The sequence below is a fragment of the Athene noctua genome, chromosome 14, assembly GCF_965140245.1.
Source record: "Athene noctua chromosome 14, bAthNoc1.hap1.1, whole genome shotgun sequence".
Lineage (NCBI taxonomy): Eukaryota > Metazoa > Chordata > Aves > Strigiformes > Strigidae > Athene > Athene noctua.
The window spans coordinates 5,827,223-5,971,401 of NC_134050.1; the positions used below are offsets into that span (position 1 = coordinate 5,827,223).

At 42.8% G+C, this 144,179-nt stretch overlaps 2 protein-coding genes and 1 long non-coding RNA gene across 3 annotated transcripts; 1 reads left to right on the forward strand and 2 right to left on the reverse strand.

Moving 5' to 3' along the window:
* Positions 1 to 25,569: 25,569 nt before the first annotated feature.
* LOC141966001 (uncharacterized) lies at positions 25,570 to 84,771 on the forward strand. The gene is made up of 4 exons (XR_012634532.1): positions 25,570 to 25,785; positions 25,905 to 26,837; positions 42,449 to 42,580; positions 83,555 to 84,771. It is a non-coding gene; the product is annotated as an uncharacterized LOC141966001 (long non-coding RNA).
* BBOX1 (gamma-butyrobetaine hydroxylase 1) lies at positions 65,635 to 121,018 on the reverse strand. The gene is made up of 8 exons (XM_074918261.1): positions 120,916 to 121,018; positions 114,380 to 114,810; positions 112,617 to 112,731; positions 80,642 to 80,840; positions 72,566 to 72,671; positions 70,017 to 70,213; positions 69,201 to 69,367; positions 65,635 to 67,632 (listed from the first exon to the last, which is right to left on the reverse strand). The coding sequence occupies exons 2-8, from the start codon at positions 114,761 to 114,763 to the stop codon at positions 67,472 to 67,474; spliced, it is 1,329 nt and encodes a 442-aa protein (XP_074774362.1). The 5' UTR covers positions 114,764 to 114,810; positions 120,916 to 121,018; the 3' UTR covers positions 65,635 to 67,471.
* Positions 121,019 to 129,437: 8,419 nt separating this feature from the next.
* FIBIN (fin bud initiation factor homolog) lies at positions 129,438 to 131,248 on the reverse strand. The gene has a single exon (XM_074918179.1). The coding sequence runs from the start codon at positions 131,169 to 131,171 to the stop codon at positions 130,545 to 130,547; it is 627 nt and encodes a 208-aa protein (XP_074774280.1). The 5' UTR covers positions 131,172 to 131,248; the 3' UTR covers positions 129,438 to 130,544.
* Positions 131,249 to 144,179: the final 12,931 nt, after the last annotated feature.

Genomic DNA, 144,179 nt, shown 5'->3' on the forward strand with positions numbered 1-144,179 from the left:
TCTTTCTGTACATAAATTGCACCTCGCTATCACATTTAAGCTGTTACTGTGTCTCATAGCTAATTGAGACATTTGCTTTGAGATGGAGAAAACTGAGAAGCAAGTCTTGGAAGTATAAAGACAGAATTTGCCTGTATGCTTGTATAGGTTTCTGGTAGGACAGAAGAGTTACTAGTAGCCTGTATTATCCTCATTATGGAGTTTCCAGCATTGCTTTGAGCAGGACCCAAATGTATCACAAATAAAAGGGTTGTGCATCGGGTGCCCAGCAGCACTTTATGTCACAAGAAAAGCAACACAACAAAGAAAAGCAAAAAATAATGCTCCTATTTACCCCGTAAAATTGAACACCCTGCAAATTGTCTGTAAGATGAGTCTGGGAGATTGTTTTTGTGAAGAAACCTTTATGAGACTTCTGAAGATTGTGCCGTTGTGATGAGGTAGTTAGCTGATGATATGCATAAATTCCCAGCGTGCAGTTTAATAATGATATTGCAGTATTGAAAATTGTGATATGTGAAAAAATAGTTTTTTTATGAAACCTAATTAACCTACCTTCAAAAAAATTCTTTGAGAGCAGCAGTATATCACTAGGACTGTTACTCTCCAATCCTTCTAGATTCCCTAACTATCCATTTCCTAGTGCTTTCCAGCAGGTGTGTGAACACCTTTGAAAATCCAGACATGCAGCAACTACTGAAATAATTGGAAATTTCTGAGAAACCCTGGTTTAGGAGCCTCTGGCTGGATTCTGATACAAGGTATCTGTCAAAAGTAATTTGATATTTAACCATAGCTAATGATGGAGTCCTAATCAATGTGAAGAAGAAACTCTCATAGATAGCTGAAGCCAGTCTGAACTCAAGATTTATGGGATTCCCTTTTCTTCCAATCCAAAATTTTCTCACAATGTCACAAAAACCAAAGTTCGCATAGCAAAAAATCTGGAAATACTGGGTCAAATGTAAGCAATTAAAACCTAAGTAGTTTAGTAGGTCAAGGATGTCTGACCCAACAAGAAGGCCAGCCAATGGGTAATACGTCTGGCTCGTCTCAGCAGACCGCTGCATAAAATGTAGGAGCGAAGACTGAGGGTCTGTTTGCAAGGGGGTCTGACAAACAGAAATTCTCTCCAAGTTTTTCTTGCCCTACTAATATAGTCTCAAATAGAATGGAGATTGTAATAGTGTGATTGGAAAATACTTTTTTTTTTTCTTAAGTTGTTGAAGGGAAAAAGTAAAAAACCATCCTCTTACTGCTCCTTTTTTAAAGAATATTTTTTCTTAATGGAAGATACATGGGGAAACAAATATAGCTGCAGTGTATAGCCAATATATACTATTTATTATTTGTAAAGGTGAATAGGAATCTGTTTAGATTAAAAAAAAAATAAATAATTGGTAAAGACAATAATGTAAATAAGAGAATTTGAGCTAATTTTCATTTTCAAGGAATCTGAATGCTTCTCATCATTATCAACCCTTGCAATTATAGTAAACCTGTCAAAATACATAGATTTAAAAAAAATTTTAAACCCTCCATTTTTGGTTATGATTATTTGATAATTTGAACCGGTTTGAAAGAGTACATTTCTGTTTCTCAAATGTGATTCATGTGTTGGTGTTACATCTTTCCTACATATCCTTCCACGCATGTTTTCCTGGCAGAATGTCAGGGGTTCTGCTCTCTGAACTAATTTGCTTGCTCTTTATTTTATGAGCCCCAAGAAGCAGTTCTGATGTATTTGAAGCCAATGATGGTAGATTGCTTGAACTGTGTTTGCCAGGCCCACAGGGATAATAATTAGCTTGATCTTTTTTATTGATTCAGGAGTTAAGTCATTCCAGGTTTTTGTCATACTTCTTTATGTCAATACAGTTGTGGAAAACTTGTGTCCCCTTGAAACAGAAAGGAGGGGTCATAAATCCTGTGCCATGTGCTTCATCACAGTTTCTAAATTTTAATGTAAATAAATGTGGTAGACAGTGATGAATATGCCAGGTATCTGTTTAATGGGCAGGATTTAATGCCAGGCCTGCACTATTGGCAAAACCAGTAAACGTTATTTCTCTGAGTTCTTAAGTTCCAGGTCTTGAATAAAGCAAAAACCTGATAAAAGACCAGAGCATTGCAATACTGAAAGCCCCCAAGATAAGAAAAAATGCTGAATAAAACTTTAAACAACACCCAGAGACACAGATTTGCCTCAGCCATTTTAGGGGAAGGGCGAAATGGCAGTTGCAAAAGTACCAGCTGAGATATTCCTTTCCTAGTGGAACTTGGGTTTTTCTTTTCATTGCTGGGAGTGAAATGCAGTGTATGAATACAGTTGGGTATCAGAGATCCCACACAGGTAGGTTTTGATGGAACGTCTTTCTTTTTCTGGGAACTTTAAGAATCATAAATGTACAGTGAAAAAAATCGTATGGTAATGATACTCCTCTAGCAATGATCCCGTAGACTTCTTATCACTAAACCCAACACTTTAGCTTACATAATGTAACGTCATTTTACTTGCAGTATATTTTTCACTCACTAGATGTCTTGGTGCTCTGTAATATTCTGGACGTGGTATGATTCTTGGTAAACTGAGTCTTGAAAAAGTATCTGAGACGTAACTGGATTCTTGAATTTTTTGGAACCAAACTTGTTAGCCCAAGTCCCATCCGAGAACCTTTTCTGGATTTTAGTATCTAGAATGTATGTTCCTCATTGCCTGCTACATGATGAGGATATGATTACACAATTATAACATATAGCGCTAATTTTGCTTTTCGAGAAGGAATGGGTACTTTGGGAATCTGAAAACAATTCTGTCAAACCAAACAGTCCTAATATCAATGAAAGGTTTTCCAAGTTTGACCAGTTCTTAACCTGGTGGAAAATTAATATTACTGCTCCCATTAGCTTTAGTTTTTTTATAATATGTAATCGTTCAACTTGATTTAAATAATAAAAAGATTGCAAAGCAAATAATTTAAAATATCGGTTAATCAGTGCGTTAGGCAAATGGCGAGGAGTTTGACACCAAAGACACTTTCAATCTATTCTGTTTAGATGGAAATGCTGATAGAAATGAGTGGGATTTTTCTTTCATGCTCTACGTCCTAATGGATCTCTAGGTCCTCTTGTCCTTGTTGGAAGCTCATTCTCCTCAACTGCTTTGAAAAGCAAATGTTTCATCTGTAGGACGCAGCACATTGCATGCCTTCCAGGCCTTCTCTTGTGGAATTGACTTCTTAACCCCCTAATCATATTTTCTTTATCTCTTCTTTCTCCTCCTCCAAGTAAGTCTTGATAGCACAGGCAGGTTACAGGAAGGTAAGGGAATATGAGGACTTACCTTTTCTCCTTATACCAGTGTAAGGGAGGGGTGCAGCAATTAATGTACAGTCAATCACGAGATATGAACTAGTCCGGCATGTTCTTAACTACATATATAACTAATACAGTTATGGGTTTCCTTTTGATTTATTCAGTAAGGTAGCATGCTTCTTGGAGATATTACGTATAAAGTTTTGCGTTGGTATATGTGCTTTCAACAAAACTTTTCCAAACTTCTTCAGACTAAGGAGGCAACTCTTCCAACATTGCATGAAGTTCCTTCATCGCTTGCATAAACCTTAATCTGTGTGTTTTAATCTAACAAAAACAAATCGTTGATATTTAATTACATTGCCCGATGCTTGATTTTCACTAAATATTTCATAAAATCTTGTGGAAAGAGTAAACTGTTATGGAAAGCAAGAATTTGACCTCACTGTTCATTATAGTGCTGAATATTTATGACTGGCTAAAGTATTTACAGAAGAGCTAATCAGCACATTTTAAAGAGGTTCCCAAAATTAAAAACAACTGAGGAGAGCAGTTCAATATCTGGCAAAGGATCTGTCTGTATTTTCCCAAGTATATCTCACATATATCATATACATGTGAAAAACAGGAACTTCTATACAATAGATCTATGTGATGAATATAAAATGTCAAATTCCATGTCTAAATTTTTACATTTGTCATTAGATTACAAATATTCAGGGCCCATCTTGTAAAAACTTGAACATGTTGATATAAGCATTAATTGTTCGTCCTGTTCAAAAAATGTACATCGTCATCTTACGCTGGCATCACTTGGGAAGATGCTCGCTGTCTCTAAGAATGAAAACCGTGCTGTAGATTTAGGTATCTATCCTCTGGCACACACATTCAGGTAACAGAGGGCATGGGACTCTCATGCCTCTCATCATTTCAGGGTTAGCCGATGCCCTGTGGCATCCCCTGCTACTGTAGCTGTACGTCGTAGCTTCCTGGAAGAGCTCAATGGTTGCAAAACTCAGAAAACCCAGTTTAATGGAAACTTTAACAAATGTTCTTTGGGTGCTTGTTTACTTGACAGAACAAGCAAGAGGAAGCTATAAACATGCAACCCCTTATTCTGCTCCCCAAATTCTGGGGACACTGTTAGCCATCAGCATTTCTTGACGCTTGCTTTGTGCATTTCTCACTCTGTTTTCCAGCTGCTGCCATGAACTAGGCACAAAATCCCATAAAAGAACATGCTATTACTAAAAAGATTAAGTGTCTGAATGAATGAAAGGAAGGCTTTTCAACTTTGACATCCATATTGTCAGCACATCTTTCTACATCTTTGTAGGAAGAAGTAACATGCATGTTACTTCTGGATTTCTGAGATCCAAGTACCTCAGCAAAAGAGAAATTCATGTAAGAGACTGCAGGAGTCTGTTTTGACATTTTTACATCTTAAGGGCACCAGATGCTCTGCAACAGGCTCTTTCACTGCCGTTCTGCATTGCAGGTTCCCACTTGGGCCCTTTCTTGACAAACTAACTAAGAAGCTACAGGGAGAAAAAGCCTCCTTCCAGGTGATTTGGGCCTGAAAGTCAGACAATTCTACCAAGCCACATAAAAACAGGCACGCTAGTAGGGCAAGAGAAAGCCAGCTGTGGAAGGAGAGGACTGAGATAGTGTTGTACATATGAGAGAATATTATTCCAGGATAGTTTCTGTAATCACAAAGCTGTCTTCAAATGCGGTTAACAAAGCCAAATGTTGACACAGTATCCTGCATTTCTGCTCTGAGGAGGGCTGTATCTATCAGGAAAAAGCATAACTGTGCCAAATTTCAGTAAGAGTTTCTTGACCAGGCTCAATCTGAGTTGTTTTTCCTTCCCTGACCCATCTTGTTTAGCTATGTCCCCTCCTGGACATGTACAAATGTGCCATGTTTTGTTTGTTAATAGGGTACAGCTCTGATCTGCATTATTGGTAATTTTTAGTTCACAGGATACTGATAAAATCAAAATTATTATGAAGAATGGTATTATTATTTGTTGTCCTACTTATGAAGTATCAGATGGATAGAGCAAAATTTTTCCAAATCATTCTCTTTCTGTGACTGAAGACAGACAGATTTTTAAGAGAGGAAACTAAGATTATTTTTAGGAGGAGAGCACAGTATACAGAACAACTAAAATATTTTACTGAAATCAGCAATTACAGCTTTTAAAATCTTGTGTAGATAACAATTCAAAGTTCTTGAGTAAGACCCCTTTGCTCAAGCTGGGAATTAAACCTGTTAAGAATTAAGGTTAATCAGAGCTTTTGTGTGGTGTTTTGTACTTCATCAGGACTCAAAAGGGAGCAAATAATAGAGCACAAGGGAGCTACCTCATTTCTGAAGATGAGGATGTTAGTATCGGTTCAGTTTCCTCTTCCTGTTTGTACAAGTGTTTGAGAATAGCTCAGTGGTTTGATGGGATGGGAGAGGAGGCAGATGAAGAAATGTTTTTAGAAAGATCAGGATCATCCCTCATGTCATAGGATTGAGTAAATGTCAGAGCTGAGGGATTTCTGTCCTGATCATATTAAATAATTGGACTTGCCATTTTAATTACTGACTTTAGCAGCAAGACATTGCAACAACTGTTTGTTTTTGTTTGTTTTTTTTTTTTTCCCCTGCAGAGTCACATTTCTGCAAAATGACATTTTGCAGTGTTATACTGAAAGCATTATGAACTTTGCCAGCAGAAGATATAGTACAAGATGGTGGAACAGTAATTGGTACTAGCTGTCATCATCTAGAGTCAGCTGCTGTAAGTCCTGCGCCTTGTGTGAGCCACTGTTTGCTCTGTGCATTCACCTTCTTTCTGGAGACTGTAACCAACAGGGAAGAAAGGAATCAGTGTGCGGAGTGGATGATACTAAAACCCAAACCCAAAACACAGATGTATCCCTATTAAGTAAGAAGCATCCAGTTTACTAACTTTCATGGATTTTAAATAAGGTCTTAAAGGAAGGTATGTTTTTATGGTGATCCTGTTTTCTGTGACCTGTAGGAAGCGATGGTTTAACTTTTTAACCCCTTCTCTATGGTTCGGTTTGAATGGTCTCTGCTTTGTGCTCAGTGATTCTGGTCAGATGAAAGTTTGGATTCTGCCCAACAATATTTCTGGCAGGAGTTCACCTGGAGGAAGTTGTACAGTGAAGTATGCTTCTGTGCCAGAATCAACTGTTCTAACAGTTCATCCTCTGGCCACTCTACCCTATCTGTGTACAACAAGTGCTTCCATTTTTATGCTTGAATTCTTCATGCATTGAGACATTTTACTCCTCTTTCCTCTACCCCGTCTCACCTTTATCATCAAAACTATTTCAGATAACTACCTATCAAGCAGAGCATGGCAGATTGCACACAGTTTCAGTATCTTTTCCCTCTTGATTTGCCCACCTCTACCAGGATCTTTGGTAGCTTCTGCTGCAAGAGTCCTGCAAGCGTGGGTGTGCAGATATGTATATACCCAAGACCTAGAAGGAAGGAAAGACAAAACTGTGTTTCATAGTTCTTGTAATGCTTTTCATTCGTACATAACTTTTTTTACTTAATTAGTAAATGTATGCTTAAAAAGAAAAATCTTGTCTGTGTTGCTGCCAGTAGTAGAACTTTCAGCTAGGACAGGATCAGGATGTCACTGGATGGGTTTAGCATAAAGGCTGTAGGTAGCACGAGTGGTATTAGTATAGCAACAAAGTTTATTTTTCTGACTCTGTGCCTGTCTGGAAGGCCAAGGGCGTTGTAAGTTTTTTCTGCAGGGAAGAAAGCATGGCTGTGGATTGAGGAGTCTCTAAAAAGATCCTGTTCATTTACAAAGAAAGCAGGACAATCGGTTTCACTGAAAACAGGATAGGAATAATAACAAAAGGTTTCCCTGCTTTCAGCTAGCACCAGACCCAGCAACTTGTTCGTTTTTTCCCTTTTATTCACACCACTAAGACTTCAGCTACCGCCTAGATGTCATCTTCTTTAACACATCTTTCCTTTTCCCCCAATGCTTTGTCCTTTCCTGGTGTCACAGTTGCAAATCCTGTTAGAAATATTTCCCAGGAAACACCTCTATTAATTTGAGCCAACCAGAATAAGCTTGCTTTGGAGCGTAGGTGACATGTCTGCAGTTTGGTTTTGTGTCTGACCATCTCCAGCATTTGGGTTGGATAGAGGGTAGCCTTTACACTCACAGTTTGTACAGTTGTAGCTCAGTGCATAACAGTAACAGCTACTGAACATCCTGACCGACTGTATATACAATTTAGATAGCCGTGGCCGTTATTGCCACACTGCCATAGCTTTGTTGCCTGAAGTTACTGGGTTTTGATGTATCATGGCTTCTTTGTTTATCTTAGTTAGTCTTTCTTGTCAGTAAGTATCCTGGTGGCATTACGGTCTGCGTGTGGAATATACAAACAGTGCTGGGCATCTTTGTCAGCAGCAACATAATCTACATTTTAGGTTACTGGGATTACATGTGCTCAGTTTCTACAGGGATGATCTGAGTGTGATCGATAGACATTATCACCTGAATTAAGGGCTGGGTGCAGACTCAAATAACATCTCTATGAGACACTTCTTCTTGAAGTTGTGTTGCCTGTACACTTTAAATAATTTTGAACTGCTAGTTTTAGGCCAGACAGAATAACTCTGTATTTCAAAGATATTTAGAACAGAAAATCTGCTAGAGCACCTTCCTTTTTGAGGTGGTAACATGATAGGAGAAAGAAGGAATGTCTGCAGCCATTGAAACTGCCTGCTGAACTGATTTTGACCATATAAGCTAATAAAGTTCAACTGTGACCTTGTTTAAGCTTATTCCAAAAGTGAAGTCATTTCTGGCATCTAAAGCAAGCCCTTGAAGCTTTAAAATCATGGCTCTGTAAACTGGGTTCTTCTGCATTACAAATAAACTATTAGTATGCACCATTTAAGACGTGAATATGGGCTGTTTTGCTTCAACCCATATGCACAGTTCAGAAGGTCAGGCATTACCACAGTATCTCTCCTGTTATTTTAGGGCTCTTATGTGTTATGGTTGGCCCTAATCACATGGCATTTGGTTTCAGTTATTTTTCCATGGTTTTGGCTTTTAAGAATAGACACATTTCAAGAAAAATCCAACAAGTTGTAAAGTTCACGAAGGCTGAGGACTCTGATCACTTTTAGACTGAAGCAGTTGAAAAGAGATAAGCATCTTGTTCTAAGGACTGTGACTGTTTAACGAAAATATAGTGTATCTAAGTTACGGGAAATGGAGAGAGCAAAACCTTGTGTGGGTTATGGAGTAGGGAAGAGGCAAAAAGAAAATAGAGGCAGTTAGTGTTGTAGTAGCCCTTAGCAGCTTTCTTAGACCAACTGTTGCTAAATTACTCCACATTTAGAGGCAAACAGAGCCAAAAGTGGAGAAACAGTGCTCTTTGTTGAAGTAAGGTCCAGTAATTAGTTTGATAAATAATACAAGGACTGGAAGAGGGATTCCCTTCTGGTGAAAATGTTGACCCTTTGATCCCCAGCTGTGGCTCATCATTTGAACTGGTGTTTTTCTTGTTTCTGTGGTTTTTACTGTAAGAAGTTTTTCCTAACCTTGGTGTAAAGACCTGTACAGCAAATGTAGGCACCCTTTGTTTGAAGAGTGCCTGGGGAGTAGAGTAAAAGTTCCAAGGACCACATTTCAAAATGTATGTGGCTGTTTAAACGATCAAATACTAGTAGTATTAAAAGGAGTGTGTGTCTCCTCTGTTGTCTCAGTACTGAAAATTTGCCTTTGGGCTTATAGACTGGCCGTTTAAACTATGTGGTGAGATTTTCAAAACCAGGGACTGCTTAATACTTTAGACAAATTGTTTGCCTCAGACTCATTCCTAAAAACGCTTTTGAAAATAGAATGAAATGCCAGCATGAAAGAAGTTTGTGTTGCTGTGGATTGGTAGAGATTCTAGCTGCTGATGTAGAAATGCTAGAAGGCGAGGGAGACCTGGAGGAGTGTGTGCTTAGGTCTTTCAGTCATAAAGAACAGTGTTATATATACATAAATCCAGAGAACGCGCAATTGTATGAGGAGCTGTGGATGTGGAGTCCTGAAAAGACTGGTGGATGAGGCAGGGTTTATTTAAGCTTTTCAGACTCTGCAAAAAAAACCCACCCAACAGAAGTTTGTTGCTGCAGTCGTAACCCTAGTGGTTGGTTTGTATCTCACAGGAGTGCGCCCGAAGGTTGATGAAAGACTAAAACGCTTCATGAGAAGCTACAGAGTAAGACGATAGGAAGGATCTGTCTCTCCACTATCTCCTACACCTCCTAGCGTACTTGTTACTCATGCTACAGAAAAGGTGTGTTCTTAACTTACTTTGACTGTTTTGGCGTAATTAATTTTGCTTAAATACACGTGACAATGTCAAGAGCTGAGATTTGGGTTTGTTGCAAAGTTTGCCTCTTTTGTTACTGTTACTCTAATCCAAACTGAAACTTGATTCAAAGATTGAAACTTTATTCAAGAATGCACTATTTTGGTAACGTAGATTTCTCATACTTGCAGGAGTTTGGATGTGTGAAGATTGAGGTTTGCGGTACTAATAACATAGGTTTTTGAAGACATCTGATGCCTTTGGTATTTTTTTTTCTATGCACTTGTCTTAAAATTACTAGAGTAGCCATAATTAAACATAATATAACTCCCGAGCCAGAGAAGAGCACAGCAGACATAAAGTAATAGCGCTAGTGTAGTATCTCTGGCTTCTCTCATTGCAGCATCAGACTGAAATGAGAGATTAAAAAGTAGATGTTCTGGTGGAATACAAAGACATATCCTTACTTTCTTTTTCCATTGAAAACAACTTTGATGTTTTCCTTACCAATTCTCAGTTCTGACTGGTGCTCACTGGACTTGTGTCACCATCAGAGTGAATTATTGAGTGAAAATCAGAAACGTGTTGAATACTTTGGTGGAGTAACAGGACCTCATCTGCTTTGGCACTGGAGAAGTACTGCCAGAAAACCAAATGCTCCACTGTTTAATGAACAGCAGTGGCACTATTTGAATAATGCTGGTTAGCTCTACAGGGATGATTAAAACTGGGAACGTAACTATTTCCTTGCTGTCTAAGGAAAGGAAAGTAAGAACCAAGACTCCAAAAAGAAACAAGAACGCCTTTTTCCAATTATTTTTTTATTTCTGCATAGTGTTGCCTAGTTCAACAAGGACTCAGTTGACTGATTTAACCGAGGCCCCATTAAAATGGATTTTACTCTGGGTCACCTAGAGTTTAAGAAGTTCAGGAAGAGAGCAGAAGAAATATTTTTCTGTGTGCTTTCAGTATGCCTCTGCAGGGGCTCTGCAGCTAGTGAGCTATTGTGTGCGAAGGGCCAGATCTCTTGGACAGACCCAGTTAACCTGGGAGGGGAGAGGGGAATCTTGTCATTAGTGGCAGGAAGCCTATTATTTATTATCAGTCAAAACTAAAAAGTGCAAGTCTCCAGAGGGAACAGGGATGTAAAAGTAACATCATGTTCATTAAAAAGTATCTATCCTCTGCTTCTTTCCTGCTTAACAGTATGAAAGTATTAAGACCCTTTCTCTTGTTTTCTCAAGTGTATTTTCCTAACCTGCACATCTTCCAAACGGTTTTTATCCTCTCTCCTCATGATTCTTCTTCATCTTAAGAAAACTTCACCAAAAATTGAACATAGAAAGACAAAAGGAGAAAAACAATGCCATCCTATCTTCTCACAGCCTTCTTGAATTTCTGGAATAACACGTACCTGTGTAACTAGTTTCCCTAAGTTGAAGGGAACTTTTATTTGTTTAGTGTATATTTGCAGTGGATGAGTATTCTGTGCGTGCTGGTCTCCAGAATGAAATATAAGGAATAAAAGCAACTTGAATTCGTAGAAATCACTGAGTTTTGGACTTTGTTCTTAACTGGGAATCACTTAGAATTTGTCCCTTTTGTAATATGGTTGAGGCATGAGGGTTTTTTGCTGGAGGTTTTATTTAATCCTCAGTAAGGTAGTGAGTTTATTCAGGCTGAAATAAGCGTTCGTCACAAGTATACAGCACCAGCTCACACAGTGTGATCTTGGAAAATCTGGAATTTGGATAATTAATAGATATTCTCAAGTCTGGTCTCCTTCAAGATGGTGGTTGTACATATTGCCGTAGAGACAGAATATTTGACGTACTTGAATATCGGAGATTTTAAAGGTCAGTTGTGCCATAGGCGTCAAATCTTTATCTAAAGATTCAGGTTTTTAAGTGTTTAAGTTTGTAGCTATTTTAAGATTTAGTGTGAGGTGTTCTGTAGACACAATCATCTTTTGAGTTGTTTTCAGAAAAGAAGATAATTTTTCCTTCTTTTTTCAGTACAAGAGAGAAAATACTAGGGCTAAATATAACTGACCAGATTTAGAACAGGTCTAAACTTCTGGTGTCTTGGGATTCTTGGATTAACAAGGGACCAAGCAGGCACCAGTGCATTTCAGAGCCGTCCTCAGATGCCTCTGAAATGTGCTGGAAAAAGTACAAATTCGGTGTTAAAATTCGGAATGATTCGTTTAATTTGTAGAATTTGTGTTGTGCGGCTGCTCAGCCTGGGTAACTTTAAGGCTTCATCTAACATGGGAATCGGTGCTCAGAGCAAGTGCCTTCTGTGACTCGGGCTTTGTTTAGATCTGGTGTGGCAAGGGATGTAGAAATGCTACCACAGTGCACGGTGCCTGCCATGCCAGGCCTGAACAGAGTCCTCTGTGCTAGAAATAGTCATGGGAATGGCACTGTTATTTTATTCTTTTGTCTTGCATGAACCACCAACTGTTGCTGGTCAGAAATTTTTCTGACAAAATGAGTCAATTCACTGAACTGGAATTGTTGCCAAGAAAGATTCAGCTAGCTGAGTCTCCTGCTTAGAGGTTTTTGGGGTTAAAAAAAACACAACTAAGCCCTTTGACATTCCCATTCTGATATTTTCTCTTTTTTTTTTATCTATTCCAGTGTTGAAATGTTGCTTTTGCTCAGATAAAGGAGGTCAAAATCTGAAGGAAACGTTTCAGAAGTATGGAAAGCAAAGCTGCTCTCTCCAGCCATTCTGTTCTGCCTATGCTTAGTCTGTGGACATTTTTCCCTCCAAATTTCCAACTCCTTTTGTGGTAAGGAAAAATGTTTGAGTTCTTAAACGCTGACAGGTTAGGAAAACTGTTTCCCTTGCTGCTCCCCCAGTAACTGTGCAGCCCTTGTTCGAGGGCTGATAGCGCCGGGACCGCAGCCAGGGCCCAGCGATTCGGGGGGGCTCCGGCCCGCAGCAGTGCTGACAAAGGAGCTGCTCTGAGATGCCTTTGTTTTGCTGTCATCAATGTCCCATTGTTTGCCAGGATAATTGCCCAGTTAATCCTAACTGGTAGGATAATTATATAAAGCTCATGTCCAGTGTAAACAGGAAACAATATACTTCCCTTATCTTTGCTAGGCATGAAGTTCCCTTGGCTCCTATCAGCCTTCCAGGATTGGCACTTAATTGTTTACTGCCAGGCAATATGGGGTGACAAATTAGCATCAGGGACATGGGATCAAAGCCTAATCTCCCTTATTATTTGGGTAAAATCCCTGGTTTTAGAGCTTAATTTTACTGGACCAAAGGATTACTCCTAGTTAGATTGTATCCTATATCTATAGCCATCCATCTGTTTTTTCTAACTTTGAAACAAATAGTTCCAAAAGTTCATGCTTTAATGAGCCTTTTCTCAGTTTGAATAGTAGTTCTGCTAGTGTGAAAAGGTAAAGTGTAATTTTTTAATACCCACAGTAAAGAGGACAGTTACTAAGTCGTAATATAGCTCACTGTATAAAAATCTTACTATGGCAAATTCTTGAACACTTGGTTTAATAATGATTTTAAAACCAATCACTTAACTGTTTATGAGAACCAGTTCTAAAAGTGTCTCATAGTAACTGAAAAATCATGTTTAGGTTTTCTCCTGTTTTAACAGTTGAAATTTAGGAACAGGTTTTGCTTTACGTTCTCATGTTGAGTATCAGTGCCTTACAGCATGAGTGGGGGCTGTTTGCTTCAGTGGGGCTGTTTGCTTCAGTGGGACTGTTTGCACTGCTGAACATACCAGCATTTGGCTCATAATAACTGTTTCAACAGTTACTGTCTGCAAACTGGTAAAATATTGGTGAAAAATTGGACTGGGAAGACAAAAAAGTCTCACTTCTTATTTCAAAGTCATGAGTAGCACAGAACCGTGTGAATACATATTGTATGGTCAGGTATTGGCCTAAATCTCGTGAGCTAAGGGGATGTGGTGAATGCTGCCTGTGTACCTTTCCTGCTGCCAGTTGCTTTGCTCAATAAGATCTCTTGTATTTCCTAGGCTTGCTAACCTCCAGGGAGTCATGCTGGAAGTACTAGTGATAAATCAGGCTCTGAATAATAACATTTCACCATTGAGCTCTCCAGCCGTGAGCAGCAGACCCATGCACATTCTGGTTTAGGTGCTTGTAGTGTGTACAAAGTCACTGATACTTTCTTTACTCCAGGTCTCCCGCTACAGGTTTTGTGGTGGGTGGAGTTGAGCCAAGGGTGGAAGTGACAGGAACGTTCCCTGTGATAGCTCGAGGGGACTATTTTAATTTGCCTGCCTTTCCCACTTGTGCTAATGGAAAAGGCATGGCAAAAATTGCTGAAGAAAAGACATTTTAAAGGGTTATGTAAAACTCCCTAAATGACCTGGTATGTTAGGAAAGACTTTTTCAAGTGTCCTTTTGTTCTCAAACACCCTTTCCTTTCCCTTCCATGTAACATCTTGGAGGGCCACAGAGAGGACTCCCCTATTTTAACATTTAGTTAAATTTTAAATAGTTAAATCAATTTAACATTGATTTCTGTTAACTATGTTATCCCCTGTTCCATCTGAATTTCTAGCTGGAAGCTCTGTATGAGGCTTCATACAGTGTGGCTTGTTTGTCCCTGTAAACCTTTCTGCCACCTTTTAATCATCAAAATTTTGGTTTTTCAAGTCACTTTGCAAAATTCCAGAAGCTCATCCGGGAGAATCAGTGAATATACGTTCCTCTTGTCCATCTTTTTGAGGATTTTGCTTCACATGACAAATAGCTTTTGAAATCTGTAGTACCGGGCAGATCAACAAATCAGATCAACACCTTTTGTCATTCGACTCATTCCCAATCACTGTTATGAGTGTAGACTGCTACCTGTTTGGTAACTTTCTGGAATAAGATGGATTTTGGAAGAAATGAAGGGTGTTTCAGCCACCAGCACAACTCCAGTGAAACACCACCTGTCAAGCAGGTTTCTAATGGTCTGTGGCCTCACTCTCTTTATCTGGCCAGCTTCTCCATCACCAGGCCACTCTGAGCGGTGACCTTCCCCAAGCTGTAGGAGATGCATCTCCAGGGATTTCCAGGAGACAAGAAGCTTAAAAGCCCATGGCCTGTGCTGGGCCAAGGGTCCCAGCTGAAGCAGTAAGGGAATGGGGTGTCCAGAAACCTCTAACAGCCACTGAACAGCTCTGAAATGCCATTTTGTTAAAGCATCTGGGTTCCTAAGGCCAGCAGACAACAAAGCTGCATGTGTAGTAACAATTTTGTTTCTGAAAACAAATGGTATTTCACCATTTGTATGTCCTTTATCAGGTTTCTGGAAAATTTTTAAAAAAGTGTTGTAAATTGAAAGTCTTGAATTTCAGAGACAGGCAGTAATAACTAAGTGGTGAAAAATAGTACAAGATGCAGTTTAACTTAAATTTCTGAAGCGGAATTTGCTATGCTAGTTTACAGTTAACACTAGGATTTGTTGTATTAGTCAGCCCACATTTTCGTATTCAAACCTGTGAATAAATGAAATTAAATGTTTTGCTACCATAACGTCTGAGAAGGATACACAGTCAATTAAGGCTATCAGTTTCACAATATCTGCTGCTATCAATTTCCTTGCTTTTCCCTTTCTGCTCTTTGTCTTTTCTGTTACTCTGCTTGTTCTGTGAACTGGCACCCTGCTCTGTACAAGCTCAACACCACTCAAAAGACATTAGCTCTGACAATGCTCTATCTGCAAACCTTCCCCCAGATGAATGCGACTGTCGTGGTGCTCTGGAGAAGAACAAGTAATTTTTGAAGACCTTATCTAGGGCTCCTCGATGAAAACAAAGATACTACAGTGAACAGGCAACCAGTAGATATTGAACGTTAGCCTGAACTATGTCCAGCTCTTCCTGCCTGTAGGGATAGGTCTGAATTTGCATCCCTTGGCACTGTGGTCACACCTACACAGCGCAATGATGCAGTGATGCAGCAGGAAAACAAGCTTTTTTTGCCTCATGGCTTTCAAACTTGGCTCAGAAAGTTGCCTTCTAGAACATGCAGTGTGGAGCCTTATAAATAGAGTTAGGTTGCATCTGAATGCAGTCACTGGTGGAACAACTGCTCTCTCCTGATCTGCAGGCATAGTTGGAATTTTCGACTGCTGATTGCTGATGGAGTTGCTTTATCAATGTGACTGTTAAAGGCTTGTTTTCCATCCTGATGGTCTTGGGTTCAAGCCTTCAGCTAGAAGTCAAACAACAAATGTTTGAGAGGAAGGAAGGACCTGTTGTGCTAGTGCTGTAATTGCATGCAGAAGATGTAGGTTCAAATTCTGGCTTTGCTACAGATTTCCTATGTGACCCTGCACAAACATCCCGGCGCATCTGTTGCCATAGCAAAACAGAGATAGCGTTTCCTTCCTTCCACTGCCTGTCTCCCATAGAAGCTTTTGAGGACAAACATTTTTACTTATGATTTTAGAGAACAACATTCGATGCAGTACAGCCCTGACTTTTGGCTGGGGCCACTAGCTGCCTTCATATTACCAGTAATAAATAAAAAACAAAGCAGCCTTGTTCTGCAGCAATGACAGCCCTGGACTTCTGTCCAGGCAAGCCTGATCAGAAGCATATGCACTGTCTAAAAAGTATTTTATCTTTTACTACCAATTCCCTGGTTCATCTAGCCTTCCAGTTATTCTTGTGTAAAGAAACAGCCAGTGCCAAAAGTCAACGAGTGAAGTTGTAGCTTCCTCCCTTCACTTCTTGAATGGGACACGGAGAAGTAGCAGCTGCTCCTCGCGTTCTGGCATCACATTAATGCCTAAGTCCCCCTGGTGAGAGCAGTCCCCAAGGGGTGGAAGTGGGACCAGCAGCCAGACTAGTGTCTCTTCCTTCAGCGTGTGCTAACAGACCTGACAGGAGCTTCGTCCTAACCTGTGTTTCTGGTGGAGGATGCACGGAATCAGCCACGTGCTGGGCAGTTATCTGTGAGGTGGGGACTACGAGCAGGATCATCCCTTGTGGCGCTGCTCTGGGCGTCAGCTGTGAGTGCATTTCCCATGAGGTAGGTGTCAGACTCTGTAATGTTTTAAACTGCTACAGAAAAACAGCCTTAAAAATATGATCATACATTTTTATCCAGAAAAGAGCTTTAAAAAAAGGGTATCATGAGTAAGTCTATCCAGCCACCAGCCTCTAAGAGTGGAAAATGTCAGCTGTCTGCTTAGTCCACATAAGCAACTCTGGCCCGGAGGTGGATGAAAATGCCCTGCACTCTGAGGAACCTATGTAGGAAAAACCTGGCTTAAGGAACATGTTAGCTACACTGGACAAGGGTGCTCTTGTTGAACTGCTCACTTCTATGGAAGATTACAGGGGTCGCTGGGACTTTAGTGGTGCATAATGCAAAGCAGTGAGAGATTTATAGTAGCTGGGGAGTAGAAAGGGAATAGTTATGTTGGCGTGGTGATGCCTTAGCAAATATGCTTCATTGTAAACAAGGCCTAGGAAAGCTACCACTAGTATCTGAGTGGTGTCTCCTAATGGCATGGTGGGATGCTAACAGAACAGTAATTCACAGGGAGGAGTGCCTTCTCCAAAATTACAATGTCTCCCTTTCAAACTCCTGGTATGCTGCTGGAGGTTTTCATCAGCCAAACACTGGCACAACATTGTTTATCCTAACTGAGGAGACCACAGCTTGAAGTGATTGTAGGCCATTAGAGTTATAGCAAAGGGGGGGAATATTTTAGGCACGTTTGGGGACTTTAAGATATATTGACTAAGGAGACAACACTTTGATCAGGTTCTAAGAAGAGCATATAAAAACCCCTTTTTGATTAAAACGAATTTCAATTCTGCAGTAAGGTGAGAGAGGGAGGGAAAAATCCTTGCTAAAGTAATTCCTGTCAGATACCTCTGTTTCCTTTCTGACCTGCCCATTTCCTTGTGTTTTCCAATGGGTAAAAGATCTCTTGTCCCTGCCGCCTGCCTGTGAACTCATCACACCAGTTATGTTCCCTCTCAACCTTCATCCATTTTCCTCCATTTTCAGTCCTTGTCCTCCTTTTTCTTTCTGGTTGCTCAGTTTGATGTCCCTTCCTGCCTCACCCTCTGTATCCATCATCATGGGTTTTATTTTTAATTTTCCCTCCCTAAATGCAGGGGAATTCTTTCCACTTTGGTCATTTTGAATCTACCTATGAGTACTCTCGTAAAAGAGTAGCATTCTGAAGTGTTTGCTGTGCTGTCACTGTTCCTGTTAATTAGAGTTTCTGAAAAGGTTGTTGAAGGATCAGTTCAAGTGCTTGAACATTTGTGACTTATTTACAAAAGGTTCTCAATTGGTCAAGCTCATATGACTCTAAAAATCATTTTTTTAAAGGTCTTTGTAGGATCTGTGTGGACTCCATGCCAAATGTACACTTGCCATAGTCAGATCCTTTAGCTCTGTGGTTGTCAAAGCTGGCAAAGAGCTCAAGGCCAGATTTCTCAATGTCTATTTAGTTGACTAACCATCTCTGAACTGGGAGCTTGCCCTCGCTGCTTGTTGAGTTTGGTTAATTGGTTTTTCCAAGGTCTATTGAGAACCTCTGCTTCTGTGTTTGTTGTAAAATCCAAGCTTCACTATGTATTAATGTGGAGGTCAGAAACTGCAGGAAAAATAGATAAGTACGTAGCCACATGATAGCAAAGAAGAAAGGCAGTATATGCAACTACCTTCTTAGCTGATCTTGACAGTCAGCCAAACACATAGGTTTTCTGCGGCTATTCCTTCATCTTTCACAAGCAGAAGCTAAGTTTGTCTTTAAATGTTGGATAAATACTTATAGGAGAGTATGTGCATTTGTTTGTGTTGACAAATATTAACCAGCTTCCTGGGGAAGAGTTCTTACTACCAAACAAACACCAAGGACAACTTTCCTTAGTTCCAAAAAGAGACATTTAACAATAAATTAATATTTACAAGATGGGAATCGCTCAGAAGTGAGAAGAATTAAATTTGTTGCCCATCCATGGGAGGATATTTTCCAACTTTTAATGTGTTTTTCTATAAGATAAAATATGTGACTTTTTAATAAGGAAAATTGTTGGTTAACAGTGGATCACTGGTAATTTTATTAGGCTAAGAACCATCCAGTGTTATTTGGAAGAATCCGCTTCATTTTCTATCTGCACATCTGCGTAGCAGCTGCAGGCACATACTTCCCAGGGGCTCAGTCTAATTTGTAGAATTATAGGGGTTGTGCCTGGCTATAGAAAAGGTCTATTAGTGTTGCTCATGTTGAAAATTTAGGCTTGATGCCTTCCACATGTTTTGTTTTGTTTTGTTAGTCTGTTTCCGTGCCTGTAATTAACCCTTTGCAGAAATTTGTCTTAAAGCAAGGTTAACTATTGTGTTGTCTAATTCCAGATTAACTGTTTTCAGAAGGCCACAGTTTCATACCACGTCCTCTCTGAGTTTCTAACAACAGATGAACCGTGAACTCAGTTGGATTTTTTTCTCTCTCCCTCTTTCTCTCTCTTTTAATTGCATACAGAAATCAAATTCTCCATTCCTGGAAAGCAGCCACTCTCACAGAAATAGCAGTTGACAGAAGTGTGTTATGATGCACACAGAGATGAATGTATCAGCCAAATTAAACCCTGAAAATACTTTTGGATGGCAGAGTGACGTTGACCAGATTTAAATCTGGTCAAAACACCAAACACAAGGCTTCACTACAATATTTACCAGCCTCCAGCAGCAGCCTGCACCTCCTGCTGCAGCGAGGCACAAGGCTCTATTCTTTGACCACGGTAAATCAGGAGTGGCAGGGTCAGTCCTGCAGGCAGCTCTGTGCAGATGGACTCCTCGCCTCTCTATTTTAGTCCAACTGAAATCTACCATGTGTTTATGTTCTGCAAGTGAAAAGCATCAGAGAGGAAAAAAAAAAAAAAAAACCAACCAAAAAAAACCCCAACCACCCAACATTTTTCCATTTCTGAACCTTTGAACAATATATCCGTTGTCTGGGGTCTGACTGACCAGGGCTTCTTGCCAGACTGGAACCTCATAGAGAAAAGTGCCACCTACTGAATAACCACTACCACATCCTGCCCTCTTCCCTTTCTGTCTGCTGTCTAAACACTGAGAGCTCGGCTCTTCCACTCCAACAAAAGCTGACAGCTTCATGTCAGACCCGTTCTGTGTTTGGAGGAGCCCTCAAGCTGAATTTTCAAGTGGGAAAAACATTGCCCTTTTGTGTGAGCTGGGGGGTATTGCTCTGTCATCTTGTGGAAAGTGAAATGAGGTGTTTTCAAAAGTATTTGCTGAAGTTTTGGATTTGCTACTGGAAAAAAAATTGCAGCTGAGAAGAAAACAATTTTTGTCAAGCTAGCTCTAAAAACATCAGTTCGTAAACCGAAGCCAATTCTTTTCGTTTTGGATCTCATTAATCTGTGTTCATCTCTGTTGGATCATACCTTCACAGTGCCTTATTTCACTCCTGCTGCAGGTCCTGGGTTCACGGGAAGAGCCAGGTCTTTCATACCAGATCATGGCCACACAACACATTTTGCATTGCAGAAATCCTATTGCAGTGGAAAGCGTAGTCCACGGAGAAGTTTGGCACAAAGGACAGAAATGGGATTCAGGTGGGCTTCATGAGATGCTGAGAAAGCTCAACAGAAAATAGTCCAAAGAAAAGATGTTAACATTTCCCAGTATTTTGGGTGGTAAATGTATTTGAGGGGAATAAACCTCACTATTTTAATTGTTCCTCCTTTATTTGAAAAGTTAAAAGAATTATACAGTATTTATCCATGAGATCAGATTTATAGCTTCTGAAGGCCATCTTTATGGACAGGTTTTTGAATGGAGCCTTGTAAGGAGACTGTTTAAAAAGAAAGTACACTGCCCATAGGTGTTATGCTGTTGAAGGGAGAGGTGTTAAGATATTATCTATAGGACCAGCAGCTATGCATCATTGAACTTCTTACTACATGCAGACCTTCTGTGACCATTCCCCATATAGAATCATCTCCTGTGAGGAATATATAGAGAGTCTTTGTATTTTGTAGTTAAAAGGGGCTTAATAATCTTTCTATCTCTCTAACCTGACTATTGCGCCATATTTTCGTAACCTCTGTATTACTTTCTGTTCCATTCTTGAACCATATATATAAAAGAATTAACATTTTTATTTTTATTTCATTGATATTGTGGCGAGAATTTGTAGAGATAACTACTCAATCACAGCAATTGGTTTCTGGAATGGTCATCAAAACTTTTAATGAAAAAGGAGCGAATTATTTTATTTGTTTTCATCACAAAATTCATTATTATCCACTCAGCTTTCTGCTCAGTGTGCTAGAGCTAGTGAATTGTTCAGAAGGTGTTTTGTTTTACCTGCTTTTTTATGGGAACGGGGTTTATAATTTGATAATCTAAGCAATTTGGTAATTAATTTCAAGTACAAAGGCAGTTTCAAGAAAATATTGTTCATTAACTGTATGTGGACTAATGATACCTGACATTCATCTGAAATTTGTTGCACAAGATCCAAGTGCACTTTAGCCATGATTGCCATACTGATCCTGCTGAAATAATTGATTAAACTTCCATAATCTTCAGTGGAGCCAAGAATTCACCCTCACTTGAGGTCTTTAAGCCCTCTTGCTCTTTCTCTCCTTAACATCTGCCCTCTGCCTTTCTCTCTCTCACCCTAAATTCCTCAATCTCTGTTTATGGGCTTACTACATCTATCATTAAAATGCAGCTATTCCTGTTCAGCAGCTTGCAGCCGTGTTACATAAACAAATGAAGCGAAACGTAGGGATGGGGTATCAAATATCATAGATGGCCTTAAAACTTTGGTTTTAACGTTTAAAATATTATTGAACTGTATTTTGACATTTTAAATTACACCACCTTGTCTTTGCATGTGCTCTTTCTTCAAACCCATAGTTTTTTTTCTGACAAATGGAGCTAATTCTGTAAGAATTGCTCAAGTACTTGAAAGCACATGTTGGCAGGTGCAGCTAGAAGCTTGCCACAACATAAGCAGGCACATACAATGGATTCAAGACTCTTTCACCTACAGTTAAGGGTAGTTTTATCATTGATTTAGGTAAAAAAAAAAAAAAAAAAAAAATCAGGCCCAGTGAAATAAATTAAAGATGACTAATCACATTTTCCTCTTCATTGTTTACTTTTTCATTCATCATCTGTTCTTTAACTATGAGCTCATTATTTTATATTCCTTCAGCTGAATTTGTGCAAAAGAAATACATTCTCACATGCTGTGTAACCATCTGTTTGCTCTGGCAACGTATATAGTTTTGCCTTTCGGGAGGCTGCCATGATATTATGCAAACATGTCTGTTCGTTTGCTACACCATCTTGGTTACCACTTCAGCCATGTTCTCTGTTCCAGCTTTCACATCTGTATTTCTAACTGTGTTGTGTCCAGAATGAAGCCAACTCCATTGCTATTTGGAGAACTTAAAAAAAAAAAAAAAAAAAGAAAAGATTAATGGTCGTTTAATAACCTGTGAGCAAAACTCTCTGCTTTGGTTGTCTTCATTGTTTAACATTAGTTGATGTATGTGCAAAAGTAAAAATGAAGTAATGGGAACAAACTCAACTAAGTCAGGAGATGTTTGGAAGTCAGATGCATTTTTGGTTTAGTGAGAGCCTGAAAAAGTAGCAGATCTGTGGGAAACATGAAAACATGTGCATTAAAGCAAAAGGAGTCACCATTGGTCAGCTTTACTAAAATACACTGGTAGATCGTGCAGTACTACTTTTGTGGTCTGAAAAACAAATAAACATTGGGTCACATTCTTAGTACACGCCTGTAAGCATAGGCCCTTGAAATCAATGAGGTTAGGCCAATAAATTTTGGCTAAAATCTGTCCCTGTATACAAATAAAAATGGTGATGATAGGCCATTTTTTATGACTGCGTAGGTCAAATTCAGGTTTCTGAAATGCTCTGCTCTCACTAGTAAATATTGCCATTCAACCAAATGAATAAAGGCATACAGGTTGCATATATTACTATGTTATGGATCTTTTTTCCTACTATCACACTAATAGTAATATTGCTTGGCTTTTACTTTCTTTTTGTTTTTCCCCCTTTATTTTTTTTTTTTTTTCCTGCTGACAGCAAACTACATAAATGGATAGCTTCTGCTAAGCCCACGCTCCTGCAAAACTCAGCTCCTGGAATGGACTGCCCCGACCCCTGTACTGAGTGTGAGAACTGTTTCTAGGGAGCTCTCCAGTGATGGGTGCCTGTAAAATTGTTGGCTAGGAAAAGTGATACCGCTCTTAGGCACACAGCAGAAATAGAAGAAAAGTTTGCTGTTCGGCTTTGTGCCAAGGCAGCGCTAATTACTGTGGTGCTTCAAAACATTTTTTTAAAGAAGTGTCTTTTTCTAGGTGATTTTGAAAAATGGAGAACTTGAAGGAGCTTAAGGCTTGTTGGGGCAAATTTTGATATTGGCCACGTGGTACAGTGTAAATCAGGAATAACTTGACTGAGGAAAATAAGGCTATAGTAGACGGTACCTTGTGTTTTGTTTTTGCAGTATCGTAAATATACTAAATTTTACAGTAGCTTTATTCCCATTAAGAAGCATTGGAACATGAATTTTCTGGGGTTTATTTTTCAGGTTTTGAGTACTTCACTGTGGGACAGTCCATAAAATTTCTCAAAGTGAAAAAGCACTCAGGGAATCCTAACAAGCCCCACTGGATAGTTACACCAGTGCGCTGGGGAAGGGGCAAGAAGCATTTGCATTCAAGGTAAACATTTACGACATCAGGAAACATTAGTTCAAAATTTAGTCAAATATTTAAGCTGTATGGCCTCGTGAACTAAAATTAGTTGAAGAAATGAAACGTTTAGGACTAAATAGGAGAATATAGCAGTCTGGGGAAAATATGCATTTGGTTTGTTCTAATATTGGATCGAGAGATTCCCTTTTTTTCTTGTCACTGCTGAGTCCAGATCTGGAATGCTGTTGTTACATCAGTGGGCTTCGGAAAAATGCTAGTAATTTGAAGGAAATACGGGCAGAAGCAATACATTTTATTTAAAGGCAGGGAAGAGTCCTTCTTTTGTAAAGGCAATAGAAAGTCTGGATTCATAATTTGGCTAAAACACAGTTAATACTTTCCAGGTATCTGTGCACACAAATATATTTCAAGGAGTGACTATTTTTGTCTTGTAGTTAATTATTTCCCTTTATGCTTTCCCAGACAGAGGACAATTTTTCTGCAAACTGTCAAGAAATGAAGATTAAAATTTCTTTCTTACCATGATCTTTCTCTCCAAGGAGTTAGCTGTGGTCAGCCTCGTGCTCCTTGCAGCTGTATTGAGACAGTTGTTAGGCAAGTGTTGCCCTCCACTGGGAGAGGGATAGATGACTTCAGCAAAAGGCCCTCAAGTTCTCTGCTCTGCATGTCCTAAAGCAGTTCCTCTCTTCCAAGGAATTTTTGGGAAGCAGATGGCTTTACACCCCTCAGAGGACATCTCCACGTTGTCCCTGGGAGGTTTTGTCCTCATTAGGTACAAAAGGGGCCATGGGTCTGCTCCTAAAAACAAAGCAGGCTCTCAATTGCTGCGTGCCACGTTGGCAAATTGCTAAGCCACCAGGACAAATTTGCTGGAATCGGTGTGCGAACGTCCACGGCAAATCTCCAGACTTACTGAAACTTTCCTTCTCGTGGAATTCACAGCAATTCTTGAAAGCTTCCCAACTTTTTTCTATGTTACTATTTTTATTTTGAATGGGAAAGGGGGAAAGAGCATATGTACAGTACCAGATGTAGACACCTTTTATGTAAAATTATACCCTGCTTTTCTAATAGCACCCAGAGATGAATTCATGATACGCGTTGGCACTGATCTATGGTCCTCATTCACAAGCACGTTGTGAAATTGATTCCAAACCAAACGTTAGTATTTCATCTGGGAGAAAATGCCTTGGTTAGCTGCCTATGTGCAGACTGCACTTTTAGAATAATGATGGCAATGCCTTGCCTGCCATCTTCACTTCCAAAAACCAAGGTCAGGTCCAATTTTTCCTAAGCCTATTTTGAGAAACAGCAGTTCTTGGCTCTGCGAGAATTCGCACTAGCAAGGAACTTAATTGGCTCATTAGAAAGACTAATTTGGCAAATCAAATCGTAATTTTTTTATCCAAGCTTTATAGTTTAATTTAATTTTGAGTAATTTTCAAGACATGTGGGAAGCCAGCTGAAATCAAAGATGTTGTGAATGGCAGCTCCAGACGAGCTGGGGAGCTGGCTGCACCACAAGCAGGAGTTTAGGGATGGTTCCTCCCCAATGGAACAGCAAGTGGGATCCAAAGTGTAACCCCCAGCCCTCTCCGGTGGCTGATGGATAAGTTCTTCTCTAGAGAAAGACCCCTAAATGGCAAAAAACCTATGGCAACTCCTTTGTGATATCTGGATACAAGGGCTCTCCAAATAGTACAGTAACGCTTGAGACGAAGGCGATTTCTCGATAGTTTGTCGACAGCAAATGCTTTCCTTTCCCTTTGACAGCTCACCCTGAGTTAAGACTGGGTGTTTTGTAATGCAAATTGCACCTATTTATTGACCATAACCACACCGTATTTTGAGGACTGTTCAGTGAACCCAACTGTTTCAGACATTTACAACTATCAGTTTCTAAATCACTTAAAATCACTTGATTGAGACTTCACCATTTTTAATGGAGATCAGAGTTGCGTTTAATGAATATGTCTGGTTTGAGTGGTTTCCAAATATGCCATTTAGCTTATATATCACCGTATTCATCACTTCTCATCACTTTCTTAGATTGTAACTACCTTTGTACCTGTTATATTTGCACACACATATACACACTGTGTGAGCAATTCTCTGGAGGGGATGTTACTGTATAAGTCAAGAGCTTGCATGCTTCTATCTGTGACTCTTATGAGTCTAAAGCACTTTTTAGTTAAAAGATATGTAGAAATTCTTGGCTCTCGGGAACGATGAGTCTTTCTCTTTCCCTGCACTTTCTAGGAGGGGTATTTCTATGTGACCTGTCATGTTGGCCTGTGAGTGCTCCAGTGATTGAAATTATCTGGAAAATCTGTTTCAAGGTAAATCTGTTATAGTTTAGTTAATATTGGAGTTTTAGTAACAGGCAAACTAATGAAAGAATGGTAGTCACACAGAGGAAAAGGAGTAATTTTTTTTTTTTTTTCTTTTTTTACTTGAGGAAGAAGTTCCTAAACCAGAGCTGGCAGCTGAAGAGCACGAGTTGCAAAGCACACATGCCAGCTCCAGAAGACTATGCTGTGAATACTTGTTTCCATCTGGGGATGACGGGAGGAGGAAGGCACACTCCACCTCACCTTTACAAGGCACAGGAACACATGATGTAGGTCTGTGTCATTTTTCCGCTCCCGATTTCTCACTTGATGGTGGCAGCGCTATGCTACTATGGCCTCAAGACTTTTGCTGTATTTACCAAGTGTGAGGAGTCATTCCCAAGACTAGACTGATATTTTAATTAGAAGAAATGTGTCCACATGCACATGGCTTTTCAGTTAATTCCTGCTCAGTCATGCAGTTCTCAACAGCTTTTCTTCACTTGCTGTGTGATATCTCCTATGTGAGCAGTCAGGCATGGTACAACATGGTATCACAGTGACCCTGTTATATTGTCAAAACCAAACATTGGCAGTGGCAATTATATTGCCACGGAATGAACAAAGGACCTATACATACAAAAACACATCATTCAGCTTTATGAGGAGCAGAGTCAGACAAGGGGAACATAGCAGACTCCGTTTACTGGCCATTGCAATGCGTCTAGCTCCTGATTGCACAAACTGTACAACGTGACTTATTTGCTCTAATCAGCATAGGATTTTGTGGGAGTATAGGTCTAACTGCACTCAAGACATTCGGAATTCTTCTGTAATCCAGATAACATGGCTGATGGGAGGGCTGCAGCAATAAAAGAAGCTATTTGAGATGCAAGGTCACTCAGACGGAGGGAGATGGAGTGCAGGCACTGCAGAGCTCTGGGCGAGTTTCATCAATCAGAAGAGTTTACACCAACGTGCAGGAGGAGGCGTTCACTCCTGAAGTTCTTCAACCCATGCATTAGAAAGAACAACGTAGTAAGATCCAGCTGAGGAAAACGGTGAGTGTTTTCCCTGAACATGGCAAGTTCATGGCCTGATACCTATTCCTGCCTAAGGTCAATATTTAATCAGATGAATGGAGCATTTGTATAAAGGCAGCTTCCTGAGCATCCCAAATGCTACATCTGTTTCTAAAGTACTGGCAAAAGGCATTTAAAGTACTGATAATTATTCAGTGATACAAGTCCCTGCAAGTAAGTTATTTGCATCTACAATTACCATGTGGAGTTGAACCAAAGACTAAGCAAGGCTTTCCATGCCTGTAAAAGCTTATGATTGTACTTCTTTCTTATTTTAACAGAATTTTATAGTAGATGATGTGTGCACTGTCTATTTTGGGAAATGAAAACAATTACTGCTTTAATAAATTTAGCAGAATGTGATTACTTCAGCCCACCTGCGGGTGACTTTTTTAATCCATAATGCAAGCAGTTGCAAAGATACTCTAATCACCTGCAGGAAAAGCAAACCAAACAAAAACGCAGCAGGAAAAGCCTATTTCTGATTAAGCCCGTGGAACTGAGACTAGCCAAAGCAAGCTGTGTGACATAACAGGAATGGAAAGGCCTGATGCTAGGTTAGCATCGGGAAAATTACTGAAGTTTGTAAGTGAATTTGGATCCAATATGCCCTTTGTTAACAATCCCTTTGAGGATTCTCAGAGCTAAGAAAAGTAACCTCCTAATTACAGATGGGATTAGATGCCATGCTATCTGTTTTTTTACCCAGGTCTACAGTGGTACCCACCATACTGCTAATGGTGGTATTTACATTCGGGACTATGTGATTAACTTGTGTAAAATAGTATTGCTAGAACGACCTGAGTCATACTTGTAGTTAACAAAAGCCTTATTTTACTCCTCCTTCGTGGTTTTGTTTCTTCTTTCAATTGTATGTTGCAATTCCTGTATCTTTCATTGTGATGTTGTCAAAGTTTAGAATAGGTATTTATGCACTGATTTAGTTTGTTCTCACAAAAGGTCTGCAATGAATTTTGATTCATCATTTGTTAAATTTTATGCAGGCTATTGTCTAAACACCACTAAGAGTTTAAATAATTGTAAATTAAAAAAGAAGAATTTTCCAGAACATGCACAGTTTATACAAAACAGGAGCTAGATTTGATCCACCTTTTCGTATTAAAAAACCCTAGTTTTAATATGATTTAAAGTCATAAAACAAAGTTTATCAATCACATTCTGAATGGTAATTGTCTGCTCAGATGTCTGTGCTTGCTTGTAGTCAGTAGTCTCTCACCTGGAAACACAGGTTGCAGTTTCACTCACGATTATAGAGAGCAACTCCTCAAGCTTTATGACCTAACTAGCAGTGTTGCCATATTTTTCTTAGAGTGTTTGTGCTGTTTTGTTGTTCTGTTAAACATGCGGGAAGCTGTCATGCTTCTTCCTTTCCAGACTGCCCAAACATGCTGCGATGCAACCTCCCTTGCTGTAGCAGCAGCTCAGAGGCTCAGAAGACCTAGGGATTTACATGTTGCTACCCTGTTATTGTATATTACGAACTGTGCTGTTCCTACATGCACTGTGTTCAATGATTTTTATGAGAAAAGAATGCAGCCCTTTTATCAGTGTTGTGAGGCGGGTTAATTCATGCTGCCTTTACTTCTCCTATCTCATGGAGACTGTAATTCAGCTGGAAGCCACCTCTGTGTATCTGCATGCAGGGAGAGAATCTTCCCTTCCTCTGAGCGGGGAAAGCAGCCAGTGTTGGAGAGCAGTGCTGTTCAGGCGTTAAGGCAGGCACAGACCCAAGCTGTCCTGAGTGATAGGAGGCCCAATGGCAGGCTCAGATGTTGTCAGACCAAAAACTTGGTTTTCCTGTTTTCCCTCACATGACTTTGCAAAATCCACCGCGCCAGCATGTCCCATTCAAATATCGAAGTGCCAAGCCACTGCTCTCTAGATGGCAATATCACTTAGCACCTTTGTTCTAGCCACAGGCATCAAATTAAGACCCCTGGTGGATCCCAGTACCTGATCACCTGAATCTGTGAGCTGCCAAACAGTAGGTAGCATGTGTGTAATCCATCAAACCTCTTTTCCGTGTCTCCCAGTGCCTCACACACCACAGAAAATTCACTGATCACTTGATCCCTAAAGCAAGGGTTGTAGCAAAAGACAGGAAGCCGTAACTGTGAAGAGTCACAAGAAGAGTGCAGGAGGGACTGAAAAGCATTTTTTTTTCTGAGACCGAGAGCATCTTAGGTCCATGGGTATTTATTTGGCAGGTCTGACAGTGGCAGTTGGAGCTTGCCTCATGCCCTCTCCGATATAGAGGAAAAATTTTACGTGAGCCCAGATTTGGTGCTCAGGAAAGCTTTGCACTGTTCAGTAAAACACACTAAAAACCATTTAAGTGCCTCAGGATGATACTGGCTGGGTGTGTTTTAAGCAAAGAAAAATTACTGAGCTTAGTTAACAAGCAAGAAGGGGTTAAAACTTAGTAGCACACATTCTTTGGAAAAAAAAAAAGAAAAAAGTAGGGAGGAGGGTTGTGGTACCTGATTTGTTTATTTTTGCAGCTGAGGTTTTTTCCTCTTAGGACGCCAACTTGCCGGAGCAGTGCTCCGTATACAGAAGGTTCATTTACAGTGGCAGGCAGGCAGCTGTGCTCTGAGCTCTATTTAGTTTATGTTGTGATGGATGACTTGAGTGGGAGACGTGAAGAGTGAATTAACAGCTTTAGTAAAAACACATTGTTTGTCTTCCCATAGACTTCCCACTCTGCGTTACCTTGCTGTCTTACCTCCCTCGGGTCGCCGTTCTTGTCTGTCTTGCTCTTTCCTTGTGTCTCCTGTCTTTCAGGACTGCTTTCCTGTCATGTTTTTGTTGCTGGGTTTCTTTTTTTTTTCTTTTTTTTTTTCCTTTTCCCCAAGCTAGTTCTCTGAAGAAATTAGAAATCGTTACTTCTGCTGCTTGTGGTCTGGGTGGAGGCCTGCTTCCCGGCCAGGACACTGTGCTCAGCCTGAAGACCTCAAGAATCCAGTAATGCCCCTGCTGGAGAAAAATTCCTGTCTGGAAGGAAAGGTGCCTTCAAACACCTTTTCCAGCTGTGTTTGTCCTAAAAGGTGACTGAAGGAGATAGCCAATACCTTCTGCTTTCTTTCCCATGGTAACTGGGTTAGCTCATCTCCCACAGAAATGGTTTGGGTTGCCTGTTAGCAAGCCCCACTCTGGCTTACAGCCAGCCACTGAACTATGCCAGTGGCGTCGAAGCAAGTCAGGCCTATCTCTGTAGAAGATGCTTCTGGAGGAGAATTGAGGTAGAGCATATTCGAAGGGTAGGCAAGCTGTTAGGATTTTCACTAGGAATTTGAGAGGCTGATGTGCAGACTTTTTATTCTTCTGTAGGCTTTTTTGGTGCCTTACCACTGAAACAGAAAAATGTCACCGTTCTGCAGAGAAATGTCCTATTGGTTTTTGTTTCTTCTTTTCTATTTCCTTGTAGAACCCAGACATGCAGTATACAAGATGACTAACTCTGAGTATGAAAAAGTGAATCATATCACCCCTAATTTGAGATCTACAAAACTGAAAGTTTTGAGGAGGTCTTGTCTTTTTTTTTGTTGTTTTTGTTTTGTTTTGTTTAAATGTTGAATGCCACAAAAACATAGGGCTAAATGGGATCTCGACACATCCTGTAATTTCTTCCCCAGCGTAAGGCCAGACAGCCCATATTTATGAGAGTCCTCACAGATGTTCTCCTGCTTATTAGACATCTACAATGAGAGCACACTCTAGTCTGATGCATTCTTGACTTCTACTATCCTAAATATGAGAATTTTCGCTTAATTTTTAAGACTTCTGTGATGAAATTTAATCCTCGTTACTTTCATTTATCACACATCTTGAAAATAGTTTCCCTTTCCTTTCTGCAACATCCTTTTATTTAGTATTCTACCTACCTCCAGTACTCTCACCTCCAGGCTAAACAGCCCAAGTTACATCCTGGTTTTCGTCCAACTTTCAGTTCCAATAGCTCCTCTTCTTTCTTCAAATGCAGCACCCTGAAATTAGGCATTGAGCTCTGTCTAAGTAGGCTGGAAGTGACACTTCTCACCTGCTCCTGACAGATTGTGTGCTGGCTACACATCCCAGCGTGACATTTGCCTGTTCCAGGGGACGGCCTGCTCACCCAGGCTGACAACATCACCGCATCCCTTTACCCAAACCCGCCATCCAGCCCGTAGTTCCCTGACTGGTATTCGTAGGGCTGTTAATTCCTGTGTACTTGTAGCACCTTGCACTTGTCCTTATAGAACAGCATCCTCTTCTTTACAGGCCGTTACTCATATTTGTTTGGAATCAAATCTGGCCTCCAACTTCCTGGTTGTCCCCCTCATCTTTATGCCATTCGTCAATTAATAACCTCATTCTTCCACTCCTGACTACTGGTCATACAGTTGTAGTAAAAATCCTGTGGCAATCCGTGGCAGAATCCTAGATTCCATCTGCATCAAACATTGATAAGTAACCTCTTTTCCCAATGGTTTTGTACCTGACCTATTACATTTTAATCTAGGACATGGCTGTTGTGATTAAAAGAAAATAGGAAAAGCTTTTCTAGAGTAAAACTATGTGATATATTTGCTTCTGCATGCCCGTGAGACCTGATACCATATCATAGATGGAAACTAGAATAGTTTGACATTATTTGCCCTTAGCATAGGTTCACACCGACTGCCACTCACGGAGCTCATTTCTTTTCAGTGCTTACAAATAGATTGTTTAATTATGTCTGCCAGTATTGTTTGATAAATGAAGTATGCTGTCAGGCCTGCAAATTCCCAGCTGCTGTGTTTTTTACTCCTTTGTGAGAATAATCACCATTTTCACTCTTCTGCAGTTTTCCGGTATGTTATTAATCCTCCGTAGATTTCCACAGATAAGCAGTTGCCAGGAGGCTCTGAGATTTCTTTCTCAGGTTTTTGTATATCTTAGCCTGAATTGAAGGTATTTAACTTACCTAAGCACCCTCTATCCGTTCTTGCCTCTTGGTATTATCTAAGATTGCTATTTAGTTGTGATTTACCTTCTGCTTTTTAGTATATAAAAAAGCTTTAAATACTTTGGTCTTTTCAATGTTGTCAATGGATCCTTATTGGCTTAGCGGACAAGCCTTTTTCTTAGAATTTCTCAGGCTACTGCTGTACTTAATACAACATGAGATGTTGTTTTATAGGTATTCCTTTGCAACTTTTAGGATGGGAAAAATATTTTTTTTTTAATGAAAGCTGAACGAATAAAGTATTTAGGAGCCAAGCCTTAAAATATATCAATATTCATGGAAAAAAATGAGAGGATTTGTAAAGTTTTCTGCATAATGTAGGAATGTAGCTAAATACAGGTAGACTAACTTAATATCTGGGAAACCATTGTGTAGCTGGCACACTATTTGCTTACTCTTCTTCATCCAGTGATGGTGGATCGCTGTGTCACATCGCATTACTTAGAAATTCTGTCTGGTGTGTCAGTTTTGAAATCTGATGGGATTCAATTCCCCTAAGTCAGATATACACTGAAGCAGAGGTGGGCTCTGATATTTTTAATTCATCGAGTAGACATCGACATGCAGTGCAGAATCCTAAAAGATGAGAATTGAAGCGAATCACATCCTTTGCTGCCAGGCATAAGGGTTTATCTGAGGCTACAACAAATGAAATATTGGTTAAATTTTACTGTTGCCTAGTGGGGGCTTTGGTGTCAATTTAATAATGAATGACTAAACTAAATAGAAACTACCCTGTGAGGGCAAAGTAGTACAGCCATTGAAATTTTCCATTAACAACATGACTACTCTTCTGGTTTATTGAATCATTTTTCCTTCAGTTAGGGGGTGTGCTTCTACATGCACGTGAAGTTAGGCTGGAAAGACAGTAAACACAGCATTAACAGACCTGAACAGAGAAGGTAACTTCTGGCAGTAGTTTATGAAGTGACCAATTCTGATGACAGCATCACCTGCATATATGAGTCTAAATAGTAGTTGAAATATATCTGTATTAGGAATGAACTGTTTTTCTTTTCATTTTTGTAATGATAAATCTCACGTGATAAATCTCAGTGATACAGTCAAATGAATTCGGAGTTACAGTCCTACCCTTTTCAAATGAATTCAGAGTTACAGTCCTACCCTTTTCAAATTAAATGAGGTTAAGGCAGAAAGATACTCAGTTTTGGGTCTTGCTTTTTTTTTTAGTCTTCAAGAAGCAGCATAGATAGTTTAGATTTATTTTTGGTTTTTCCTCTTACACCACAGGAGAACATGTGAAAATTAAGAAGTCCTTATCTGCAAAGCAGTAGTGATCTCTCTTCCCACTATCAGTGAAAGCTGTATGAATTGATTTCGTAAATGTGGCATTGAAAAATAAATAGATGCTCCTAACCGTGAGTCTAATACAGTTGAGAAGTGGGTAAAGTGGTCTTTTTTTGAAATTGAAGTTATAGTTTAGATAATATATATGTGGCATTAACCTGTGTGTTTTGAGATACAATGATTATACGATACAACTAGTTATAGTTACTAATTACTTTTTGTCTTTCAGAAATAAATAAAAAAGGCTCTGATGGGCAAGGTGCTGTACAAACATGGCATTTGCACGGATATTGTACAGAACCACAGGCTGAATGGGTTTTGAAAGGTCAGAGTTTATCGTGCTGCGCAAGGCAAGACGAGCTATCCCTGTGTTATGCCTGAAAGGTGTTGGTCTGACTTGTTCTTGAAGGCCTCCAAGGATGGACACTCCACAGCGTCCCAAGGGTGGAGTACTTTAGGGGGTGGAGTGCTTTACTAGCCTTCCTGTTAGAGAACATCTTTCCATCATGTTTAACATAAATTTCTCTTGTTGCAGTTTAAGGTCTTGATTACTTTTCCTATCCACCACAAATATTGGAAAAGAAATTATTTGCTCTCTCTTGCAGCAGCCTTGAACACTGTTATTTCAGCCCTCCCTTCTTCAGTCTCCTTTTTCTTTTTGGCTAGATGAGAGAAATTGATGTAGGCTCTTCTTGTGTCTCAGCACTCTGGGCCTCTGGTCTCCCTCTCTTGTCTTTCTCAGAAGTCCGGCTGGTGGTTTGCCTTCCCTAAGGCGCACCCAAAGCAGGATGCTGTTCTCCAGCTGGGGCACTACCAGCAGGTGAAGGGCTCCTGCATGACCCGTAGGCTCCGCTCCTGTTTGCATCCCAGTGAGGTGTTTGCTTTTTTCATAACAGATTACATGGTTGATTCGTGCTCAGCTGGTGATCCATTACATCCTCCAAGACCTGTTATTTTTCATAACAGGTCTAACCCTGGCTAATCACTCCCTATTTTGAATTTGTGTAGCTGATTAATCCTACCTAAGTGCAGTACTTTTGTTTTGCCAAGAGAGACTGAGGGTGCATTTTCCAGCTAGACAGAAAGTTGAGGTAGGGAAGAATAAACTCGCTTAGACAAGATCGCACAGGGAGTTTGGGGAAGAGCCAGGAATCCTTTCTGACTGACCTCTGAAGCCCTCATCTGCAGTCTCCTCCCTGACTTTAGTGGAAAATCATTGAATTGAACACTGAAAATATGGCAAGCTCATTTTCAATCTGAGTAATTTTCACTCGTTGCTGTTTTTATGGCCTTCACTAATGAGACCCAACAAGATGAGTCTTTGCCAGCTGTCTATCAGAATTTCCTGCATGTTTGCTCTACACATGGCATTATTTATAACTGCGTACTAAAAGCAAAAATTGTTAACGTTGCAACACTTAAAATGTTGTATGAATTAGTAGCTTTTGCAGGCAGACAGACTGCCAGCCTGTCGGACAGCAGCAACTTTGAATCTCATGTTCTCCTGAGATTAACAGCCTCTCAACTCCGTTTTTCTTAATGAGAAAAACAGATGGGCACGGTAGAGCCAGTCGCTGGTATTCATCATGCTCCTCTCCAGCCATATACTGAAGAAAAGAGAAGAAGGGTGAGAATACCATGCAATTGCTAAACTGCCTCTTCTGTAAGAAGAAGGTTAGGTACGGAGTTGCCAGATTGACTTTCCCCAAATGATACTTCCGAGGGAGTCATTTGGTGTTAAACACTCCAGAATAATTGGCTGTTTTCACCGAGTTCTCTAACGGGAATAGAATCCTTTAGGAAATCTGAGCGCTTCTCTAAATGTGAGTTGCTGAGTGATTTTAAAAATACAATGTTCACGATAAAAGTTGCAAACAAGCCAGAGGGGCTGGTAACAAGTAACAAAGTTGGTGTGACAATGGATGAGGTGGGCATAAAGCACTAACACAGTTTGCTGGATAGGACACATCAGCATGTGCAGTTTTAATGTCTTTGGTGGTGTGGTTTGAAATGTTTAGCTTGAATCTGATGCTGGTGATTAGAAACATGCTGTTTGTTATGAAAAGACCCAAATGCACTCTATTGTATTCTATTCTGGTTTTTAAACTGTGCCCATCATTGTGGTCACCAGATTTTTAAACATTTAGATGGTTTTTTTTTCCAGCACGATATTTTTCTAAGTGTTTTCTAGCTTTAACTGTACAGTTACAAGTGGTTCACATTATACCTTCCGTCAAGTTGCTGCTGTCTTTTTCCAGAATACATGGATACTGGGTTTACGAGGTTTTATTTTGTTTCTGGTCTGGAAAAGAGCTTCCCTTGCAAATAAACCATTATTTTAAATGCTGTCAGGTTTGCATGTGGCCTTTGTGGTAGGTGTGCTTGCTCAGTTCAGCTCCAGGCGAAGGTCTGTCTTGGAGTGCAAGTGGAAATGGCCATGGAGGCACTTTGTAGTTTCATTTCGTCTGTGTTGAGATGAGGTTTAGCCTTGGCTCTTGTTATGAATTCGTGTTTGCGTTTGGGATGCTAAAACAAGTCCCTGGTGTATTACATGCAGTTGGGTAAATGAGAAGATCTGTCCCAGAATTAGAAGGATGAATCTTGATATTGTTTCATTCTTCCAACAAAAAAAATAATGTATGTTTGTGCTGTATTTATCCTCACTGACCATCAAAATTATTACTAGGCATTATTCTCTCCATGCATACTCAGATAGAAGCCTGGCCAGTGTAAATTTATCACTGATGTTTTAGCTGTAGCACTTCCATTACTATGGCTGTCCTAGCTACGGGTATTGCTTCTGTCCCCTTGGACTAGGCAGCTTCCACAGTGCTATTTAAACAAGCAAAAGGAAGGAGGAAAGGGAAATCCATTTAAATCAGCTGAGTGCTACTTAATGATGCTTGCAGTATTACTGCATTCTGCACTTGTGTATATTAATTAATGCCCCAGTTTGCTTATGTGATTTACCCTTGAAGTCAATGAGAAAAATCCCCTCGATTTTAACAATCTCAAAATATAGCTCACCGGGTAACAAAAGCAGTTCTTGATGTTCCCGATTCACAGTGTGACTGTAAAACTTGCATAAAAAAGAACCAGAACCTCTAACCACAACATGCCCTTCTAATTAACTATTTTCGGATTCTATTTAATTCCTTCCTGGCTGAGCAGTAGACAATACTTTCAGCACCAGAAAATAATTTTAGCACTACAAAATAATCTTTTTTTTTTTTTTTTGATTAGAGGTCCCATTTAGGAAAAAATAAATACCTTGCAATTTTGTACTTGCAATCTGCTTGAGGGTGCAAATAAGAGAATTTAGATTTCTTTATACTTGACGATGCGCTCATACTCTCCTTTTGATACCTCAAGATTTACTCCTAAAGTAACTGTGAAGATAATGAGAGGCATGATTTGGTGCCAGTGCTTTTGCCTGTTAATGAGGGAGGAATTAAGCTTTTTGTCATTTTGCAATTTTCTAGTTTGTCTTTGGCCCTGGCAAGTGGCATACATGAAGCAGATAAACCTTCAGCATTCCCTGTGCTGCCATGCCTCCAGGCTGGGCACACCATACACCCTTGGAGCTCCTCGATCCTTCTTTTATCCTTATGTGCTCCCTCCACAGTTCTCACATCTGCCACACTCCAGAGGACCTGGGTGATGTTTATTTTGTTCTCCCTTATCCTCTTTTTCTTCGTTCTCCCTTCTTTCTCCTCATGAATTCCAAACCATGAACCTTCATTTTCCACCTCATCTTGACTTCACCTCCTCTTCTCCATACGAACCTCTGTCCTTCCTTTCCCACATTAGTGCCTGCTGTAGCCTTCTCCAAAAGGCATCTGTGTGAACCTACTCCTCCCTGCTTTGGTCACCTGGGTATTTCTTGCTCCCTGCAAAACATGTCACTCAGCGTGTTATCAGGTTACTCTTGTGTTATAAGGACAGGAAGAGTGCACATGGTAGATGAGAATAAGGTGGAAGTCATCAGTGCCTGACAGTTTTTAGGTCCACTGGACAGTAAATATAGAGCTAGTTGAAAGTATTGGAGGTATACTTGTTTAGATACACTGGGCTTATTTTCTCCTTAGTGCTTTCTGAATTTTCTCTGAATTCTTCTTCCTGATTGTGAGCACATCCTGACTTTTTGACAGGGATTGTATGCCATGTTCAAAAACCAAAACCAGATTGCTGACTACAAGGCTATCTACCTAGCTGCTTTAAGAGATTGGGCTGGTAGGTGCATGGTCATTAGCAGACTGCTCAATTGCCGTGGAAATCTAGCTTTAGTAGCGTAATTTAACCCAACTCAAGTCTTCTGCACATTTAGACCTAGAACATTCCCTGTTTTTTTCAGTTTGTTATTTTTGAGAGAGACAATGCAAGAGAGAAATTTAAACTCTTGCCTTGCTTGACCAGTTTCTAAACTGTAAACAAGCATCCGACTTTCAGAATAATAATTTTTTTAAGAGTAGGAAAGTAAAGAAAACCCAACAAACCAAAAACCCGCAGTCTTTTCAGTGCAAGATAATCCTATGTTCCCTATAGAAACACATATAAACTTCTGACCTCTAATCTTTTTTTTCCCTCCACCACTCACTCACTGTTTGCCAAATTGTTTCCAAATATGATCAGAACTTCTAAAGGCTTCACAGTAGTTTTATTGCAAGAATATTCACACTTGGCTCTAAAAGAGTCAAAGCTTAAAATAAATGTTAAAGGTTGATCCACTGGAAATCAGTAAAACCCTTACATGCGTTTGCACTTAGGTGTTGAAGGCATTAGTGTGTGTCTTATTGATGGGTATATCTTTCATCGTGCTGATAACGAAAGAAGGTATACAACATGGCAAGATGTCATTGCGCGAATAAGCACTTGAAAACAGCTTAACGGGGATATGAGGTCTGTAAACAGGAAAGGGGTTGTCTAATGGAGCACCCTGCAGCTGACCTGGTCTCATGAAGAGGCCAGGATCTGACCCTCGGGGCTGCAGAAAGTGGTTTGCAAGACCCTGAGACTTTGGACCTCCTCCTCGTGCCCCCTCTTTCACTGGGAGCAGAAGCACAGAAAGCAAGCTATGGTGCTCTCTGGGTCATGGCGAGGTGAGAGTTTCTAATGCCCTGCTACTTTACTTCTAAAGCTGAAAGACTCTCCAGGTAACATTGCCCACTTTTGTGGGGAGAAAGGGCAGAGAAGGTTAGAGGTGAGGCTGCTCAGACGGGATGGGGCACAGGTTAGTGCTGCAGATGCTGTATTTCCTGAGTGAGGGTACTGGAACTGACTGTTTCACTAGTGCTTGAGTGTCTTACACGCTTGGTATTACAGTCATACTGTAATGTCATCACGCTGCCCAGTGAGGGTTTGTTTGTGTGTGTGTAAAGGGTAAAGAGAAAATTATTTAGAAACATGTTAGTGTTAGGGGCTTCCCAGATTCCGGTCTGAGCTGCTGCTGTCAGATTCTGCAGTTACAAGTGTGGAAACTAACTAAATCTGCTAAAAATTCTGCTATCTTCACTACAAGTCCAGCGAGACCACCTAATCTTGAGAGCCTGCCATCACCCTGTGATTATATCTTACATACTTGGCTGCTCCCACATGGAAGAAATGCCTCCTCTTAGATTTGGGTTCGGTTCAGATGCCAGTTCTCACGAGGGCTAAATTTACATTCGGGTTTGAACATGCATGCAGTGGGACAGAAACCCCACCCATCCTTCATGCTTTTGCTGTGCACGGGGTGACGAGGACAGGGCTCTTTTTTTGCTTCCTCCTGCTTTTAGTTCCCTGGCTGCTCACTCCTTTAAGTGGATCACAGGCATTTGGTGCGTCCTTGGTTTTCACTGTGGGGCTTGCAGTCAGGTCTCATCCAGAATGACTGGACAGCTCGGCCAAGCTCTTTAAAGGCTGATGACAAAGCAGCCACCGAAATCAGCTGTAATAATGCTATCGTGTTGTTCATGCAGTTTTCCAACATGTAAGCACTACCAAATATTTCTGCCAGTGTTGTCCCTCAAGCAGCAACAGCATCACAGGGGGCACTGATTCAAAAGCAGGCTACAAACCACATTTAGAAAGGGCTTTGAGATCCCTCACAGCCAGCAAGTAGAAAGGATAAAGGGATAGCAATAAGGAAAAAAAATGCTAGTAAAAAAATAAAGCAAGCCATTTCTGCTTTGGAATATATTATAGTTGATTGTAACGAAGACAAAGTGATACCGATGAGAAGATCATTTGCACCTCCTGGTGGCAAAAAAAAAAAAAAATCTTAACAAAAACTATCCAGATCAGACATTCATACATTTACTGTGCTATAAGAAGTCTGGTCGGAATAACCTGTAATAAGATAGCAGCAAGTTCCTGAAATCTATGTCTTAGAGGAAATAAAAATAGATACAACAAAAGCAACATATTCAAGACTTAGAGCTCTGCATATCACTTCTGAATCAAAAATAGAGCCATAAGAAGTGGGATATTCTTTTTAAAAGTCGGATTTCCAATTAAACCATCTGAATAATCGTATTTTCGATGCATATATTGCAAAGGAGCACACTGATCCAAAGCAAAAGCAGGAAAGTGCCTGTATAAATGTGCAAGACAATGGTCAGTGTGTATCATCCAGCATTTCACCATGCTGAGGCAATATACCTGCAATATGGGACAGCAGGAAAATGATGGTTCCACTAGAAAAGACTCCTGCCCAGCAGCCTTGACATCCAGACTCCAGGGATGGTGTTTTGCTTTCTGGTTAGCTGCAGGCTTCCTATGTGTCTCTGGCTCCTGTGATCCAGTTTGTCATTTGTAATATTTTCCCAGACCCTATTTGAAGCTGCAAGATGCCATTGTAGTAAGCATCAAATAAGGTAATAAGTACCTGCGGAGGATGAATAGCTTTAGGGACTCACAGGAGTTTTTGTTCGTAGCCCACTTGTGTGGGTGGTCCGAATACTCAAAGGAAAGGACTTCTCTAATTACGAAATAATCAATCAGATAAAAACGAAGTACAGGACTCTTCAGTTTTTTCAGATTTTGCAATCATTTCAACAGCTGGACTTTTGAAACTCCCCCTGATGATGGTTCTACTGAAAAATGGTGTTTGTTTTGTTTTGTTTTGTTTTGTTTTAAATCTTCTGCCAAATTGTTTTGATCTTAAACTTTTATGGGTCTCCAAGAAGTCAGGAGGGACCAGCAACTGTGATTTGGAAGTGTGACTTGGAAAATGTTCAATGTTCAATCCTAATTGTATAAAGCTAGGGCAGAGTGGAAAGGTGTAGACATTAGTTTTTCAATTGAATTATAACTCATCAGTCAACTCAGTAGTGACCTTGCAAGCTTGGTAAGAAACTCTTTTAGGGGATGCAAGCCTTCGTTAATGTTTGTTAATGTAAATGAGGCAAATGATTGTGTAGATTTCTCTCTGGATTTCGCAGCTTGGGCTCACAATTGACCTGATCAGCACTGAAATGTTATCTGAATTATGCTAGTCATGGGGTACGATTCTTGGGATGTTGTAACTATGCTTGTAAACACGGTTACATTGTTAAGAAAAAAGGTTTTCTTATTATAAGTTTATTTTGGGTGCTGGTCTAAGCTCATCTCATGTACAGTATTGTTTTATAGGTATATCTTTCAAGTAGAGACAAGGTCTTAAAAGTCACTAACAATGAAACAGGGTGAGGTGGTTGACTCATGCGGGCAAAATCTTGCATCTTATCTAATCCTGCCTGGTGAGTGTTGCTAAGGACTCCAGCAGTGCCACACACATAATGCTGGGCAGGGGCCGGGGAGTGTCTCTAAGTGCTCGGTAAAAGCCTGCTTAACTTGTGAGTGTTGGAGGGACAACTGAGCTGGAATTGTCATTTAGTGCAAGGTCACTTGGAATTTACTGAAAAGTAGTAGGTGAACAAGTGCAGTGGCTCAGAACTGACTGCTGGAGCATACGGTTTGTTTTAAGCTTGATAACCAGCTTTGCTTTGTGGAAGTTAAGTACAGCTTCTGCAGCTGGACACTCAGATGCTCAGGGGATATTCTCATAGGGAGGGAACATGCAAACGTTTAAAAAAAAAAAACGGTTCGTGAACCTCCACTCTGTTGCTGAAGTCTGTCACAACAGCTAGGATGGCGACATCACTGGCTAGAATGAGAAAACTTTTACATGCCTGTGTAGCTGTATACACGAGGAATAGGTATGGTTATGTTCAGATAACCAAAACTGCTCAATATCTAATAGTGCCCATTGCCGTTGGAACAGGTTAGCCAGTTTTGAGTTGCTCAGGACAGTGATACCAACACACAGCCTGCCTGCCCCAGGTTCGCAGCCTTACAAAGGGCTGTGCTCTCTACACCCCGCTGTTCACTCTAAATACGGGATTTGCTTGGGTTGTACCAGCCGCTGCAAGCACAATTACTGGGAATGGGAATGGCAGTCTTAAACACAGCATGTGCTGAAAACGTTTCTCTTTGCAGAATATTTAGCAGGAGAATTTCATTGCAAGTTTTTTTCAGGTAAAAATCAGTTGCTGTGTTTACAGCTGATACCCAAATTTTCCAATTAAGAGCAATAACTTCTCTTATAATTAATGTGTTTAACACCATGCTAATTTCTCAAATAGTTGACATGATCTTCTCTGAAACCTTACAAGCCAATCATGCTTATAACAAACAACGGAGATTGGCTGGTGTTTTATATAGTCTACTTAAGGTCATTGTTACGCTCGAATAGTTTGGTTTGGTTTTTAAAACACATTACACAAGCTGGAAGGAAACATAGGGGCTCATTTCTATAATTGTTGACTGTTCATTTCAACAGCATCACACTGGCACATAAGCCAGCTCTAGGAGCAAAATATGCTTTAAATAATCAGTCAATTGGAAATTGCTAATTGGTATCTGAAGTAACAGAATCTATCAAATAAAAATTGCCTTTTGAGGTGGACAGCTGGGGTAAGTGGGACATAAAAAGGAGGGAGGGAACTCAGTAACCTGGGAAAGGTTTTCTTCTGGGAGTTGAATGAGTCAACAAAGTCATACTCTTGTGAAAATGATGGAGTGCAATGCTGAATACCAAAATGCACTAGGAAGAATGTAGCCTGCTTGATACATACAGCAATCTTTCTGCTATTCTCAGCATTGGAAAAACCTTAGCTGAACTTCTCTGGTGTTGCAGTTCAAGAGGATGTGGACCAGTTGGAATGAGCCCAAAGAAGAGCATTGAGCCTAATTAGAGGTCTCAGACATGATCAAGGAGCTAAGAGCTAATCAAGTTATGTGGTTCAACTTTCAGAATAGAAGACTGGGCAATGCAGGGATAATCCTCAAGTATGCAGGAGGTAAAATCAAGCTGTAAAAAGGACAGATGCGGGAGATATGGACACGCACACGACCAATATGATCAAGCAATGCCAATTTATTGAAGGTAAGCAAGCCCTTTTATAGGTTTCTCCTGCGCACGCGAACGGTACGTGGTGCAATCCTTATGACTGGACAGTTAGCTTTGTCCACGCGCTTCAAGCCTTCTCACGATTGGATCACTCAAATGTCTATCTCCGCCCAACCCATCTCCTGGAGTTGGTTGCTGAGTTCTTTGTTCTATGTCCTTGCCGAGCGTGCACGTGTGTAGGATTGCTCACATGTCCATTATCTCCCAACAGACAGAAGTAGTCTTTCCTAAAAGCCCGTGTTTTATTTGATCAGAAGTTTTGATCTTATGCTACAGGAGGCAAGATGCAGGTCAAACAATAGGGAAAAGCTCTCTAACTGTGAGGACAATGAAATATTGGAGTTTCTGTCTTCAGAGGTCTTTAAAAACACGTTAGACACACATCTGTCAAATGACATAGGTATAGAGGATCCTGCCTGGGGCAGGGGGATAAGTCAGATGACTTCATAAGGTGTTTCTTTCCCTGTTTTTCCGTGATTCCACATTGAGGCTTTGCTCATTGTGCATGTTTGGATTTGATCCATTAGTCTAGTCTGAGTGTCACATTCCAGGATAGGATTTTAAAAAGAACTTTGAAAAAATTTAGTGTGATTTGAGTGCCTACCTCCCTTTTTATCCTTCTGAAAATCCTAGCCTGTAAAAGTATTCTTCATCTAGACAAAGCCAGATAATTTTCTGTATGTTGATATTTAAATGTTCTGGCTAAATCTGTGTTTCCCTGAAATGTTTCTGCTTGCTCCAACATGCCCTTGTATGTTAAATTGCTATTTTTCTGGATGAATCATGCTGAGAACATTCAACATATCAAGCTGGGTATAAAAATGTGCAGTCAGAATGTGAACTAATCAACAGCAGCTTTTGTATTTCTTCTTTACATGCAAACCGGACCATTTCCAGATCTCTTCACTGGCTCTGGGTAACCCAAATATCTGACTGAACAATAAACTGACCCAACCAGCAGACAGCCCCATGGGAAGCAGAGGTTTGGCAAAGACTGACTGATCTAGCATAAAAACAGAACAGAACATATTTTAAATGAATAAACAACATTATGAAATTCTATTGACTCTTTCGTATAAGCTGTGCATACCGTCTGCCCTTTTTACTTCATTCATGCTCTCTATCATCTACATCTTTGCACCTCCCTGTTGGCTACTACAACTGTTTTTTCTGGTGCCCTTTTATGTCCCATCATTACTTGTCTTGTCCCTTGTTGCTCCCCTGATTTCTCCAAAGAGTCTTTTCCATTGCCCTTCTTGTTTTACGTCAAGAATGAGGAGCAAGTTATATTGGGGCTAAGTAGTCAAGAAACTACACCAGAATGTGAGCCAAAAAACTCCACAACTGAAATTTTGCCTGTCCTCTGCATAACGACCAAGGAGTAGGGCATTAATCCAGGAGCCTGGTGCGTTACTTCTCAGACTAAGGGACTTAAATTCACATTACTCAGAAGTGTATTTTCTACACAAAAAAAAAAGAAAGAGGGAGTAAAGTTGTTCCTCAACCCTTCTCAAAATGGGTCACACTTTAGAGAGGACATGCCTAGAGCCACAGAAGAAACAGGTACAAGCATGAGTCTGTTGCCCTGCGAGAAAAGGATGTTAAGGCAGGAGAGTGCTTTCCTGCAGCTCGGCCATTGAAGTACTTGCCAGGGAGCAGCAGGGTTGAACCACAGAGGACCCATAACTTTGGTTTTCCACAACCTGAAGGAATATGAGAACCATCAGCCCATCATATGAACCACATTTAAAAAAAAACAAAACAAAGCAAAAATTAATGGGTCAACTCCATGAACATTTCAGAGCAGAAAGCCACTCTGAGCTTGTGATGGTCTGGGTCTCACACCTAGATGACTTACGGCTTTCAGTCTGGGAAAGATTATTTCAGAGACATTTCCCTCTTCTGCGTTTCCTGCTTGCTAGTTTAGTGCCCTCCACATGCCCTTCTTGCCCTGGTTCAAGAGAATTTAATTGCAGGTATCTCTCTGCATTTACTACATAAGGGAAATTTGGGGAATGCCTTAAGACCGTGTAGCCCTGGGGGTAGGTGTACTTTGCTAAGATCTGTCCTTCAGAAGATCCTTTGCAAACTGGTGCCCAAACTGTGACTTTCAGTGCTCTGTGCTTCTATAAGGCTGGTTTGCTTGCTTTTATCCAGTGCTTTGCAGACCTCCCTGTGCTGTAAATGCTTCCCTTTCCTCTTTTATCATGCCTTACTCCTTGCTTGCAACAGCTTCCTGCTTCCTTATCAGTTATTATTCTTTTTCCTGTTCGTTGCTTATATATTCCCCTGTGGGGGGTTCTGGCAAAAGACATTTTGAAGCTCAGAGATGGGCTTATCAGTGCCCATGTGGTGTTCAGGCACCTTGCACCTCGCTTAGCCTTCGCATCCAGAGAGCATGGGGCAGTGCCTCTCTTGCTCTTTCAGGGCTTGGGACGAGTCATTCCTCCATCCCTTGCCCAACGCTTCCTCCAGACCGGCCAGCCTCACACATGCTTGCTTTTTGCCCACTTGTTTTTTCCTTAAGCCTCTGCACTCCCGGGGCTCTATGTCAGCATTGTTGGTATCTGTGACTAAGCGTCAGGCCCCGTTTGATCACGGTGAGGCAAGCAGATATAACTAGCTGCCTAACCACAGCTGGTCTGCCCAAACACAAGGGCTGAGCTGGGAGCCTGGCCGGCTGCCCATCGATGACTGACCCGAACCCCACCAGCTGCTTGGGGCTGTTGGGTGGTGCTTTGAACCCTGACCGTGGAGGACTGCCCGGGTCCTGCTTCCTGATGGTTCTTGCTCCAGCTTGTCCTATGCACATAGCACAGGATCCCTGGCTTCAGACAGCACTCCTGTCTTCCACCAGCCTCCTGTCCTTCCTCCAGCCCTAGCCTGCTCTAACCTTAACATAGGTTCTGGACACAGATGACACCCAACTACCTACAGTATGGTTAAGCTCTCTTGATGTTCAGCACGGAGACATTTTTTTAAAGAGTGAATGTCCCTGGCACTGTGACATGCCAGAAGACATTCTGGTGTGTGCTCCTCCTCTGCCAGCAACGCAGAAGCAAAGCCCCTTGGGAGCTGTGACTGTCTTCATCTTTGCAGCACTCGGTATCGACATCAGAGGCATGACCTATGCTAAAGCTGGTATGAAAAATATTTGTCTGTCTTTTCAAATTAAGTGGCTTTGGCCTGTTTTCCATTGCAGCAGCAGTGTGTGGCACTGGCACAGGCGGTCCTGCTGCTCCCCTGTGGGAGTGGAGCCTTTGCCGTCACCCCAAAAGCAGCCACCACGCTGCCAGTGCTCCCACCCATGTGGTCTCCAGAACCCAGCTGAGGGAACCACCAGGCTCTGCAAGGTTGTCAGCACTTGCCAGAACAGTCTCTTGGCAGCTGGTGTCTAGATGAGGGCACCTGTGGCTGTGGCACATCCACAAGGTGACATTTCCGAGTCTTGAAGCCAAGGTCACTGTTTGGTCCCTGGGTAGTACTGGACTGCTACACTTAAAGACAGATCCTGGAGACACCAGTCTCACCCCTTAGCCTCAGTTCTCGTGAGTGAAACGTCTGTTTAGCCTGATACTAGATATTTCATTATCTTGTTAGTGTTATTTTTCCTTTTTAAATAACTCTCAATTTTAAAATTTAAATTCATTCAAACCTGCATTTTCAGAATGACATGTCCTAATGTTTCAGGACAAAATGTTGTGACTTCCATGGTGAAATTATTTCTCAAAAATGGTGTATTCATGAAGGATTTTCCTCCCTCAAAACTTGTTGTTAAATATCTTTCTTTCTTAACACTTCTCCCTCTATACTGCTGGGTACACAAGCTAGACAAGGTCAGGCTTTAAGTCTGGGTGGATTCTGGTGTCTTCACTTCTGCGGATGTTTGCCTAAATCAGGCTGTAAGCAATTCAAGAAAAGCAGCTGTCTTTGTGAAGCACAGTGTGTCTTCATCTGTTCCTTGACCCACAGCCTTTCAGAATATAGCTCCTTTCTCATATTTCTTTGGGTGTCTTCCAGCCCTACTGTATTTTCCATTTCATCTCCTTCAGCAGTGTGACTAAGCACCTCTTGAGGGTTAGTCTATGACATGGTCAGTTCATTTGAGTTGATGATTTCTGGGAGTTATACAGCTGGACTCGTCTTTTTAAGTTTCCCTTTACCCCATAATTTTTTTCTCTTGGAATGGCTCAAGGAAATGCACACAAACTAAAATCTGCATGTGGTTTTACTTGGAAGACTTTAACGAGAGATGTTGAGCTATGTGTTTCTAGTCTGTTTCTACAAAAAGAAAATTATTCTGAATTCTGTACAGAACTTCCCTTACATATGCAAAAGTGAAGATATTGGGCAATTGCTGTTTCAGCTAGAAGGGAGTATGTTCTGAGCAGTTCCGAGGCATCACATTTATGAACTTTCCTCTTTCTGCCATCCAGATTCTCTTTTAATGAAGGAATGACCTTGGTGGTCATCCTTTCCTAAGGTGCGTTTTCTCCCAGAAGCTACCCCTGTGTTCTGTTCCAGGCTTCCAAGGCACATTAAAAAACATCCATTGCTGCGTAGACTGATGCAGCTGTTAGGATTTTTGCCATGATTAAAGTTGTTAAGATTGACAGACTGGATTTAAGGGAAAGTGTCTGGGTTAAAGTGCAGGCCAGACTACTAGTAAAAAGAAAAAAAAAAAAAAGTAGAGTGAAGGCAGGTTGACTGCTGGAGGTTTAGTCCTCTGCTGCCTCAACTTGGGCTGGACAGTTCAGGCAAGTCTAACTTTGATCTTGGACTCTCATGGTTGCTAAGATTTACTCACATACTGATGTCAATAGGATTATGTGTCAGGTTAAATTAGATAAGTAAATGTTTGCTAAATTGTAGCTTTGGACTATACACACTGCTGGAGAGCACATGAACAATATTGTTGTGGGTAGCTGAAGTCACAACTCTGAGTCACACCACTCGATGCAATAGAAGGAGCATCTGTTGATAGAAGGTGCTCTAATGTGGAATAAGATAAACACAAAAGTCTAGTTTCTCATCTCCTCAGCGTATCCAGGCCCATTTGCTTCTAATTAAACCGATTTTTCTTCACACAGCTGCAATGTCCAATCACAGTTCCCCGGGGCACCTGGATGCTAACACCCCTCATGTGTGCTGGCGTCTCCCTGACAAAACTCAGGGCAGCAGCGTGGTTGTTTGGTAACTCTCAACTCTGTGGCCAGGGAAATCACAGCCTTCCTTTCATCAGGAAGTACTTTCCTTATCTGTGTCTATAAATCCGAGAACTTTAAGTGGTTGCTCCATGTGTTTCTTAATTGATCAAGTTTGTGCTGTGCTGTGAATCTGAAGGAAAATTTGCCAACTGCTTTTGGTTTTTGGTCTGCCAACAAAGACACTCAGAGAGCTTGGCTACTCCTGTCATAGTTAATGGAGAAAGATCCTGCTTATTTAAAGCCAGCATGAAATGCTTGTTGGCTTCAGTGAATGAAGCAAGCTTGTGTATTAAAGGATTTTCCAGGTTGTTCAGGGCCTTCAGAAGCTTTGGTTATAGTATGTAACCGAGTTGGCTTTTAATATAGGCTGCTGTGAGATGAAGGAGAAGATTGAGCAATGGATGAAGTGTGGTTTATTTGTTCTCCCAGAAAGGACTCAAAATAGTCATTTGTGGTTTGGATGTGAAGTGTGAAGAGGTTATCTGGCTGACCTGGGGTCACACGGTGTATCTGCAGTAGGACCAGGAAACACTTGCCTATCTTCCAGTGCGATGCCGCCTCTAGTGATGCACGACACAGCAGTGAACCTTTAAGTGACCTTTATTACAAAACCAAATTCTTATGTACTTCTCCTTTTCCTGAGTTTTTGTAGTTTGTGTACTGTCACCATATTCAGGGGTTATTTACTGCCTCTTAAATTGTGATTCATTAAGGTGGTATTAACTAAGTCAAGAACTACAGAGAACCTCTGCTCAAACTAGCAAATGCTTTTGTTTTGAGTGCGAGTTAACGGAAGCTGTGAGAGACTGTGCTAACAATCTGAGGGTCTGTGGCTTAACCATGGGAGTGTTGTACTGTCTCCTCCTAGGTTTGGTCATTCCTTATTGCTTAAAGGACTGGTAGGAAGCTGAGTTTCTAAAATGAATCAAAATGGCAGGATTGGATAATTGTTATGCACTGATCTGAATGTGACCCACAGGCAATGTCATTTTGTAATGGACGAGAAGCAAAGCTGGTGGAAAGGAAACTGTAGGACAGGCGCAAGAAAGTGGATAATCTTCAGCTGAGCCCGAGAACTGTGTGTCTGTGATACCAAGTCAAATTTCTTCCCTCTTTCAAGTGAACTTTTAGTGTAACATAATCTGAGAAACTTGGCTAAAGGTTCTGCGGTGCACTGTATTGTTGGTCTTGCCTTTGTAGTGCTTTTTTTTTTTTTTTCCAGCTGGGAGGTATAGCACCCTGAACTACAATCTCCACAGGGTACGACAGAACTTAGTGGTAAAAAACAAGTTTTCAGGTGATTTGCACTGATTTTTTATTTTTATTTTTTATAAGACCTCATACATTCAAAATAGGATGCATTTAATTTTCAATGATCGTTAATGCAAAAAGCAGACTTTTGAATCCCTGGTATAAAAGGTATCAAAGTGAGTGTATTCAACAAGAAGTTGAGCACCTTTTTCCTCAGTATGCTTTCAAAATAGCCTAAAATCATAAGAGAGGTCCCTGTAACTTCCCCACAGCAGTCTCGTGAGGATGCAGCCACAGCAGGGGCCGACTGAGGTGTGAGCCCCAAGTTCTTCTGTAATACAGTTATCAGGTTCTGTTTTACTTCATTAACCTTTGACCTCCAAATACCTGGGTTGCAAGTCCCGCTGAGACATGGGAACGTTGTCTGATAACAGAAGAAAGCACAAGGGAAGTTAAAACTGCACTCTGGGTTGTCACCACCTTCTTTGCCAAAGGTGTGTGATGATGGTCAAGGGACAGACGTTGAAAACACTGTAAGGATTTTTTCCAAGGAAAAGCTGAGCATGAGAATAAGGGGGATGTGTCTCGAGATCAATTTTGCTTTGCATATGTTAGCAGTTAGAGAGGATGGAAGTTGGAAATGAGACTCTTTGGCTGTCTAGGTATCTGAGGAAATCTACACTATTTTTTTGAGCTATGCTTTTGGTAAGATGCTGTTGTCGGGGAAAATTCAGACCTTTTTTTGTTGCAATGCAATGTTGAAATACACACAAAACTGCTGTTACGGTAAGCCAGCAAAGTAGCGGTATCTCCATCACGAATCTCAGTTCTCCAATAATGGTCCCTTTTAGCTTTCTCTCTTCCCCTTCCCCTTCGTGTTTGGGGATGTGGTTACCCCTCACCTCTGCATTACTAGTTTTGTCCTACTGCACTGGGGCAGCTGGAGGGGGCAATTCAACTGAGTTTACCACCTACCAGCGCAACTATCTCAGGTCAGGGGATCCCCAGGCAGGATGGAGCAAACATGGCAGCTCTGTGCTATGTGATCTTCATCACTTATTTTGGATAATGGGGACATGTCCAGCGCTCCACTTATTCTGGATAATTGTAGAGTCTCCTTGGGCCCTATGACATGTGGTATAGTGTGGATTGATCTATGGACTGGCCTTTTTCATGCTGGCTGCTGAATCTGTGCCTGAAAGCAACCAAGACTGGGAATCTCAGTTGAAATCCAATATTTGGGTCATTGGGAGATACTGTCTTCTGATTTTTATAAGCTTTGTTTAATAATTTGTATCCCTCCAATATCATTGAAGTGAGAACATGGATCTGGGTAATCTATTTCCCAGGATTTTTCTTAAGTAGTCAGAACTGAAGTAATACTTTCCAGAAAGCATCAATACTCTGTAGTGGCTGTTTTGGAGAGGATGTGTCAAGCAGAAATCTTCAGAACTACTTTCATGTTACTACTCTTTCATCAAAGCTTCTCATTATCCTACTATTCAGATTAACATGCCGTCGACCTAATTTTCTTCTATCTTTTTAAATGTTGTTGCATTTCAGCCTGGAATTAATGCACAGTGTCGCTAAAACTCTCGTAATTTGTATTCTGTTTGACAGAGCAGCTCTGATTTTTGGGTGAAGATGTTCTTGCAGTTATGTCAAGCTCTGTAAATAGTTTATAGCAATCGCAAAAGAAGTGAGATTTGAGAGACCAGATTAAACGCCAGAAGCTGCAGCTAAAACTCACTGAAGTTAAGGGGAGGCTTTCTGGTAACCCATTAATCTCTGCATCTGCCCCAGTGTACGTGGGAGTTTGGAGTTGGGAGAATGGTGCGTGCTCTATGTCAGGAATGAAGAGCATTCGGTCTTTACAATGTCTTTAACCTCCTCCACATGCAGGAATGAGAGCCGTAGTACCTTGTCCCCTATCTTATGTGTTTGTTCCTTACTTGTTACTGTGTCAATTGTCAGCACTGGCTAGTCTGGCTCATGTTTTAGATGGCCTCTTGACCTTTGACTGTTTAGTTGACATATCTGCAAATATGATGCTTTTGGTAGAGTTTCTCATACTTGAAACAGAAGGAAAACTTGGGGACTGAATGCAAGGCATTGGAATTCATTTCAATTTTTTTCTTAATCAAATATTCTTTTTATAATATATGAAAATGAATAAAAATATATATTTAAGCTTTAGCTCTTGGACGAACCTGACCAGGAAACCTGTAGTAAAGATTTCATGAGAATAAGTTGATGAAATTGTGTTCTTATAATCTTTCTTTAGGACTAAACTAATTTCTAGATTTTTGTTTGTCTGGGTAGGGATTGATAATTCCCTTTATTTAGAGGTGAGTGTGTAACGTTGCCTTTCAATTGTAACCACATCTGCAGCTCTGAGATAGCATGTTCTCCTCCAAGTCACAAGGAATTAATTGTTTAACAGCTGCTAGTTCTTCACTTACTAACTGGAATATTTTAGATGAAGATCTTCAATATTTTGTTCTGGATTGCTTAGCTAAATTTTTGTACTTGGTCAAGCTCCTGTCCTGAAGTCAACTGTGTTCCATTCAGCATGGCAGTTTCTAGGACAGTGTTAGAAAAGAAAAAAAACTTTAAAGGTATTGCTAACTTTTTTGAGGCATACAACATTCAGGTCTGTTGAGGGTATTTTAGCACTGAGGGTTGTCTTTCAGGGCTATAAAACATTTAAAATTCTTTATTTGGTGCTATGTGCAGTAACCGATGTATGTGCATTTCGAAGGCAGGAGGAGGGAAAAGCTCGTTATGCTCTTATCTGGGATAGAAAAAATATACGAGCTTTCACTCTTCCTTGGATGCACTGAAGCATTTGGGGTTAAAATGTTCTAGGCAGCTGCTAGAGAAGCTTTCTTCACCATGCCCCACCACTCTATGTATATATGAGGCTGAATATAAAGCTGGTTATTCATAATAGGCATTCAGTCTCTTAAATATTTCCCTTTTAATCAAGACCACAAAGTATTTATTATATTCACACACAGATGTAACAGTGAGGAGACCTGGCTAACTCTTTGAAATGAAGGGGCATTAATGCTATTGCGTGGTGAGATGGGAGATAGTCATGGTTTGGAATGATAGAGGCCAGATGGGAGATCAGCAAGGTATGTTTGATTTTAAAGGATGGGCAGAGCGATGGCAGGACAATGTACAGCAGCCAGTGTAAGGAGAGGCACAGGCTGCTAACAAACACGTGAAACTCAGTGCAGTGATGTGGAGCTGCACTGCTCATTTCACACGTCCTCGCTCTCACACCTAGCTGCAGAAAGTCCAGGCCCGCCTGAGGTGCCAACACACCAGTTTTATATCTTCAAATGATATGCAAGTGTCTTCCTTCTATATATACACTGGGTGAAACCAGCTAAGCTTATTTATAGTTGATTTCCTTCCCCCTCCTAGCCCCACTTCATTTTTATCCTTACCAAACTTGCACCTTTTCAAGACTTCCATGAATCTTGCGTGCAAATAAAAAATTGCTTGAGAAAGGAAACGCTTTGCCCTGCAACCCGTGGTCTTACTGTTAAGTGTACTTGGTTTGGTGAGATCCTTGGAGCAGGGACAGTCCCAATTTTTGACTGTGCCACTAGTGTTTCTATCATGCTAAATGTAATCCTGGTATATTAAAGGACCTGCTTCTCTGCTTTGAGCCTGAAAAAAAATTCTAATAATAAATCGGTCTTCAGAGAGGTGACACTGGCTTGAGTAACTCATACAAAAATCCAGTTTCTGCTGCTCCTTTAAATGCGGGAGCTCTGGTGATGTGAACTGTACAGAGGCTTATCTGAACTTTCCCCAGTGGAAAAAATGCATTAGTTTAATCCTGGTTAATAAAATGTATGATGGAGATGTTCAACAGCACTATTGACTTGGGTTGCATCTAAGGGAATAAAACTGCATTCGAGTGGTAGGATTGTGCAGCTGCTGGGGCAGAGCTTCAGGAATACAAATGCCAAAGGACCGACCCCATCTCCCCCCAGGACAGGGCGAAATGCTGCTCCCCAGTTGCGCTTGGCCCTGTGCCTCTTGAGCCCATGTCTAGTTTTAAGCTGTTGAATAAGCCTCCCGACTTCAGCAATGTTTTTCTGAGCACGCGAATGCATGCTCAAATACCTTGATGCAGAAGAGTCCTGACATCCTTGGGAGCTCCCGTGGGGAAAATGCCAAAGAGCGCATGCACGTGTGCGTTAGCATTGCATGGGGGAAGGCAGACCAACACAGACCCACCGTGCACTTTCCTGCAGCAACTCTGCTGCTTGCAAACTGCAACGGGGAAGTTTTGTAAGGGCAATGAATGCCCTCCAGTGGCAGAAAATAGGGAAATAGATTGGCTCGGTTTGTTTTCCATAATTGTGGTGGAATCGGAATATGTAGTTCAATTTCAAGTTATAGATTGTGTCCACTTGCGGTGCACCGGTGTGGTATTAGTGGGCATCCTTGTCTCTGGCCTTGCAGTTCACAACAGCATGCAACAAAAAGCTAAACCTCGCTTGAAATCTTTAGCAATAGTTACTTTTATTTAAGGCAATGGACCTTGGGGTACTCTTACTAATAAACCTGTGTTGGTGAAGGTCTTGTAATTGGACTGAGTGTCATGAGTTATCTGTTGATACACTTGGGCTTGATGTAACAGAAGGGGGGGGGCATGCAGCATGCTGCAGCTGCCAGGTGGAGATGGGGAGAATGGGAAATGTGGGGTCTGAATGTGTGAATCTCATGCACAGAGAGGTTTTATGCGAGTGGTGAGGGTTTTTCTGTGCTGTTCCTGGTTTTGTTTTTTAAGCAATGCTGTCATCATGTGTCCAGATGTATTTGTGGGTGAGAGATTAAGCTATTTCCTACCGGTTTATAATGTGAAAGCATCCTTTAGAGAGCACCAAATATGCTGTAGCATGTTTCTATGTTTGTCATGGAGTAATCCTCTCATAATAAAGAGGGATGGAAATGTGCTTGCTCACTCTACTTTCAAAATTCAGAACAGGTTTATAAACGAACAAGAAGCTTTTATAACCATAAGCCAAACCCCCAAGAAGGGCTTGAATCCCATCACAGCTCTGACCCCGATGTTCCTGTTGGCTGCAGTGGCTTCACCAGCCTGCAGATCCCCACTGGGGTCCCACCACTGTGGAACTGCAGGGCCAAGGAGTCAGATTTACGTCAAAATGTCCATAACGCTTCAGTGCTCTCTTAGGACAAACCGTCATCTGGAGGTTCCTTAGAGAAAGCAAACCTATAATCTGTTAGCTCCGTTGTTCCCGTGTCCTACGTTCATGTATGGGAACATATCAATCTGATCACACTGGGTTTTGGTGGTGTCTTTTTCTTGTTCCAGTTTTTAGCTTGTTTTTATAGCCAGGCATCCGGTGCACAGCCTACTGCCTGTATAGCCCAATAGCCTGGAGGCAGAAAATGGGCCTTGAGGACCGAGTCCTGCTCAGCATATTTTCACTCTGAGTTGCCCCGGAATTTAAACATCTGGAAATCACATTACCATGAGCATCTTTAAAAACAGAATTAAGGAGTGTGGTTTTTCAGTTTGTTTTTTTTTTTTTTTTTTTGTTTTGTTTTTTGTTTTTTGTTTTTTTTTTTCTCTGTGGAGCGCAGTCCTTACAAATATTCTGGAAATATTGACCTCAGAAAGGGCTGATGCTGATGTGTCTTTTCTCTCTGGTTGCCCTCTGCCATGCCCGGTCTGGCCCCGTGCTTGATTGCTCTGTGGTGGTCTTGACCAAGACCTTTTCAGTTGTCTTTGATAACTTTACCTTGTTATTTGCAACACTTAGAGTAAGTCTTCACTCAAAACAAAAGATGATACCCTGACCTCTAAAGTAATATTTTGGGCTGATACGGTGGCTGCCCTTTTGGAAAAGAGATCAAGCTGCACTGTGTGTACTACATGAGTATCAGCACAGGTAAAAGAAGTAATTTGTACTCTAAATGACCCTCTATGTTGTTTCTGCAAATACTGCTTTTCCAGAAAGAATTTTCTGGATTCATCATCGTTTGGTGATGGCCCAGGAAAGAGTGAGATCAGAAACTGATGCAAGCGTTAGTGCAAGACACATGAGTCTATTGGAAGCTGTGGCTGGCTTGCTGTACAAGCTTAGTACATGTTATTTAGTGTTTCCCACATCTCCTGGGGTGCCTCCCTACAACCAGCTACGCAGGGGTTTAGTATTTAACCATGTGTCACTCATGAGGATTACATTTAAAATATCTATAGGAAAGTGACTAATAGGGTTTGTATTATTTATGTTAGCTCTTAAGTGCACTAAGATGTCTGCTTTCCTTCCTGATTTTGGCAGATCATTGATTTTACACTTTGTATATTTTGCTCAGTTCAACAAGTAATATCAAAAGGCTTTTTTTTTTTCTTTTATTCTAGGAAATGCACTAATTTATTGGATTACAGAATTACGAGAGATATTAATTAAAAGAAATAGTTATCCTTCTTTTGATTTAAATGACAGCAAAGTTGATAAAGATATTGAGCTGTATAGACTTAATCAGAGTAAGAAGATTCTTTTTTTCTAAAATATATTACTTTTTTTTTCTTTGAGGCTAGTATTATGAATTTTTATAACACACGCATAAATGTATATGAAGACAAATAATATTACTAGCAATTCAAGAGCAGAAGAGATCCTCAGTTAAAGAAAAACATATTTTTCTGCTTGCTTCAGATTGGTTTCCAAAGGCAATTTCTACCTTGATCCAAATTATATTTGTCTTCTGTGGAAGGCTGTCACATTAGAAGTCATAAGCAATGATGTTCTTCACAGGATGCTCTGACGGAGCCAATTTCATGCATCTAGGTTGCAGCTGAATGTTAAGTTTCCAGTTTTCAAACTCAAGTTATAACAGCATGTTCATTCTGCACAACTCAAATAATACAAGTGCCCAAGAAGTAATTTCTGTTGACTTTCCTGTTGAAAACTCATGTTCTCAAACTTCATCAGTCAATATTGCTTTGTGTGCTTGGGCACGTTTGTGTGTATTGACAGGGTGTCGGGCTGAGGGAAAAACGTGAGCTTGTGTTGACACAGCGTTACTTGGAGGAAAAGGTACATATCTGCTGGGAGAGTCATGTTTAACAAGAGGAGTGGTGTTCGACAGCATTACTCATTTGAAATCAAGCACTGCAGTTAATTTGTTCAAACAGCCTCATGTGAAGTCTTGCTGAGCCGTCAACCCTGGTCTGGCTTGGGTGAAGCAGTAAAAGTAGGAAAACCAGGAATCTTTGCCTTGTTTGGTCCCAGTAACCCTGTTGAAGGCCTGGCTGTGGCGGAGACATGGTGCAAAGCTTTCAGGCAGTGGCATCCCTCGACGTTGCTTTGTTTTTCCTAGGGAGTGTTCGCACCGCTGCCTCTGCTCCTTGCAGCCCGAGAGGGAGGATGTGGGCTCTGAGCATCAGCTGGACCAAGAGCTGACCACCCTTTGGTTTAACCCTGCTGAGCCCCAGCTTCCTGAGCCAAGGGCTCCTCCTCTAGCACCAGCCTCCTGGTGAGAGGGGTGTTCTCTCTTAGATACACCTATTGCTCCGACAGCAACGCAGACTTGCTGCAGCTGCCCCTGGCCTCAAATATACTGTATGCTTGCGTTTCCTGCAGTGGTGGTCACTGGGATTAGTAAAGTCTAAGCAATTTTTAGTGAGCACTTATCTGCATATCTAGCCAGCTTTTGGGGTCATACTAGTACCCTGATGCCAAAGGTTACGTTGACCCAGAAAGGAACCCGAGTACATCCAAACTCCTCTGTGCTCAGCTCACTGATGTGTTCAAATTAACAGGGCAGCGTCAACGACACTGAATTTTGAACACAGGGTTTTTCATTCCTGGTTTAATGTCTGTGCTTAACACTGTGATAGCCATCTCTCGCACAGTTTCATGGTTTATAATGTTTCCCTTGCCCTTTACTGGCAGTGTTGTGGCACAAGTCCTTGGGTCAGTGTCTGTGGGCAAGAGCATGCAAGGGATCTTGAGTGGCAAGGGGAGACCTTGCTCTTTCAGATCTTTCTTGCTCTTTTTTTTTTTTTTTTTTATGTTCTGAAACATGTTCTGTGAAGGAAGAGAACCCATGAGCTCATGTCACTTCTATATTCAACAACATTTTTAGAGAGTGCACTGTTCCCCTTCCAGAAGGAGCCGTGAGGGATGTGTTTATCAGTGAAAATGGTCGTGCATGGCAGCAAAAAGTCTGAGGTCATCCTGTCTGTCCTTTCCTAAACAAGAGCCTAAAAATATTGCCAAAATCACTCGCTGCAAAACACAGAATGTAGCTCCTTGGCCACATAAAAGCTGACTGGAGCTATGCCTCTGTTCAAAATGCTTTCAGATTTATAGGCCGTGTGCACTAAATGAAAATACTTGGAAGGGAAAAGGAGGCTTTCAGGGATTATTGATTCTTTGCCTTAGTTTGGACAAATAAACCTACGGGTGAAAAGAGAATAGAAATGTGTTTACTCAGATGAGACATTTGATCTGATAGGGAGAGGCAGTTGCAGAGCCAAACTCGCCCTACATGCTGTCGAATCTCCAGGAGATTTGGGCCTCAGGTCACACCCATGAGTCAGTCCACAGCTTCAGTGAAACCTCCTGTAAAAGGTAAAAATATTAGAGAAGACTGTGGTAACACTTGCTAATCCTTAGCCTGTGCTATGGTGATTTTTTTCAAGTTGGGTCCGTGACTTAGAAACCCCTTTTCTAGCCTATGTAAGCCAATGCTAGTACATACCAGGTCACCAGCATCTTCGGCAGCTCTGGGCTTTTGTGTGCCCTGCAGTGGAGATGGGAGCTCTGCGTGGCTGAAAGGCACCAAGAGCAGAGCAACTCCGAGATGGATGACAGAGCTCCCCCCTCTTTTAATGAGAGACAGTGCCTAACAGGGGTTTCTTCTCTCTGCTGGGGAGGGAGCGGCAGGCATGGATGGCACTTTGTCCTAATGCAGCAGGTATGACCAAAAGAGACCCAAAGAGCTTGGCTCTGCAGCAGAAACTCCATCCTTCATCATGATGGGATTGGGTTGACTCCTTCCAACTATAGGTTTCTTAAAATATTAATGACTGAGATTGCCTGCTGTGGGGTAATGGAGTAAAGGAGTTTCTCAGCTTAAACACATCTTGGTTGCTGAGGCTGTGGGCTTTCCCTGGAGCTGCTAGATGGAGGCCCCATCTTCTCAGCTGCAGGTAAAACTGAGCAGGCTGCCTCAGCATAAGGGAAAAGAAACAAAACAAGTACCTGGTCTTTGGCACATGATCCAAACAGGGCATAATTGTCACGGTGTAGCCCCAGTCAGTAACTAAGACCCACGCAGTCGCTCTCTCGCTGCCACCCTTCCCCTCTGCAAGTTCGATGGGGAAGAGAATTGGAAGAGTAAAGGTGAGAAAAATCATGGGTTGAGACAAAGACAGTTTAACAGGTAAAGCAAAAGCCACGTGCACAAGCAAAACAAAACCAGGAATTCATTCACCACTTCCCATGGGCAGGCTCATCCATCTCCAGGACAGCAGGGCTCCATCACACGTAACGGTTATTTGAGAAGACAAATGCCATCACTGTGAACATCCCCCCCTTCCTCCTTCTTCCTCCACGCTCATATGCTGAGCATGATGTTGAATGGCACAGGATACCCCTGGGGTCATCTGGGGTCGGCTGTCCTGGCTGTGTCCCCTCTCAACTCCTTGTGCACCCCTGGCCTCCTTGCTGGGGTGGGTGGGGGATGTCAGACCTTGGCTCTGTGTGAGCGCTGCTCATCAATATCAAAAACATCCCTGCATTACCAACACTGTTTTCAACACAAATCCAAAACACACCCCAGTACTAGCTACGACAAAGAAAAATAACTCTATCCCAGCCAAAACCAGCACAATAATAATAATAATAATAATGAGTCTTGCCCACTGGCACTGGTGGCTTTGGCCCCATGCAGAGGAAGTCCAAGGGCTCTGGTTTGCTCCTTCAGTTTTTTTATGTCTGATGCACTGGTCCCAGGAGGTCTTCAGATGCCTGCTTTGGTGAAACAACTTTTGGCGCTGTGGAGAGTCCTTCCTATCAGCCAAAATAGACAACTCCACTGCATTTTTTTCAGGAAAAACAACAAAGTCGAAGCTACTGCAAGCATGTATATGTCTGAGTGGCTATAGACTTTTCATTTTTCTCCATTTTAAAGCTTTTTTTCCCATGAGGTCATCAATAGCACTTCTTATTCAGGATTTCTACAGTAGGTACGATAGGCTGCTTCTGGGCTGGGCAGCCCTGGTTTCCCTGTGGGATAAGGGGGTGCTCCCACTGCAGGGAGAAGCTGCTGGGACCCACAACCTTTTGCCTGTCATCCCTGTCAGCAAGTGATCCCATGAAGAGCTGGTGGTGCTAATTTGATTAAATATCATAGTGTGATGATTAAATCAATCCATATCCTTTCCTAACCTGGATCTCCACTGTTTCTGGGCTCCTGCAGCTGCTGCAGTAGACCAGACATTGGGAAGATCCTAAACCAGAAACCCTTCTGACTGCAAGGAGAGGTGTGTGGGACAACCTGCTCCTAAGGTGTAGCTCCCTGGGAATGCTCTGATCATTAATTATCCCAAAGTAATTTTGCAGTTTCTCAGGCTTAAACTTGTCCTTGCAATGGCAGCTGATGCTGAGAGACTCACTCGTCTGCAGAAGGCAGGATCCTGTGGGCGCCTGGGCAGCTGCTCGCACAACCCCTCACCCCGCGTGGTGCTCGGCTCCGAGGCTCCGCAGAGGACACGTACCTTGGCAACCAAGATAAGCCATCCCTTCCCCAGCAATACAGCCATAAATGGAAAAACCTGAAGGGAATACGATAAATCTGTCCTAAATTTTGCTTGGTGTTCTGGCCCCCGAGACATCCTGGGTCTGTCTGTGAGCATAGCGCTGGCAAGGCAGGGGGTGGTGAAGGTTTTTCCCCCACCCCATGAACGCTTTGAATAGTAATGTACAAAATGTCAGGGAGGATCACCCAGCTGGGAACGTTAGTATTAAGTGGAAAACTTTCAGGGGGCTTTTCAGCTCCTTGGCACAATAATGTGATAAATCATCCGTAAACTGCTTTTCCAGCAGATGTGGCTGTGCAATGTGCGATGCATCTGACAGCAAACATCTGTCCAGGCTGCAGGAACAACGTGGTCTGGTTTTCCTATCATATCGGTTTACCTTACTCATCTGATGGAAGTGAATTTCCCCTGAACCTTGCTTCCCCTTGGTGCTGTGCTTCCCAGCTGAGCACACCCCGTCCCGTACAGCGGAGCAGGGGTGGTGAGCACGCTGAGGGCCACCGCGACCGCGTCGCTGCTCTGCTGCTGGAAGAGCTGCTGGCTGGGGCTGGCACATGACTTCCAGCCTCGGGGTGTGTGTGGGGGGAGTGTTGAAGATTAAACCTTAGTTATGAGAATTTAATTTGGCTTGATCTGAATTGGGTTGTAGGTTGCATCCGAAAGAGGAACCAGACTTGCTGTCTTCCTCCCGCTGTGCTAGAACGGTAATCTTACCAGCCATACCTATTCTTACTGGACCTTAGCGGACCTCTCACTAGAGGTTGAACTCATTATATTTCCACAAATTTCATCTGAATTCCCATAAAAGTGACTGAACACCTTATACCCAAGGCCCCAGTTTAACCATGGGCATAGTCCTACATATTAGCTTTTGGTCCTCACTTAGTTCCCACACAAAGAAAATGGCTTTGTGTTTCTTTGTGTTTCAGCTTATGTTTATATTGCTGCTGCTATGAGGTTGCAAACGCTGAGTCCAGGGAAAAAAATTCAACCAACCAAGTGGAAATATTCTAGGCCAGTTAAACCCCACGGAATGGGAAAGGAGCTCTTCCTGCAGCAGGTGTAGCTAGAAGCAGATTCTCAAATACACGGGGCTACACCTCTGCTGCATCGTCTTACTCAAAAAGAATTAATCTGACTGAAAAAAAAAAAAAAGCCAGAAGTAAATCCTTAGCTCTGGAGATGAATGAAGTGCACTAGGGGAGCCCCCTGACACCAGTGGTTCTTTTGATAGCTACTCATTATGAAAAAACAATTAACTTATAATTTTTGAATTAATAACAATGGAAATAATGGCAAAGGATAAAAAGTAAATCGTACATAAAGCATATAACTTATAAATAACAACCTCCAGGTTAAAGAATCTGGCTGATTGCATGGTTCTGGGCAAAGGGATGATGTTGCGAGGGCAGGGGAATGATGAAGTCAAGGAGCAGCTGCAAATATAACGCACAAAACTGCCTCCATTTCCTTGGGGTGTGTGCCTGTAAGAGAACTGCTGCCACGTGGCCTTGGGGAAATGCAAAAGGATGAGGAAAGGCTCTTTCTAAACCTTTGCAATTGCCAAAAAAAAAAATAAATCACATGATCTGCCTGTGTCGTGTTTGTTTTTCTTGGCAATCTTGTAGAGGAGCCAAGAAAATGAATGGGTGTAGGATTTTCCTCCTACCTACCCCGGACTTGTGTGTTTGCTTGTCAAAGGGAAAACAACGTTGTGAGGGAGCAGTGTGGGAAAACTTAATTGTGAGCATGGTATTGAAGGCAGCAAAGGACTGGAGAGAGCTATGGACTTGGGTGGTTGGAAGAGAGAGTTGTGTCCTGCTGATTTCCAGACGTGCTCCTCCGTCACAAGCAGCGTTTCAAAGGTATGCTACCGCAGAGCTCGCTGCAGCAGCCTGCTCCTCACTCGCTTCCTTTCAAGGGCATTATATGGCCCTTAGCACATTTTCATAACAACATTCCTGTTTGATTAAAAAAAAAAAAAAAAAAAAAAGCAGGCCGAGATTTCGGAAATCGAGTATGACATACTTTGAAAATTGCTGTATCGTCTCTGTGTCCGTTGCTCTGTGATCTTTGCTGCTTTGAATGCTTCCAAAAATAACTTGAAAGAGATGCGTAGCTTGATTATTGCCAACACAAGTAGTTATTGATTTAAATGACTGCTTGGAAAGAAAGGGCGATAGAGAAACTATGCTCTGCTATCCACATGTTTAGACCTTCTGCCTTATTTTGCTCGAGCTCATGGGGAATGACATGTACCGTGGCATGGCAACAAAGAAAATCCTCTGCCTGCTTTAAAGTTATTGGGCACTTTTACATCTTTAAAAAAAAGCAATTAAAAAGACATAAACATTAGACTATGAATATCTTTTCCCAACTAAACCAGCTCATATCCTACAAAACACCCCAAAAGCAGCTCCTAAAACTTTGGTTGACCAGATGCCCTTGACACAATCTGGAGCAGCCTTGGGGCCGTTCTGAATTGCTGTGGCTCTGCTGAAGATTCTTTTAAGTTGCCGGGGAAAACAGTAGCTGGGTTGTTACTCGAGCTGCCTTTCCTGTTCCCCAGCGCCGTCCCGCAGGATACGTTGCAGGACACTGGGAGATGCACCTCTGCCCTCTCTCGTGCCCCCAGGAGGAGCAGCACCATCCTCTGCCCACACCTCGGTCCTCACAGCACCAGCACCAGGGTGGAAAGGCTGGTTGTGAAATGCCCTCGCTCCCTTCTCTTAGATCTCATCCCATGTCCAACAATGAGAGCTGTTTCAGCCAGAAACACCCCATACAGCTGTCACACCTATGCTTTTGTTAAAGTTTGATACTGTGGCTGTTTTTTAGAGGTGATGTAGCTAGTTCCCTGGTTCTGACCATTTCCTTTTTTAGACTTTAACCAGATGTTGTGTAGAAAAATAGGTTTCTCATGAGCAGTTGCAATTTATTTTTCTTTTTGTTTTGGTGTGGGGTGGGTTTTTTTTTTGTTTGAGTAGGTTTTTTGGTTTTTAAAGGGGATTTTTGTTCTCTTTTTGCATTTCGGTCTTTACCATCTTTTTTATGCTACTGGACTGGCATAACAGGGTGGGAGGATCTTTTGCTATAAGTTTAAGATGGGTGTATAAAATATATTTATTATGTTAACGTTTACCAAAACTGATTTCAAGTTTCCAACATGAAACTTTCAAATATGAACTTGTGCTAACTGAGAGTTAGCTTTGTGAATGTGTAGATTCTCAAAAAACTCATTTGCTTTAGGGAGAATTTGAGACACGATCACTAAGTATTTGTATGATTTGTGTCAGAGAAAAACACAGTACAGAATAAACACATATTTTCCAGGAGTAATATATTGCACCTGTGACGAAAGGCTGCATTTAATTTGCCGTGAATTTACAGAAATTAGAGTTTTAAGCAGCAGTATGTGTTCTATACTCTGTCAACCTGTACAAATAAGTTAGAAAATGAAGGTATTTTAGAGCAAGGAAGAACCAGTTACAAAGTGATTGCTATTTGAGTTAGTACAACTACCACTCCAATTTACAGCAAAACTGAATACAGCGAATAAACCTGGAAGTACCAATGGATTTTGAGCCTAATTGCTAAATGTCTTTTTGCACAGAAATACCTGAAGAGCATTAGGGAGCGGCTAGTGCCTGCATTTCCCACTGCTGTGGAACAGTCTGTTGGCTATAAGGTTTGCTCACCTTTTACCCCACCAGCAAGTCAGTGGGAACTCTGCTTAAAAGATGCTGCCGTGATGTGACCCCGTGACAGCTGCCACGTCTGTTCCAGCCCATCCTGGCCGAGCTGTGCAAGGCAGATGCCCTGTGGTGTGTTAGACAAGACCTGTATAACAAGAGTAAGCTGTTTGGAGCGAGCCCTCTTGACCTTATCATAGCCAGTACAGGCCAAATGCGAAACAGGACTGCATCTGCCTTTCTACCTCTGGGTAACGTGACTTTCCGTGTGTACATATGCACGCAAATAACACTTTAGATACATCAGGACATATATACAGGAATATATTTCAACTTATAAAACTTGGCAGCTAATCCAGCTTTCTTCCCATAAGAAGCATTTGGAAATCTTCCGGACTGGGGTTTACTGTTCACCCAGCCAAAAGAAGTTGGCACGTGCTGCAGGTTGCTCAGCAGTGGCTAAAGCAGAGCAGTGCTGAAGTGATACACAGGGATGTGAGTGTACTGATATATGCCCAGGATGCTCTTTGCTTTCAGCAAGCTTTAAAAATTAGCTGGAAATCTGATATATAAAAAATATTTTAAAGATTGTCTATGAAAACATTTCCACGGGATTGGATCTAACCATCCACTGCTACAAAATGCAATGGGAGGAGGATAAAGCTATATATAATATAAATAATAAAATGGGTAGATATTTTTCCTGTTTCTCCACCTGTGCTGTGAGCCTGCTAGGTGCAGCCAGATGCTGACCACAGGCTGGAGAGCTGATGTATCATCAACAGCACAAACGTAACGTGGTGTTACAGTTCTGGACTACAACCAGCTAAGTGAAATCACATCCATTAGCACCCGCTGGATGCAGCCCAAAGCTGCTTCAGACTTGTCCAGCAAACACCTATTACCAGCTAATTTTTCTTGCTGCTATAAGAGGGTAGAGACAGTTGGGCCTGGAAGTCTACAAAGGCTGGGGTACCTGTGTGTGTCAGTGTTGCAGGCAGATCAGAAGTTAGTTAATCCTGTCTGAAAGCTTCACAACATCACTCTTTGGTGTGGATTTGGAGGTGAAGGGGAAATAAATCCATCTTGGGCTTCCTCCATTGCTTAACCTGACCAAGTACCAGTACAGCCATCAGGAGATCTACTTTGCAGATAGTTACAGAAATACTCCCTTCTCCCAGTATGACTCCAGTAATATGCAAACATGTTTAAAATTAAAATTTGTGATATAGATAGTAGCTGGATCCTAGAAGTTGAGCAGAGGGTTGGCAGCCAGAAACATAAGTTTTGACTGTGCATCAGGTTTGGTGGCTAACCTGAGCCTTTCTCAGTTAAACTGGCTATCGTGCCATAGCTCACAGAGGTGTTGCAGGGATTAGATTATGTTTGTGCAGGACTTCACTGATGAACAGTTTTCACCATTATTTGTACTCTGTTCTGCATGAAATACTTTGTTGAATATCTAGTAGCTTGGATGACATTTATGTATAAATACTAAAGGATTTCTATGCTGCAAACTGCATGCAAGCAGAGTGAGTCTGTGGTTGCGAACCTGGAGTCACAGCACTCCTGCACCTGCCCATCTTGCCTGTGTATGTGGTATACACCAGCGACATGCAAAGCTGCCTTTAAAAAAATTATTGTTATTTATTTAACATTGACACTATATATTTCGGAGAAATGTGGACAGTTCAAGGAGGTGTGGGTACAGAAAGTATAACATACCTCAGGCATAAAGAATGAACTTCAGGGATCTGTTGTGTGTTTGTCATAGGGCATCCTTCACTGACCAAAAAGTCCCAGCAGTCTAAAATTAGATCCATTGACAGCCTCAATTAATTTGTGGGGGATTTTTTAATGTTTTAGGTTTTCCCACTGCTGTTCAAAGCTATGGGTTTAGTTGTATTTTATCTATATATTAAGTATATGGGACAAACCTGAATGCATCCAGGGCTAATCATATTTACACTTGTAAATAACAATAATTGCTTCATATCTATGTGCAAGATGCTATGTGTGAGATTAGATAAGAGCCCAGACCAGTAATCAGTTCCGTAACAGCTTTTAATAAACAGGCATTTGAATAAAACAGTTTTTAGAAAAGTACAGAATAAAAGCAGAAAATATCTCTTCCCTATTAACCATTGATATAAATCCCAATGTTTTAAGTTGTTTAAACTGTTACATGGAAAATATCACAGTTAAAGCACAGTACTGCAGAATACAGGTATTAACCTTTCGTCATCTTTTTCCCCTTTTATAGCAAAGGCAAAAAATCCTTTCATGTTTCCAAAATTAATTATTAAAGGAGGCATTGAGAAATCAAACTACCGCTAAACCCCAGTTTTGTTATGCTATGTCTTAATGTCAAAACTTTGAGAAAACCTTTTCATTACTTACTAAAGAGGAATGGATTCGAACCACACTATGCTAGGTCATGGCCAAATCCTAATTGAGTTTTCTTTGATTATTCAGAGATATCTGTTGATTGTAAATGATGAGTAGAAGCTATGGAAGTGTTTGCAAGCTTGTGTTAGGCTTTCACTTATAGGTTGGTTTTGTTTTTTTTTGCGTGTCAACAAATTTAATTCTATGGTTATTTAATTCCATAGCTGTAGTTCTACTGTTTTAGCCTGCTAGGAAGAGACTAGGATTTATGTGACTTACAAGGAATAGTTTGAAAACAAACAGTTGAACAGAACATATCCAAGGGTGGAGGTGTGGTTATTTTGTCAGGCTTGGGGCACAGGTGAGAGGGCGTCCTATTAACTCTGCAGCTGTAAGCACAGTGAAAAATAAACTCATCGAACATGTTGGTAGGTATAAAAACAAGTATTTTAAAATTCTTTCTCTTTCAATTTGGCAACTGAATATAGGAAAAAAACCACTACTTTGGCTGCAGTAATTTTTACACAGCATAATCTCTATTCAGAACGGAACCCAGAGTCATCCATCCTACAGACCAAGTCTATCGGAGGTGTGCTCTTGGGTTTGGTGTAACAAAAATGGACCCGAGTTCAGTCACCACTTGTCTGGTGTGGAGTCCATGACCACCTCTTGTGCTTTGTGGTTTCTAGCCACCAAGCAGCATCAGCATTCCTTCTCCTGGCTTTACTCAAAAGTCTGTCTGCTCTGCAGATCTTAATTACATCTGTGCACAGCAGCTGATGAGATTTCTGACCTTATCTGCAACCTCCACACTGAGATCTATTTCTCTTCCTAATAGAGAGGAAAATTAATGTGATGCATTGTCTGGCAGTTCTACTGTTTCTGAACTTAGAAACGTAGGAAAAAAACATTTGTGGCTGTGATAATCCTCACACATACAGCAGAACATACAGAATACAGCATCTGTTGAATGAGAGCTTTCATTAAAGTGGAGTTCTACCTAGAAAGGTGTGTCTTTAAAAATAACTCCACAGCAATGGTTGTTTGTTTTGGTAATGAATTTTAGTTATGATTTATGCAATAACGAATGCCTCTCAGAAAATAGAGGGAGGTGGTGTTTATAACAAACCTTAAGTAAGTAATGCTTTAAGGTCTGTTTTGATGCTGCCTTATGAGCTTTCTAGGGAGGGCAGGTGTATTTGTAGAGGCAAAAGAAGGCATTGTGAATACCCAGTTAGCCCAGTAAAGTGATCATCTTTCAAGACATTTGGCACACTCATTTTAAACTTAGAGATTAAATTTACAGCAATGCGTTTTATACATTCAAAGACCAGGGCAAGAGATAAACCTCAAATTGTTATGAACAACAGGTTTCTTAGCTTACAGAACTCAAAAAAATATTTTTGGTGTTAGATTCTGGAAAGAAAACGCAAATTTTTAATAATTCGTTGGTGTTGAGGTTAGGCAATCTAAGTTTTGCTCATTCTAGTTTTAAGGAAGCTCAGTCCCTGTTCAGGACCCTCTTCCTGAGGAGCCGGAGCCTCGACATGACCACATCCCAGTCTGCATAGGCACCTTCCAGGTGACGAGTCACTTCTGATCCCGACTGGTAGCTTTGGCGACCGTGAAGCACGCGCCAGTTATCAAACGTCACTACGTCTCCTATAAAGAGATTGCACAAAGTTTAATAATTGGTAAGTTACAGTTGATTCCTTCAAACAGAAAAGATGAAGGTAGATTTATATCAACAGTTAGGGAGCAATAATTTCCAAGTAGCTCAGCTGGAGATACACAGCAATGACACAGTAATTTTAATTCATTCTCAAGCAGAGAGGGCAGGTCTCTTTTGACCTCTGCTTCTTTCCTTGTATAACCAGGAGTTAAAAAGTGGGGTGGTAGGGGAGCCCACACCAAGAAAACCAGGCCTTGAGGGAAAAGGCCACTACAGCAAAGGGTCAAAGCCACTAGGATGATTTTTATTTGATCAGTCGGTACTATTTGTACCATAAACATCCTGCATTACTATCCCTGTTAAGAGAATTTATGAGAACAAAAGTCATTGAAAGTTAGGAAATCACATAATAAAAGCTAGCATGTCATTTATTTTTTTCTCCCTTGTGTGCCACCATTATGATAAATCTCTAATTAAATAACCTTGTAGTATTTCTTTCCTCCTCCCTCTCCCATCTAGCCACCATTTTGGTGCATTAAATGATGGGATGGATGGTAATAATATAATGGGAGGTACTTTGTTTTACCACCTATTATGTGATCTTATAAATTATTTTATTGCATGTTCCCAATAAAGCGAGATTTATTTCCTCATAGACGTTTTAAAGACACTAACATCACTTTGATGAGGCAGTCAGATACCTTAATGAATTTACTTTTGTAACATCTCTTGAGAGATGAGGGACTATTCATATCTTTATTTTATAGCTAGAGAATGAAAGAACAGAGACTAGGGCCAAACTAGTTAAACATATGCACAGACTAGCTTTTAAAGAGTAAAGGGCATTTTTGCAGCATGTTTTATGTTCAAAACACAGAGCTGTACGACTCTAGCTGAAGTTTAGAGCACTTAGTGCTTCTGCAAATCTGCCTCCAGAGGTCTTGCATAGGCCACCCAGAAAAAAGCAGCACAGCAGCAGTGGCCCTTGCTAATTCATCCAGCATTCTGCTGGCATTTGGTTTCTGAGCAAAGATAACTGAATTCCCCACGGTGCTGCTCAGCTTCCTTCAGCTTTATGCACATTATGCATCTGTATCACCTTCCAGATGTTCTGCAACTCCTGCAGACGTTGGGAAGGTGCCCCATTAATATTGGTATGTAGCCCAGAGCATCATATGAAGCAGAGGGAAAAACGTGTGTGATCCTGCATCAGTGAGGGTGAACAGACACTGAACTGGCATGGCACAGCAGTCTTACACGTGGCCTATCTCAACTGTAGTGCTATTGATATGACAAGCTACAAATTCCTCTATGGCGTGGGGGTTTGATGTAATATGTAGAGATACTTTGGACTAATCCATAGATAGACTCTATTCCCCCTCCTTTTTGTTTTTTTCTTTATAGTATAACAATGGCAAAAGAAATCCATGCAATATAAAATAAAATAGGTGATAGAAGGACTGAAATTTCTTCTCAGTACCAGTGCTAACAATGTGCAAGTGTTTTGACTGTTAGGAAAAACGTGAAAAATAATTGCAAGGAGGAACAACTTACTGACCTGGTTTAAGCTTGTAAGCAAACTTGTGTTCTGCGCTGTTTAATAAATCATTAAATTCCTTTAGAGCTGCATAAAACGGCCTCACTTTTTCAGCTGGTATGTCAAAAACTGTGTCTCTTGTTGCATTATTATAATTGATGCGCACTGCTTGGCCTCTGGAATCCACGCTATGAAACAGAGAAGGAAAGGAGATGGAATGTATTATGTTGTTACTGAAACATTTTAAGATGGTTAAAGAGCAACTGAACTCTCCTGCTGGAATGTCAGTATGTTTCTATAGTGGAATTCAGATTGTTATTGGGTTGGATTTTGATAATTGAGCCTAACTAGGGAAAGGGAAAAACAGAAGAAAGTGTAGATAATTTACTTGCTCAAAAATCTATATTCTATGTTCTAATTGTAGAATCATAAATTTCTTAAATTCAAAAGAGATTGTGAACACTTGCATTTGATCTTCTTATAGTATATAGTTCTTAATCTAGATGACCTCTCTTTGCCACAATACAGACGTACGTTGGCTGGAATTTAGGTGCTGTTAACCTGGGTCTGTGCCTAGGAGTTGCTCTAATTACCACCACTTCTTGCTAGTGTCTGGCAAAACCAAGTAAGGAAAACTATACTGTGGTGGTACAAAGCACAGAACAAGTCATACACTGGCAAAAAAAAACCAAACACCCCCCCCCAAAAAAACCTGAGTAACTACAGACCGAGTTAAACCAGGTTTTCCCCACAAGGTGGCAGGAGAACCTTTTCCTATCACCATGTAATCCACTATACAACAGGATTTTATTATTCAGTGTTGTTGAAACTACTCACTCTATAATCCTTTGTTTACACTGCACAGCAAAATCACAGTAGTCCACCCCAATATCTGTATAGTCTACAGCAGTAGAGGACAGGATCTGATACGCCTGAGGATTTTGTTCCTTCAGCTTGTTTGATACGTGAAATCCATCCACGACTTCACTTTCGCCTCCTACAGCTGTTTGCTTTATACAGTGGAGAAACTGAACCTGGAATGAATTAACATCTCATTACAAAAAGGATTAGCTTGCATGTTTAGCAAGTTCAGTAGTATCGGTTCCCTCCTATCTGTGTCTCTGGTGGGTTTTTTGGGTTGGTTTCTTTTTCAGCGAAAGACTGAGCTCCCATTGCTGCAGCTTCACAGCATTCTGCCACCGCTGTCACAAAGGCAGAAAATTAAAGTAGCATAAATGCATCCCGTTGGGGATATCTTCTAATGTCTGCAACTTGCGAGTCAGCTGCAAAGCCCTGGTCTTGCTTCTTTCCTTTGAGTTCCTCTTTGTGGCAGTCGATATAATTTTAAACGCGTTGCAGCCTTATCTCAACAAGGAGGATTAGCTTTCTCTTGCAGAAACAAAACCTGCTGTGAATTATCTCTCACTGAGGGGAAAAGGTGGCTGTCATAGGAGGCAATCACCTGAGTGTCTCTATGATAAAGTAGGATTAAGACAGTTTCATTTTGCTTCACAGTGAAATTGCCAAGGTGTAAGATGGAGCAGAAAGCCTAAACTGGGCTCTCAGGCGCACCGGTGTAAATCTGAGCCACTGACAGGGGCAGTAAAACTCCCCATGGCATTAGAGAGCCCAGCATCACAGGAGGTGTAACCCTTCATCTCGGCCAAACGACACAAAATACATCTGTCATACCAACCGTAACAGCACTCGCCTTTTCCTTCCGTGATGGTGAATTGTTTCTGAGACCACTAGGAGAAAAAACAAACCAACAAAAAAAAAACCCAAGAGGAGAAAGAGGAGCCGAGAATAGGGTTTGTCAGAATCTCCTCCCCAGCTGGACCCACAGCCCTTGATAATGGTGATGAGGGGGGAAACTGAAATTACGGACAGTGCAGAAGGGGGACCTGTTTGGAAAGGATGGAAGCTAGTTTATTCATGTGATAAAGCAGCTCCCCGCCCTCCTGCATGGTCCTTTTGGCCAACAAGCTGTGGGGAGGAGTCGGGGCTCCCACTGAAGCCGGGTACAAGGCAACAAGGTCTTTTCTTTCGTGGCCACAGCCGGCCTTGCACAGGGCAAGCACAGCGCGGCACTGCTGAGGAGGGCTGCAGTAATGTACTTCATGGTAAACGGTTCTGAAAAAGTTCTAAGGGAGAATTTAGTTCAAATGAGAATTTGGCTTCGCATTCTAGAGAGCTAATGTTTCTGATAGATCTAATCACCTGCTGGTGGTTGGTTTTTTTCAAACATCTCCTGGAAAAATAGTTGTCAGGTCAAAACCTAGGAAAGCCTAAAACTATTTTTATGGGACAGTTCTGAAACTAATCATCGTCCATTTAAAAATATGTATTCAAATATTTTTAATAAATATGTCTTAAGAATTCAGATACTGTGTAATAAATATAGAGAGAAAACTGCACATTCAAGACAGTGTTAAAAAACAATTCAATGTATTTTAATACTTTTATTTCTTACAAACATGTCTGAATGAAAAAGGTTATGCTCTTTTTCTAATGTTTCATAGCAGAGTGTGAGCTTTGGCACAGACAAGACAGTGAGCTAATTCACATCTGCTCTCTATTAATGAAGCCCTATTACATTCTTACTCCACATTAATGAACAGTATCTAAATGATTTTAAATCACATTGGCTTTTTGTTTAATTATAGAAACAGCTGATACAAAGCACTCCACTACATTAGAAGGGGAAGCTTTATAGATGCAAACTTTTCCAGGGTTATCTTTGTTCCTTTGTACCTGTTCCTACTACCTGCCAGTTCTCTGGCAAATTATGTGTATTAGAATTTGATACGACAGGGGCTAGGTGAAAATATTTTTTTTTATGGTTGTTGTCCATCTTTACTGAACCGAATCTTTTGTCTATTATGAAAGGGCATATACTTCATCATAGTATCATAATATCATAACTTCATCATCATATCATAACTTCATCAATTCATAGAAAATAAAACATAACATCTTAATCATATTTATTCTAATACGTTCCCTGCCTGAGGTGAACAGAGGAGTCCTAAAATTTCACAACTTGATTATAGCATTTAGACACCTAATTTTTTTTTAATATAATGAAGGCAGTATCAAAAGCACATAGAGAACCCTAATGATTTTTCATATGGTAATGTTGTCAATACTTTGTGAATTTCATTTAAAAATTATGGGATACATAATGGGCTTGTTATGCAGAACTTAGATCATAATGTATGTATCGTATACCCATGTATATAGATTGTTATATGCAGATTCATATATCATTATCTTTATAGTGCTCTATTACGACAACATTCAGTCACTAGACACCCTATTTCATTCTATAGGAACATTTCCCTTTCCCCTTTTGAGTTGTGGAAAAGTCAGTAGATTCATCTTACCCCAGGTGGATGCTGCAGAACAGGGTAATCAGTGTGAAAACATAGTTTCCCAGTTGTGTAAGCCACATTGTTAGCATCTGCTTTGTCTTGCACTTGCCAAGTTGGTCTTTATAATGAAAGGGAGAAGAGAAAACATGTTGAAACGGCCAGCCAGAATGCCAGACAGTACACATTGAAATGGAAATCCCAGTACAAAAGAGTCGTTCCATCTTTGAACATGAAAATATTGTAAAATTATAAGAAAGTAATGATATAGCAGTGTCGCCCCACCCCAGCAACCAGGCTTATTTCATCAGTCCTAAATTCAAGCTAGAAACTTAAGTGTTCTGAGGGACATCTGGCCCCAGGGTCGTATCTAGAAGAATGATACCTCTCCCGTGGTGGTACTTTGCTGAATGCAAAGATTAGTCGAAGACGCTAACCAAGAGGTATCTGCTAAGATAAATCATCTTATTACTGAGGCTTCAGAAATAAGAGAGTGCAAGTTGGCCCATTTCTTTTTTATTAACCTTCTACTTTTACCTGCCAGATAGAGCACGTTATCAGTGAAATATGAAATTGTGAGAGGCTATGTAACTTCCCCCCAAAATTATATTTCAAGCTGTATGATCTTATAAAATATAGAGTATCCTCTGCAGGGGGGGGTCTTCCCTGTAACTTGAAGACTCGCTGCTAATGGAAAATGTCTTGATGAAAAACTCTGAAATTTCTTCCCTTTCTAGGATGCTCTTTCTCAGAACTACCCCCATTTATTTTTTTACATACTTTCTGTCTTGAAATTTGACACAATTCAGTAAGGAAGTTTACTGACAACTGCAGGGAAAAAAATAAAGTCTTAGTCATACGACAAAGACATGAATACATCATGTTGCAGCACAATCAAAATCTGTTGTGAGTGACACACCATGCAGGAGATTTTAAGACCGAGAGCCACACGTTTTGCTTGTAGAGAGCTCACATGATTGAAGACAGTCCTCAGCGGATGCATGCTAAAGATCCAGACATCTGTCTGGAAAAGTGTAAGTCACCATACGCTGTCCATGTAATCACAGGAGCATAAGTGATTTAAAAGAAAATATGAAACTCATTTTCCCTTATAAAACACTGTAGACCAAATATATTATGTTTCAGATGGTGTGTGTCTAGCATTACTGTTAATAATAGTTTAAAAATATTACAGGCTAAAGAACATGCAGACCAAAATGATTTTTATATAGTATGCAAACACTTTTGTTCTAGGAGTGGTATTTAGTATAGAAAATATGCAAAATGCTAAATCTAAAGTTCTGAAATTGCCAGGGGGAAAACCCCTTTGAATATTTGCAAATGTTTTTAACTGCCTGGGAGAAATAATTTTTATTGTTTGGTACAGCACATATTCATCAGTGCATGACTTCAGTACTCAAGTATGATAATTTCAACCACGCTTCCGTAGTTCTGAATTTTACAGCCAAAAACCAGCCCGTTATATTATCCTTGTCATTAGTGTTGAAGGTAGCTGTGTTCACTATATCTTTAATTGAAAAGGCTCCAGTGTCACTTGATAGTTCTAAAACCATTTAATACGTTTTAATTGTCACATTTATATGCAATATATCCTATTGCTGGAATGGTAGTACTTTATAAAATCATCGTGAGGTTTTACAAAAGCAGTCAGTGCTTTTGTGCTGTTACACTTTGTGGGGGAAGCTGGTGCCCAGGAGCTTGCTTTCCATGTGAGCAGCTTTGGTCAAAGCTCAAGTTACTGACTTGAAGTCAGTGATGCTAGCAGGGAGCTTACCACTTAATGTGAAAAAAAATCAACCTACCTTTGTCAAAGTCTCAGCTGAGCTGCAGTATCAACTCAGCCATGGGAAGAGTGAATGAGAAGGAAGAACATGCGGGTAATGTCAGAGGACTTTTTGGCCTTAGGGAGAACAACGCAGGGTGGAATGGTTTACAGTTTAGTAATTAGGGTGGGATCTCAATAGCGTAGGTTGTTTGACAGAGGAGGAAATTTGGCACCGGGCAGGTGTAGCAGTTGTCTGCATTCCGTGGCAACGTGGCTGTCTCCCTGAGCAGAAAACTAGTCTGTCCGTTACAGCCTCAGTCTTGCAAAACTGCTGCACTAGGAACTGAAGCCATGCCTGAATCACCTGGTCTTGCACTTTATTAAAAATATGAGTCTCACTCCTAAGAGATTTGGGATCCGTAGCATTCTCTTGCAGCTGAAGCCCTCTGGGGATGCACATGGTTTGGCTATTTCAGTGGGAGGGCAGGGGTGCCAGAGGAAGCCCTTCATGCCACCCCGAGCCCTGGATAAGGCTTCAGAACAGAGGAGAGGCACAAAGTCTAGGGAGTGAGAAGCTGGAGAAATCAATTGTGGTATGACCGGAGACCTCGTTAATGGAGTTGTGCCTCTGAAACGTAAGGAAAAAGGTTAATTTAAAAGGGTGAAACTCCTCGATGTTTTCATAGGGCTGATACAGAGAATGTTTCCACTTTTTACAGTAATGACATTTTAGGTAGCATGTACCAAGCAGACATCTAGACAAGAAAAAAGGCTTTTCTTTTTCCAAGTGTCATGGTTATATTCGTTGCGGTTACATTTCAGTTTAAAATTGATGGCCCTGTTGAGGTAATGTTTTATTTGGCAAGCCTGACCATTCCAGATTTATCCTTTTATTTATAATATTTGGTAGGCCTTGTATTTGGTTGCTAGTGAAACAGCAAGGGAATTACCCAAAGTTATTATTTTATTACAGTCGTAAAAGCCACCTCAGAATTTGATGCCAGTAAGAAATGAACTTCTGTTTTAGAGGTAAAGAGGTAGACTGTAAAATGCTGCCCTACATCTGTTGTTAAGACTGAAAACTCAATGGAATTTCTGCTACTGTGAGAAACATGTAAGAGGAACAGGACCAGGCACTACAATAACTATGGCTGAAAATGAAACAGGTTAAATTAGGAGAAAAGGTACTATAGGGAAAGAAGTCCTTTCTTCTCTGTAATATTTCTAGGCTGGGTTCCAGCTCTACGTGTTAAAAACCCCAAATTTGTTCCCTATAAAATGCTTAACCCCACCCCTCTCCCCCCAAATATCTAAAAATAAGCCAAAACCATTGAAGTCATTTTCAAGACTTCATGTGGTGAGTTACACATTTACACATTCAACTACACTGAGTTATTAAGCTGTTTGAATACAGTCCTCTATTTTCTGATATGTTTAGCATGTTATCATTTCATACACATCTGTATTAATACATTTGAAAGTAGTTTTGTGTCTTAATTTTTAAGAAATAAGGATAATTTCTTAAGCCACTACACTTAACAATAGAAAAGTTATTCATGATTCTGATTACATTTTCCAGTCCTTTAGGATTTCTTCACACACACCCACCCCATTTTTTAAGGAAAAAAAGCATAGTCTAAAGAAAAATTTAAAAATAATTTAAAGCAGCCATCATTAACATCACCAGTATTGCTGAAGATGTCAGGCTGGAACATACGTGCCTCTACATGTGTGCATTGCCCAGGGAGGGAGGAGATGTGGTTGATAGCTGTGCAGCAAAACGGAGAACAACGCTTTTGAAAAGGCGTAACAGTCTGCAACCCAACTTTCTGTATACAGCCTTTGCAATTAGAGAAACTCCTCTTAAACAGAGGTAACAGATAAACCAACAACTGCTCACAATGCATTGAGAAGTCGGTGCCCAGCAGCAGCGTGTCAGTTTTGCCTGTGAACCACAGACACGCAAAGAGATGATGCTTGTGTAAAATGTTTCCCACGGAATTCATCCAATGTCAGAAGAACTGGATGGCAGGGGCAGGCAGTATCCTCCTAATGACTCAAGTAAGCTGTGGGTCAAGCTTCACCTATTTAGGTAACAAAGTCATCTCGTACACCTCCTTGGCAGGGTAACTGTGCTGTACAGTTCCAGCAGCATTTGTGTTACTGTGAGCATCATGTTTGAATAGGTATGCTTGTACTGTATAACCTTCACAAAGGCATCCTTACAGTGCATCCCGCAGCCAGCTAAACAGTGTCTGATCTCTGAACTGGAGAAACGAAAACCGAGATGTAAGGAACAGTGCACTTGCCCCACATCAGCTCACTGAGGCTGGCTCTGAACCCCACAGCACCCTGCCTTTGGGAGTACAATTATGTTCTCTCCTTGCAAGCTGGCAACACGTTCTGAAAAAGAAAGCGTGTTCAACAGTTTGGGTTCTCCCCCTGAAAGTCTTGGCTCTACCAATATGCACACTGTATCATACTCATCCTCTCTCCTTTATAACTGTGCCTTTCCTTTAGCACTGGAGCGTACATTCTTTTATTTCAGGGCTGGACATTGGTCTGTACATAACTTATAGACTTCCAGCGGAGCTGGGTTTTGTTACTTGAAATCCAGGCTCATCTGCAAAACTGGTCTTTGGATGTCAGGCTCTCTTTGACATTATGCTCCTCAGATTTTAATTTAATAATGCAAAATCAATGTAATCATACACAGAAACACAGTCAGTAACTGTCAGATGACCTGTCAAGTAAATCTAACTATAGTGGCTGAACTGGGATAACATAAACCAGACTTCAAGACTTTCAAATACTACAGCTGTGTTTTAAAAGAAAAAAAAAAAAATCACCTAAACTAAATATTCTAAGTATGTTTTCTTTTAAATTCAGAATCAGTTGGAAAACTTCCATAACACTGCAACCCTCTTTCTGCAGCCTAATAAATACATTGAATCATCAAATAGGTTTTGAAAAAGCAAGGAGACTTGCAGCCTTTCATCAGTCCTTTATTGGGATCCCTGATACTTAAGGAAACATAAAGTTTAATCAACACCAATAGTAAATCTGATTAAAACAGCAAAAGGAGCTCTAACCGTTACTTGTTCAAATGGTGTGGCCCAAGGGCAACCTTGATCTTGTGGGGAACACTAATGGGCAGGAGGTTCTTTGTAGGATGTATTAAAACATTTGAATATCTACCTGTCTATCTACCTCAGAACTGATCCTGACAAGTTCTATTGAAATATTAACTCCAGCCAACTTTAAACAAGATGAAGAATTTAATAATTGTTCCATAATAATAATATTAGGGAAGAGTCAATGAGGGGCAAGACTAACTTTTTTTTTTAATGGGAAAAAACCCATTCTAATGACACAACTGATAAACTGACAGGTCTCCCTAGGGCAGTCTGAATCTCTTGTCAGCTGAACTTAGACAATGAAAGTATATCCTAACAGTTAATGCACATTTATACAGTAAGGGTCTTTTCAGTCTCTCTTAAACATAGCAGAGTTATCACCAGCTGGATGTTACAGTTGGCAGTAATTTTAAACAGTAAGGATGATGAAGAGCTGAGGCAGAGTACAGACAGAACGGTAGATTTTTATCTTACAATGCTGTGGAGTTAAACATCAAAAGCTTTCGAATTCCTTAGTGAAAAACTTGTTACAGGGCTCAGCAGATGGACAGTAGGTGAAACACAGTGGGCTGCCATGTCAAGAACATTAATCTAGAAGATTTAAAGATAATTTCCTGTTCCTCATCCCTGAAACTTAAGAAAGCAACTCAAGGTTCTTTTGTAAGCCAAGCACAAATCCGTGGTGTATGTTGAAGGGATTGTATGGGGAGAGGGGCGGTGTTTGTTGTTGTTTTTGGGGTTTTGTGTGGGTTTCTTTTCCCCCCTCTCCCCTGAGTTATTTTGGAGATATTATATATTTTCTTTTAGTGGTATACTTTATCAAAGAACCAACATTTTTTTTGTTGTTATCTAGGGTTTGCTATATTAGATCTTAACTCAAAATGCTCGTGCAGCTGTCTGGATACAAACAGAACTAAATGTGTCATCATTCAGATACCAAGGAAAGCTGTGAAACACCCTCAGATATCATCAGGGTTGGACAGCCCTAAGAATCTTCTCGTATCTGTTATTAGGATCACATCAAAACAGAAATAGAAAGCAGCAGTATTTTCATAACGATGCAAGTTTTAAATCGAGGCCATAGTAGAATGTCAAATATCAAACCGCTTGACATTAGGAATGCTTTTAATGGCAGAAAATGTTTCACGGCACTGGACAAGGTTTCCAAGTCAAGCAGCGGGTTCTGCTCCCATTTATTTCAGTAGGATTAATCTGACTGAATCCCAGTTAACTTTGAAAATCACTTTTCCTTCTGGCACAGTAAGTAGAAAGAGGAAACCACACCTTAAACTTTATCTTAATTGCTCTAGTACATTTATACATTACTCCCTTTAAAGCTTAACAAATATTTATCAAGGCTGCTGGAACTGACAAAAATCTTCGTTAACAGTCATGGTATTTAAAAACAGTCATTCTCTCCAGCCCCTCTTTTTGGAAGACAACAGGAAAAAAAAAAAAAAAAGATTTTAAAATGCCATTCTCACACGCTGTTCTGTGTGCCATGAGTTCAGTTTCTGACAGAGTCTAGAAGTTTTCTTGAGACAGCTTTTCTGATTTGAAGCACAGGGGGTGTGTGTGTGTGGAATTCTGCACAAACTAGTTGATTTTCAACATAAATGAAACCAAAATGGAGAACGGTGAGTGGGTCAGAAGCAATTTATATATAATGCTAGAAGTTGCTAGTGTATCACCATAGCTGTTTCTCTGCCTCTTCGAAATTGTTTACTAAAAGCCAATGGCATCAGTGACATTTTTCCATAGCTGATGATGGACTGATACTTGTAAAATGAAGATGTAACAATAAATCTTAAGCATCATAGCTTGAAGAAGGGACCTTTTGTTCACCTTCCTCCCCTTCACCTCACAATTAACACTGAGTTGATGCGTTTTTGCTGGTATCACAGAGCTGCTTTTCCCGACCTCAGCCGCATTACATATTCCAGCAGGGCTCACGTGTGCCTTCACACCAGAGCGGTAAGGGGCAGAACAACTTTCCTTCTCCCTTGCAGACTTGAGGGAATGTGGTCTTTCTGGCCAAGGCTGAAATTTATTCCCCACTTATATTATTTTAGCTTTTTTTTAAAAAAAAAAAATAAACAGAGGAGACAACACTGGTTATTGCCCACGTTATGTTTGCTTATTCTCTGAAGCAGAGGTAATCCAAATGAAGGAGAACTCATCATAATTTTTGTTGGGTTTTTTTTTTCTATTATGGGGGACATGGGACCTTTTCAGATAGGAAACCCTGAATGTTCTGGTTTTGGTGGCTAGTAAGGCACCAAGAAATCACCATTATTTTTAAACGTTGCTGTCTATTTTTGTCAATTATTTTTTCTTCAGAATAAGCACACATCCAAGTAATAGGGTTTTTTTACATTCATTGTAAAAAACTATACCAACAGCTGGGGGTGAGGGACAGGGCAATATATTAAGTAATAACAATGCTCCTTTACTTAGCTAGCTGGAGGTCACTGACTCAGCTCAGCAAGATGTGAGCTACCATCGTCATTTGTTTACTCACCTAGTAGGTGCTTGAGGAGTTTGAGGTTCAGTTTACCACCTCTTGGCATCAAACCAATGATTTACAAGTTCCTCCCTGCCTCCTGCAGGCCGAGCTCTTCCTTTTGCAAAAAAGCAGTCTTAAAATAATGCTTGCTGGGACTGGTTGTGGCTTTCCAGAGCAGACTCAGTTGAAAACAGGGAAATGGGTACTCTGCTCATCTTCTTGGTGGTGTCAGACACAATAATATTGTCTAAGTCTTACCTATTTCCATGACTCAAAATCAGGCTAAGAAAAAGTTTCAGTACAGATAACTTGTTCTATTCAGAAGGGGACTGGATTAGGGATTTTTTAATTTTGTTCCATAGTATAGGTTAGTATGGCTACCTTACGGTTATCCTTTATTTGACATCTGTTTTCAGGCATTTTTCCTTCTCTCAGCAGTTAATGTTATTGCTGCTCTTCTTTAAATACCCTGCCCGCAACAGCAAAGCAATCCTCTCGTACAGAGTATTCACTGACACCACATTTTCTAACATGCAGAAAAAAGAAACAATTCACCTTGTTTTAATAAATTAATCCACAAAATAGGTCCAGCAAGCTGAAGTGAAGTACATTAGAGGTGATGACACAGCTGGCAAAGCAGAGATATTAAAAAACAAACTCACCCATAAAAAGTGAGACGCAGGAACCCAATCCTGTGGCCAAGTTTAACCAACTCTCCCTGCCTAGCAGCAGCTCCTGTTAGTAGCACAATTCCTACTTTCTTTAGGGTGCACAGCCACTTGTATGCACTTTCATCATCGTACATGATTTCTTCAAAAGGTATTTTGGGAAGTTGCAGGTCTGAGCCCCAGTACTGGCGTTCTGAAAGGGCAGAAACAAAGAAGCAAGTGCTTAGCTGTTTTAGCATCAAAACTCAGGACATAATCAGAGTATGAAGTGAGTGGGATTTCTGTGCGTTTGTGAATACGCCCTCAATCCTGCTGTCAGCCACCTGAAACTGGGCCCACAAGTTTGCATGGATAACAAACAATCTTTATGACGAAATTCAGAAAAACGTTGTAGTAAATAAATTTAAATAAAAGTTGAATGAAAGACCATTTGAAAGGGATATTTTTTTGGTAACAGCACATTAGAAATGTGCATATTCTTTTTTGTCTGTACTGGTGAACCACAAGGGTGAAAATTTGAAATTAAGACTCCTTCAGGAGTTTCTTGTCTAGAGTAAAATAGCATGGAGTACCTGAGATCTCTCTTAGAGGTGGTATCGTATGGATATATAATAATGAAAAGATTATATTCTTGATGAAGGAACAGAAGACACACATCAGTATAACAGTTTAGAAACAGAGCAACTATATCAATTGCATAAATGACCAAGCAATTTTCTTTTTAGATTTGTCTTCATGACATCATATCCAATTACATTAAATTCTGCAGGATGGTGTCATTCCTTGTCTTTCCCTCTGCAGATTATTTGTAAGGGTTTATCTTATTTCAGGAAGATGCAACGAGTGTCCAAGACGTTAACAAATCCAAGCACTGCTAGAAGGTAAAGAAAATGATGGAAAGATTTGACTGATGAGTTATATCATGCCCATTCTCAAACAAAATTGATTATAAGAGCGTATGACATATAATCTATACCATAACCAGACATTTGATTCTTGAATAGACCTTGATATAAAAGGTGGAAACCTGCAGCCATTTGTTAGAGGCAGGTATAGACTTGCAGGCAGAACAGAAAGGGCTTTTGAGCCTGTATTTCCTTCTGAACTTTTGCTTCTTCCTTCTTTATTTTTGTCCCCTCAAACCAGCAGCAGCTGCATGGCACACCACCCAAAACTATAAAAGTAGTGAAAAGCTATGCAGCTTTAAAATTAAGTGCTGCTTAGTCTCATCCTTTCATGTACTTACAGCTGCCCAAATACTGCTAAACATGTATCGTTCTCTAATGGTACAACCATTCCTTTATCTATACATAGGGATTTTAAACATGTGTCCAATTGTTATTACTATTTTCTAGTATCACAGTTCTGTAACTGTTATTTGCTTTCATTTAATAATGATTTAAAATCTTATAACCTATTCTAAAGGGATCACATTCTGGTTGAGTTGGAGAGTTCCCAAATAGGTAAGTCACCTAATACAGAGAGAGGAAATAAAGATATGACTAGGTCATAACTAGGAAAAAAAACCCCAAACAATGACTTTCTCTTAACTGTACTATTTTCTGAGGAAGAACGCACTCTGGTGTCAGAAAACATGGCCTTATATATATTTGTAAAGATACTCTACAGAAAAGACAAGTATAACTATTCAGTGACAAAATAAAGTAATAATTAGATATGATCATGAAATGTAGGCTTGTGAAGGGCTACGTGATCCAAATCTCATCTTCCATCATGAATAAGTTGTAAGAATTATGCCTACAGTACTGTCCATTCACTTAATTTGTGATCTGGATGCCAGTCCTGGAGGCTGCACCTGGAAAAGGGAAGGCTTGTTACATGTCTAGCCAGGCAGATGGACGCTGAGCCCCAGGCACGCTGGGGGAGACACAGTGACTGCGCACACTAAGTCCCACTCTGCCTACTTTAAGTGCCAGGATACGTCCCCCCACCTGATTAGGTTTCCCCGGGAGAGAATACACAGCTCCTCTGGTGTTGATCTTGGCATCTGGCCACTGAAGGCAAGGTGGTGATTTAGCCACAACTTCAACTACAGTAGTCAAGGTCTTAGGGCAAAGCCCGTGGTTGTTCCCTTTGTCTGCAGGAGCAGAGGCTGCCTCTAACTCCTGGTGTGTCACTGCAGGTCACTTGAGTGTGCGCTGGCAGCCAAACCCAGCATCCTCTGAACTGCTGCACTGGATGTGAAGAGGATGGCTCCCACCAGGTACAGACAGGGAAACCTGGGGACTCAGCTGAGGCTAGCTAGCTGGCTTCCCAGCAGGTATTTTTGCTCTGCTTTGCTAAAAGCCCCGTGTCTGGGCATTAAGGCATGAGTACACCTGGATTCTGGGTGCCCCTGATCAGATTCTGGACTGTGCAATTGTTTATTATCTCTTGCTTTTATTTTTCTTCTTGGTTTATTTGGTGTCCTCTTTCCTGTGCATTTCCTTCTTTCTCCCTGAGGCAACCTTAGATTTTGAGACCTTGACTTGAGCAGAGATGTCAAGACTGTGATTTTCCGCTCTCTCTCCTAAGGTCTTGAGTACAAAGGTAAGAAGGAATTCCTACTAGCAGGTCGAATGAAGAGTGGGCTGTCTTAGCCTGTGTTGGAGGCACTCTCAGTTCCAGAGAGAGAGGAATTGCCCAAGTGCTTACAGAGCTAGGCAGTCCCTTCACATGCACCTAAAAATAGTTTTTCCTTTCCTGCCTCTTTTCTGTCCCAAAACAGAAGTCCCACTCCTTCCACTTCATTCTTCCCAATTTCAGGCAACATTCACCTTTACAGAATCACAGAGTCATTTAGGTTGGAAAAGACCTTGAAGATCATCTAGACCTTTCTCCAGGTGAGATACAGACACACAGACAGGAAGGATTTAATACCTGTCTCTTACTGTTCTTAATTTTCAGGACTTTGGATGGCTCACGGCAAACGGCGAGGGAACCTGTCACGCTCACCCAAGGGTGAGCCAAGTCTCAAGACTCCCCGTTGAAGTTCAGAAGTGCAGCCAGGAGAGAGCAGGCCTTACCACCTCCTCTAACACTTGCAGAGGCCATTTGGGCTCTGGCCTTCAGGAGAGCAGCCCTCCAGGTCCCTAGAACAGCTGGAGCCCCCCTTTTAGAGACGATTCAGAAAAGAAAAACAGCTGCTCTCCATTTCTTGTGGTCCAGAACAGGAGAAGGCAGCTAATGAGGGAAAACTTATCCAGTTAATCCTGTCTGAGGGCATACATAACAGAAGCAAGTTTGGGGAACTTGCTTAGAGAAAGCCTCTCCAGCTAGTAGTGTCTGAGGTACATATCTAGACTAAGTCATGGCAGCCTCCCCAAGAGGTTTTTTTCTTGGATGTTTTCCTTCAAGTAAACACCTAGTCCTTCAAGAGGACTCCAACAGGGATATCACAAACACAGGCACACTAAGATAACGTAATCAGCGACTGCATGTAAGCATTTTACAGCATGGTATCACTTCTAATCGCAAAACCAGCAATCGGCTTTTTCTGAAATGCTTAAGAAAAAACATACCTAGAAAAATTAAGCACAAAGGAGAAGACAACAGAACATGTAAGACATAGGAAACAAGTACAAGAAGTAAAGTATGAAAGACAAAATAAACCCCACATGTACAGCAAGTAGAGAAGATAATTGGTGAAACCAAAATGACCCTACAGAACAACGGGAAACATGCTGGAAGAAAAAAAAAAAAAAAGCAAGCCCTGGTTGCAAAAATAAAACAACTCAGTCAAGAGTAGGCGTGCTGTTTTTTAGCCTTTCGAAGGAAGAAGAAGAAAAAATGCCAATAAACAATGAATAAAAGAAAAGAAGGAAAAAAAAGAGATCTCATACTTCAGGTCTCGCTTCACCAAAAATATTCATCCACCCTCACCTTAAAAGCTCTTCAAACACCAACTCCAAGACACAACTACTAACCCCAGCTCGCTGGTCTTTTACACTTGCTGCTAATTTAGGACAAGCTTGTTAAGGACTAATTATTACCTGTGTGTTGATGGTAGTCAAGGACTAGTCCTCAGTGCTGTGTAGTGTTAATGTGAATCCAGCAGAGTGTTGTTTTGAGGTCTCAAACTGTGCTGATGTGTCTTAAACATATCACCAAATCTGTAAATGTATTATGTCAAAATAAAGGGGTGTGTGGACAGCCACGGAGACCTAGTCATACCTGACAGAAAAGGCAGAGCTTGAGAACTTTTGTCTTTCTTCTCCAAATGCCGAACACTCTTATATTCATCAAATAAAGCCAAATAGGTGAGGTGCGGGTGGAACGGGAGAGCAGAGCTCCTGTGGAGACAGGCTGAGAGGTGCTGGCGGAGGTGGGACGTGGGATGTGGGCAGAACTGGGATTGCTGGGGGTAAAGGTGAGGGCCGGGTAGCAGCAGTGGCTGAGGGAGCCAACCAAGGACAAGCAATGGTGGTGCTGAGAACATAAATCCACACAGAGTCCGGGGTGGGAGAGACACAGCAACAGGGCCTGAAGTACCAAAGCTCCTGAGAATACCTCAGACAAAACTCATTAACAGGTTCCTTGATAGAATAGAAAAAAAGAGAAGAGACATTACAGATAAAGGGTCACTACCTGGAGAACCCACTGGGGTTACCTGAGGTCAACCAATTAGCCCACAGGGTTACTTGAGGTCAAACTCATGCCTTGGGACCATTCTGGACTTACCTGAGGTCAACCAATTAGCCAGGGGGGTCACTTGAGGTCAAACTGGGTATTTGGGACCACGCTGGGGTTACCTGAGGTCAACCAACTAGCCCAGGGGGGTCACTTGAGGTCAAACTGGGTCTTTGGGACCACGCTGGGGTTACCTGAGGTCAACCAACTAGCGCAGGGGGGTCACTGGAGGTCAAAATGGGTCTTTGGGACCACGCTGGGGTTACCTGAGGTCAACCAATTAGCTCAGGGGGGTCACTTGATGTCAAACTTGGCCTTTCGGACCACGCTGAGGTAACCTGAGGTAAAACAATTAGCCCAGGGGGTCATCTGAGGTCAAACTGGGTCTTTGGGACCACGCTGGGGTTACCTGAGGTCAACCAATTAGCCCATGGGGTCACTTGAGGTCAAACTGGGTCTTTGGGACCATGCTGGGTTTACCTGAGGTCAACCAATTAGCCCATGGGGTCACTTGAGGTCAAACTGGGTCTTTGGGACCACGCTGGCATTACCTGAGGTCAACCAACTAGCCCAGGGGTCACTTGAGGTCAAACTGGGTATTTGGGACCACGCTGGGGTTACCTGAGGTCAACCAATTAGCCCAGGGGGTCACTTGAGGTCAAACTGGGTCTTTGGGATCATGCTGGGGTTACCTGAGGTCAACCAACTAGCCTAGGGGGTCACTGGAGGTCAAAATGGGTCTTTGGGACCACGCTGGGGTTACCTGAGGTCAACCAATTAGCTCAGGGGGGTCACTTGATGTCAAACTCGGCCTTTCGGACCACGCTGAGGTAACCTGAGGTAAAACAATTAGCCCAGGGGGTCATCTGAGGTCAAACTGGGTCTTTGGGACCACGCTGGGGTTACCTGAGGTCAACCAATTAGCCCATGGGGTCACTTGAGGTCAAACTGGGTCTTTGGGACCACGCTGGGGTTACCTGAGGTCAACCAACTAGCCCAGGGGGGTCACTTGAGGTCAAACTGGGTCTTTGGGACCACGCTGGCATTACCTGAGGTCAACCAACTAGCCCAGGGGTCACTTGAGGTCAAACTGTGTCTTTGGGACCACGCTGGGTTTACCTGAGGTCAACCAATTAGCCCAGGGGGTCACTTGAGGTCAAACTGGGTCTTTGGGACCACGCTGGGGTTACCTGACGTCATCAAACTAGACCACAGGGTAACTTGAGGTCAAACTCATGCCTTGAAAACACATTGGGGTTACCTGAGGTCAACCAATTAGCCCACAGGGTTACCTGAGGTCAAACTGGGTCTTTGGGACCATGCTGGGGTTACCTGAGGTCAACAAATTAGCCCTGGGGGTCACTTGAGTTCAAACTGGGTCTTTGGGACCACGCTGGGGTTACCTGAGGTCAACAAATTAGCCCTGGGGGTCACTTGAGTTCAAACTGGGTATTTGGGACCACGCTGGGGTTAGCTGAGGTCAACCAATTAGCCCAGGGGGTCACTTGAGGTCAAACTGGGTATTTGGGACCACGCTGGGGTTACCTGAGGTCAACCAATTAGCCCAGGGGGTCACTTGAGGTCAAACTGGGTCTTTGGGATCATGCTGGGGTTACCTGAGGTCAACCAACTAGCCTAGGGGGTCACTGGAGGTCAAAATGGGTCTTTGGGACCACGCTGGGGTTACCTGAGGTCAACCAATTAGCTCAGGGGGGTCACTTGATGTCAAACTCGGCCTTTCGGACCACGCTGAGGTAACCTGAGGTAAAACAATTAGCCCAGGGGGTCATCTGAGGTCAAACTGGGTCTTTGGGACCACGCTGGGGTTACCTGAGGTCAACCAATTAGCCCATGGGGTCACTTGAGGTCAAACTGGGTCTTTGGGACCATGCTGGGTTTACCTGAGGTCAACCAACTAGCCCAGGGGGGTCACTTGAGGTCAAACTGGGTCTTTGGGACCACGCTGGCATTACCTGAGGTCAACCAACTAGCCCAGGGGTCACTTGAGGTCAAACTGTGTCTTTGGGACCACGCTGGGTTTACCTGAGGTCAACCAATTAGCCCAGGGGGTCACTTGAGGTCAAACTGGGTCTTTGGGACCACGCTGGGGTTACCTGACGTCATCAAACTAGACCACAGGGTAACTTGAGGTCAAACTCATGCCTTGAAAACACATTGGGGTTACCTGAGGTCAACCAATTAGCCCACAGGGTTACCTGAGGTCAAACTGGGTCTTTGGGACCACGCTGGGGTTACCTGAGGTCAACAAATTAGCCCTGGGGGTCACTTGAGTTCAAACTGGGTCTTTGGGACCACGCTGGGGTTACCTGAGGTCAACAAATTAGCCCTGGGGGTCACTTGAGTTCAAACTGGGTATTTGGGACCACGCTGGGGTTACCTGAGGTCAACCAATTAGCCCAGGGGGTCACTTGAGGTCAAACTGGGTCTTTGGGACCACGCTGGGGTTACCTGAGGTCAACCAATTAGCCCAGGGGGTCACTTAAGGTCAAACTGGGTCTTTGGGACCACGCTGGGGTTACTTGAGGTCAACCAATTATCCCAGGGGGGTCACTTGAGGTCAAACTGGGTCTTTGGGACCATGCTGGGGTTACCTGAGGTCAACCAACTAGTCCAGGGGGGTAACTGGAGGTCAAACTGGGTCTTTGGGACAATGCTGGGGTTACATGAGGTCAACCAATTAGCCCAGGGGGTCACTGGAGGTCAAATTCGGTGTGTGAGACCACGCTGGGGTTACCTGAGGTCAACCAATTAGCCCATGGGGTCACTTGAGGTCAAACTGGGTCTTTGGGACCACGCTGGGGTTACCTGAGGTCAACCAACTAGCCCAGGGGGGTCACTTGAGGTCAAACTGGGTCTTTGGGACCACGCTGGCATTACCTGAGGTCAACCAACTAGCCCAGGGGTCACTTGAGGTCAAACTGTGTCTTTGGGACCACGCTGGGTTTACCTGAGGTCAACCAATTAGCCCAGGGGGTCACTTGAGGTCAAACTGGGTCTTTGGGACCACGCTGGGGTTACCTGACGTCATCAAACTAGACCACAGGGTAACTTGAGGTCAAACTCATGCCTTGAAAACACATTGGGGTTACCTGAGGTCAACCAATTAGCCCACAGGGTTACCTGAGGTCAAACTGGGTCTTTGGGACCACGCTGGGGTTACCTGAGGTCAACAAATTAGCCCTGGGGGTCACTTGAGTTCAAACTGGGTATTTGGGACCACGCTGGGGTTACCTGAGGTCAACCAATTAGCCCAGGGGGTCACTTGAGGTCAAAATGGGTCTTTGGGACCACGCTGGGGTTACCTGAGGTCAACCAATTAGCCCAGGGGGTCACTTGAGGTCAAACTGGGTCTTTGGGACCATGCTGGGGTTACCTGAGGTCAACCAACTAGTCCAGGGGGGTAACTGGAGGTCAAACTGGGTCTTTGGGACAATGCTGGGGTTACATGAGGTCAACCAATTAGCCCAGGGGGTCACTGGAGGTCAAATTCGGTGTGTGAGACCACGCTGGGGTTACCTGAGGTCAACCAATTAGCCCATGGGGTCACTTGAGGTCAAACTGGGTCTTTGGGACCACGCTGGCATTACCTGAGGTCAACCAACTAGCCCAGGGGTCACTTGAGGTCAAACTGTGTCTTTGGGACCACGCTGGGTTTACCTGAGGTCAACCAATTAGCCCAGGGGGTCACTTGAGGTCAAACTGGGTCTTTGGGACCACGCTGGGGTTACCTGACGTCATCAAACTAGACCACAGGGTAACTTGAGGTCAAACTCATGCCTTGAAAACACATTGGGGTTACCTGAGGTCAACCAATTAGCCCACAGGGTTACCTGAGGTCAAACTGGGTCTTTGGGACCACGCTGGGGTTACCTGAGGTCAACAAATTAGCCCTGGGGGTCACTTGAGTTCAAACTGGGTATTTGGGACCACGCTGGGGTTACCTGAGGTCAACCAATTAGCCCAGGGGGTCACTTGAGGTCAAACTGGGTCTTTGGGACCATGCTGGGGTTACCTGAGGTCAACCAATTAGCCCAGGGGGTCACTGTAGGTCAAACTGGGTCTTTGGGACCACGCTGGGGTTACCTGAGGTCAACCAATTAGCCCTGGGGTCTCTTGAGGTCAAACTGGGTCTTTGGGACCACGCTGGGGTTACCTGAGGTCAACCAATTAGCCCAGGGGGTCACTTGAGGTCAAACTCGGTCTTTGGGACTACGGTGGGGTTACCTGAGGTCAACCAATTATCCCAGGGGGTCACTGGAGGACAAACTGGGTCTTTGGGACCACGCTGGGGTTACCTGAGGTCAACCAATTAGCCCATGGGGTTACTTGAGGTCAAATTCGGTGTTTGAGACCACGCGGGGTTTACCTGAGGTCAACCAATTATCCCAGGGTGTCACTGGAGGTCAAACTGGGTCTTTGGGACCACGCTGGGGTTACCTGAGGTCAACCAATTAGCCCAGGGAGTCACTTAAGGTCAAACTGGGTCTTTGGGACCACGCTGGGGTTACTTGAGGTCAACCAATTATCCCAGGGGGGTCACTTGAGGTCAAACTGGGTCTTTGGGACCATGCTGGGGTTACCTGAGGTCAACCAACTAGTCCAGGGGGGTAACTGGAGGTCAAACTGGGTCTTTGGGACAATGCTGGGGTTACATGAGGTCAACCAATTAGCCCAGGGGGTCACTGGAGGTCAAATTCGGTGTGTGAGACCACGCTGGGGTTACCTGAGGTCAACCAATTAGCCCAGGGGTCACTGGAGGTCAAACTGTGTATTTGGGACCACCAACCAATTAGCCCAGGGGTCACTGGAGGTCAAACTGTGTATTTGGGACCACGCTGAGGTTACCTGAGGTCAACCAATTAGCCCAGGGGGTCACTTGAGGTCAAACTGTGTCTTTGGGACCACGCTGGGGTTACCTGAGGTCAACCAATTAGCCCAGGGGGTCACTTGAGGTCAAACTGTGTCTTTGGGACCACGCTGGGGTTACCTGAGGTCAACCAATTAGCCCAGGGGGGTCACTTGAGGTCAAACTGGGTCTTTGGGACCACGCTGGGGTTACCTGAGGTCAACCAATTAGCCCTGGGGGTCACTTGAGGTCAAACTCAGTCTTTGGGAACACGCTGGGGTTACCTGAGGTCCACCAATTCGCCCAGGGGGTCACTTGAGGTCAAACTGTGTCTTTGGGACCACGCTGGGGTTACCTGAGGTCAACCAATTAGCCCTGGGGGTCACTTGAGGTCAAACTCGGTCTCTGGGACTACGCTGGGGTTACCTGAGGTCAAACAATTATCCCAGGGGGTCACTTGAGGTCAAACTGGGTCTTTGGGACCACGCTGGGGTTACCTGAGGTCAACCAATTAGCCCAGGGGGTCACTTAAGGTCAAACTGGGTCTTTGGGACCACGCTGGGGTTACCTGAGGTCAACCAATTAGCCCAGGGGGCCACTGGAGGTGAAACTGGGTCTTTGGGACCACGCTGGGGTTACCTGAGGTCAACCAATTAGCACAGGGTGTCACTGGAGGTCAAACTGGGTCTTTGGGACCACGCTGGGGTTACCTGAGGTCAACCAACTAGCCCAGGGGGTCACTGTAGGTCAAACTGGGTCTTTGGGACCACGCTGGGGTTACCTGAGGTCAACCAATTAGCCCTGGGGGTCACTTGAGGTCAAACTCAGTCTTTGGGAACACGCTGGGGTTACCTGAGGTCAACCAATTAGCCCAGTGGGTCACTTGAGGTCAAATTCGGTGTTTGAGACCACGCTGGGGTTACCTGAGGTCAAGCAAGTAGCCCAGGGGGGTCACTTGAGGTCAAACTTGGTCTTTGGGACTACGCTGGGGTTACCTGAGGTCAACCAATTATCCCAGGGGGCCACTGGAGGTCAAACTGGGTCTTTGGGACCACGCTGGGGTTACCTGAGGTCAACCAATTAGCCCAGGGGGTCACTGAAGGTCAAACTGTGTCTTTGGGACCACGCTGGGTTTAACTGAGGTCAACCAATTAGACCAGGGGGTCACTTGAGGTCAAACTGGGTCTTTGGGACCATGCTGGGGTTACCTGAGGTCAACCAATTAGCCCTGGGGTCTCTTGAGGTCAAACTGGGTCTTTGGGACCATGCTGGGGTTACCTGAGGTCAACCAATTAGCCCTGGGGGTCACTTGAGGTCAAACTGGGTCTTTGGGACCACGCTGGGGTTACCTGAGGTCAACAAATTAGCCCTGGGGGTCACTTGAGGTCAAACTTGGTCTTTGGGACCACGCTGGGGTTACCTGAGGTCAATCAATTAGCCCTGGGGGTCACTTGAGGTCAAACTGGGTCTTTGGGACCACGCTGGGGTTACCTGAGGTCAACCAATTAGCCCAGGGGTCACTGGAGATCAAACTGGGTCTTTGGAACCATGCTGGGGTTACCTGAGGTCAACCAACTAGCCCAGGGGGTCACTGGAGGTCAAAATGGGTCTTTGGGACCACGCTGGGATTACCTGAGGTCAACCAATTAGCCCAGGGGTCACTGGAGGTCAAACTGTGTATTTGGGACCACGCTGGGGTTACCTGAGGTCAACCAATTAGCCCTGGGGTTCACTTGAGGTCAAACTCGGTCTTTGGGACTACGCTGGGGTTACCTGAGGTCAACCAATTATCCCAGGGGTTCACTGGAGGTCAAACTGGGTCTTTGGGACCACGCTGGGGTTACCTGAGGTCAACCAATTAGCCCAGGGGGGTCACTTGAGATCAAACTGGGTCTTTGGGACCATGCTGGGGTTACCTGAGGTCAACCAACTAGTCCAGGGGGGTAACTGGAGGTCAAACTGGGTCTTTGGGACCACGCTGGGGTTACCTGAGGTCAACCAATTAGCCCAGGGGGTCACTGGAGGTCAAATTCGGTGTTTGAGACCACGCTGGGGTTACCTGAGGTCAACCAATTAGCCCTGGGGTCTCTTGAGGTCAAACTGGGTCTTTGGGACCACGCTGGGGTTACCTGAGGTCAACCAATTAGGCCTGGGGGTCACTTGAGGTCAAAGTGGATCTTTGGGACCACGCTGGGGTTACCTGAGGTCAACCAATTAGCCCAGGGGGGTCACTTGAGGTCAAACTGGGTCTTTGGGACCACGCTGGGGTTACCTGAGGTCAACCAATTAGCCCAGGGGGTCACTTGAGGTCAAACTGGGTCTTTGGGACCACGCTGGGGTTACCTGAGGTCAACCAATTAGCCCTGGGGGTCACTTGAGGTCAAACTCAGTCTTTGGGAACACGCTGGGGTTACCTGAGGTCAACCAATTAGCCCAGTGGGTCACTTGAGGTCAAATTCGGTGTTTGAGACCACGCTGGGGTTACCTGAGGTCAACCAATTAGCCCATGGGGTCACTTGAGGTCAAACTGGGTCTTTGGGACCACGCTGGGGTTACCTGAGGTCAACCAATTAGCCCATGGGGTCACTTGAGGTCAAACTGGGTCTTTGGGACCATGCTGGGTTTACCTGAGGTCAACCAACTAGCCCAGGGGGGTCACTTGAGGTCAAACTGGGTCTTTGGGACCACGCTGGCATTACCTGAGGTCAACCAACTAGCCCAGGGGTCACTTGAGGTCAAACTGTGTCTTTGGGACCACGCTGGGTTTACCTGAGGTCAACCAATTAGCCCAGGGGGTCACTTGAGGTCAAACTGGGTCTTTGGGACCACGCTGGGGTTACCTGACGTCATCAAACTAGACCACAGGGTAACTTGAGGTCAAACTCATGCCTTGAAAACACATTGGGGTTACCTGAGGTCAACCAATTAGCCCACAGGGTTACCTGAGGTCAAACTGGGTCTTTGGGACCACGCTGGGGTTACCTGAGGTCAACAAATTAGCCCTGGGGGTCACTTGAGTTCAAACTGGGTCTTTGGGACCACGCTGGGGTTACCTGAGGTCAACAAATTAGCCCTGGGGGTCACTTGAGTTCAAACTGGGTATTTGGGACCACGCTGGGGTTACCTGAGGTCAACCAATTAGCCCAGGGGGTCACTTGAGGTCAAACTGGGTCTTTGGGACCACGCTGGGGTTACCTGAGGTCAACCAATTAGCCCAGGGGGTCACTTAAGGTCAAACTGGGTCTTTGGGACCACGCTGGGGTTACTTGAGGTCAACCAATTATCCCAGGGGGGTCACTTGAGGTCAAACTGGGTCTTTGGGACCATGCTGGGGTTACCTGAGGTCAACCAACTAGTCCAGGGGGGTAACTGGAGGTCAAACTGGGTCTTTGGGACAATGCTGGGGTTACATGAGGTCAACCAATTAGCCCAGGGGGTCACTGGAGGTCAAATTCGGTGTGTGAGACCACGCTGGGGTTACCTGAGGTCAACCAATTAGCCCATGGGGTCACTTGAGGTCAAACTGGGTCTTTGGGACCACGCTGGGTTTACCTGAGGTCAACCAACTAGCCCGGGGGGTCACTTGAGGTCAAACTGGGTCTTTGGGACCACGCTGGCATTACCTGAGGTCAACCAACTAGCCCAGGGGTCACTTGAGGTCAAACTGTGTCTTTGGGACCACGCTGGGTTTACCTGAGGTCAACCAATTAGCCCAGGGGGTCACTTGAGGTCAAACTGGGTCTTTGGGACCACGCTGGGGTTACCTGACGTCATCAAACTAGACCACAGGGTAACTTGAGGTCAAACTCATGCCTTGAAAACACATTGGGGTTACCTGAGGTCAACCAATTAGCCCACAGGGTTACCTGAGGTCAAACTGGGTCTTTGGGACCACGCTGGGGTTACCTGAGGTCAACAAATTAGCCCTGGGGGTCACTTGAGTTCAAACTGGGTCTTTGGGACCACGCTGGGGTTACCTGAGGTCAACAAATTAGCCCTGGGGGTCACTTGAGTTCAAACTGGGTATTTGGGACCACGCTGGGGTTACCTGAGGTCAACCAATTAGCCCAGGGGGTCACTTGAGGTCAAACTGGGTCTTTGGGACCACGCTGGGGTTACCTGAGGTCAACCAATTAGCCCAGGGGGTCACTTGAGGTCAAACTGGGTCTTTGGGACCATGCTGGGGTTACCTGAGGTCAACCAACTAGTCCAGGGGGGTAACTGGAGGTCAAACTGGGTCTTTGGGACAATGCTGGGGTTACATGAGGTCAACCAATTAGCCCAGGGGGTCACTGGAGGTCAAATTCGGTGTGTGAGACCACGCTGGGGTTACCTGAGGTCAACCAATTAGCCCATGGGGTCACTTGAGGTCAAACTGGGTCTTTGGGACCACGCTGGCATTACCTGAGGTCAACCAACTAGCCCAGGGGTCACTTGAGGTCAAACTGTGTCTTTGGGACCACGCTGGGTTTACCTGAGGTCAACCAATTAGCCCAGGGGGTCACTTGAGGTCAAACTGGGTCTTTGGGACCACGCTGGGGTTACCTGACGTCATCAAACTAGACCACAGGGTAACTTGAGGTCAAACTCATGCCTTGAAAACACATTGGGGTTACCTGAGGTCAACCAATTAGCCCACAGGGTTACCTGAGGTCAAACTGGGTCTTTGGGACCACGCTGGGGTTACCTGAGGTCAACAAATTAGCCCTGGGGGTCACTTGAGTTCAAACTGGGTATTTGGGACCACGCTGGGGTTACCTGAGGTCAACCAATTAGCCCAGGGGGTCACTTGAGGTCAAACTGGGTCTTTGGGACCATGCTGGGGTTACCTGAGGTCAACCAACTAGCCCAGGGGGTCACTGTAGGTCAAACTGGGTCTTTGGGACCACGCTGGGGTTACCTGAGGTCAACCAATTAGCCCTGGGGTCTCTTGAGGTCAAACTGGGTCTTTGGGACCACGCTGGGGTTACCTGAGGTCAACCAATTAGCCCAGGGGGTCACTTGAGGTCAAACTCGGTCTTTGGGACTACGGTGGGGTTACCTGAGGTCAACCAATTATCCCAGGGGGTCACTGGAGGACAAACTGGGTCTTTGGGACCACGCTGGGGTTACCTGAGGTCAACCAATTAGCCCATGGGGTTACTTGAGGTCAAATTCGGTGTTTGAGACCACGCGGGGTTTACCTGAGGTCAACCAATTATCCCAGGGTGTCACTGGAGGTCAAACTGGGTCTTTGGGACCACGCTGGGGTTACCTGAGGTCAACCAATTAGCCCAGGGAGTCACTTAAGGTCAAACTGGGTCTTTGGGACCACGCTGGGGTTACTTGAGGTCAACCAATTATCCCAGGGGGGTCACTTGAGGTCAAACTGGGTCTTTGGGACCATGCTGGGGTTACCTGAGGTCAACCAACTAGTCCAGGGGGGTAACTGGAGGTCAAACTGGGTCTTTGGGACAATGCTGGGGTTACATGAGGTCAACCAATTAGCCCAGGGGGTCACTGGAGGTCAAATTCGGTGTGTGAGACCACGCTGGGGTTACCTGAGGTCAACCAATTAGCCCAGGGGTCACTGGAGGTCAAACTGTGTATTTGGGACCACCAACCAATTAGCCCAGGGGTCACTGGAGGTCAAACTGTGTATTTGGGACCACGCTGAGGTTACCTGAGGTCAACCAATTAGCCCAGGGGGTCACTTGAGGTCAAACTGTGTCTTTGGGACCACGCTGGGGTTACCTGAGGTCAACCAATTAGCCCAGGGGGTCACTTGAGGTCAAACTGTGTCTTTGGGACCACGCTGGGGTTACCTGAGGTCAACCAATTAGCCCAGGGGGGTCACTTGAGGTCAAACTGGGTCTTTGGGACCACGCTGGGGTTACCTGAGGTCAACCAATTAGCCCTGGGGGTCACTTGAGGTCAAACTCAGTCTTTGGGAACACGCTGGGGTTACCTGAGGTCAACCAATTAGCCCATGGGGTTACTTGAGGTCAAACTGTGTCTTTGGGACCACGCTGGGGTTACCTGAGGTCAACCAATTAGCCCTGGGGGTCACTTGAGGTCAAACTGTGTCTTTGGGACCACGCTGGGGTTACCTGAGGTCAACCAATTAGCCCTGGGGGTCACTTGAGGTCAAACTCGGTCTCTGGGACTACGCTGGGGTTACCTGAGGTCAAACAATTATCCCAGGGGGTCACTTGAGGTCAAACTGGGTCTTTGGGACCACGCTGGGGTTACCTGAGGTCAACCAATTAGCCCAGGGGGTCACTTAAGGTCAAACTGGGTCTTTGGGACCACGCTGGGGTTACCTGAGGTCAACCAATTAGCCCAGGGGGCCACTGGAGGTGAAACTGGGTCTTTGGGACCACGCTGGGGTTACCTGAGGTCAACCAATTAGCACAGGGGGTCACTGGAGGTCAAACTGGGTCTTTGGGACCACGCTGGGGTTACCTGAGGTCAACCAACTAGCCCAGGGGGTCACTGTAGGTCAAACTGGGTCTTTGGGACCACGCTGGGGTTACCTGAGGTCAACCAATTAGCCCTGGGGGTCACTTGAGGTCAAACTCAGTCTTTGGGAACACGCTGGGGTTACCTGAGGTCAACCAATTAGCCCAGTGGGTCACTTGAGGTCAAATTCGGTGTTTGAGACCACGCTGGGGTTACCTGAGGTCAAGCAAGTAGCCCAGGGGGGTCACTTGAGGTCAAACTTGGTCTTTGGGACTACGCTGGGGTTACCTGAGGTCAACCAATTATCCCAGGGGGCCACTGGAGGTCAAACTGGGTCTTTGGGACCACGCTGGGGTTACCTGAGGTCAACCAATTAGCCCAGGGGGTCACTGAAGGTCAAACTGTGTCTTTGGGACCACGCTGGGTTTAACTGAGGTCAACCAATTAGACCAGGGGGTCACTTGAGGTCAAACTGGGTCTTTGGGACCATGCTGGGGTTACCTGAGGTCAACCAATTAGCCCTGGGGTCTCTTGAGGTCAAACTGGGTCTTTGGGACCATGCTGGGGTTACCTGAGGTCAACCAATTAGCCCTGGGGGTCACTTGAGGTCAAACTGGGTCTTTGGGACCACGCTGGGGTTACCTGAGGTCAACAAATTAGCCCTGGGGGTCACTTGAGGTCAAACTCGGTCTTTGGGACCACGCTGGGGTTACCTGAGGTCAATCAATTAGCCCTGGGGGTCACTTGAGGTCAAACTGGGTCTTTGGGACCACGCTGGGGTTACCTGAGGTCAACCAATTAGCCCAGGGGTCACTGGAGATCAAACTGGGTCTTTGGAACCATGCTGGGGTTACCTGAGGTCAACCAACTAGCCCAGGGGGTCACTGGAGGTCAAAATGGGTCTTTGGGACCACGCTGGGATTACCTGAGGTCAACCAATTAGCCCAGGGGTCACTGGAGGTCAAACTGTGTATTTGGGACCACGCTGGGGTTACCTGAGGTCAACCAATTAGCCCTGGGGTTCACTTGAGGTCAAACTCGGTCTTTGGGACTACGCTGGGGTTACCTGAGGTCAACCAATTATCCCAGGGGTTCACTGGAGGTCAAACTGGGTCTTTGGGACCACGCTGGGGTTACCTGAGGTCAACCAATTAGCCCAGGGGGGTCACTTGAGATCAAACTGGGTCTTTGGGACCATGCTGGGGTTACCTGAGGTCAACCAACTAGTCCAGGGGGGTAACTGGAGGTCAAACTGGGTCTTTGGGACCACGCTGGGGTTACCTGAGGTCAACCAATTAGCCCAGGGGGTCACTGGAGGTCAAATTCGGTGTTTGAGACCACGCTGGGGTTACCTGAGGTCAACCAATTAGCCCTGGGGTCTCTTGAGGTCAAACTGGGTCTTTGGGACCACGCTGGGGTTACCTGAGGTCAACCAATTAGGCCTGGGGGTCACTTGAGGTCAAAGTGGATCTTTGGGACCACGCTGGGGTTACCTGAGGTCAACCAATTAGCCCAGGGGGGTCACTTGAGGTCAAACTGGGTCTTTGGGACCACGCTGGGGTTACCTGAGGTCAACCAATTAGCCCAGGGGGTCACTTGAGGTCAAACTGGGTCTTTGGGACCACGCTGGGGTTACCTGAGGTCAACCAATTAGCCCTGGGGGTCACTTGAGGTCAAACTCAGTCTTTGGGAACACGCTGGGGTTACCTGAGGTCAACCAATTAGCCCAGTGGGTCACTTGAGGTCAAATTCGGTGTTTGAGACCACGCTGGGGTTACCTGAGGTCAACCAATTAGCCCATGGGGTCACTTGAGGTCAAACTGGGTCTTTGGGACCACGCTGGGGTTACCTGAGGTCAACCAATTAGCCCAGGGGGTCACTGAAGGTCAAACTGTATCTTTGGGACCACGCTGGGTTTAACTGAGGTCAACCAATTAGACCAGGGGGTCACTTGAGGTCAAACTGGGTCTTTGGGACCATGCTGGGGTTACCTGAGGTCAACCAATTAGCCCATGGGTTTACTTGAGGTCAAATTCGGTGTTTGAGACCATGCTGGGGTTACCTGAGGTCAACCAATTAGCCCTGGGGGTCACTTGAGGTCAAACTGGGTCTTTGGGACCACGCTGGGGTTACCTGAGGTCAACAAATTAGCCCTGGGGGTCACTTGAGGTCAAACTCGGTCTTTGGGACCACGATGGGGTTACCTGAGGTCAAGCAATTAGCCCTGGGGGTCACTTGAGGTCAAACTGGGTCTTTGGGACCACGCTGGGGTTACCTGAGGTCAACCAATTAGCCCAGGGGTCACTGGAGATCAAACTGGGTCTTTGGAACCATGCTGGGGTTACCTGAGGTCAACCAACTAGCCCAGGGGGTCACTGGAGGTCAAAATGGGTCTTTGGGACCACGCTGGGATTACCTGAGGTCAACCAATTAGCCCAGGGGTCACTGGAGGTCAAACTGTGTATTTGGGACCACGCTGGGGTTACCTGAGGTCAACCAATTAGCCCTGGGGTTCACTTGAGGTCAAACTCGGTCTTTGGGACTACGCTGGGGTTACCTGAGGTCAACCAATTATCCCAGGGGTTCACTGGAGGTCAAACTGGGTCTTTGGGACCACGCTGGGGTTACCTGAGGTCAACCAATTAGCCCAGGGGGGTCACTTGAGATCAAACTGGGTCTTTGGGACCATGCTGGGGTTACCTGAGGTCAACCAACTAGTCCAGGGGGGTAACTGGAGGTCAAACTGGGTCTTTGGGACCACGCTGGGGTTACCTGAGGTCAACCAATTAGCCCAGGGGTCACTGGAGATCAAACTGGGTCTTTGGAACCATGCTGGGGTTACCTGAGGTCAACCAACTAGCCCAGGGGGTCACTGGAGGTCAAAATGGGTCTTTGGGACCACGCTGGGATTACCTGAGGTCAACCAATTAGCCCAGGGGTCACTGGAGGTCAAACTGTGTATTTGGGACCACGCTGGGGTTACCTGAGGTCAACCAATTAGCCCTGGGGTTCACTTGAGGTCAAACTCGGTCTTTGGGACTACGCTGGGGTTACCTGAGGTCAACCAATTATCCCAGGGGTTCACTGGAGGTCAAACTGGGTCTTTGGGACCACGCTGGGGTTACCTGAGGTCAACCAATTAGCCCATGGGTTTACTTGAGGTCAAATTCGGTGTTTGAGACCATGCTGGGGTTACCTGAGGTCAACCAATTAGGCCTGGGGGTCACTTGAGGTCAAAGTGGATCTTTGGGACCACGCTGGGGTTACCTGAGGTCAACCAATTAGCCCAGGGGGTCACTTGAGGTCAAACTCGGTCTTTGGGACCACGCTGGGGTTACCTGAGGTCAATCAATTAGCCCTGGGGGTCACTTGAGGTCAAACTGGGTCTTTGGGACCACGCTGGGGTTACCTGAGGTCAATCAATTAGCCCAGGGTTCACTGGAGATCAAACTGGGTCTTTGGGACCAGGCTGGGGTTACCTGAGGTCAACCAATTAGCCCTGGGGGTCACTTGAGGTCAAACTGGGTCTTTGGGACCACACTGGGGTTACCTGAGGTCAACCAATTAGCCCAGGGGTGTCACTGGAGGTCAAACTGGGTCTTTGGGACCACGCTGGGGTTAGCTGAGGTCAACCAATTAGCCCATGGGGTTACTTGAGGTCAAATTCAGTGTTTGAGACCACGCTGGGGTTACCTGAGGTCAATCTCCGGCCTTGTGTCCCCGCTGGGTTCACCTGAGTTTAACCAATTGTCTAATTATCTGACCTTTCTGGGCGGTGTCATGGTGGCGTTACTGTACCCACTTGCTGGTGCCCATGTTATTTTACCAGCATCAGTTTTCCCAACACACACACTCAGTATCTGTATCAGTTCATATGGTTTCACAGCAAAAATTCAGTGCTACCCTCCCTGTCTGCTTTATGTTGTTTTCTTACCCCTTCTCCCTAGGAATGCTGTTATTATTTATGCTGAATTTCTTATAATTTAGTATTTCCATTCCTTTTATTGCCAGTAAATATTTGTCCATGTCCATGACACATTTTTCATCCCCGAGCACAGCTGGAGGAGCTCTCTACTACTGGAGCCACCAGTGTTTCACTTGCTTGTAACTTTGGTAACCCTTAATCGTTTGTGCTGAGGTTTTCCATGGTAGCATCTGCCGAAAATAATTTTGAGACATCTTCAACAACAACAACGTAACGGATCAAAAGCCTAGGCCAGTGAAAAATGAGTAGTGTTTAGTGGAGACGTTTTAGTGCTTTCATTCATCAAGTGTCAAGTTTGGCAAATAAAGGGTTCACGTGCTTGGAATGTATAATTGCCCCTCCTGTGAAACTCGTCAAGTTTGGCCAGTGCTTACAGCTTTGGAAAATATCACCTTGCAGATGCTCCACAGACTCTTTGTATTTTTTTTATTTTTTTTTTTTCAGTTTGGCAGCAAAATTGCCAAATATTCCTTTCACGCTGAGTACGCTCCAGCGCTTGGGTGAGGGATATAGCAGGAACATTGCAAAACAAAGATGATGAAAGTAATTTTCATGTAAAATTAGCAGACTCACAGGAAACGAGGCCAAATATAGCCCCACCTGTGTGCTTCAAAAACTGTGTAATTCTCATCTCTAACATCCACTCCCTAGGACTTCTCTTGCCTGCGGACTTCAGAATACTCTGAAGTTTGAGAAGATATAATAAGAATATGATTGTTCTTCCTCAAGTGAAGGGATGTGCCACTGACTTCCCCAGACTGATGCAGAACTGAGCCTCAGCTCAATGTTCATACTTCCCATCAGTCCACACGTAATTTTGCACAAACTCAGATCATGTTCGTATCATACCTGTAGCATATAAGAGATTTAGAAAAATAATACTGATAAAGTCATTTGTCCATGTGGAGAAGCCAGGTCAAATTGGGATGCTGCAGGAAGAACCTCTTTGTTAACCATCTGTTTACAACTACTCCCGACAGTATATTTTAAGGTTTTCAGAGCCATTTGCAAAACCTAATTAATTTCCTTCAATAAAAGGCAATGCTGTAGCCATTTATTAGTGCAGGCAAAACCACACAATAATAATAAACCCCATGATTCTTTATTTTGGCCTCAATATTCATAGGCCAAGATCACTTTGCTAAAATATTTAAGATCACATCCCCCCTTTTTTTCCCCCAGACTAATCCTGTCAGGATCAATTTTGCTAGACAGCACTGAAACAAATAGCACCTAAGGTTAAATGGCTCCAGTGCATCCAGCCAAGAACTCAAGGGATCAGTAATGTAGACAGAAAGCCAGAAGGCAGGAAATTAATAATGGAGGCCAAAGCACAGCTTCTCACCAGGACACCTTCTGGAGTCTGTCAGTTGTTAATGCAGTTAACTTTAATTTCATTTGTCTGTGCAACTAGCAGAGGACACTGGAATCCACAGTTGTGGGTCACGTTTGGTACTTTACAACTAATAGTGATTGATTTTTTTTTTTTTTTTTTTCTGCAGCTGAAAGAATTCCAAAGAAGAACGTCCTAAAATACTGCACGGTGTCCCTGGACCCAACCTGGTCTTTTGTTTATTTGTGTATTTATGGGGAGCTATAAATAGTACAAGGAGTTTAAAATAGCACAGCATTTAAAGTCAAATGAAATGGTTGCCCATGCCTGTGAAAGCAAGCTGCTACAGAGACTTGGCAGTGATTTTATTGTTACAAATTGCATTTGTAAGCATTGTTAGTACATTAAAACTGAAATAACTACAGGTTTACGAGTATAAAAGAATTTTAGGTCAAGATAAAACTTTTATTAAGCTGCCTTGCTAGAAAGCATCATTGGTAATTGTTCTCTCCCTTGCATTTGCACTACTCCTTACCCAAGTATATTTATGATAGCAAATACACCACAGATACCAGTAGCTATAACACTGAAACAGCTGTTAATAGTAAGAGGTACTAAGATTTCTTCTGAAATAATTTTTTTCTACTGTAAAACTCTGGTTTTAATGCTTATAAACTTCAGCAAAATACGATCTTTTGGGCTGACATTTTTTTTAATGCTGAAGGTTCCCTTTTATTGAATTTACGAGAACAGTCAGCCAAAAGCATCAGCTGTATCTTAGAAGAAAACTGATCATGGAGTACACTCTTTGCTCATTTGAAAAAATTCCAGCGAAGGCTCCAATTCCTCTAATTTTGGTGACTAAGCAATGTCAGAAATACATTTTGGTGAATTCCTCCCTCCCCTCAAGCTTGTGGAGGTACAAGTCCACGAGGAGACTTGGTAACAGAGCTTCCTAGAGCTTCACAGCTGGGAGCGTCCCAGCGCTGTGCTGCCCAGGCAGCCGCCCGCTGCCCGCGGCTGCAGCGAGCCGGGAGAGACGAGAAGGGAAGATGAGCTGAGCTGTTCCCGTGCTCTCTGTTAAGAGTCTATCCTGAGCTCCAGAGGAAGAGAGACATGAACTGAAGGGTGGAAGCAGCTACCAGGGAGGAGAAAGAGATGCATTATCTCAGGAAAAAACTCAGGGAAATGGAAGTGGGGACTCGGTGGGTAGAAGGAGGTGGGTCTGGAGACTGAATAAAAACTGCTGCTGGCTGCAGAGGAATCTGGGGCCAAGTAAAGGGAGCTGGGGTACCCGCTTAGCAACAAGAGTTGATAGTTTAGTGATAGCAGCCTGCCACTGGCAGCTGAAAGCAAAGTGAGAGAGCTCCAGAAAACACTGAGGCTCTTCTAACTGTCAGCCACCAGATGCGTTTTTTCCCATAAACGGCCAGAAACTGCCAGCAGGTGCCTTGCACTCAGACACGATCAGTGACCCTTCTCATGTAATTTCTGGGGTGAAAACACTCTGCTCAGGGAGTGGTGTAATTTATTTCCTGAGGGGTGGGATGGTCCAGGCCCAGAGAGCCACCAGCTGCCCAGCTCCCGGGGCTGCTGCTCGATGGACCTCTGCCCTGCTCCCACCTCCCACGCCACCTGCTACCACCCGAAATGTTCACACAGGGTGTTCAACGCTAATTCGCAGGAAAAAAATCATTTTATCTCTGAGCAGAGAGCACGCGAGCCTTTATAACCCTCCACCATGACAGCACTCTGTCCCCTCCACTGATTTCAGCGGGGCTGGCTGCGGTCCCATGACGAGGCAGCGTGCGACCACCCGTCCGTCTCAGAGCTGCCAACTGCCGTGGCTCGGCTGGTACCAGCAGCAAGAAAACCCTGGTGATTGTGATTCCCCAGGCTCCTTGGCAGAAGCTTTGGGTCTTACATATTTCAGACAATGTTAACTTGCAGAACAAGGCAATGAGGTATCATCTGCTGACTTGACCTGAAAAACAGTGCTGGTGGCAGATACAAAAGACCATTTGGAGAGATACACCTGCCCCTCAAAAATATTGTAACGCACAGGAAAAGATGTGGGGTAAGTCCTCTCCCTCCTGTACGAAAGACCTATTTTGGATTAATGCCCCCAAATACAACACTGCTAGCCTCCTTGCTCTCTTCCCACAAATTTTCACTTGTAATATCTCTTAAGTTTGCCAGTTTACTGGTTTGTATGCACAAATAAAGAGGTACACATGTTCAAAGACATTGCACAGTAATGGGTAAATAGGACAAATATGCTGTTTCTTACTCCCCCCCCTTTTTTTTTTTCCCATAAATTTTGCATTGATTCTAGTTTTTTGCAAAACTCAAAACATTATGTTTTAAGTCAAGCCTTCTCTTAAATGCTGAATCAGGGCTCTTATTCTTACAGTGAGGACATAATTGGTTTCCCTTGCTTTTATGCATTTAGTCTGAAGTGGCTTATTCTTACAAGACTGCACAGTAAAGTGTGAAAAGATTTTATCTATTTCACAGAACACCTGTTTGTTTAAATCACATCTAGCTTACTTGGTATTTTAGCTAATATTCAGTAAACTTGTCCAATCATCAGAAAGATTACATACTAGAAATGAGACCATAAACGTTTGAAAAATGCAGATGGCATCATTGATAAAACCCCTATACCTCTCTTTATTCCAACATCCCTGCAACAGAGAGGACCAATAAAAACTATTACATATTTCAAGCAGCTTTCAGAACAGGAGCTCTGGGGGATTTCAGCTGGTGACCGAGGGACACGCTGCACTTGGAAGAGATGTAAAGGGCCAGGTTTGGAGGGTTTTTTTTCCTCTCTCTAGATACAGATAGCAATTACAAAATGCAATGTGCTCATAAAAAAGCGAACCCAGACACTACATAGTTACAACATTTTTTCGACAGTTGCAAAGTCTGCAAATTTCCAACCACTAATACTTCTCTCCCCTTTGGCTAAGGCTACTCAGAGACTGTCCAAGAAACACAACGCACATACCCAAATATAAGCTATCCACATAGACTATCTTTTATACTCTACCCTGTGTTTCAAAGAAGCTGTAGTATGATTGACAAGCTGTTGAATTTCACAACATGTTCACAAAATGAAAAAAGCACAATCCTTGAGGAGAGATATAATCTCACCTCATTAAATTCCTTTTTGAGACCACTCCATGGCCTGCTACTCACTGCTCCAGTGTGTTTAACTCAATACACATCCCTTCATACACTTGAAAGATGGGGAAAAAATAAATTTTGAATGTTTTCCTTTTCCTCTGGTAAAAGTTATGAAATTGAAATAGCTTTATGTATGCTGCGTGAACTGCCAAGAATATCCTTTAAAAGACAAATTTAAGCTTCAGTGTTGGTGCAGGTAAATCACCATGTGAAAACTAATGGAATGCTTTATGTTTCAACTTTTCCTTCCTAGTCTTCCTTGTTAATAAATATTTTCCTCATCTTCCTTATATAAAACAAAAAGTAGAGGAATATTAATATTTTAAGGAATATACCAATATATTTTTCCCCACTTTGGGAAATAAATATATGCACTTGGAACTTAACTGCAGCTCCAATGCCGCAATCTTCCCAAAGTACATGGACTGTAGAGTCCTCTTGTTGCTGATTCCTACTGTGCTAGTGCAGGATCCCCCTTCTGCAGCCAGTGGCTATGGACCGTGGTGTTGGGTTTTGGGGTGGTTTTGGCTTTTGTTGCAAACACCTGCTTTGCCAGAGCGCTATAAAACGGTGCACGCTCAGCATACCTGGCTGGGACCGTCCTCGATTTCAGTGTAACAGATCTGCCAACCCTGATAGCTGATGTGTAGAGAACATTCAACAAACAACCCAACCACCCATTTGGTTTTCCTCTCAACCAGACCCCCTGCAGTGGAGGCCATCAGCTGGCCTCACGTCTCCAATTCTATGGACCCAAGGGAGACAAAAGCTGAATTCAAAATGTTTCTTTAAGTAAGCTGCAAGTGCAATCTTTTCCCTGTGTGAAAACTATCAATCATGTGAATCCCACTACAGGAATGGAAGTTTATCCTTTCCCAGACTCTGCAGTGTATTCAGGAGTCAACACTGCCTACTGACTGAAGAGATGTTTAACCTTTACAGTACCACTGTGATGTGGAAATTGCAAAATTTCAAGGAAACCAAACTGTTCACTGATACTCTCCAGGCATCTACTAAAAGTGAGAAATGGTTCAAGTAAAGCAGCTTCTTAGGCTTTTTTTTTTTTTTTTTTATGTTTAGCTACTTCATATTAAAAAAACCCAACCAACCAACCAAAGACAGAAAGTGGTAAATATAGTTAAATCCACTCAAAGTTCTCTCATAAATTCACTTCCAGTGACAAGAGCAGCCAGCATCCTCAGTGGTTTGGGTGTGTGTTTCTTTTTAAAGGTGCAGACTGGTACACAAACGCTTATAAATCCTACCTCATGTTTCAGAGAAGAAAGGCTCCAACTTCCCAGCCCTTCAACAATGTCTTGATTCAGCCAAGAGCTTAGTCTTTGAGCTACTGCAGGAGCAACCTTTCCCCCTTGGCATTTGCCAATATACTCTGTAATGACACAGTGGTAAACGTGCCAAAAGCTGAAAACACGTTGTGTACAGCTCCAAGTATTACTAATCTTGGGAAATGTATGGAATGCAGCAGCAGTTGGTATCTGGGAGGAAAAAAAAAATACAGTGCAGCTTGTAAAGTTATTGCTATTAAAAACATGCCCTCATTTGGTGTCTTAAAATGTTCCTTTTAATTTGAAATTTTATATAGTTTGTCTGAGCTCAAATTTTTACCTATTCTGAACAGCATTAAGAAAATCTGTTCACATAGGTACACATGCATTTGTATAGTCACCTATCTACCATGAACATGGAAAACAAACTGTTCCTTCTCTCTCTCCCCCCATGCTGTGTCTTGATTGATGTTTCTAGATCACTAATCATGGACAGTGCTTTCCAATTGGCCCTTTGTAGTCTTTCTTGATGTATGGTGCCCAAAACTGATCCACGCCGCAGAAGCCTTACTCCACCAAATGGAGAAGGACTGCTTTACCTCTTCTGCAGGTTAGCCTTCTCTTTGGACTCAGTTGAAAGCAATGTTTGCCTGCCAGCACAGGCTCACATTCAGTCTGTGAGCAGCACCAACTCCACCCAACCGGTGTGGTTCTTTCCCTGCCTTGCACCCAAACAGCTGCAGGATCCTGCAGGAAACCTTGATGCAATGACTGTGGATGCTGAAGGAACACGAAGGAAAGGGACTGCAGAGAGACCATTGGTTTGTGCTTTTACTACATTGCTGCTGGAGACTGAGCATTAGGCTAGATGAACTAGTCACCCAACCCATTAAAGCATTTTTAATGTTTTTACCATTTCTCCTATTTCTGAAGGTCATTTAGAATTGTAACCCTGATCCTTCAACGCATTTCCAGTTGACCCCTAGGTGGTGTCATCTGCAAATTTAATATGGCTATTGCTTTCCATCATAGTCATGGATAAAAATAAGGAATGGTGCTGCATTAAAGCACAGACCTTCCCAAAGCCTATCTTGATACATCATTCTGTCCTGATGGTGAAGCATTACAGCTACTCTTTGACTATTTTTTAATTATGATGTATTTCCTCAGCATATTCATAAAAACTCCACGTGCAACAGGGTCAAATGCTTTATGCTAAGAATATGAACGTGACCACTTTGTTTAATACTAAAAATGCCAAAGAAAATGATGAAAAACAATCAAAGAACAAAGTTGGATACATAGAGCACAAGCCAAACCACTGCCTTTACTGCACTGTATAAACCTTTCAAAATATTAGAAAGGCATCATCTCCATAAACAAAAGAAGCAGAAAAAAATTTTAGAGGCATGACTAAAATAAAGTGCTTCATTTGTAGCAATAAACCCATACAAAATGGGGAGGAACTCGCAGCATTTACATACCAGCTCAAGCCTGTATGCATAATACATGTTTTCACTATTAGCAAAGAAGAAGTTGGCTGAAACCGTACTGCCTTTTGCTGCTGTCAGGTGGTTACTTACACCAGGTGTATATAGTGAACTGCAGAGAGTAGTTTCTATGGTGACTTCCTCACCATTTTAGCACAGATTTCCTAAGGCCTTTTAAATCTTTATGCTTTACATATTAGCAATTGTGGGGTTTTTCTCCAGAAAGACCTTAGAGCTTAATTCAAATATATTGGTGCCAGTATTAATCCTTTTAGTAGCTGCAATAGATCTGAGGTCTAATTTGTAACACTTACGTCTGACATACACATGAACTACTTTCAAACAACTCGTATTTGTATGAAAAGCAGTGAAGGACTACTTCTCCTGACTGGTCCCAGAGACCATCGCAGCCAGGTAAGTACAACAGTAGTAGTAGAGAGACAAGCAACAGGACTACACTAAAATAAGCAGCATTTATAAAGATTTCCTTCTGCTCAGCCCCAGATGAAAACGTTACATGCTGTACAATGTTTACAATTTGACAAATTATCAGGTCCATAATTCTCTGGAAAAGGGACAGGAAAGCATACATCATAAAAAAGATCCTGTGATGTGAAGATAAATTTAAGTTCTTCCACTTAACAGTATTTTTTAAAAAGTCTATATCAAAGTCTTCGAAAATTGCGTGTCCCACAGGGCATGTTATTCTCCCATATACTGAACAACGGGAACTTTGTTCCTATTTTTATCTGCAAAACCCCTTCAGCCTGAAAATCTATCAAGAAGCTGCACTGAACAGGGACTGTACTCTTTGCCAGTATTTCCTGGTAGTAATGGATCCCACTCATGTTCTTCATTACTTTATCATGTCAGCATAGCACATTTTTTCCCACTGTGTAACCACAGTTAATACAGTTTCCACTGTACTATAGTAGAAATCTAAGAACATACGCTCTGAAAGCTGAAGGGGTAAGAAAGGCAGGAATGAGCCAGTAGTGCCTGGACAGCCTTGGGTCTCACACGACACAGTTGCAACTGCCAAATTAAAAATCTTTATGTTTACAAATGTTGCTGAACATAAGGGATAAAAACAAAGGTCTTGTAGAATTATTTTGTGTCTTCACTGACTAATAAACCCCCAGATCTGTGTGCTTTTCAAAATGGGAAGAATGAAATACTTTTTAAAGAATTAATGAGTCACTGCCTCTTCTAATTTCAGAACAATAATATGGGGGGAGAAAAAAATGAATCCCATTTCTTGATCATACCGGATTAGTCAAAAAAAGCCACCTATATTAGAGTTTTCACAAAATGAGAAGATGGCCTTTGCCCAGTTCCTGCAGGTGGTGTGCATGCATCAGCAAACACTTGGAAATATTCAGCATTTACTATGCAGGTTGGGACAGTGCTGGTCAAAACCTGGACTGGAGTCATGTGGGAAAGAAAGTCTAGACATCATAGATTAACTCCATCTAAAATTATTTTGTCTACAACGTGTGTTTTAATGTTTGTTCAAGGCCAAGTGTATTTGTGCTGTATTATGAATTATGTGTATGGCAGTCTAACTCATGGGGGCGGGGGGGCTGCTCTTATTAATTATTACTACAGGATAAATTCATATGACCAAACTCTTATTAAAAAATAACTTTTAACTTCTTCCTCTTAAAATTATCATCTCTTAGGACTTAGTAGATAAACTGAGAGCACCACTGATGCTGTTAACATCCTGCTTCAAACTTTGGTGGAGCTGGATAGATATCCAATATATTATCACATTTTAAAGAACAATCATCATCCACAACCTTTAACCTTGGGTTAAAACTTTAACCTAACCTAAGGTTAAAAATATAAAATAGCACCAGATACTACCTCTGCTGAGTCTTCCTCTGCTTCACCCAATAGGAAAACATCATTGTGATATTATTTAATCCCCCCCCCCCCCCCATCTTATTGTTGGGATGTCAGCGTCTTGGAAAACCAGCCTCAGCAAATGCAGTGCAATGCAGCGAGAGGCTGGGAAGCACCTGATGTACTCAGTGTCTCCCACAAGCTTCCTCTACCACACACAAAATCTGAGTTACAGAGAGACTGTATGAGGTGTTAAATCACTCCTGTGATGTTTGTTGGGGAGAACACAAGTAAACAGAAGGGAAAAAAAGAGTATCTTGGAGACATCGGAGCTGGAGAAGCAGCAGATGGCTCTTTGGCTGCTCTTTTGGAAATATCTTGTAAACTGGGCTGAAACAAATCTTGATACACACAAATAGTGGACTTTGAATACTACACAGATAGGATCTGCCAGGGTTTCTAAAAGGGGAATGTTGATATACTGCCACAGAGCTATTTATAGTCACTTCCATCAAGCAGAGAAAATCTGACCTACTCTTCGGGTTTGACACATACATGACATCTAGATTTTTGAATCAGAAATTATGAGGAAAAAAACATCATAAAAGCAACATGAAAAGCAAATAACCACTTAAAAAAAAAAAAAAAAAAAGAAGAAGAAAAAAGAGCCACAACTGTGATAATGTCAGCAGCGAAGGTTAACCTCTAACTACAGCAGTCTGGTCAGCTTGCTCTTTTATTTGTTGAACCAGCATGCAAGGCTGGCGTTCCATATCATCGTCAGTAATCCTATACTGCTGGGATATGATTAGTTACTTAAGGGCATGTAATTTGCAGTGTGTAACTCCACTGACCAGAAAGAAGCAAATTCTAAACTTACTCTGATACACAAGGAGAAAGAGGTCTTAAACAGCCAGCAAGCAAACTCACATGCTTCGTAACTGCAGCCCTTCTTGCAGCTGAAACCTGAGAAAAGCTGGGAGAAGCTGCCCATCACCATGAGCCAGGTCTTCTCTGGGAACATGAGGAAATGCAGAAGGACACTACTAAACAAAGCCAAAGTTAACGCAAGCCCTTACTTAACGTAACTTATAGAAACGTATCTCTTCAGATCCACCATAAAAAAAAAAAAAAAAAAAAAAAAAAAGAATTTGCAAAAGCATTGCCCAAAGAATAAATCATTTCTTTGGCGTATATTTTACATTGATGAAGAGCGGTAGCAGAGGGAAGAACTGGCCTCCCAAACAAGCACTGTATTTAGATGCTGAGAGTAAGCACTGTGTAAGTGTGTGCATACGAAGGCAAATCAGCCAGTCAGACTTCAAAATGGGGGAACAAGTAGCATTACCTCTGAAATATTGAAATCTTAGTTATTGATACCTTTACATAACCAGAGATCTAGACTAATTTGCCTGGGCATTAATTAAAGCAACATTTGATTTATACTGATCCCCTCAAAGGCTACAAAGCACTTTGCTAGCTTCCACAGTATCTTCATTTTCCCAAATAAAAATTTTTACTACCTGAGAAACCAAGTCTAGTTTCCCTGAATGACGTTTGCATCTTCACCACGTTCATTCTGGGAACATGCCCAACCCTCCAAAATAGTAGTGTTGTTTATTCTTGCCAAAGCTAAGTAGACATGAACTTTTATATCACTAAAGGGAAAACAGTTCCATTCTGAACTACGAAGAATCTGTTGTATGACACACTGAAATGAATGGAAGTGACTTAAGTTTTAAGCCAGATAGAAAAGGCTGAATCTTAAGAACTGGCTTTTGTGTAGGAGAATGGGTGCTAGAAGCTAAGGAATATCTGACCTGCAGAAATTGGGAAAGATAACCGGTCCCTTCAGTTGTCCCTAAGAGCCAAACAAAGCTCAGCTGCAAGAGATATCTAGGGCCATATATTTTCCCATTTCTCATCTTTCAGGGAAAAAAAAGCCAACAACCAAACAAACTTTCTTTTCTTTGTTAGAGTAAAAAGCACCATAAAAAAGGGCATAAAACCATTCGTGGATTTTGCTGAGCTCTAACGAAACTGATACCTGGATCTGAGTTTCACACCATCAGCCTGCCTCTAGTTACTTTTTTCTAAAGCAATAATACTGTTTTAATGGATACTGCCTTAACTCTGGACACAGATCCACAACTTTCTGCAACGGCAGATCTCACAGGAACACAGTCAAGAGCAACAGCAGAAGTCTTGCAAGTTTTCACACTTTTCATGCTTACAATCTGAAAGGCTGCCAAAGAAATTATGTGCATCATGACAAACCTAGTGGGTTTATAATTACTCACTCAAAAGAGTGAGCGATTTGTACTGGGTAAATGTTACACTCCTGGTTGCACAAAATGCTTCATGACCAAAAACCAGTCAACTACAGCAATAAGTATGGGACGCAGAGCAAACACAACCTGAACTTTACTACTAGACACTGCTAGGCTACACAGTTAATTTTTAACGAAAGGCCACGGAAAGGGAAAATTTTTTATTTCAGTTATACCTCCTTTACAATTCTAAATAATCTCTATAAAAATAAGAGTTTAAATCAATTGAAGAGCACACACACACTTGCATTGTTACACAGACCACTGCGGGTCCACAAGGCTCATTTTTGAGACCTACTAACACTTTCTGGAAAGAAAAGGCTTTTATGAAAGTAAACGCAGCCCAACCAGTTGAAGTCCTCTCATATCCAGAGATTAGGAGAGGGAAAGGGTAATCACAGGTTCCTGTCGAGCATACACAGCCTGGCCCTGAGCACCAGGAGCTGCTGCCGCTGCTGCAGCTCTCAGTGGAGGACCTGGTCCTCTCACAGGGACCTCTCGTTGGGACTGCCAGGGTCACACTCCTTGCATTTGAAACAAGCATGACAGATGTGGTTTTAATTCCTACCTGGTAAAAACAAATCTTCTTGCATTTCTGCTCTGGCTCCTTCAGAGAAGCATCGTTTTTTCAACCACTCGGCTTCATATTCACTTGCGTGTTCATCCGGCCATGTAATAGAGATCTTCCAACATAAAACAAAAGATAATTTTAGTATAAAAACCTCCAAACCCCACCATCTAGGAAAAAAAAAATCCCTTAGAAATTGCAGAAATTTTAATATTTAGATTAATAATATCACAGTTAAGCTTTCCCCAGAGCATAATAGCAAAGAAAAGCAAACCCAACCTAAACATCATCCAAATTCTGACACCTTTTATAAATGGTTATTTTCACATGAACCCATGACCTAATTTGCTCTTTTGTGTGGGCTGCTTTCACTGTGGGAGCTGTGCTTAGCAGAAAGAGGAGAACCACAGACACGTATTACCAGGGAGAACACTTCACCACAACTCAGAAGAGAGCAAAAATATCTTCCAAAACACGGACAGCTTGTTAAAAAAGAAGAAGGACAAGACAGACAGGCAAACAAGAAAAGCTAGGAGAGAAATCCCTCTCCTAGTTTTGAAAAGTCTTGCCTCTTTCATATAGATTTTCATAAGGTGTTCGTTTTTTTTATTTTCTGAAAAAAACACTGAAGGAAAGCATATGGCTTTGCTTGTCATGAACTGAAAGAGCTCAGTGCAGCACACACCCTCACGGCGGTTGAGTAGGTATCAATTCCCATTTCACAGAATTCTGCTCGTTCACATGACATGACCAGTATCAGTTTAGGATTAGTTCTGTGCTTTCATCAGTTCCTGAGTATAAGTGGAAGCAGACAATCTCTCTACTATCATAATACATTTGCCTATTCAAAGCATGAATGTACAAGGCATTAATTTTGGTAACAATCAACCGGGGGGGCCTGTAATTTCTCCAGAGACCATGAGCCAGGCTCCTACACAGGTCAGTCTCTGCAAACTCATCCTGCAGCGAGGCTGCCCCAGCTGCTACACGGTTAACTGTTGCATCTTCAACATGTTTAAAACATCTTTAAGTGTAAAATGAAAGAAATGAGTTTGCACATCAAAAGGACCCATGTATTGTTTTCAATAAACCCTATAAAATCTGAATGATATATTAGTTTTTTATATGGCAGGAAAGATTGAAATCCATAGGTAGGGCAGCTCCTGTCCTCTCTTGCCCAATAGCCTCCTTTTTTTCATGAACAAATGTTAATGTAGTTAGGTAGATACAGGCACAGACACTGGGCCAACTCTGAATATTGGGTTCAAAGGTTTGGTTTGAGTGCTTGCTCTAAGACGGTTTTTTGCACATTGGAAATTAGCTCATAAACTGATATTTTCGTTATGGATTAAGGCCATCATCACTCTGCCATTTGCTTTTCTCATTTTCAAGCCATTTACTTATAGAATAAAGAGGAAAAAGAAGTGTAAGTGTAATTAAATGTGTGGGGAATGCCTGTATTTTATTTTCAACATCTGGTCATGAAGAAACATACAGCAGAATTTTAAAAAGCACAATTATATTCTAAAAACCAAAGCCTGAGTTTCTGCGTAACATCTATAAAGTGAAGTTTCATATAAAGGTGGGAACATCCCAGTTCCCCAAGTTGTGACTATTTTTAAAAGCTTTGCAAATACACAGTGGGGTTTGCAGATAAACAAATTACGATTATGGTATAACCCGGGATGGCCTCTACTTTACAGATTAACAAGCATTTCTAGACAAGTTTCACAAGAAGGCGAATGACGGTTCGGTTCTAATACCTTTTTTCTATCTGCCAGAGCGACTTCCTTCACCACGATGTTCACATCCAGGTCCTCGAAGAGCAGCCTGCGTGCCCGGGCCGAGCGCAGGAAGCAGTGGGGACACTGGCAGTTGTCCCTCAGCCAGACGCAGGGGTAGTGGCTCTCGCTCCCGTCCTCCCACTCCACGCGGACGACGTGACCCATGTCCAGAGGTTCCACCTTCTGTATCCCGGGGCTCATGCTGAGCGGCCGGGCGGTGCACAGCCCCAGCGCAGGGCCCCGCCAGCGATGCCGAGGGCTCCCGGGGAGCAGGCTCCTGCCCTTCTGCGCCGGCGGCAGGCAGCAGGCCCTGCCTCCAGGGACTTTGGCCCTCAGCAGGACATCAGCCACAGCCTTCCACATTTCGGTTTCTTTAATGAACTTGTCGGAGGGAGAACGCCTTCGTGTTCCTAAAACACCATGAAGAGCGGTTTATTGCTGAAGGACTCAGTATAGCAAAAAAACCATTTTAAGATGATTTCCCCCTTCTTTCCTGCTACCTAGATCTTCAGGGACATTCATTATTTGTTGCTTACATTTTTTAAAGGCGCAGAGGGTATACTCAGACCCATGTATTCAAAAATCCCTTAGTTTGGCAGGGCTTCAATTTGATTCATCATCTTGGTCGTCTTGTGTTTCTGCGGTCCATTCAATATGTATTGAACAAATACTCTTTTAAAAAAAGACACCTCGAGATGACTTCCACAAATCAAAAGTAGGCGCTGCTACCAACCACGTTCAAAAGCTAAAGCTTTAAAGTACACACACCTTAACTCCTGCTGTGGATACCATGAAAAAGAGAACACAGAATCCACCTCCCTGCAGGAAAAGGCTCGTAAACATGACTTGAGCTACAGCAACAGAGTGCTGCAAGAGCTCCTTTCTCTTTTCACAGCCAGACTGCTTTCTATAGATAGCTTCTTTTATTTAAAGATAGCTGCATACTGTACTGCAGAAGGATGATGATCCAAATCTTAAATTAGAAACGAAGTTCTGGTCTAATGTTTTTCTTATTCTAAAAAAATACTTGGCCTCCCCCTGAATCACAAAGACATTACATGTCTTTTTAATAGACTGTTTAACCATTCCAAATATTGAATATATATTCAGTATCTTTTCCTGTTGGTTTTGTTCTTAAGCTCACAGGAAAAAATAAGGATGCCTTGCCATGACCAAGGTCTACCCAGTTGTACTGGTTTCAGCACAGTTCTCTGCTCAAGGCAGTGGATTACCTGATGATAATAGGTCCAGATCCACAAATACACCGAAGCAACCAAAATATAGTTTAGATGGAATTAGGAGAGTTAGGATGCAGGGGCGCAAGCCACAAAAGCAGTGCCTAATTGCTTAGACCACTCAGAGGCTGTTGATACTTGCCCTTCTGCATGCAAAGTTATCTGAACCCCCTGACTGCTAATGCTACCCATATCCAGCATGGTGCGGACAGAATTGAGTATCCTCACATGCACTCCTTTATCCAGTTTACCTGAGATGGCTGAACAGATCGCTGCACACCAGAAAACCTCATGAGGCACGATACATTAAGCAAGATCAGAAAATGCCTGACATCTGGACAAAGTCAGCATGAAGCATGGCACTCATAACCACTTGAATTTAAGAACACCACTAGCGAGCATATGTGCAACATGAATGGTTGGTCAATTTATTCCACCTCTCTTTCAGTGTATAAGGAACTCAAGCACAGAGCACTCTTCCCAGAATCAACTACCCAGCTCCTTTGGGGATACAGATGCTTTTCTCTGTTTACTAATTATAAGTAGATACTCCTGTAGGTATCTGCTTAGGACTGGACCACAAGAACTAGAATTTGTTTCTGAAGTTTAAGGCCACCAGGAAGCTCCTCTGGTTTACTAGAGGGGAGCAGGGAAAATTCTGAGAAATGGATATACATAATACACCCACCTAAGTAGTCCATTACAATGTTCATCCATAATTTCATTCATTACACCCATCTAGCCAGTAGTTCACATACTGGTTTTGTACACAATCTTCTCATCTTACTTAAGTGGCTTGCCAAATAACTGAAGTATTATTCATGTGCTTAGCGTTTATCATAAGCAAAGGCTCTTTAACTTTAGGATGAAGGTTATAACTACCTGGATATTGTATATGAACTTATCATAAATATTTTTCTTCAAAATGGCAAAACAAGGGACAGGAAAAAATATTTAACCCTTTACTTTCTGAATGTCTCTCAGGGAAGATTCATCACTAATTTAAAGCCTTATGTGAAGCTTGCCAAATTCAAAGGGCTTCTAGCGTCTCCTATTTTACCATTCAACTAAGAAATCTGAACTTGCTTTGAAGAGATTCCCCATAGCACCACTGGTAATAGAAAACTACATCAGATTTTTTTTTTGTTTTTTTAATGGCAGGAAACTGAGGTGTGTTTATTGTCTTCCTATCACAGATGTCGCTTAACTGGTATTTGTTCACCTGGTAATGGATAACTCAGTCACACAAAATGCATGTCAAGTAGAATCTCTTCTAAATCCACGACAGTAAGTTTTGTAAATGCTTTGGAACAAAAGGACAACCTAGAAAACCCAGATGCAACCAATCCTGCCAGACAATTTCTAGAAAAAAAACAAACCAAACCAAACCCCCAAACAAAACAACTTCTGGGAGTTACATGTAATTTATGTTACAACGGGGAAGGCTGTAAGCCAAATGGGAATTTTCACCTTTGCAGGGATGTGAGAAGCTTGTACAGCAGGGTTCACCTTGCCTAACTTCAGACACCTACCACAGCGACCTACACTGGAACATCATAGGCACCATCCCCAACACTCCTAACTAATAGGCACATCTGGATCACAGTTCAGCTGACCTTTTGAGAAACCTGCTTTAGGATGAGATGAACTGAACTCTTTTTTTCTCCCCACTGACTACGAAAAGAGTCTCAGTGACTAGCTCCAACATGGATGTTAAACCGTTGGTGTTTACATTCAGCAAGACTAATTTTCATGGCATTAATTTTATGATTAACTGATGCTTTTGTTTACAGACAGCCACTGTAATGTACAATTCACTAAACACTATACTGCTGGGAGAACTGTAGAAGGTGGCAGTCCTAAACTGTACTGCCACACAGAGAAAGCCTACGCTGTTGTCAGTGGTACCCCTGCTCCACAGACCGCAGCTGTTGGTGTCATCAGTGAAACCTATTGTTAATCACAAAGTACTCTCTTGAAATACTGCCAGTTCTCATAGCCAGAATCTGAAAGAGCCACTGCATCCTGCAGAGAGAGGGGAGGATCTCCTTCACAGGCTGCAGCAGGAGCCTTTAATATGTTCAGGATAGGAAATTATTCCACTGGACCCTTTGCAATATTAACAAAGATCCTTATATGTGGCTTCTCTAATATGCAAATCTACTTTGTCTACTGTTTCTCTGCCCCAAGACATATTCAGCTCTTTCATTTATGCCTATTTATTGAAGTCAATGAACTTGTACCTGCATAACACCACTGTTAATTAGAAGAGAATCAGGCCCTCCAGCTCCAGTATTATTCAGTTTGCTGGTTATGGAAGAGGAAGCTGTGAAAATTACTATAGCAAAAAGATTTCCCTTGTGGGGGAAGTTAAGCATTTACTATTTAAATACACTGCAGTGTTTGCATTAAACTTCTGCTTCTGTCTTTGCTGTAAAGCAATTGTTTGGCTTAGCCACCTACTGAGAGAAATCTTGTAACAATAAAAAGGCTGTTTATTGTTTTCCTTGAGTTAGTCATATCATAGTGTCATTATTAAAATGAAAATCCAGATGACAATGGTTAAAAATATCTACCATAGCATGCCTTCTATATGTTTTTCTTCTTAGCTACACAAATTATATAGCTTTTCAAGTCTAGTGTTTGTCCTATACACACAGCAACATAGCAGAAACTTCTCCCTTCTGCAGGATTTTTTCCAGTTTGCATCAGTGGGGTAGTATTCTGGGTCAAGTTCTCCACAGAGGCCACCCAGCATGTCTTCACTGGACTACTCCAACAAGGCATTTCATACCAACTGCAGATTAACCAGCTGCAGGTTGTGGATGCAGCAAACAGCCTCTGTGACCATCCCAGGGACCACCAGCCTCCAGCACTCCAAACCAGCAAGGGTAACCAACAGCTCCTGCTGGAATGACAAAGGCAGCCTGGTGCTGGCATTCCTCCTTCCTGAAGCAGTGGATGACAGAATGCATAGAGCTGGGATGGAATATTCCTCAACTAGCCCTAGATGACACATGAAGAAACCCCTGTCTGATGGCTCTGCCCGATTCCAGCATGCTGCAAGGAAAGGGAAGATGTCCATGGACTGGGTGGATTTGTCTGGAAACTGTGTGATATTCCTGATTTCTAATTGATTTTTCTTTACATTGGACACGTATAGGATATTAAGGTGAGTCACAGTGAAGAACTTGAGCTCTTCCGGAGAATCCTGAAATTAAAAGTTTAAAAGTACCGCACAGGAGCTAACTACTACCTTCTGACTTGATGATGAAAAAACATTCTTCCCCCTTTACTAGTAAGTGTATCTATAAATGGTGTAACTGGGCAAAATGACCACTTCCATTCCTGATCATTTTCACAACTCTACTGCTTATACAGCTCATACCACTGTTTTCCCCAAACCTTTATGTTAGGACACAATACTAAATGCTAGAGAAATACAACTTTATGTCCCAAAATGTCCAGATTCCAAGACAGCTGAGCTGCTCTTAAAGAAAAACAAATTCAAGTGCCTGGTGCTGGTGGCGCCAGGCCACTGCAGAAAACACGTGTCCTGTTCTAGGAGTCTACTGAAGATGCTCAACTGAATCCATCACACAACATGGATTTTCTTATTGCGTTCAGTTTTTCAATTCTTGACAGTTGTTCAGAGGTTTGCCTTGTTTTGTTTTTATATATATATATATATATATGTATAGATATAAAAGTAAATGGTAATCTCAAATTAAAAGGATAAATTACCAGCAAGAGTTCCAGGATTTTTTGTCCCCTTGCTCCCTCAAAATTTTCAGGCAGACACTTATCCCTGAGCTGATATTTTACACTTGAAATTTCATTCTTTACTAAACTACAAGCAGAACTCACCAGTTCACCTAAAGTTAGCATGCTCATAACCACAGTCAAATCAAAGAGCAACTGATAATTCAAAGCAGATTCTCTGCATCACAGCTCTTCACATTTCTTGTCTCTGAACTGGATGCATGGACGTGGAAGACACCATACGTAACTCTGCTCTCAGTTATCAGATCTCAGATTTGCATAGTTTAAAACAAATACTACCAATAGCTCCTATGAGTCATGCCATCCCATCTGAACATTGTCCCAGGCTCAGGTGCATGGATTTTGTGTCCATGTTGTCATTATTCACTCATAACCCTCAGCCACATGAGGAGGGGCAGGCTGGATGCTGACAGGTAATTATGATTGAAGGTGATCCCCATCACCTGTAAGCTATGCTTTCAGCCTTCCCCAGCTCTCCAGTTAAAAGACAGTGCTCACTATTCTCTTTATCAAAAATTTGTCTCCTTCAGTCTCCTCAAACCTCACCCCTCCAGACTTCACCCAGACTCCCCTGTCTGCTCTATGTTTGTCAGCTTTACCTGCACAGCTGCCTAGAAGTTATTTCTGGCTCAGAGCACTTTAAGACAGCTGAGCTACTTCGGATAACGTGTTCTCTTCACACAAGGTTAAGAAGCTGCAGAGAAATGAAGGGTATAATTCATGTATCATAACCAAGTCTCAGCCATGCCTTAAAACCAGTTCGCTGCATCAGAAGCTGGTCAGTGTAACCAGCTCCATGTAGGACGTAGCAGAATTTAACACGGATCCACAAAAACTGCAGGAGGAGCCTGCCTGGCCTCTCTTTCAACTGTTTTGTAACTTGTAAGTATGCCCGAGTCAAAAATTAATGCAAACTTCAGAAAAAGAATAACCCTAAACTAAATACAGGGTGTGTAGAGCCTTTACTTGCAAGGCTGCGTTACACCACCTTGTGTACAAGTGCCCCAAAAAGCCTCTGCAGGAAAACATATGCCCGATGCTGTTCTCGCAGACTGCAACAGAACAAAGCAGCAAGTAGGTACCATGAAGAGAAGAAACCCCGCACGTTTATGTTTTTTCTGCGCCCGGGACCGCGTAGGAAGCCCCCGAAGAGACCTCGTCTGAAGGATTCCTGCAGGGAGTCCCGCGGCAGCCCCGCTCCAGCCGTCGATCTTCTAAATTACCCTAATTAAACGACTGAGCAGCTCGTTTTCGCAGGCGGCTTCCGCCGAGGAGCCAGGACGCCAACGCCACACGAGGCGCTTCCCTCGGAGAAGCGTGAGGGACGCGGAGCCTCCGCACCCGCGGGGCGGGGGGGCCGGGCCGGGTGGTGCGGCCGAGGGCGCTGCCGGCGACGGCGGCTCCGTGCCCGCCCTGCGCCCCCGCTGCCCCCCCGCAGCACCGGCCCGGGCCTCCCTCACCGACCGGCCCGGCCCGGCCTGGGCCTCCCTCACCTACCTGCCCGCCCGCCGCCGCGGGGCGCCCGGTCACCCCGGCCCGGCCCCGGGGAGGCGCCCCCGCGGCGGGCAGCGCCGGGTAACGCCGCTGGCAGCGGCCCCCCCGCGGGTGTGTCCCAGGGAATTCGGCTCGGGGATCTCCTGCAGGCTTAAGCGGCGCCTTTCCTAAATTTAGTCCCTGGCGACCGCCGCGCTGGCCTCGCTTGAGCTTGGCTGAGGGACGGGGTTTAAAAAGGCACTTGGCTTTGATTTGGACAAGAAGGGGGTGGAAAAGAAGAAGGGGGGGGGGAGCCATCGTTTCCCGTGGCTTCTCCCCGTGTGTAACAAACACTTGCCAGCCCCTCCCGGCTCCCGGTTTTTGGTGAGAAGAGACATCAAGCAAAGAACGGACCATGAGACCAAAGCAAGGACCTGGGAAAAAATATACCACAGAGTGTCTTGTCTGGGCTCCCCCCCCGGGTGTGATGAGCCACATGCCCTTACAACAGAAAAGAATGGTGGGAAAAAAAAATGAAAACAAGAAGAAAACAAACATTTTTACATGCCAGATGCAGCCTACAGTAAACATCACTGTACACAAAAGATGGCCTTCACGTGCAAGATCTAGCGGAACCAAACAAACAAGATCTAGTGGGCCAAACAATCAGGCCCTGTGCTGTGGCATAAAACATCCCTGGTGTTTCAGATGGAGCCGCCCTTGTCTGTACCCTCCGAGTTAATGGTGCAGATTTGTATCAGAACCAGTGTGGCCAGCAGGACTAGGGAAGGGATCGCCCCGCTTTACTCAGCCCTGCTGAGGCTGCACCTCAAATACTGTTTGGTTTTGGGCCCCTCACTGCAAGAAACTGAGGTGCTGGAGCGTGTCCAGAGAAGAGCAACGAAGCTGGTGAGGGGTCTGGAGAACAAGTCTTATGAGGAGCCACTGAGGGAACTGGGTTGTTTTGTCTGGAGGAAAGGAGGCTGAGGGGAGACCTCATCGCTCCCTGCAACTCCCTGACAGGAGGTTGTGGTGAGGTGGGTGTCGGTCTCTTCTCTCAAGTAGCAAGTGATGGAATGAGAGGAAAAAGCCTCAAGTTGCACCAGGGGAGGTTTAGATTTCTTCACTGAGAGGGTTATCAAGCACTGGAACAGGCTGCCCAGGGAGGTGGTGGAGTCACCATCCCCGGAGTTACCTAAAAGATGTGCAGATGTGGTGCTTAGGGACATGGTTTAGTGGTGGGCTTGGCAGTGTTAGATTAACAGTTGGACTTGATGATCTGTAGGGTCTTTTCCAACCTAAATCATTCTATGAGATGATTTTACTGTCAAGCAAATTTTGTGAGCTGTAAGCTTCAGGCAGATGAACTTCTTGTGTATAAATTTAAAAACAGCGTTAACATACCCTCATTATTAAGTGCCCAATACCTTCTGGCTGACAAATATGTTAATGCTGAGTTTATTTGAACAGTGTGTTTCTCATGGTAGAAGGAAGGGAGGTTCTAACAGAGAGAAATATGGCTTGTGTAGTTGAAGGCAATGGTGGGACATAGCACCTACTAATTTTTGGCTGGGTTGGCCCATGTTGGTCTTCAAGTTCTCAGTTTGTACTGGATCAAAATCCCCACCTTCTTCACTATGCATAAGCTGGTGGCATGACTGACATGAAAAAGAAGAGCTGAACTAAAAAAGAAAAGGAAAACCTTTATTTTCCTCCTGATGGGAAGATTTTTCCCAGCGGTGCAAGAGGCACCTGCTCCACTGGACACTCAGTGTCCAGGCTGTGGTGCATAGAGCACCCAGAAAAATCCCGGTGCCTCAGTATATAACCAATAAAGGGAAAAGCTTCAACATAAATGTTGCCTAAGCAGCACTTTTCACAGACAGTAAAGCATTCACAAAGATGAAAAGTTGGCTAGTTGGATGGAAACAAGCACATGCAGAAGTGAAAATATTCAATGACTGTTTAGAGACTGTCTAAGTATTTTGGCAGTTAAAAAGGGCTAAGACTGGTTCTGCGACTTATAGGAAATTAAATATTTTTGTTGGTAGTTATCATTCAACATCTTCAATAAAAAACAATCTTCACATGCCAAAGCAGTGCTGTAATGCATGGAGTTAGGTACATCACCTTCTTTTAAGGAAAGAGTGGTAGGAATTAAGAAATTGCTTTCAAATTAGGTCCCAAAATAATTTTCCACCTTTCTTTCCCATTCTTGCCTTGGATTTTTTTGTTTGTTTTGTTTTCTTTTTTTCCCCATTTTCTTTATGGAATACACATATTCTTGATTGTCATGGCTCTCTTCCTAGTTCTTTTATTTTTCAATAAGTAACTAATGTAAGCTCCCACCCACCTTATTTGAAACCAGGAGTTTGGAAATCCTAAATTATTTTCAAGGTTTGACAGACTGGATGTCTGGCAGATAACTGGGTTCCTTTCATATCTACTGTTTACAAATTGCTTTATTTATTCCAGAGTTTTAATTCCTCTTCACTACAAAACCAAAAAAACCACCCAAACAAAATAATTCTGTACCTGCAGATATTTTATAAAGAGTAGATACCTTATTCCTTGTATGAATTGCTAATCTCAAGTAGTGACTCTTAAGAAAGGGCAGTGTGAACATTGTGCCTATGCTGAATGTAGATTGTTGCTTGAGAAGCCACAGGTTTTAATTTTCTGACTCTTACGCTGTTGGCTTTGCAACCTGTTACATTAACAATAGGTTTCTCAAGTATTTTCTCTTCTTTGTTCTCTTTTAGAACCAGCGCACAACTTATTAAATTCATACTGGCTGAAAGAAAACATTTTATATTGTATATATTATAATTAATTTCTTTTACTAATCAAAGGGAGAATCACCTGAATCAATTTGTTTCAAGTTTGGAGAAACAAACCAAGTAAGTTGTGTCTAAATAATATTAGTGAGTGAAATCTGTTATTAACATTAAGTATATAAACATACATATAAAACTCCATCAGGCTGAAATAAAAAGAAGGAGAAGAAATTTTGTTTGACATTAGGCAGAAAAGTTGTATGTAGACCAAGAATGGAGATTTTTTTTTTTTTCAAGCCAAAAGGGGAACATTTTAAAGTATTAGGAGCATAATAAGGAGGGTGTGAGAATTGAAATGGTCATAAGTCTCATTCGGTAACTGGAAGTGTTTGCAAGACCGGGTCTCTATTTTTATAAGGAGTGTTACATAATACACAAGTGGAAAAGTATCCTATCCAAGTGGAAATAAAACCAAACTGCCTTCAAGATGACATAACTGAGCAAAATATGAATCATTAGTGTTGTTCTTGTATTTGCTGAGTATCTATAAAAGAAAGAATTTTAGAAGAGGTATGTCAGAAGTGCTGTATAATGAAAATCTGGATCTTATTTATTTTACAGTACGTTTATGTGCTTTTTTACTGTCACAACATTGTTTTGCTGGATCCGGTAGTGCAAGATGAGTTCACTGATTCCTGTTGGGCTTTACTCTGTTGCTGTCATTCATAGAGGGAAGTATGATACCGTGGGGGCCACACTGTAGGTTTCTGTGTGACTACTAGTCTATGCTGTAAGTTACCGCCAAATAAATTGAAGGTTGACCGCAATTGGGCAGTAAAGGGCATGGCAAAATTTAAAGTCACAGGCTAACATGCAAAGAGCATAAGAAGCAGAACATCCTTAGGAATCTAATTCTGATGTTCATCCAACAAACTGGTTACCTTGACATGACAGTAAAAGTCTATGAACTAGACCAGCGTTCCCAGTGCAGTCAGACATACCGACAATAATGATGTTTTCCTGGTCCTGTGAGCTTCAGATCGGCACACGTGCTGTGGAGATATAAGCAGCAACTTAGAGCAGGCCTGAGATGTCTGCGCAGCAGGGCAGACTGAAATGTAGTTTAGAAATGTAGAGGAATTAATATTAAATTCGGTAAAACTATGTAAGCAAATAAATACCATGCACCCTGGAACCAGACACAATAGCAAGGTGATTAGGATAGAAGCTATATATCAATATATATGTGGCACAGGGGAATGCCTGGCTTTGTGGAAACCCTAATTGCCACAGAAATGTAAATGCTAGAAACAAAAGCTTGGCCTGGTTGCAAATTAGCATCTAGGGTAAATGAGCACAGAGTGAACTTCAGTTCATACTTGATGCACACAGTCAGATTTATTCCTCTGCACTCAAATCAGGAAAAAAAACCTGAGCGTGGTTGTCCTGATCCGGTGTTGGGGGAGGTAAAGTGGTTCACCTCTTGTTCATTCACTCCATATTTTCTAGGGTTGCTCTTCCGAAATTAGAGGATATGCAAGATATTATTTAAAATTACAAACCTAATAGCATCCTGACTTGTGCGCTGACCCCGTTATGAGCTAGCTTGTGTTTTGTTGGGCCTCTGTTAGAATCCAGAGTTAGTAAGTATATTATTGTAAGAAAGCATCAAAACATAAACAAACCTTGCAAGATATTTAAGATATGCACTTGTATTACTCTGAATTTTAATATCAGTTAAATCACATACAATTAGAAACAAATTCATATTCATAAAATCAGAGCCTGCTATTAAGTTAAATGCTTTTGATTAACCAAACAGATATCAAGACAGAAAGGGTATTAGAAAGAATTCTTTATCATTACCCAGGTAAAGGCATAGCAAGCTCTCAGATAAAGTTAAGTAAAACAGCTGAGAACCTAAGACCAAAGGCCCACTGAACTAATTATCTTGGACCTAGCACTAAACTGAAAATCTTGGCCACGTTATTTTTGAGAAGTAGTCAGAAAAAAAGCATCTTGCAGTTTGGACGCTCTGTCTATAGTAAAATCTCTATTATTTACACTAAAACTAATTTATGCTAGTGACTCCTGTTGCAGTGAAATGTTTGCAGCATGGAAAAATGTATGGAAAATCCGATCAAGAACATAGCTTTTTTGGTCATCCTGCAGCTGTCAGTATCTAGCACTGGATAATGAATCTATCCCTAAGCCAACCTTCTCTATGGACTTTTTTCCCCCCTCTTAAAGAGATGAACAATTACTATTACACAGGCAGTTTCTAAGCACATTAAAGAAGTATGCATACAGCCCAAGGAAGGTTGTCATCTGAGAAAATATGATACACTTGGCATTGTCTTTTCTTGTGAAAGAATGCTAATGGCATGTTGGAGACTGTCAGCAATACCTCCCCTAGGTAAGGCAGTTTTCAAGGACGAATGACTCTACAAGCCATGAATGACTCTGTCCAAGCCACATCATTAAAAATGTAATGATTATGGAGACCATATGTTTTTCTAGTTACAGAATTAGTCATTAACTTCTACCTTTTCCAGTTGTAAACTGATCTTGTAGGCAGGATGACAACTTTATGAAGAAAATAAAATAAGCACAGTTATAGTATTTTTACACATATATATTCTAATAAAAGCTTTTTTAAAAAGCACGTAGTGGGGTCAGTATTTTTGCCAGTTTCACATACTTCAGGAATGAAATACGGGCTCACAAACTGTTCAATTTTTGCTAATGGCTCGCCAAAAATCAAACTAATAGAAAATAAATTCCCCAATGGGCTGTAAGTAAAAATACATTTTAAAAGGTAGAAAAATGCCAGATTTTGAGCATAAAGGATTTACTTCAGGAGTAACGGCTGTCAAATACATTTCACTCAACAACACTTCAGTGTTAGCTGAAAACTTCTTTACCAATCACAAAAGCGGCACCCAAGAAGCATGAACAAGAAGCTGGTAAAGTAACATGAAGCCCATCTAAATAAACAGCTGCACCAACAGCAACAGATGCACCCAATAAAATTTCTCCACAGGATACATGTTTTTCTAGCTATGATTATAACCAGAGCTGATGCTTTCTCTGTAGCTCACCAGGTTGTTTCTGTTGACTAAGGCAAGTATATTTTTTGTTTCTGAGGTACCCGTCTTGCAACTGGCATCTGAGCACATGGCAACCTATAGCAGCAACAACTTCGCATCAGACAATTCATACACCCAGCTTGGCACACGCATAGGATTTGTGAGAGGCTTACCATGTTTTTGAAAGCTTCCCTCAACTTCTCTGTTTCTCAGGATGGTCCTGGATAGGTCAATCTGTGAAACTTTGAAAGATGCCATTTAGAAAGCCACAATTTCCACACACACCCCACCCTGTAAATTCCTAGCCGTTGACAAGTCACAAGGCAAGCACAGCCTTTTCTTCCCCAAGCTTTAATTACTGCTGATGTGAGACAGAACACTTTGCTCCATGTGCACACTCTGAGCTTCTTCCTCCATGTGTGTATCAATAAACGTGAGAATGTCCACAGCAGAGCACTGCCTGCAAAAAAAGTTACCTGAAGAGGTGTGGAGGTGTCTCTCTTAATGCCTTACTTGGATGCTTCATGAGTGAAATCGCAGGCTGAGTGACAAAGAAAATTTAAGTAAGCTCTCTATGACTGTTCCAGCTGCACCATCTGCTCTTCAGTACCATCATCTCTTTAATAAATTCAGAAAACAATATATATTTTGCGAATCTCCAGAACGCCACAAAAAAAAAAAAAGATCGTCAGCTTAAATTTAGTGCTAATTTCTGCATTAAAAAAAAAAAAAAAAAACCACCCAAAAAAAAAAAAAAACCCAAACCAAAAACAAAGGAAAAAAGAGCCCCATAGGAATGCAGTATTTAAACACAACAGGAGGAGCTATTGGGTCAAAAGAGCTGCTACACTCATCCTTTTAAAGCTCTCAGCTTATAACTCCTCACTGAGTTTTCAACAATAAAAAGTCCTTTACTATTTGAAGTAGACTGTATAAGCCCAGAGAATCTTAATCTGTTCTAATTAATTAAGTTTGATGCCATAAAAAAGCAAAAGCAGAAAAAAAGATTGGGAAGAGGATCGCAGTATAGTTTTCATAGTTTTTAAAGAACTATTTTGAATGTAAAACTTTAAACTGCTGGATAACACTAAACACTGAGTTCTTGCAGGCACTGGAGGTTTATAAAAGATATTTAATCAGCTCTGACTCAAAACGGATTCATTTAACATACACATTTGCTTAAACCAGCCAAAATTATGTACATCAAATTCTAGACTTAAATGGCCTTACCAAACCTACTAAAGATTGACCATTTTACTAAACATGTGAACTCACACATAGACCAGACTCAGGTGTACACATTTTCTTTCTGAAAAAGAACATTTTAAACCTTTTATAATCAATGTTACAGAGCGAAATTCTGAATTTATTTCAATTATTAAAATGTTTGCATTTTGCTGAAAACAAATCAGTGGAGATATCAAAATATTCGTATTTATCATATGAAATATTAGTAGTGGATTTTAAAGAACCGTGGTCCTGTTGCATTAGGTGACAACTTACAGACAGGGGTATCGAGTGGAATGAGTTACACTGGAAATCTCCACAGGCCACATAATCTGCTTTGAAAAGTAAGCGCTCTGCAAACATTTACTCTCTTGGTGTGCTGCATATGTTGCGATAGCTTGAGCTTGACTAAAAGTTTGCTACTGCAACTCGAATAGCCAAGCTGCTTAAAGCATATTCAAGAAGCTGTGTTTTACACTACTACTATTTTTCTATTAGGATTTGAATACTGCTCTCGCATGGCTAAAAAACTAGCATGGCCTGCCAGTTTAGTTTCTTGACTGATGTTTACAATTCATGTTATAACCAATGACTCAGAAAGTGGGTAAGCAGAGACTAAAACTCCTTTTAAGAAACATCTGGGCACAAATGGAACCGCATGACATAGTTGGCACCTACTTCTAAATGGGTGAGATTCAGAGAGAGAGACTGGACGTGAATGAAACCCTCAGGCACTTCTGGAGCTGGGTCCATCTCAGAAATGCTCTGTGGTTTGCTGTGACAGGGGGCAGGCAGGACTCAGTGACTCACAGATGGCCCTTTTCACTCTTGTGTTGTTTTATCTTAACCCTAGTGGCAAGGAAAGTATCACAAAGAAATTTAAGAGCTACAACCTGTCATACCTTCTAACTCGACAACATACTTGAAAATAACACCAAGTAGTTCCACTGAAGTTAATCGGTGTTTCATTTTTTCCAGGCAGATCTTCAAAGATACTGGGGATCCAAAGGTGCAAACTGACATCTGAAGTAACCTGCTAGGAGCTACACCCCACTGCCTTTAGCAAAAGCGAGCTGCCTGGAAGGTCCAGAGGTTCTGTAAACACATACCTTCACCAGACGTTTCCCCGGTGCTTCCAGCGCTCTCATCCCAGGTGACTTATGTTGACCCACCGCATCACTGAGTAACTTACCAACGGGATGCTTTGCAGATGAAAGTATAACTGAACGCGAGTAGGGTTCACAAGATCAGACCTCAAATGTACATCAAACAGCTTCTCGTCCAGTGCCATGACTTTCTTGAAAGGGCTTACAAACTCAAAAAAATCCACCCTACACGCTCTTCTGCATCATCACTTTTAATGAAACTTGCTTACCTCTTGAGTCTGTAAATTTTTATTTAACTAAAAAGAAATTATTTCATTTGGCAGGATCTACATACTTGCAATTTTTTTTTATTTTTTTTTTTCTGAAAAGACATATTACAACAACATGTTTTAAATCCAGAGCATCTCAAGCAGAACAATAAAAAAAAATGTGCTTTAACATTGTTTTCAAATATTTATTAAAACAACATATGAACTTTTTTCACCCCAACAGTGATTCTGCCTGCAGTATCTGTAACCCAGTAGCCGTATCACCCCCAACTGACAATTAAACAGCAATGAGTCTAAAAACCCAAACAGTCCTCCCCCTCCTTCCCACTAGGCACTTTTGCTATTGTCTAGGAGCACAAATAACTTTATTAATAGCTTAGCTAGCAAAAGTACTAAGGCACCGACAAGAAATGTCACTGTGCTGGCACAGACACAACCTTTTTGTCTGCTTTAGAAACGCGCTCTACAAAAACCTGGCTCTCAAATTTGGGATCTGAAACTACAACCGCCACTAGGGCTCCTTCTTCTTACTACAGAAATCCGCATCAGCATTTTCAGGATCTGACATAAGCCTTTTTGGCTGGCTCTTGGGGTTACGATAGCTTAGAGTCACAGATAAGCAAGCCTGGAGGAGTACAAATCCTGCCGGAACAGTTCCCGTCTTTCAAAAGGCAAACGGAAATCACAGCTTTCAGTTACGTGGTAGAACAATGTTTAACGTGCGTAGAATACATACCGTTACAAAAGGTTAAGGAGGTTAACAGAGGGCCGGAGGTTTCACCCTGAAGGGCACTACCCACACAAGCAATTGAAGCATCTGCTGCCCGCCAGTCCGGCCGCGGCAGGTGAGCGGCGGGAGAACCGGCGGCCCGGGACCCGACGGCGGGGAATCGCGGGCGAGACCGCGCACTCCGCCTGGCCCCAGGGCCGAGCGGCGGACCGCGGGCTGGGTTTTATTTTTTTAAATACGGGATATTAACTTAAACATACCTCCCGGCTTACAGAAGCGCGCTATCTGTTTAGGAAGTCACGGGTAATAAATAAGTTTTTCCAGGGTGAAGGAGGTGTTGGCGCCAGGAGGTGCCTCCTCCCGGCAGAGCCCGGTGCCGCGTCCTCCGGGGGGGCTGAGGTGCGGGGGCCGAGGTGGGGGGGCCCGGGGCCGCCGGCGGGGCGGGGGGTCCCGGCTCAGGCGCGGAGATAGTCGTTCTTGAGGCGGCTGAGGCGGGCGCCGTGGCTGCGGACGGTGAGGGCCAGGAGGTCGTGCTTGTCCCGCAGCCCGCTGGAGATGTGGCGCGTCTCCCGGAGCAGGGCGCGGGCGTGCAGCAGCAGCCCCAAGAAGCTGTCGCCCAGGCGAGCCTCCTCCCGGCCCCCCTGCTCCTGCCCCTGGCGGAACTTGCCCTCCAGCTCGCTCAGCGACCGGTCCGAGCTGGAGTAGGCGTCGCTGATCTGGGCGGACTCGCGGCGCAGGTAGGTGCTGTAGCTCTCCTCCCCGTCCAGGTCGTAGGAGATGCTCTTGCCGATGCCCTCCAGCACCCGGCCCGCGTCCTCCACCTGCCGGCCCAGCACCGTCAGCTCCTCCCGCAGGCTCAGCCCCGCGCCGCCCGCCGCCGCCGCGCCGCACCGCCGCTGCTCGCTCACCCTGAAGAGCAGCTGGCAGCGCTCGGGGTCGTCGTTCTCCTCGTAGTCCCCGTCGGGGACGAAGTAGTGGTGCAGGGTGCCGTTGGACATCTCGGGGTACAGCGGGCCCTCGAAGTACCCGCGGCAGAGGCTGCAGAGCCAGCCCAGGCAGAGCAGGCGCAGCGCGGCCGGCATGCTGCGGGCAGCCTAGGGCCGGGCGGCGCCGCGCTGCCGCTGCCCCCGCCCCATCGGGCCCCCCCGGACCCCCCCGACGCTGCCGCCCGCGGGCACGGCCGCCTCCGCGCCGGGACGGGACGGACGGGACGGGCGGAGGCCGGGCGGCGCTCTGGGGGCGGCGGCGGTGGCCGCGCCGCCTTTAAAAGCCGGAGCCGGCCAAGCCGGGGAGGAAGCGGCCCCCGCGCCGGGACGGGCCGCCCCCCGCCCCGGGCACCGGGCCCCGGCGGGCACCGCCCCCGGGCACCCCCCCTCGGAGGGGAGGTGGGATGGGAGGGACGCGCGGACACCTTTCCCCCCTTGACAGAGCACCCCCCAAACCTGGGGTTGCTCCGCTTTTCTGGTTTCCCCCCAGAAAGGGCCGCTTTGCGGATGCTCTTGATTTTCGCACCAGACGCGGGGCAGAGGCAGTTCGCAGACCCGCACAGGCGCTCACCGCGCGGATTGTCACCGAGGAGAAACTGGAAAAAAGAGGCAGGTTCCCGCAGGTATACGATATATGTGATATAAGTAGTATATGAAATGCAATATAGCTTGTAATGCAAGAAACCTTGGCAGGGTCAAGCTGGGGAAACGAAACACAAAACCCGTTCTCAAATAAAATGCCAGATGCATTTGAGGAAAAATCCAAATAGAGTTCATCCTACAGGGCTGGCTGTGTAAAATTTTAAGCGTTTCTCTTTCATGAAAGAATATTTTGTGTGAATCCAGTAGCTAGGTTACAGCAGGGCTGAACCTTGCACGTGGCTAGTATAAATCCAACCTGACTGGGTTTGAGTTGTTAAATCGAGGTGAGATCACAAAAAGAAAGGGTCTTTCAAGTTACCAGCTCCTTTCACATCATCTTTCCTCTTTCATGGAAAAAATCACCAGCTAGCAGATTATACCAAATCCTGCAGTCATCCGGAGTGAAAACCCACACTGCTGTTCGTGAGGGCTTTGCATGCAAAAACATTTCTATCACTTCTTTCATCTAAGTATTTTAGCTATCATCCTGATATTTTCTGCCTGTTGTAAATAACGATGATGCTTACAGTTAACTTTCTTGGGAAACAGGCCAGATGCTTATACTGTATCTCTGCTTTTTGTCACTATTATGCTGGGCATGGTAGGTTTGAGCCTCATGGGGCTCTACCATTTATGCTACCACGACTTTAGACACCTGAATTTCGAATCCAGAGTCTTGAACCCCTTCCCTCACAGTAGCTTCGTTCTGTAATCACAAGCTATCCTGCCTCTAGCAAATAGCTAGGAAGCAAATAGCTGCTGTAGAGCCCAGCTGCTTTTCTCAAGCTCAAGCGTGCTGAGCTCCACAAGCTGCTCCTTTCTTCACTTGCAGTTCCTTGAGAGGCTCCAGCAAGGTCCCTAGCTCCACAGGTCTGGTTTTGGGGGCCAGCTGCTGATTCTGTTCCCAGGTTCCCCCCGCTACCAAGAGGTAAGTCAATAGGTTCCTGGGAACTCAGTGATGGGCTTAAACCCACGTGGCCAGGCCCTTTGAGGTGCGACACAGCAGCCCTGTATGCAAGTTCTCACTGTCAGTGTGGCCTTCATTCCTTGACAATAACCTGTGCTATCAGTGTTCCAAGTATTGACTTTAGAGCCTACTGAAGCGTTTTACGTAAGCACAGGAGGTCATAAGACTAGCAACACCAAGAAACAAGAGCAAAAAATAACCCAACCAACAAGCCAACCAACAGAAGCCTAACCCAGAGACAGCAAGGGTAAGAGCCAAACCCTTCACTTACAATTGCTTTAAGTAGACTTTCCAGGCCCCAGAGTCAGTTAAGACCGTGCACACATGCACCTCAAGGTGAGCCATGTTTGCTCAGGCAACTTCTTTTGCACTGCTGAGAACCCAGGCCAGCAGACAAGCTATGCAAACAGAAACACTCCACACATTTGGAAGCACTTTAAATTTGTAATTAAGTTCAGAAAACACTCATAGAAATAGGTTGGATTAGGCTAAGCTTTTGTGCTTCAGCTTTCTATAAAAGGTTTAAAGCTTATTCAACTGAGCCTGCTTGGCATTTGTCCTTGGTCTGTGTTTGCCAACAAGGGCTCTTTCAAACAATTTTATTCCCAGGATGCTCCTCTTTCACCTAATATTTTATTTGGTTCCCAATTCTTTGCCAGCCATAGTACTTTATCTACATAAGTTTCCACCCCAGCTGGTGTTACTGCCAGTTGACTGGTTTGGCTGATACTTGGGTTGTGGTGGACTCCACTTTTGAGGTCTCTTCATGGAAGTACTGCGCTGTAAATCACTCCACTACGGCTTTGTCAGCATGGGTATGCTTTCACCAGTGCCACAGTGGGTAAAAAATTCAGCCTTAGTAAATAATTTTTCTCTGTTTCTTGATACATTAAGAGGTGTCTGTTGCTCCCTGCTGAAGCTGTCTACTCCCAGTCACTGCTGTTTTCAATCCAACATGCATTATCCAAGTTTTAGTTAAATTTTACATCAAAATAGTCTCTCCCCAAGTAACCCACTTGGAATGTCTGCTTCTGAAGGAAGTCTGCAATACGGGATTTGCAACCTTGGTGACTCAGTGGGCACAGCTTTGGTAAAACCTGGAACTTGCTGAAAGATACACAACAGCCTGATCTGAGGCACTGCCTCTTATGGTTCAGGATTACAATGCAGCAGAATCCTAAATTTTAACTGCAAAGCATCAGACAATGGAAAAGGTGTAGGCTCACGCCGACAGAACAACACTGTGCATGAGTAGCCATTATTCGTTCCAAAATCACATCTAAAAGACAAAAATCTTAAGACTGCGTTGAGATAATCTAATATGAATACCCTTAAACTGTTCATAAAACCATGTGCATACAAATGAAAATCAGACTTGGGTTGTTTTTTTTTTTGAAAGACACACACTGAAAGTAACAATTTCCTTTATCCATCAAGACCTGGGCTGAAAGGTCAGATGTTTCCATCACAGTTAACAGCAGCAGGAACACCAAAGCAATGGCTGAAATAACAACATAAAAATCAGTGTCAGTTTTCAAAAGTCATTTCTGGCATTATCTGGAAGGCACAGAGAGCAATAAAACTGAAGGAGGACAGAAGGGATTTTCTCAGGAATACCAAAAACGCAGGGTGGAGAGAACCAGGGAGGAGAGCAAACTCTTTTCTGCTGAACGTTGCATTTTCTGTTGGGAACCCATAGGGGTAGTTGTATGAGATCAGATATCTGGGGAGCTTTTGGGATGCATCCAAGAAACAGCTGCTCCTTGTGGCATGCTCCCATGAAGGCACTCATTGAAATCCTGGCATTGTCAAAAGGCCCATTGATTTCAGCATGACAGTATTTTATGCTCCGTGCCTGCTTAAGCATTTAAAAATTGCTTTTGCATAAAACAAGGAAAAACTACTGGAAACAAAAATAAAGCAGCATACTGATACTGTCTTTTTACAAATCCTTGGCATGATATACTCTGCTGTGGTAAAGCCATTGTTTTTCCACTGAACAGCATCAGGTTTACAGTACTATAAAGAACTGCAGAATTTACTCTTTATAACCTCTTGTGCAACAGCACCAAAATCAGCCTAAGAGCAGAAATTGCGTATGAACTAATGGCAAATACACAGCTCAGCGCTGGATTTCAGGTGACGTTTGCATAATCTTCCTCTTTGCTTCATCTTTGGTTCTTGGCTCACACGTGCTTGCTATTTCTGTCGCAGGTGATGGTAAACTCTGCAGCATCAGAACGTTTCAGATGTGAACGGCCATTAAATTTGGAGAACAGATATATGTTATATGGTCCTAAAGGCCCCACAGGCTTTAGGGTATAAATGTTTTTTTTTCTGACTACTGGCTTCTCTTTCCCTGCTGTGAACTGTTCTATAGCTTCACATAAAGATACCTTGTTTAAACATGAGACTAACAAGTATGCGTGTGAAATTTCTAATTGTAGGGTGTAGTACTAAATGCTCAAATGGCATCAAGTTAGGCAGGCATGAAATATCCCAGGAAAGAATAATGCCTTTTTTTTTTTTTTTTTTTTGTAGGAAAATTGCCATAAGAATATACCAGAAATTCTTCAGAATAATAATAAACCCCCCCCCCTCAAAACAAAAAAACCAGATTTGTCAAATGAAACTTTTATAAAGCACTTAATATTCATTCAGTATAACTTTAGGATACAGCAGACGTTAGGAATGAATATGCTGAAGGACAAACTGTACTGAATGTTCCAGGGACCAGCATGCTTATCTGTGATTACACTGAAATTTTGAATTTCTCAGAAAGGTGAGTTTAATTCAAGAGCAAGTGAGTTCTCAAATACAAATCTGTAGAGAAAACAACATTGTTGTTAATGTTTAAAGCTGGTGGATTCTGATAAAACTTTTCCTGACAGATTTCAGGCCGAAGCCACAGCTGTGTCTGGGCATGAAGTCCTCTGAGTCCTTTAGCACTGGCCCTTCTTGGATGAGCAATACAGAAAACTGAATTCAAAAACCATGAGTACCTATAGGAAGTATTGGGTATGAGGCTTAATGTGAATGCAACTAATAGAGTCTTCAGGCTGGTTATCTCGGAGGAATATGCAATTAGTATTGAATCTACTCCAGCTTTTAGCCAACACCAAAATGAGCTCAACCTTGGCAGAAAAATACAGAAAAAGATTTTACCACAGCCCCTCTCTGTTGTGGGTGCTGGTTTACTTTATGTAAATATAATCTGCTTAAAGCAGAAAATTGAGAATGTGCTCAGGTCATTTTTGAAAAGAGAAGTGATGCATCTCAATGCTTCCTAAGACGGAAAGAACTTAAAAAAAAGAGATGAAGAGGGATGAATATTTACTAGCATCATACCAACGCAGTTTCTGTCTGTCGATGAAAAACCTCGGACCCCCAAAGGGATATCACTAGTCTGCCTTCAGCAAGGTTCCTGAAGTGGAAATAATAACGCTTCCTTGGTGGAAATGAAAACACTTTAAAGAGTGTCACCATTGGCCAGCACATGGAGAAGTTTTCCCATTACTGTAAATGTGGTTTGTTACAGAGACAGCATATCGTGCTGTTAAAACGTTGGTTTGATTTTCAGTCCTTTCTGTGTTATAAGGCTGTATGTGAAAACATATACTTTGCAGATGTTACGGAAACATAGTTCACTAATTATTCATGATAACACATTCTCCTTGCCTCTAACCCGTAAGGAGTAAAAATAAGATTTATTTTAGGATTTTGAAAAATTCCACAACTTCTCTTTCCTTCTCTCCCTCTTTTACAAAATAGAAAAAGCTTAAAACCTGACACGTTCTGCTCAGGCAGGGTTGGAAAAGAATTTGAATAAAGAAATCTGGGGGGGGAAATGCTGATGTCATTTCCGATGGGATTAATCCATTCATACAGTTGCTCAGGATTTGCAGTCCTGTGATCTAATATATTCATATAAGGCAGGGTCTTGAAAACATCTACATTTTCTGAAAGGTGGATTTCACCATGCCTATTCTCTAGGCTGGTTCCCCAACAATTTAAGCCGATTTTACACTGTAAAAATTCCAGTTTTGTCACCTTTGTAAGGATGGCATTTTCTGATTTACACACATAATCTCATGTATTAAAATCAGAGGTGAATTCCTGAGTAAAAGCTCGATCTTGACACATTTTATATGGATTAGTCATCAGATTTTCTCTTCTTACAAGTCCTTTAAAGTCACTGCTCATGAATTTAGAGTGGGAGCCTACATGTTCAGGCCAACCATCTGCACGCAGTTTTATTAAACATGTCTCCTCAGTGGTTTAGCCTTTCTATTCTCTGCCTCAGATAAAACTGAAATATTTATAATACTATCCTTTGTGCAGATAAAAGTGAGAGAAGATGGAAAACGACACCAAAAAAATTCCTAGTATTTGACTGGTTTAATCTCCTCGCACCCATACCCTTTCCAGCGTAGCAAATAGGGAATAAAACAAAACATGCTTCTATAATAAAATTACTTGTATTCCCAGATCAGTTTTTTAGGAGTTGGAAAACATCCTTTTTATATCCTAACACATTCACTTGGATTTTTATTTAGGTGTTTTTAACAGTGTCTTAAATTTAAAACTAGACTGACTTTGTATTTGAGCAATGTAGGACTAAGCATATGGTTTCAATTGAAATATACCAAAATCTCCCTGTTAAAAAAAAAATCATTCCCCTTAACAAACATTCTTATAAAATTCTACTTGAAGGAGCAGGTGAAGGGGTACTATTTACAGTCAGCTCTGTATTTATTTTTGTGCAGTCATGGTTGACTGTTCCCCAGGTTTTTAATGACTCGGTGCACACAGAGCACTCATTCAGCAGCCCTAACACTGCGTTATTCTCCCATGTCTGAGGTTGGTGCAGAATATCGATAGGGGATTTATTCCTTCTGCTATAATTTATGACTTTTACTCAGAATGGCATGGCTTAGGCACTGGCATTTGAGATGACTCGACTGGGGCTCTGCAGGCCCTTCTGCAGAGGATGGGCACTTGCCTACGCAGCTTGACCTGGAGCCCCGCCGCACTCGTTTGTCACAACTGACTTAGAACCAAAGCTCACGGGGTGCTCTGCAGAGCTGCAGGAACACTACCTGCCTGCTGCCACATTTACGGTCAAGAAGCAAAGATGTCTGATCAGCTCTAATGGAAAGAAACTGGATTAAATAAAATTTGCGGGCTCATTTACACTTCAGAAATACTACAGCTCTTCCAGCTTGGTTGCCTTGGATGAGAAAGCCCCAGCCCAGCTGCTGGCATTCAGGGCCTCTGAACACCACAAATCGGTCCATTCTGGTGCTTTAATCCCTCTGGGGTTTATGTTCCCGGAGCCCGTGCAAGCTGATCAACCTGCATTTCCCTAGGGAACGTCTTGCTGGGATGCTGGAAAGCTGGAGACAGCAGCACGGTAGTGATGTGGCAGACCGGGGGATTTCCTCCACGGTTAGACAGGTGATGCCCAGGTGTAAATTTGCTGAAGGATCTCAGCGCCCAACCCCACAGAAGCACAAAGAAGAGCAGATTCCCCTCTGGTAACAGAATAAATGCTTCCGTTTCACAGTAGGCAGCATTGGAGGCATTCAAAACACTTTGCTGTTCGCAGTCTGAAGAAGGTTCAACCAAACCAAATCAAAATGGGAATTAAGAGGGGCCATTCAAACCCGAGAAGTGTCTGAGAGGCAGGGCTGGACAACCCATCCTCCCTGCAAGAGCAACCCACAGGCAGAACACCTCCGCGGGTTAAATGGCTGCAGCGTGGGGTTTATGCGATGCACAGGGAGCGTGTCTACAGCTACGGGGTTGCTTCTCCTTCCCCTCCTGCTTTTCTCCCAAGTAAGAGCCTGCCTAATCAAGTTTCCAGTATTAAATCTGCAGGTGGCAGCACGGTGGCTGAACAGAAAGGAATAGCGGGACCGTGTGGCCTCTTTCACCCCATTTACCAAATAGTTTAGGGCAGACACCTACAGAGGCATAAATATTGCTTTGAAAAAAAAGGGCAATGAATATTCCCCTTTCTGTCTCCTCCGTAGCACGGTGTGATATACTAGCAATAACCTCCGGGTAAGACCTGGCCCCTGGCACTGTGCCATGCCTTTGGTGGGAGGTGGGATATCACCCCTGTTTTCCAAACGTGCTAAATCACTGCTTTGTTGGCTTGTAATATATTTTGCAGGTTATGCTTCTGGAGTGGTATGGCATTGGACTTCAAAATCACTCTCTTTTTGTAGAAATTCTGCACATAGAACGATGGCAAGGGGTGACATATCCTGTGTTTTCTTAACCTCTTGTTGCACTGGAGTCATTTGCACGTCAGTTTGATGAAGGGGTAGTTTGCCACAAATAAAAAAGCGGGGAATAGCAGCAAAGAGTTTGGGTAATGAAACCATACAGGTTCTCCCTTACCTCCCAAAGCACCTTGTGCACAGTACAATTCTGAAATGTGCTTGACCTTCACTGCCCCAGGAAACGGTGCTGTCAGAGGGGCTGCTGGGTCGGGCTCTCCAGGCACAGTTCTGAGGATTTGCCGCTCACGCTGCAAGCAAGAGGCACGGCCATTAAACGTACTTATATGTTTTTATGTATTTATCTTTAAAGAACTACCTTTTGCTCATCTTCTACTATTGCTGATTTTTAAAAATACATCAAGCATCTGAGCTGATCCAACCCACAAAGTACTGGACCAAGCTCTCTAACACTACTCTCTGAATAATCAAGGATGGTATAATGGTTTGTTAATCTTGTGATTACACGTATAACTGAATAATTTGGACTAAAGATGCACTAACCAAAACATACTCGGACATCTATTAAAACTAACTCACCTTTCTTTTGAAGTAGTCCAGCTGGGATTGTATATAACTATGGGCTGCAAACTCCAGCTTGTTTTGTGGTGGGTTCTTGCCTTCCTGAAAACATACACACAGGATTTTCGAAAGTGTTAAAGTGAGCAATGAGCATTATACTACAGCTTTTGGGAAGACTTGCAAGTTAAAAATCACAACTAGGACCACTAATTCCGTGGCAATAATTTGAGTCGTATTATTTTCACATTATAAAAATCTTTTGTTTGTCTTATTCCATTTATCAATATTATTTTCACCTCTTCTAAAAGGGATTGGTTTGCTCTTAATTCGCTGTCAAAAGTGTGAGCACACCACTGAGAAGGGTCTCTGGCCACTTCCTGGTGTTTCTTCTGCTGCAGTGACAAAAAGGGAGTCCAAGCTGTGTCAGCAAAACCAGAGAAAATAACTACCTTAGTAACTAAGATACTCAAAGAGACATCAAGGAATGCATTTTCTAAACAAGTTTTCTCTAACTCTTACTGAAAGTGATGGGGACGCTACCCGTGTCTTTGGCAGGGAAGAGTCAAAGATGAATCTTGGAAATATTTTGCTCTATACTGTAACTGGCTTGCTTGCACTTGGCTTGCTTGCAAATTACTTGCAGACAGTAGCCTTTTCTCTTTTTTTTTTGAGCTGCGAGTCATTTGGGAATCAGTACAATGAATAACACAGGAACCATTAGTTGTTTCTGGAAACTTATGTTTTCAGAAATGTTAGGCATTTCCAGATAGGAGTAGTAATTCCTAGATTGTTCATCGTAAATCCTCTGGAATTAACACAAAGAAGAATTTACTATTGTTAATCAAATTATGGTCGACATAATGCTTTCTAACAGTTCTCCTTGACCACCGACTGTTTGGTACTAGTTATTGATACATGATGACTAGCCTTGGGACAAAGTTGTTGCATGAGAAAAATCGTCACGGGAAAGAATCCTTCTGGTCCAAATTTTCAGCAGAGGTTCATTTCTGCTGAGGTGTGCAAAAGAGTTGGCATTTACATATGGTTTTGGTTATCAAACATTTTCAAACAATTAGCTGTATGATTTGATTAGGAACAGCTGAGTAATTGAAAAATTTTCTTAACTAATGCAAATAAAAAACTTCATTGACTCACATGTACAACCATAATGATAAAAAAAGTAAATTTAATTTGGAGACTAAACTATCTGCACTGAGGCTCCTGTATTCTGTTGCTTTCCCATTAAAAATTCCATTTTCATCTCTTCATCACATATATAAACCTGGGACCCTTAACTGGATCACACATAGTAATGCATGAGCAATCCCCTCCAGACATCGTGACTTTACCAAGTTACTTCACTGGTTACCAAAAATCTTTTTTGTCCAGATGTTACAGCAGTAAATATGCTGGAAGTGGAATGCATTAGCGAATAAAAACGTGTCTAATCTCTGGAATGGCACAGAATATTCTCTTTCATCATATTCCCCATGTCTATTAGAAGCAGAAGGGTTTGTAGGTGAAGTAAGACTGTATGACGAAAACCATATCCCACTTGTTGAAGCTAATACATAACAGTTACTAAACAGGATCTACTAATGTGTGGAATGTGAATACATTTACATCAGTTCTGATGTAAGCAGACAGGACTCTTAGACCTTGAAATAAGGCCCCTATAAACATCAGAATTTTAGCAGTTCTCAGTGTTTTCCCCCAATTCACACTTCTGGGCACTACTATCAGCATCAGCAGCTGTGGGATCTGTGAGAGACAGCACAGGCATACCTTCCCAGTCCTTCCTCCCCTCCTCTCTTGCCCAGCTGTTGACAGGAAGCTCCACTGCCAAGTCCAAGACTCTGGATGTTGAAGGTGACTCTTTGGAGAGAGTTGGTCCATGCCAGGGTTTGGGGGGGATTTGAAAGCAGGCAGTTCTAGCCAACAGATCTTCTGAGAGCTGCCAGTACAGGTTTCTGTGATGCTGTAACAAATCCAAAGCAAGAGTTTCTCAGTACTCAGTACCTGTAAATCAGCCATGGCAGTGAAAACCGGCAGAAGACAGCTGGATCTCTGAAAAAAGAGAACAGCAGAGAAAAGCTGGACAGACAATGTGAGGGTGGAGCTGTGACTTGCCCAGGCAGGCAGATAGGTCTCTCTGCTTAGGAAGCAACATTCTGGGCAACATGCCATTTTGAGAAGAACATGCAGGACATGGTGAGAACCATGGTAATAGTCTTTTTGAAAGACTCTATGGGAATTCTGATTATTTTTTTTTTTTTTTTTTCCCAAAAGAATGAGCAGTGTCTATCTAGTGACAATACTAAAAATATTTAAGGTTAAATCTTGGTCTCATTGACACTAAAGAGAAAGCTTGAACTGACTTTGGAAAGGCCAGTATTGCACCTGTGCAGATTGCCATGTGAGAAAAACCTTTCAACAGCTCCCAAAGTCACACGGTCAGGACTCAGGACACATTCCCAGTCCTAAGGGGCTCTTCTAAAGCTGTGCTCACTACCTTCCATTTGTTGCTTATGTATTTTATGTGGCTGGTTAAAACCACATTGATCCCCACATACTGTGAGGTGATGGAGCACACAATGATGTGATAATTCCTATGGACTCATAAGGAGAAAAGAATGGACCTGCTTTTCCATCTGTACTTTGGGACAAATTAAGGCTGAAGGGCACATTCCTGTCTATACCCACCTGTGCTCACATTCACAGTCCTACCAAACTCGGCAGGGCTAATTATATTCAGAAAGCGAAGGATATGCTGAGTGCTCACAAGACGAGGGTCTGAGAAAGCAGATGATTTCTGTACAGCCATCTGCACCACCGGGTCACCCAGGTGAGCCAGCAAGTTTCAACCAACATGGGTGATCTCCTGACAGGAAGTCTGGAAAATGGGTTGACCATCTGTCCCTTCCAGACTTTTCAGCCCTTTCTCCCTTTCCCACTAATTGCTTTATATTTCTGAAGCTGTACTGGTCAATTTAAGGGTAACCCACAGTATAATCATAGAAATTTTGCTTTACCACCATGTCTTTTCTGTTTAAACCACAAGTAATACTAGAAGCTTACCATATCAGAACAAAACATAAACAAGTATAAGCCAGAAAACAGTGAAAACAGTGTTTTCTCACAATGACTATGAAGATGATAGACAGGTATGGACAGAGATGCTTGCAAATTAGCAAAGATCAGAAAGAATGAAAGTATGTCAGGAAAGTGTATTTTTCTCATTGATTTAATGGCGAGCGTTAACTAAATATTTTCTTTCAGGAAAAAAATCCATGTAAAAGATTAGCAGTTCAAATTGTTTAACAACTTCTGAGGCTGACAGCTGTTTAATATAATCAAAACATTGCCTTTCAGTAATGTAATCTACTAACAAACCACTCTCCAGGGTTGCTGCTACTTGCACCACTCAGACATGAAAAAGAAAGTGTCAGATCTTTCCTGAAAGCTTTGCTGGATCCCAAGGCCCACTTGGATGCAAGCTTGGATGCTCCTATGCTGCCATAGGTTGGAAATGGAGCTTTGTCCAGCTGCTTGCTAGATTTGTTCTCGCTGTTCTTGGGACAACTATAAAAAGCTTAAAGGCCTGTACAAACACGCAGAGTTGAAAGTAGGTGGAAGTAGGAGTAGTAATACCTCTTTTCCCTTCTTCCACACTTCTCATCGTTGCCGCTGTGTCAGATCCCAGGCAGTGCTTGCCCTCAGCGAAGCAGTACCCATAGCCTCAGTTTGGCACCCGAGGAGGTGAGGGGCAGCCCTGGCAGCCTGTCTCACTGCAGAGCATTCCGGCACTTGCTCTGGGTTTAAATCTAGTTTTAAAACAGTTTCTATGATCAGACCGAGTGCGATTCCTGCAATAGATTATACTCTGGAATTATCTTTTGTTATGCCATTAATACCTGACCTGATCCGGTATGCAGTTTGGGAGATTTACCGCAGAATCTTGGTTTGCCCTTAGTGAGTGTGGGGTGGTTACCTCCTTGAGAAAATATGATGCCATCCAGGGAAGCACTGGAAGTAGCAATTCATACATTTGAGGGCTTTAAGGCTATCTTACAGTCACTGACACATTCTCCCTTTTTTGGCTCATTCCCTTGTAGAACACAGATAACAGTATATACGTTTTACCCTACTGGATTTTGCAAGGATTAGTTAGTGAGGTTTATTTTTATGAGTACACTTTGACTTTTGTGGACCGTATTTGGCAGTGGTATCATGGCAGCGTAATTCCTTGTAACCACAGGGGAACTGTGACTTCTGCACCAAAGTTGCGTGGAGATGTATGCTGTGTGTTACAGCGCATACAGAGACCCAGCTGCTCCGTGCAGCACACCACTTAGAGGCATAGCAGTAGCTGTACAGCTGAAATATTTTCTTACCCTTTTCATAAAGTTTAAACCAGAAAAAAAAAATAGGACTTCCTGCCATGACATCACTATGGAATATTTAAACCATACACATCTCCTCATTGTAAAGCCAACTTTCTCCCGCAGTTTGAATGCAATCCCTTTTATTTTGCTATATCTGAGGACAAGCAAATGTTCAGAGAGCACTTGCTACTAATCCAATCCTTGTACTAATTCTTAGCCATGCACACAGCTAGAAACACTCTACAGCAGAATCTGTGTGTGTGTGTGTGTATATATATATATATATATATATATATATATA

Bases quoted from the DNA above. Each gene is read 5' to 3' on its own strand.
- BBOX1 (XM_074918261.1), bottom strand. From the start codon at position 114,763: ATGTGGAAGGCTGTGGCTGATGTCCTGCTGAGGGCCAAAGTCCCTGGA. The intron at 112,732-114,379 runs GTATTAGAACCG...TTATGTTGGAAG, and splicing joins CTCTGGCAGATAGAAAAAAG to ATCTCTATTACATGGCCGGA. The intron at 80,841-112,616 runs GTAGGAATTAAA...CTGCCCTTTCAG, and splicing joins AGAAGATTTGTTTTTACCAG to AACGCCAGTACTGGGGCTCA.
- FIBIN (XM_074918179.1), bottom strand. From the start codon at position 131,171: ATGCCGGCCGCGCTGCGCCTGCTCTGCCTGGGCTGGCTCTGCAGCCTC.